Source organism: Bufo gargarizans, chromosome 4 (genome assembly GCF_014858855.1).
Source record: "Bufo gargarizans isolate SCDJY-AF-19 chromosome 4, ASM1485885v1, whole genome shotgun sequence".
NCBI lineage: Eukaryota > Metazoa > Chordata > Amphibia > Anura > Bufonidae > Bufo > Bufo gargarizans.
The window spans coordinates 512,495,435-512,624,199 of NC_058083.1; the positions used below are offsets into that span (position 1 = coordinate 512,495,435).

Genomic DNA, 128,765 nt, shown 5'->3' on the forward strand with positions numbered 1-128,765 from the left:
TCGAATAATTTGTTGTTAATTTAATTATGTTGTGCAATCAATAAATCATGGTACAAGAGTCTATGCAAAAATATAAATAATTTATTATACAATAACTCAGAATACAATCAAAAGCTTCATGAATATAAAAGTCAATAATATGCAATAACACACAGTGATATGCAGTACCCAAAATTCGCCACTAGATGGCTCTAATACAACTATCAGCATTCTATAACACCTCTCAAACATAAACATGTAATACAACCGTCTCGACCACAACTTTGAGAAATACACAATAAACTTAATATTGATTAAGGTAGATATGAACCGTTGCTCTGCTCAAACTAAGACCAATCTCGGATATTGGGTAGTATTGCTACATAAGTTATAAATTATCAAGCCTGATAAGACTATGAAATAAAAATTCCAATCTGAGATTCTCAATATCAATATTAGATCTTTTATTCAGTAATATGCATCTTTACTGAATAGTGTTAACATTGATGTAGTACTTAACATTATACATCAGCACTTAAGCGGGGATTTTCCTAAATATCAAGCCAATTAATTCAATCAATACTACACATAATAAAGTTATACGTTACCCAAGAGTGCACATGATATGCAGAGTCTAATGGAAGTCAGCTTTAAGGCCGTTCTGATCATTGGGATTTTTCTCCTGGGGTCTCTCCTTTCTTTCTTTGTTTAGGCTACTTCACACTAGCGTTCGGGGCTCCGCTTGTGAGTTCCGTTTGAAGGCTCTCACAAGCGGCCCCCAACGCATCCGTACGGCCCCAATGCATTCTGAGTGGATGCGGATCCGCTCAGAATGCCTTAGTCTGGCACCGTTTGGCCCCCGCTCCGCTCAGCAGGCGGACACCCGATCACTGCTTGCAGCGAGATCTGTCAGAATTGCTGCACGTGACTTGATTTGACAGTTTGTTTTGTTGTGGGTTTGAGCTAATTCCCACCTCCTTTCAGGTGTTATTCTTTAGGTAATTGGTGAGGCTATTTATTCCTCTCTCTCCCTATAGCCTTTGTGGGTTATAGTTCTGCCTTGTGTGAGCTCTGTTAGTTTGGTGGATCGTCTGCTCCAACACATCTCAAGATAAGTCCTTCTCCCTTTTTCCTTCTGTGTCTGTTTTGACTAGGCCTCTAGGGTGACGCTAGCTCTTTCGGTTGTAGAAGGAGGTGGGTGTCTCTTTCCCTCTTCACTACAGCTGATGGTTTGGTTCAGTGTGTTATAGTCCTAGGTACGTAGGCATGTGCATATCTACCATCCAGATATGCACATGGGCATAACATCTTAGGGAAAGTGTTTTAGGGATTGCTAGGAGGTGACCCCTTTGTTCCCTAGCATTTGGGGCCTAGTCAGTTGTTTCTGTTTTCTTTGGATCACAAACTTATCAGTTAGACACACCTTCCTAACTTGGAGTTTTCTAATTATTGTCGGTTAGGCCTGTACATATGATAATGACTGTGATGTCACTGTATCGCCCAGAATGCATTTCAGCTGTTGGTGCAATGTTACCTATTCATACCTAGGTGGTAATATTGCATATGCTACTAGCATCATCACTTTTAAGGGTTAACTGTCCAGGTCTTATCTCAGTCATAAATTTATAAGTGGACAAGAATGACTTTTCTCAGACTGGTACATCTACAGAGAAGAAATTATATGAACTGTTTGCTTTCCATGAACCTCTTTTGGCCTACTTTAAAATACATACACAAAGGTGAATATAACACAATATGGCCTATTATATATCAAATCCACTATAATTAAGATATTTATATATAAATGTTATATACCTATGAAAAGCACAACAGCGCAACCTGCGCTAAATTGCGTGTAATTGTTTGGCCGCTGCTGACAGTGACACAACCTCTGCTACATCTCCTGTATAACATTTGCGCATCCTAAATATCAGTGATATTTAATTTATTTGCCCATACACTTACAAAACCTGTGCTACTGTACGTGTGACATACTTGCAAGCATATATACTGTTTTATGCTGATGGTGGACGCAGAGGCCGTGGCCCTGGGCGCGGTGAAACTATGCCTGCTGCCAGAGCACAAGAAACACACTCATCCATGATACCTACAGTGCTGCCCATAATTATTAATACCCCTGGCATATTTTAACTTAAAGTTACTTTTAGTCAACCAGCAAGTAATTTTTTGACGGGAAGTGACATAGGTGTCTCCCAAAAGATAATAAGAGGCATTATTATGTAAAAAAAACATTTCTCAGCTTTTATTTACATTTGAGCAAAAAGTGTCCAAAAAGTGTCCAGTCCAAAATTATTCATACCCTTCTCAATAATCAATAGAAAAGCCTTTATTGGCTATTACAGCAATCAAACGCTTCCTATAATTGCAGACCAGCTTTTTGCATGTCTCCACAGGTATTTTTGCCCATTCATCTTTAGCAAAGAGCTCCAAAACTTTCAGGTTGGAGGGTCTTCTTCCCATCACCCTGATCTTTAGCTCCCTCCACAGATTCTCAATTGGATTCAAGTCTGGACTCTGGCTGGGCCACTCCAAAACGTAAATGTTGTTGTCTGCTAACCATTTCTTCACCATTTTTGCGGTGTGTTTTGGGTCATTGTCATGCTGAAATGTCCACTGGTGCCCAAGGCCAAGTTTCTCTGCAGACTGCCTGATGTTGCTGTTGAGAATCCTCATATATTGCTCTTTTTTCATGGTGCCGTTTACTGTGATTAGGTTCCCTGGTCCATTGGCTGAAAAAAAAAAAAAAAGCATTAGGTTCCCACCACCATGTTTGACAGTGGGGATGGTGTTCTTTGGGTTGAAGGCTTCTCCTTTTTTACGCCAAATAAAGGAAACATCATTGTGACCAAACAATTAAATTTTTGTTTCATTTGAACATAAAACAGAAGACCATAAGTCTTCTTCTTTGTCCAGATGAGCTTTTGCAAAGGCCAAGCGAGCTTTTGTGCGCCTTATCTGGAGAAGTGGTGTCCTCCTTGGTCTGCATTGTGCAGTGTCAGTTGGATTGTCTGCCTTGAGACATTGCTACCAGAAGAGCCCAGATTCACCAGATGGCCTTGGTGGTGATCCTTGGATTATTTTTCACCTCTCTAACTATCCTCCTGGACAGCACAGGTGTCACTTTTGGCTTCCGACCACGTCCTCTGAGATTTTCCACAGTGCGGAACATCTTGGATTTTTTGCTCAAATGTAAATAAAAGCAGCAATTTTTTTTTTTCCCCACAAAAATTGCCTCTTGTACATCTTATTATGTTTTAGGAGACACCTATGTCATTTCCCGGCAAAAAAATTACTTGCTGGTTGAATAAAAGTAACTTTAAGTTAAAATTTGACAGGGGTATGAATAATTATGGGCAGCACTGTAGCTTCATGTCCCAGTTTGCAGGCCGGCACAGGACACCAATCTCAAAGTCACACCAGTGCGACCAGGTAGTTGGTTGGATTGCAGCAGATAATGCTTCCAGTCGGTTAAGCACCACCCTGTCTTCCACAAACTCTAATCTCAGTAGCCAAGAGTCTGGTCAACAGAATCCTCGCCCTGATCCTCCTTCCCCCCACCATGGAGAGTCTTGGCAAACAACTGATCCCACATTCGGATATTCCGAGGAGCTCTTTTCATCGCCATTCCCTGATTCGGCCCTCTAGCCAAGCCCGCTTGAAGAGGGACATGAGGAGATCTTGTGCACTGATTCCCAAACTCTTGGGCATCCACAGTCAGAAAAATATGATGGTGGGGAATGTCAATTAGTGTTTCACGAGGTGGATGATGATGATGATGAGACACAATTGCCAATAAGTCAACCGCAATTAGTTTCCCAAGAGGTTGATGATGAGGATGAGACACAGTTGTCAATAAGTGAGGTTCTTGTTAGATCAACAAGTCAGGAGGATGACCAGAGTGAGGAAGTAGAAGAGGAGGTTGTGGACGATGAAATCACTGACCCAACCTGGGAAGGTGGCAAGCTTAGAGAGGACAGCAGTACAGAGGGGGAGGGATCCGCAGCACTGCAACAGGTTGGAAGAGGCAGTGGGGTGGCAAAAGGGAGAAGGCGGGCCACACCAAACCACAACAGTTCCCTGGAGCATCCCCTTGAGGCAATCTCCCTTCCAAGGGGTAGGTGTTCCGCAGTCTGGATCTTTATTGAGGATAGTGCGGACGATAAAATAATTGTTATTTGCAACCTGTGCCGTACAAAAATGAGCAGGAACGTGAACACTAGCAACCTCACCACCAACAGCATGATCCGCCACATGGCATCAAAGCACTGCAATAGGTGGGCCGAACGCCTGGGTCCACAATCTGTGTCTGCGGATCACGCCACTGCCTCTTCTACTGTGTTACGTGCTGGCCAATCCCCTGTCAAAGGCGCAGGCCCGTTTGCCTCCCGTCCTGCACCTGGACCTTTGCAAGCACCATCATCTAGCACATCAACTTCTGTGTCCCATCTCAGTGTACAGATGTCCATACCCCAGGCCTTTGAACGAAAGGACAAATACCCAGCCACCCACCAACAGGCCAAAGCACTAAATGCGCATCTTTCCAAATTGCTGGCCCTTGAAATGTTGCCATTTAGTCTTGTGGACACAGAGGCTTTCCGCAGCCCGATGGCAGCGGCCGTCCCTCGTTACTCAGTCTCCAGCCGCCACTATTTTTCCCGGTGTGCCGTCCCCGCCTTACACCAGCATGTGTCCCATAACATCACCCGTGCCCTGACCAACGCAGTTATTGGGAAGGTCCACTTAACAACTGACACATGGACAAGTGATTTTGGCCACGGACGCTACATTTCCCTGATGGCACACTGGCCGCGTGTTTGCCCATTTCCGAAAGTCATCTATAGCTGCCGCCGGTCTGGCAACTCTGTCAGACATGAGCACGCACTGGAACTCCACGTTCCACATGTTGGCCAGGCTTTGTGAGCAGCAGAGGGCAGTAGTGGAATACCAGCTGTAACATGGTCGTCGCCTTTCCAATCAGCTTCCGCTATTCAAAAGTGATGAGTGGGAATGGATGTCTGACCTCTGTCAGGTTTTATGCAACTTTGAGGAATCAACAAAGATGGTGAGCGGCGATAACGCTATTATCAGCGTAACCATCCCACTTCTGTGTCTACTGAAACGCTCCCTGCTCACAATGAAGGCGGATGCTTTGCATGTGAAAGAGGTGGAAATCGGGGAAGACAGTACACAGGGTGATAGCCAGACCACCATCCGTTCATCTTCTCAGCGCAAATTGAATGATGAGGAGGAGGAGGAGGAGGAGCAGGAGATGGTTGCCTCTGCTACAGAGGGTAGTACCCATAGCAGGTTTATTTCATCTGTTCAGCGTGGATGGGCCGAAGAGGAGGAAGAGGATGAGGAGATTAAGAGTCATCCTTCTGATGAGGACAGCGAAGTCTTGTCTGTTGGGACTCTGGCACACATGACTTTATGTTATGCTGCCTTTCCCATGATCCTTGTGTTGTATGCATTTTGGCCAACACTGATTACTGGTTGTTCACCCTTCTCGACCCCCTGCAATACCAGAAGGTCCTTGTGGATAAATTGCTCCCAAAATTTCCAGCTGACAACACTGGCGGCAGAGTACGTAGTTCCTTGGGCAACTAAGGAGGGGAGAGGAGGGAAACACACAACAGTTCCAGCAGAGGCAGGGCAACACTCTCCAAGGCCTGAGACAGTTTCATGACACCCCGCCAGCACCCTCCCCCTGATGCGTGGCCTAGTGTCACAAAGAGGGAAATGTTTTGGAAGATGGTGAAGGAGTACATAGCAGACCGTGTTAGCGTCCTCAGTGATCCCTCTGTGCCTTACAACTATTGGGTGTCCAAGCTGGACACGTGGCACGAAATGGCGCTCTACGCCTTGGGGGTGCTGGCCTGCCCTGCCGCCAGCGTTTTGACAGAACGGGTATTTAGTGCTGCTGGGGGCATAATAACTGATGAGCGCATCCGCCTGTCAACTGAAAATGCTGACCGGTTGACTCTTATAAAAATGAACAAGGCCTGGATTGCCCCTGACTTCTCTACTCCACCAGAGGAAAGCAACTGAACATACAGGCACTTTAAATGTGGCTTTTATGGTACAGTATATTGAATACACTGTATTCCCATGCACCCCTTCCACCACAAAAAAGGGTATATGGTTCAATCTTCCTTTTCTCGTTCTCCTCCTCCTCAATCATATCAACATGCCTATTAGGCTGCCCTCGCTCCTAATATTTTAGAGGGTCAGCTCAGCAGCAGACCCTTGCCCCTAATGTTTTAGATGGTCAGATCAGCAACAGACCCTCTCCCCTAATGTTTTAGAGGGTCACCAGCAGTCCCTCACCCATAATGCTTTAGATGGTCAGATTAGCAGCAGGCCCTATTATTGTCAGTCTGTAAAAGTGCCGTACTACTCAGACAACCTCGTTCCCCGCAGCGACCTGGGAGTCCAAGATGCATCCAGACATCCTCCCCATGCTGTTCCCAAACCAGTTCAGTGGTGTTTCCATCAATTTCTGTCCTTTTCCTGTGAACCAGACACCCTTCCCTCTTCAGAGCATGGAGTGCCTGGTTTAATGCTCTGGTTCTCCCATTGACTTCCATTGTGCTTGGGTGCTCTGTAGAGCACCCAAGCATCCCAAAATGTTCTACTCGAGCACCAGAGCACTTTGGTGCTCGATCAACACTAGTCATGTCTCTTTGATTATCTACATAGGCACTCATCTGTACGAGCATCAGTGTCTGGTACTGCACTTGAATAAATGCTTCTCATCCACCTCAGAATCCATATGGGATTTAAATCCAGGCCATAATTTGGTCATTCAAGATCCATCTTTTGGTGGATCTCCTGGTATCTAAGGTCCAAGTTCTGCCGACCTCTATCTCTGATAGATGGTCTCACATTATTATCTAATACAATGACTGATTTATAGTAGATTCTATGATAGTGAGCTTCCCAGTCCCTGATGCTACAATACAGCCACAAAACATAGCATCTCCACCACCATGTTTACATTGCTGATATCAGGCTTTTCTAGTGAAATGCTGAATTTGTTTTTGTTTTTTTAGATAAGTGCAACCTCTTTCTAATGGTAGACATCAGTAGTGGTAGGTAGTAACTATAAGACCTGATAGGGGCAAATTTGGCATTTCTGGGGCCCCAAGAAAAATTACATCTGGGGGGCACCTATCTCACCACTGAGCTTTGTTCCCATTGTCCCACTAACCCCAACTCTCACCTTAGCAGTGCAGCCTGAGCACTTCTGCTACTGCTCTACAGCTGGGAAGGGCTCCTCCTCCAGGGCCTCTGTGCAGGCAGTATGTCGGCCAACTGCTTGTGGCCAGCAGGAGGCCCCCTGATCTCTGGGGTCCCAAGCATTTGTTTAGTTTGTGTGGTTGTAAAGTCTGCACCTGGGTAGATTTTAGAACCTCTTTCAGCATCTTAATCTGTTCTACTCTTGGTTTGAAATTGCTGGGACGACTTCTGCAAATTATCTTCTCCACTTGTAGATGATCATCTGGGCAGTGAAATGGCTGATGTCCGTTTGTTTGGTGACTCTTCTAAATTCCTTACCAAATTCCTCTGCATCTCTAATCTTTCTGGAACCTTTGATACCTATTTGGATTGAGGTATAGTGACACCACCAACAAAGAGCCATTAAAACTAACGATACTTCCACATGGCACCGGAATACAGTAGCAGCCAAAGTAGACGAGATCTCATGCACATGCTGGAAATTACTGGAACAAGTTGTAGTTTTTATAGGAACCAGTTTGGTTCAATTGGTAGGATTATAATGATACCAAATTTATGTAGTTTTATTATGTTCTACCATCCCTACAGTGAAGCATGGTAGTGGCAGCATCATGCTTTGAGGGACAGGGAGACTGGTCAGGGTTGAGGAAAAGCTGAATGGAGCAAAGTAAAGATATATTCTTAATGAAGACCTGATCCAGAGTGCTCTGGACCTCAGAGTGGGATGAAAGGGCTACCATCCAACAAGACAATGACCCTAAGCACACAGCCAAGACCACACAGGAGTGGCTTAGGGATAATTCTGTGAATGTCTTTGAATGGCCAGCCAGAGCCCTGAAAGCAGTGGAACATCTCTAGAGACACCTGAAAACTGGTTGTCCACCGACGGTCCCCATCCAACCAGAGCATGAGAGGATCTGCAGAGAGGAATGGCAGAAAATCCACAAACCTAGGTATACAAACCATGTTGCATCGTCCCCAAGAAGACTGAAGGCTGTAATCACTGCCAAAGGGGATTTAACTAAGTCCTGATTAAAGGGGCTAAATACTTGTATCAATGCAAGATTTTAGTTTTTCCTTTTCAATAAATAAGCAAATAGTTCCAAAATTCCGTTCTCACTTTCTAATTATGGGGGACTGAGTGCAGAATGATGGGGAAAAACTGGAATCTTTTTTTATTTTAGCCCAATGCAGCAACATAACAAAATCTGAAAAATGTGAAAAGGTTTGAAGACTTTCTGAATGCATTGTATATCTATGAGCACCAAGGCCAGGTTTCTGTTAGCCAATTTTCATAGATGAGGCCCATAGTACGTCGACACAAGTGGTGCTATTTTTGGAAAGACTTTTTTTATCCTCTCACAGAACCCTAAAATTAAATTAAAGGGTTTGTCTGGGGTCTGAAAAATGTTTGGGGATGGCCATGAATGGAGTATGAGTAATAAAAAAAACAAAAATACTCCTCAGATCCTCCCCGCTGCTTGTGTCTGGTTCCTGCCTGGCTGGTAGTGTGAGGTGCCGAATCTCTGTATGTCACTGATGCCATCCAATCAGTGGCCTCAACGATGACGAAGGCATGGCATGCAGCATGTGACCGTTGAGGTCACTGACTGGCCGGCAGCAGTAACCGGCCTGGACACACTGTCAGCCAATTGGGGACTGGAAGCGGCAGAGTCAGAGACATGCTTCAGGCAGAGGCGTAACTACCATAGCGGCAGACCATGCAACTGCTATGGGGCCCAGGGCAAGAGGTGGCCCAGTTAGGATCATCTCCTCTTCTACAGGGGGTGAAAACTTGGTAATGACTCTACATTCTAAGTTCTAAAGAAACAACTTTTAGCAAACGAGGACGTGGAAAAAATGGGGTTTAGGCATAAACCCTTCTGTCATGTGTGAGGGGGCCTGGTTTGATACTTGCTATGAGGCCCTTACTTCTCTATGTACACCACTGGCTGCAGGAACTGGGACGACCAGAGATGGTGAATTTCCCTATGTCATGGACGTAGCTATAGGTGCAGAGGCACCAGACGCACCGTGGCCCTGGTCTCTGCTGACTGAGGGAAGAGCGAGCATCGGACGTCACTGGGCTCGGCGCATGCCCAGTGACGAGGATGAAGCTCCTGCCCTCAGTCTCCTGCTGATCGCACAGGCGCAGCCCTCGGTGGGTACTGCGCCTGTGCGAGAGTTCGTTCGGCCATGAGGGAGGGGGAGGAGAGGGAGGAGAGGCTGTGGCAGGCTGGGGGCGGTTAGACAGTGCAAGGAAGGCGGGCTGGGCACTGAAAGAGGGGTGGTACTGGGCTCTCTAAGAGGAACAAAACACCCCTCTGGGCACATTCAGGACTCATATGCATATCCATAAAAGTCGTTTTTTGCAGAAACTACTGGACGGATTACAAGATAAAAGAGCACAGCCTAATCAAGGTAAGCTGTGCTGCATGGCTGCTTTAAAATCGGATTTTGGGTTAGGGGAGGTGACAGAATCCCTTTAATTATTTTTTCCAATTCCACCACCTTTGGAATTTTTTCCCGCTTCCCACTCCCATGCAATAATAAATGGTTGCTTTGGAAAGTACAACTTATCCTGCTAAAAACAAGCCCTCTGGGGGCCATTCTCGGAACTGCCTGATCCCGGAGACCGCATTTCATTTCAGACCGGCTCGCGCACAGGCACAGGTAAGGACTTACCTGTGCCTCGCCGGACTTGTCAGCTAAGACGGCAGATCGCATGTGTTCGCTGGCGAACACTGCGAACTGGCCATCACTGGTCTCCAGTACTGCGCACAATACTCCAAATGAGGTCTCACTAGTGCTCTGTAGAGCGGCATGAGCACCTCCCTCTTTCTACTGGTAATGCCTCTCCCTATACACCCAAGCATTCTGCTAGCATTTCCTGCTGCTCTATGACATTGTCTGCTTACCTTTATGTCTTCTGAAATAATGATCCCTAAATCCCTTTCCTCAGATACCGAGGTTAGGACTGTATCACTGATTTTATATTCTGCTCTTGGGTTTTTACGTCCCAGGTGCATTATCTTGCACTTATCAACATTACATTTTAGTTGCCAGATTTTTGACCATTCCTGTAGTTTTCCTAAATCCTTTTCCATTTGGTGTGTCCCTCCAGAAACATCAACCCTGTTACAAATCTTTGTGTCATCAGCAAAAAGACACACCTTACCATCGAGGCCTTCTGCAATTTCGCTGATAAAGATATTAAACAATATGGGTCCCAGAACAGATCCCTGAGGTACCCCACTGGTAACAAGACCATGGTCTGAATATACTCCATTGACTACAACCCTCTGTTGTCTGTCCCTCAGCCACTGCCTAATCCATTCAACAATATGGGAGTCCAAGCCCAAAGACTGCACTTTATTGATAAGCCTTCTATGTGGGACAGTATCAAAAGCCTTACTAAAGTCTAGATAAGCGATGTCTACTGCACCTCCGTCATCTATTATTTTAGTCACCCAATCAAAAAAATCAATAAGATTAGTTGACATGTAGACATGATCTCCCTGAAGTAAACCCATGCTGTTTTTCATCTTTCAATCCATGGGATTTTAGATGTTCCACAATCCTCTCCTTGAGTATGGTTTCCATTAATTTCCTCACTATTGATGTCAGGCTTACTGGCCTATAGTTGCCCGATTCCTCCTTACTACCCTTCTTGTGAATGGGCACAACATTTGCCAATTTCCAATCTTCTGGGACGACTCCTGTTACCAGTGATTGGTTAAATAAATCTGTTAATGGTTTTGCTAGTTCACCGCTGAGCTCTTTTAATAGCTTTGGGTGTATCCCTTCAGGCCCCTGTGACTTATTTGTATTAATTTTAGACAGCTGACTTAGAACCTCTTCCTCTGTAAAGACACATGCATCAAAAGATTCATTAGTCTTCTTTCCTAACTGAGGTCCTTTTCCTTAATTTTCCTTTGTAAAAACTGAACAGAAGTATTCATTGAGGCAGTCAGCTAGTTCTTTATCTTCTTCCATATATCTTCCTTCTTTTGTTTTAAATTTGGTAATTCCTTGTTTTAGTTTGCTTTTTTCATTTATGTATCTGAAGAGTGTCTTATCACTTTTTTTCACTGACTGAGCAAATTTCTCTTCTGCCTGTGCTTTAGAAGCTCTTATAACTTGTTTGGTCTCTCTCTGCCTAATCTTATAAATTTGCCTGTCATCCTCTTTTTTTATTTTTTTATAATTACTAAATGCTATCTTTTAGTTTTTAATGATGTTGGCCACTTCTGCTGAGTACCACAGTGGTCTCTTCGTTTTTTTGCTTTTACTGACAAGTCTAATGCAATTTTCTGTTGCCTTCAATAGTGCCACTTTTAAGTAGTCCCATTTCTCCTGGACTCCATTGAAACTGTTCCAATCTGATAGGGACTCGTATACCACTAATCTAATTTTAGAAAAGTCAGTTTTTCTAAAATCTAAAACTTTTGTTTTTGTCTGGTGTGACTCCCCCTTCTTGCCTTCTCTGTCTTCCCTGTATAGAGAGAACCCTGATATTGTTATATCCCAATCATTATTCCCATTGAACCACATCTCAGTAACAGCCACTTAATCTATATTCTCAGATGCCATTATAGCCTCAAGTTCATTGATGTTATTTCCTAAACTGCGAGCATTTGTAGACAAGAATCTGAGCTTGTCATTTCTTAACCTTTGTGCTACTGGCATCTTCTGGCATTGTTCCGGGGGGCAGTCGGACTGCTGGATTATCACCCTTTTGCCCCCCTTTCCTAGTTTAAATGCTCCTTAGCAAATACTTGGAACTGTTCACTGAGGACATTCGTTCCCTTGAGAGAAAGATGCAAACCATCTTTCTTGTACAGTTCTTTTCCACTCCGAGAGCTTACATGAGACACAAAGCCAAACCCTTGGTTCAGATACCATTCACCAAGCCATACATTGAATTCCTTAATGAGCCTCTTCCTGTCATGCTGAAGGTTATGCACAGGCAAAAACTTCAGAGAATGAAACAGTTGATGCAACCTCCCGTATATCCTTTCCAAGTGTGTGAAAAGCTTCCTTCACATTTGAAACCTCATTGCAAGCCAGATCATTTGTCCCAAGAGGGACTATAACATCCACCTCCCTTTCCTGCTTTGCTTGCCTAACAATATTAAGGATACGTTGTCTATCCCTGCTAGCGGTAGCACCAGGGAGACATCTCACAACACCATTTTCCTCAAACTTCACACCTCTTATGATGGAATTGCCCACCAACAGCTGCTAACTATCAGTCCTCACCTTCTCCTTTTTGTATTTGGCTGCAGTCTTACATACTTTAGGCATGGGAGATGATTGTTTCTCACCCACTGTGCTTGAGCCATCCTCCATGTTGCTCTTGCACTCTGAAAGTGCTGCAAATGAATTATGGAGAGCCACAGACTGTGGGACATGTCTTCTATCCACAAATCTCAGTCTACCAGAACCTGCAGTAACCCATCTTCCATTTCTAGGGGGTCTCTTTGGCAGTGGCATTGCTACGTTCTCAGCCAGAGTTTGTTTAACGGTTAATTTACAAATCTCAGATTTCAAAAATGCAATTTTCTGATGCATTATGGAGAGCTGTCTACAGATCAGACAGCATCCAAACCTCTGAAGAGTGGAACCTAAAATAAAAGCACAACAATTCCTGCACAGAACGAGGTCTGCCATTTTAAAGAGGGGAAAGATTATAAACAAACAAATCTCACTTTTTTAGATTGTATCCACCTCCAGATTACCTCCTGAGTGTCTCCTGAAAATCTCCAATGCACTTATAAAAATCAGCACTTGGGAAAAGCAGCAAGCTATGGAAAAAGCAGCAAAAGCAGAAAAAGCAACATGTCTGCTAAGGGCCCAGAGGGGAGCGGAACAGCAGGACATATACACTCACCTAAAGAATTATTAGGAACACCATACTAATACGGTGTTGGACCCCCTTTTGCCTTCATAACTGCCCTAATTCTACGTGGCATTGATTCAACAAGGTGCTGATAGCATTCTTTAGAAATGTTGCCCCATATTGATAGGATAGCATCTTGCAGTTGATGGAGATTTAAGGGATGCACATCCAGGGCACGAAGCTCCGGTTCCACCACATCCCAAAGATGCTCTATTGGGTTGAGATATGGTGACTGTGGTGGCCATTTTAGTACAGTGAACTCATTGTCATGTTCAAGAAACCAATTTGAAATGATTTGAGCTTTGTGACATGGTGCATTATCCTGCTGGAAGTAGCCATCAGAGGATGGGTACATGGTGGTCATGAAGGGATGGACATGGTCAGAAACAATGCTCAGGTAGCCCGTGGCATTTAAACGATGGCCAATTGGCACTAAGGGGCCTAAAGTGTGCCCAGAAAACATCCCCCACACCATTACACCACCACCACCAGCATGCACAGTGGTAACAAGGCATGATGGATACATGTTCTCATTCTGTTTACGCCAAATACGGACTCTACCATTTGAATGTCTCAACAGAAATCGAGACTCATCAGACCAGGCAACATTTTTCCAGTCTTCAACAGTCCATTTTTGGTGAGCTCGTGCAAATTGTAGCCTCTTTTTCCTATTTATAGTGGAGATGAGTGGTACCCGGTGGGGTCTTCTGCTGTTGTAGCCCATCCGCCTCAAGGTTGTGCGTGTTGTGACTTCACAAATGCTTTGCTGCATACCTCGGTTGTAACGAGTGGTTATTTCAGTCAACGTTACTCTTCTATCAGCTTGAATCAGTCGGCCCATTCTCCTCTGACTTCTAGCATCAACAAGGCATTTTCACACACAGGACTGCCGCATACTGGATGTTTTTCCCTTTTCACACCATTCTTTGTAAACCCTAGAAATGGTTGTGCGTGAAAATCCCAGTAACTGAGCAGATTGTGAAATACTCAGACCGGCCCGTCTGGCACCAACAACCATGCCACGCTCAAAATTGCTTAAATCACCTTTCCCATTCTGACATTCAGTTTGGAGTTCAGGAGATTGTCTTGACCAGGACCACAACCCTACATGCATTGAAGCAACTGCCATGTGATTGGTTGACTAGATAATCACATTAATGAGAAATAGAACAGGTGTTCCTAATAATTCTTTAGGTGAGTGTACATTTTAAAGAGGGTCAAGTATTTAAAAATCTCAAAAACTCCTTTAAGGGCTCCTTCACACACACTTTTGTTCATGGCAGTTTTTTGGGGGGTGTTTTTGGGGGATGAGGGCTGAAAAAACATCAGAATAGTCCCATGTGTTTTTTTTTTTTTTTTACATCTTCATTGTTTTTTGCATTTTTTTTTTGTTGTGTTTGCCCACTAGTATTTTCTTCATGGCATTTTTTCCCCCTATAGGTGATGTGAAAATTACGGAAAAAATGCAGAGCTCCAGCATGCTGCATTTTTCAGCAAGAAAGATAAAAAACACCACCTTATGAACAAAATCACAGATGACGACGGATGTTAAATGACACTGGACAGTAAAGTGCTGAATGCTATGTTTTTATCTGTCCGGCGCTATCACTCCATAGACGATGGACCTGCGAACTATAGGGCAATACACATACAGTCCGGCTCCGTAAAAAAAAACTAGCCAGACACAACTGATGTATGTGCACCCAGCCTAATGTATATGGCCAGCTTTATACTGGCATCTATAAAATGGGAAGTCAAAGTCTATTTGCATTTTTAGTGTTGCTTTTCGCACTTACATTTTTTGGTACTTTTTATTTTTAAAACTGTTGACTCCAGATGCTAGCTGAAAGTCTATGGGAAATATGAAACTCAGGACACACGCAATTTTTTATTATTTTGTCCTGGCATTTTCTCTCTTAAAAAAATGCAACATACTGCAGCTCTGTCCATTTTTTTTTTTTTATAGCCATTTTCACATCACCTTCTCTATAGAGGAAAAATGTCATGAGGAAAACACAAAGCAAAAAGTGCTGCAAAAAAAATAATAATAATTCAGGTGCCCAAAAATGAATGAGATTCTTCTGGTGTTTTTTCAGCCAAAAACAAAAACAGTGCAAAGATGTAAAGTAATAAAAAGTTAAGTATTAGACGTAAAATAAAGTATTAAAAAATAAAGAATAATAAATAAGGTATTAGTCAAAATATAGTATTAAAAAATAAATGAAAGTATTAATAAATAAAGTATTAGATATAAAGTATAAAAATAAAAAAATTGTGTTAAGAAATAAATTATTACACATAAAATAAAGTATTAAAAATAAAGTATTAAAAACTAAAGTATTAAAGTAAGTAAACTAAACTAAGTATTAAAAAAATGTGAAAATGGATATCTATGAGAAAAATAACAGTTTTTTTTGCCTTCCTCTGGATCAACTTGAAGAATAATAGGCCGAACTGGATGGACAGATGTCTTTTTTCAGCCTTATATACTATGTTACTATGAAGGGAAGTTAATGCCAGAACCAGAGCAAAAAAATATATAAATAAAATCTTAAAAAAAATGTCAAAAAGACACTTTCTTTCTATACATTTTTTATAAAACCTATATTACAGTAACATAACCCTCGCTGATTTATACCCCAGGACACTTATTTTAGTTCAGCAGCCAAATAAATAAAAAATGTAAAAGACTAAAAAAAAAATTCTTGTCCCAAATTCAAAGGGAACACATAAATACATACACTGAACAAAAATATAAAACAAAATACTTTTGGTTTTGCTCCCATTTTGCATGAGCTGAACTCAAAGATCTGAAACATTTTCTACATACACAAAAGACCCATTACTCTCAAATATTGTTCACAAATCTGTCTAAATCTGTGTTAGTGAGCACTTCTCTTTTACCGAGATAATCCATCCCTCCTCACAGGTGTGGAATATCAAGGTGCTGATTAGACAGCAGCAATATTGCACAGGTGTGCCTTAGACTGCCCACAATAAAAGGCCACTCTGAAATGTGCAGTTTGATCACACAGCACAATGCCACAGATGTCGCAACGTTTGAGGGAGCGTGTAATTGGCATGCTGACCGCAGGAATGCTACCAGCGCTGTTGCCCGTGCAATGAATGTTCATTTCTCTACCATAAGCCGTCTCCAAAGGCGTTTCAGAGAATTTGGCAGTACATCCAACCGGCCTCACAACCGCAGACTACGTGTAACCACACCAGCCCAGGACCTCCACATCCAGCATGTTCACCTCCATGATCGTCTGAGACCAGCCACCCGGACAGCTGCAGCAACAATCGGTTTGCATAACCAAAGAATTTCTGCACAAATTGTCAGAAACAGCCTCAGGGAAGCTCATCTGCATGCTCGTCGTCCTCATCAGGGTCTGGACCTGACTGCAGTTCATTGTCGTAACCGACTTCAGTGGGCAAATCTCACATTCAATGGTGTCTGGCACGTTGGAGAGGCGTTCTGTTCACGGGTGAGTCCTGGTTGTCACTGTTCAGGGCAGATAGCGTGTGTGGCGTTGTGTGGGTGAGCGGTTTGCCGACGTCAACATTGTGGATCGAGTGGCCCATGGTGGCGGTGGGGTTATGGTATGGGCAGGTGTATGTTATGGCCAACAAACACAGGTGCATTTTATTGATGGCATTTTGAATGCACAGAGATACCGTGACGAGATCCTGAGGCCCATTGTTCATCCACGACCATTATTGTGGGCAGTCTAAGGCACACCTGTGCAATATTCCTGCTGTCTAATCAGCACCTTGATATGCCACACCTGTGAGGTGGGATGGATTATCTCGGCAAAGGAGAAGTGCTCACTAACACAGATTTAGACAGATTTGTGAACAATATTTGAGAGTAATGGGTCTTTTGTGTGTGTAGAAAATGTTTCAGATCTTTGAGTTCTGCTCATGCAAAATGGGAGCAAAACCGAAAGTGTTGTGTTTATATTTTTGTTCAGTGTAGTAGTCGTAGTATTTTATGATTCTTTTTCCTCAGTTTAATGGAAAAACTGGAACACTGGATAAAAAGCAAACAGCTCCCGCCATCTGCTTTTCCCGCACGACTTCCTTGTAAATACTTCACAGCAGCTATTTATAAGGTAATCATTTTTTTGGCCACAAAACTGGAACATCCATTCATGGACATCAGTAAACATTACAGAAAAGACTTTACATTGTGTTCAAAAAGAAGCTGCAATGTTTAATGGGCCCTGGCCCCGAGCCCGCCATGGTTCACGGGTCCACAGAGTACAGGACCAGTCTCTTTGATATACAGTTCTTGCACAATGCCACCTAACAGATGCTCCAATGATGTGGTTACCGGATGCTGCACCTTATCGAAAAGCTTAGCCGCTTTCTTACACGTACATTGTCTTGTGTTACGGCACTACACTCACATAAGACACCAATGTAAGTGGAAATTCCCAGCAATCATTACCTAGGGTCAAACCACCACTAGAAGGAATAGTGATAACGAGACTGGGAGCTGGATAGACTAAAAGGGGCTCTCCGAGTGTTTAATACCCATGACTTAATGTCTGGATAGGTCATCAGTATGTGATCAGTGGGGTCCACAGCTCACCCAACACAGCGCCGTCCAGTGGATAGTGGTTGTGCTTGGTATTGCAGCTCAGCCCCCTTCACTGAATATGACTGAGCTGCGCCTAGGTCACATGACTGATAAACGTGATGTCACATGGCCTAGGAAGAGGCCTTAACACTCGGATAAACCCTTCCACAGAATGGTCTGTAGCCATGAACGTGTTCGGTTAAGTGATTACCCACGATTCAGCATCTGGTGTGCGGGGAAAAATGGTTCCTTCAGTGAAGGAACGTCTTAAACTCTTTCTAACAAAGCTAGAACCAGCCCTGTACCTCACATGGATCCAGAGATCTCCCCATTCACTGCTTCAGTAGATTTTTATCAGGCTGGAAGCCTGGGATGTTGGGGTCCTTTTTGCTGCAGCTCTCTCTCTATCACAGCTCAGGGGTAATGTCCCTTCTGCTGCAGCTCTTTCCCTATCACAGCTCAGGAGGTGTGTCCATTCCGTTGCAAGTCTCTCCCTATCACAGCTCAGGGGGTGTGTCCTTTCTGTTGAAGCTCTCTCCCTATTACAGCTCAGGGGCCCATGTCCTTTCTGCTACAGCCCGCTCTCTCTTTAACTGTCACAGTTTCTAACAGAAGAAATGGTTGGTGGCAGTTGAAGGGTGGAACTGAGCATGTGCGTCCACCCGAGAAATGTTACTGAGGTGGAAAGAGACATAAGGTGGCACTATACAAATAGATTTTATTTACTAACTCAGCGACTATACTTAATTTTTAATTACATGCAAATTGCAAATATATTCAGATCCAGGGCCTAATTGGATAAATGTAGATTTTTCATGGAACAAACACTTCAAAGGGAACCCATCATCAAAATGTACCCCCCCCCCCCAGCAAGTTACTTTTTAGTACTAGTTGACCATTATATTTATCCCCCCCCCCCCCCAGTAAGTCTCACTTAACTCTATCACTGCGGCCAGAGAAACCTCTGAAGACATAAATGCAAAGAAAATTGTATTCAGTTTTTTTTCTTAATGTAGTAAAAACTATAAAAAGTGAGTATCACTGTAACCATACTGACCCACAGAATAAGGTCATGTCATTTTTAGGGCACAGTGAACTTTTTTTTTTATCCCCCCATTTTCCAATACAAGCTATGGTAAAATAAACAGTGCCATTATAAAGCACAACTTGTCCCACAAAAAAAAAACAGGATTTACCACAGGTCATTTTCATGCTCCTAATGGCCAGCACGTAACATCTGGCAGTTTTTTTTTTTTTTTACAGAAAAGGACATAATATAAAACTCTCAAAGGGTTAGCCCAGTTATATAAAGTTAACCCTATCCACACTGTAGGGGATAACTATTAGATTGGTGAGGGTCCTACCATTGAGACCTTCACCAATCACAAAAATGGACCCCATACTGACTCCCCGAAATGAACATGCGGTCAGGCATGCATGTGGCCGCTCTATTCATTTCTATGGGTGTTCCAGAGATAGCAGACTATAGCGCTCAACTGTCTCTGGAACGCCCATAGAAAGGAATGGAGCGGCCGCATACATGCCCAACTGCTCTGTTCATTTTGGGGGGCGCCAGTTATCATGCGGTAGGACTCCCACTGATCCCCGGTCCCGTGCATAGTGGATAACTTTACATAACTGGAATACCCCTTGAGGGTGGGCACTTTTTTGTGGTTTTTGATTATTTTTTTCAGTAAGTGAAAAAGACACCAGCTCCTGATTTTACATGGAAGTGTCACAAATATTAACCTGTTCCCGACCGCCTTATGTATACGCCCGCGGTTGGGACATTAAATAGGACGCCGGCTCGCGCAGGCTGTGGGCGCCATAGCCTCCTAGTGCCTGCTGTTTTAAGCAGCAGGCACCCAAGGCTAGGGTCTGCGACAAGTAGTAACGCCAATCGCAGGCTTTTAACCCTTCAGATGCTGTGGTCAAATGTGTGGCAGAGATCTGGGGAGCCGTGTGTGTGTGTGTAAGCCCCTGTCCGCTTGAGTGACAGGAGGCTGCCACACATTAGTTCCTGTAGAGAGCCGCCCATAGTATTAAAATAGAAAAATATTTATCACATACAGCAAACTGCGAAACTGAAACACTTCAGCTCCTACAAAAAAAAAAATGCGATAAAAAAAGGTCACACATTTGATAACAGTATCAATGAAAAGTACAGCTCTCAATGCAAAAAATAAAAGTTATGGGGATAAGAATATGGTGATGCTAAAAAAAGTGTTTTTTTTTTTTACAAAGTTTTTATTTTTTTTCAGTATTAAAACACAAGAAAAACTATAAAATGTAGGGAATCGTTGTAATCGTACTGACCCTGAGCATGAACATCACAGGTCAGTTTTACTGCAGGCAACCGTAAATGATGACATTAGAAAGTAAAACTTGTCCTGCAAAAAACAAGCCTCATACGGCTACAGGAATAAAAAAAAATAAAAAAAGGTTATGGCTTTAGGAAGGCCAGGAGTAAAAAAAAGGTTAAACGCCAGGCAAATAGGTAAATTTAGTTTTTTTTTTTTGTCAGAGGGGTGTTTTTCAAGTTGCAGCATGCTCTGTGTGAGAAATAGACAACATTCCTCATAACTTATTATCTGTGTATGTTTTTATGTCGTGTGAACCTATTTTCCATTCTGTGATTGTACGTGCCGTTTCGTCTTGGCCCTCATTACCCTTGGAGTAAATCAGTTTATCACCTGAATGTTAAAAAAAAAAAAAAAAAAAAAAAAAACTGTCCCTTTGCAAGTGGTAATGAAAATGGTTCCTGGAAATGCAGAGACTCAGACAGCATGGACCCTCACCCAGTTGGGGTCCAGCAGCTTTTCAAATCCAGTACCAGAAGATGAAAAAGAAATATAAGCAATAACTCATCTCTGGTACAACACACGTATTAATAATTATAATCAGCGCATTCCGTGTGACGTGGGCATTGTAGGGAGCACAAACGTCACTCCCCTGCCAGCCAGCATTCCCACATAACCAGTATCTCACCTTCTGGGACAACCACACCGGTCATGTGTGGTATCAAAATGATCAGCCGGATATAATATACATTATTAAAACATGTTGGGTCCCGAATATCCATTAGTGTGGACGGGAAGCCATGTTTTATTATTATTTCAGGTCTGCCAGCTGAGTAAGAGGTGCAGCATGCACAGGTAGTGAGGGCCACCCCAGAAGGCTGGGACGGAATAGGCGGGAGACTCCTCTCAGCTCTACCCTCTGCCGAATGGGGATAAAAATGAACTATTGGGAACATTTCTTTGACACAATTTGGGGATCCGATCAACATTGGGTTGTGTTCCACTTTCCTCCTGTCCCCAGAAAAAACAGAATGGACTCTGACCACAAAATTCGTTAAGCAAGAACCTTTCTGCTTTTTCATCTTTTTATTTTAGTTTTGTGCACGTTTATGTCCGTCTCATTTCTTTTAACTTTTTGTAACCAAGTACTGCATCTTTTTAGTACATTAAAGCACATCTTTAATGGTTTCTCCTTGTGCCCTGAACGAGCCCCGTAACCTCCATTTTTTAAGTGAATGAGTGCGGTTTGCGTTACCGTGTATTTGCTATACGTGTGGCCTGTGCCACTGTGAGCCTGCTTGCGAATGGGGCGCTGTGGGGTTTTCTAAGAGCCCTTAATTAATCGGTGTATCGATTTAAATGTCATAGCTGGTGGCAGCGCGTTGGAGTGCATGAAAGGCTGTGTAGGGGAGTGATCGAGTGAAATAGATTGACCCTTGGCAGTCGCACCCGAGTCACGTGACAGGGCGGTTCCCGTACGTGACACTCTGTATCTAGGCATTGTCTGGCATTTCTTTTGCACAAAAAAATAAAAATAAAAAAAGTTTGTTGGTGGTTTTGAATGGTATTTTTGGTAACCATGCTTTTTTCAGCATTCATTGTGGGGGCGGGGGGCATACTTTAATCCAAAAACCACCACACTCTATACCGGGATCAATACTGTTAAATTAAGACCTTGTTTCCTTTAAGGCTAGGTCTACACGACGACAATAAGTCGCGCGACAGATAGGTCACAACTACACTGCAACATTTGTAGCGCAACATTTTGTTGCACTAATGTCGCGCAACAACTTTTATAATGGCAGTCTATGGTGTTGCACTGCAACTGCGACGCAACAGTCGCAGAAAAATCCATCTCGACTGTTGCATCGCAGTATGTTGCAGTGCGACACCATAGACTGCCATTATAAAAAACGGTCGCGCCACATTAGTGCAACAAAATGTTGCGCAACAAATGTCGTTGTGTAGACGTAGCCTAAAGGAATACTTTTGCCAATCACAACCCTAGCCGACGTATGACGGCATTCTTTTATTTTGGGGTTCTCCCCTGTCCTTGCTTCCCGATACTGTGGAGGATAACCATCGGTGACCACAGCTATTGTGTCTATTACCTGCATGGCTAATGTAGTCACCGACACAGGAAGTGCTGCGGATGGTTGATATGTAGCGGGGAGGACGCTGATGGGCGGTATCTTATTTAGTATGACGGTTGGCTTTGATCAATGAAATAGAGGATTACAGCCCTCTGCCCAACGGTGGTAAAAAAGTATAACGCATGCGCCCCTAAGGCGAGGTCATCAATAGCCAAGTCCTAGAGAACCCCTTTGAAGTAATAAAGTAAGAAGTCACATTTTATTTAAAAAAATGCAATTCCTCCACTGTATGAAAATATTAACTGAACCCTACAAATGGGCTCATAACAGGACCCTTCACATATAACTGGAAGGGTTTAGGCCGGAGCGGTCACTGACGTACAGCGGAGGCAGCCATTTTTATGGACCATAATTCAATGCTACTAGGAACTCTCGGATACAAGTCTTCTCTCTAGTGTTGTCACCGGCCTACGATGACTGCCTCCGCTAAGTCACCACCATCCCGGTTACGGGATATTTCCACAGTTATTCATCTTTATAAACTTCTTCATATGACGTAAGGCTGTTTTCTCATCATTCCTCGCAGATCCATAGACGCAGGTGAAATAGACACAACCTACAAGAGGAAGAAGGAGACAAATCAGTATAAATCTCGCAACCGAGAACCTGCATAAAAGCAAAAACACAACGCTCACAGATGTAGCAGAGCTGGACTAAGTTACGCCACAATGACAAAGTTAGCTCTGCTTCATCTGTATGTATAGTTTTCTGGATATAATTTGTGAAGTTTCTCCATGTAATTCTACTTACTGTCCCGGCTCTTTAACTCCCAATTTGGACTTTTAGCACAGCAGACCGGGGGGGGGGGGACATTTATCAATACTGGCATTACCATACGCCAGTCTTCTTCCCCTGGAGCCAGATAAGGCACACCTCTCCTTCTCCGTGCACCAGAAACTAAAGTCTATGCCAGCTAGGGTCTGACGTAAACTTTAGCTATAACTTATGCCAGTTTCTGGCGTAAATTATAGTAAATCTGCAGCAGTCCCATAGAAGTGAGTGGAGCAGTGGCTATGCTGCATTGCTGCACGGTGCGCTTTCCATTAATTTCTATGGGACTTTCGAAAGTAGCTGACCACGCTCACTCTATTTTTGGAATTCCCATAGAAATTAACTTTTGGGGGCCGCACCTATGCAACATTGGTGGCATATCATAGGGATGAGACAACCCCTTTGAAGGAGTTATCTTGCATGATGGAATATTTTGCCCAGCATCCCTCGCTGTGGAGGACCCGTCCTGTAATGTGAATGAGCACTGTGTAATACCTCATCTCCCCTGTGGGGGCGCTGTAGGGAGATTGAACACTTGATGCCAGGTTTCTCTGGCTGATCGCTGGAGTTCTCAGCACGGAGAATCTTTGCAATCAGCTCTTTGTCAATGGATCCATCTAACAAGCAGGGATTGTACAAAGTGGAGGATGCCTTTAAAAATTATTTGCTGTGATAGCGTCACACATATGCCATGATTCCCGATAGGTGGGGGCCCCGACTGCCTAGAGCCCCACTGATTCTCACAATGAACGACCAAGCTCACTTCTGAAAGATTGTACGATACCACGTGATTGGGGCGACTTACCTGGCCCCTGTAACATCCCGGCCACCATAGCCTTCACCAGGCCGAGTTTGGCACACTCCCTCCAGTCATTCTTGGCAAGAAAGCTTGTGAAGTGGTATGACGGCCACCAGCTCTGCCTGGGCTGCCAGGCCTCCAATATCCAAGCGCTACGATCACTAGAAAGACAACACAGGTTAATGAGCTAGCGCGCGACTCTGCTGAAACGCTCTGTGCTGCTGGTGGGCTATACGTGAAACCTCCATCGTTCTCCTGCTTCACATGGGAATCACAGGAATGTGAAAGCATGAGGAATACTACCAAGACGAGTCAGAGAAGATAATGCCGCACACAGCGAGATATTTTCTTTTCGGTTGAAAAGTCCTTTGATTCCCGTTTATGTCCCTATTTTACTATTTTTAAAGACCAATTAAACCTCTTAGAGGCAGTAAAGGGCGAACTGCAGATTTATTGAGAATTTCATAGCCTTTAATGGGGACATGCCGCCTCTCCCAACAGGTTTGTTCTAGGAAATCACTACATTCCTCATGAAATGGTTCCAGAGCACCAATTCCTTAATGCTGCCAGGGCCAGACGCTGCAGGGACACGTCCCTTTGACCTAAATGTCTAGGAGGAATAACAGAAAAATACTCCAGAAAATAATTCACTTTAAAGGGGTTGTCTCACCTCAGACACTGGTGGCATATCGCTAGGATATGCCACCAATATCAGATAGGAGCAGGTCCCAGAGGTGGGACCCGCACTTCTCTCCAAAACGGGTCCCCGGAAGTGAGCGGAGAGCAGCTGCACAAGTGAGGCCATCTTCTCTTCATTTCTATGGGAGTTGAGCTACTACTAAGCAATTACGAGAGGTATGAGATGTCCCTGAAAATTACCCGTTACACTTGGCTCCTATTCCTCAGCTATTTTAACTAGGCTTTTCTTCAGCTACTTGACCGATCTTTGAGAATAAAGCCATTTTACCAATATTAAACACTTCCTAGTTTATATGCTGTACCGTAAAGAGACGCGAAAACACAAATACACCGATCAGCAATAACGTTAAAACTACTGACAGGTGGAGTGAAGAACATGGATTAGCTCGTGACAACGGCATATGCCAAAGACAGGACTGCATCAGGCAGCAAGTGAACCGTCAGAGCAGTGGATGCTTTGGAAGTGTAAGGTCCAAATTGTGATGGTTAGACACCCAGGTCAATGCATCTTCAAAATGTACCGTCTTGTGGGGTGTTCCTTGTATGCAGTGGTGTCCTGGTACCTACCAAGAGTGGTGCAAAGAAGGACAACGTTCAAGAACATGACAACGAGATCAAGGGGACAATGATGCTTCTGAATGCCTCAGGTCTTAAACTGACTGACCATCGGTGCAACGTGGTGGAAAATAAAGGTGTATTTAGACGGTGCAATAATTGGGCAGATTATTAGGAACAACCGTTCCTGCAAAAACTCGTTCCTGACAATCTGCCCGTGTAGAGATGCAGACGATCATCCGATTAACGGGTGATCCTGTCGTTCGTGCAGGCACCTAAATCATTGTTTCTAGGCAGTAGACTGTGGTGTCCAACAGCGATCTGCAGCCCAGAAACAATGCAGGTGATGAGGCCGAGCGATCGCTATAGCTAGTTCTCATAAAGTGGAGGTGATCGCTGCTGTAAATGCAGCTCTTCAGCTCCTCCTATCAAGCAGCCAACTGTGAGGAAGGAGCGCTTCCTTCCCGACAACCTGCCGCGGCTCTGCCCGCGTAAACGCACCTCGAGTGCGATCCATGAAGGCAGCGCCAAACAATTTGCAGGCTCTGCTGCTAACGTCTTGGTGCCAAAAACCACAGCACATCTTCAGAGGTCCTAAGACGTCCATGCCTCAATGCGTCTGAGCTGTTTTGGCAGGACGAGCGGGACCAACAGGATATTAAGTAGTGGTTTTAATGTTATGGATGGTTGGTGTATACCCCAGTTTGTCACTGTCAGAATGTCTGTCTACTGCCAGCATACATGAGGGGGCCGATAGAGTTTGCACCCTGTAACCCTAAAAACACAGTTCTGCACAGGAGCATTATCATACAAAACGGAGGTGCAAACTGGTCACCAATACAAAAACAGACCAAAAAATTAATAAATAATAAAAGTCTCTGATACAAGTCACTTACTGGAGGAAAGTTTTCTGCAGTCGCTTTGCTAAGCAGCTCCAAGCCGTCACATTCTTCTTCCAACCGGAAAAATCCAAGAGGTCAAACAGGACGTGCAAAGAAAGCTTCTGATCGTCTTCAGAATCTGTCCAAACAGCAGAAAGACAAGCTGAGCTCTGATAGAGACATCCCCCAGTGCAGTCTATAGAAGCATGTCCTTATTTGTAGAGGATCTGTCAGCTCTCCTGTGTGGTGTAGTATAGAGGATCTGTCAGCTCTCCAGTGCGGTGTAGTATAGAGGATCTGTCAGCTCTCCTGTGTGGTGTAGTATAGAGGATCTGTCAGCTCTCCTGTGTGGTGTAGTATAGAGGATCTGTCAGCTCTCCTGTGCGGTGTAGTATAGAGGATCTGTCGGCTCTCCTGTGCGGTGTAGTATAGAGGATCTGTCAGCTCTGCTGTGCGGTGTAGTATAGAGGATCTGTCAGCTCTGCTGTGCGGTGTAGTATAGAGGATCTGTCGTCTCTCCTGTGTGGTGTAGTATAGAGGATCTGTCGGCTCTCCTGTGTGGTGTAGTATAGAGGTTCTGTCAGCTCTCCTGTGTGGTGTAGTATAGAGGATCTGTCAGCTCTCCTGTGTGGTGTAGTATAGAGGATCTGTCAGCTCTCCTGTGGTGTAGTATAGAGGATCTGTCAGCTCTCCGTGCGGTGTAGTATAGAGGATCTGTGCGGTGTAGTATAGAGGATCTGTCGGCTCTCCTGTGTGGTGTAGTATAGAGGATCTGTCGGCTCTCCTGTGTGGTGTAGTATAGAGGATCTGTCGGCTCTCCTGTGTGGTGTAGTATAGAGGATCTGTCGGCTCTCCTGTGTGGTGTAGTATAGAGGATCTGTCAGCTCTCCTGTGGTGTAGTATAGAGGATCTGTCAGCTCTCCTGTGTGGTGTAGTATAGAGGATCTGTCGGCTCTCCTGTGGTGTAGTATAGAGGATCTGTCAGCTCTCCTGTGTGGTGTAGTATACAGGATCTGTCGGCTCTCCTGTGTGGTGTAGTATAGAGGATCTGTCAGCTCTCCTGTGTGGTGTAGTATAGAGGATCTGTCGGCTCTCCTGTGTGGTGTAGTATATAGAATCTGTCAGCTCTGCTGTGCGGTGTAGTATAGAGGATCTGTCAGCTCTGCTGTGCAGTATAGAGGATCTGTCAGCTCTCCTGTGCGGTGCAGTATAGAGGATCTGTCGGCTCTCCTGTGCGGTGCAGTATAGAGGATCTGTCAGCTCTCCTGTGTGGTGTAGTATAGAGGATCTGTCAGCTCTCCTGTGTGGTGTAGTATAGAGGATCTGTCAGCTCTCCTGTGTGGTGTAGTATAGAGGATCTGTCGGCTCTCCTGTGTGGTGTAGTATATAGGATCTGTCAGCTCTCCTGTGCGGTGTAGTATAGAGGATCTGTCAGCTCTCCTGTGGGTGTAGTATAGAGGATCTGTCAGCTCTCCTGTGCGGTGTAGTATAGAGGATCTGTCAGCTCTCCTGTGTGGTGTAGTATAGAGGATCTGTCAGCTCTCCTGTGTGGTGTAGTATAGAGGATCTGTCAGCTCTCCTGTGTGGTGTAGTATAGAGGATCTGTCAGCTCTCCTGTGTGGTGTAGTATAGAGGATCTGTCAGCTCTCCTGTGTGGTGTAGTATAGAGGATCTGTCAGCTCTCCTGTGCGGTGTAGTATAGAGGATCTGTCAGCTCTCCTGTGTGGTGTAGTATAGAGGATCTGTCAGCTCTCCTGTGCGGTGTAGTATAGAGGATCTGTCAGCTCTCCTGTGTGGTGTAGTATAGAGGATCTGTCAGCTCTCCTGTGCGGTGTAGTATAGAGGATCTGTCAGCTCTCCTGTGTGGTGTAGTATAGAGGATCTGTCAGCTCTCCTGTGTGGTGTAGTATAGAGGATCTGTCAGCTCTCCTGTGTGGTGTAGTATAGAGGATCTGTCAGCTCTCCTGTGTGTTGTAGTATAGAGGATCTGTTGGCTCTCCTGTGCGGTGTAGTATAGAGGATCTGTCAGCTCCCCTGTGGTGTAGTATAGAGGATCTGTCAGCTCTCCTGTGTGGTGTAGTATACAGGATCTGTCGGCTCTCCTGTGCGGTGTAGTATAGAGGATCTGTCAGCTCTCCTGTGTGGTGTAGTATAGAGGATCTGTCAGCTCTCCTGTGTGGTGTAGTATAGAGGATCTGTCGGCTCTCCTGTGTGGTGTAGTATAGAGGATCTGTCAGCTCTGCTGTGTGGTGTAGTATAGAGGATCTGTCGGCTCTCCTGTGCGGTCTAGTATAGAGGATCTGTCAGCTCTCCTGTGTGGTGTAGTATAGAGGATCTGTCAGCTCTCCTGTGCGGTGTAGTATAGAGGATCTGTCGGCTCTCCTGTGCGGTGTAGTATAGAGGATCTGTCGGCTCTCCTGTGTGGTGTAGTATAGAGGATATGTCGGCTCTCCTGTGTGGTGTAGTATAGAGGATCTGTCAGCTCTCCTGTGTGGTGTAGTATAGAGGATCTGTCAGCTCTGCTGTGTGGTGTAGTATAGAGGATCTGTCGGCTCTCCTGTGCGGTGTAGTATAGAGGATCTGTCGGCTCTCCTGTGTGGTGTAGTATAGAGGATATGTCGGCTCTCCTGTGTGGTGTAATATAGAGGATCTGTCAGCTCTGCTGTGTGGTGTAGTATAGAGGATCTGTTGGCTCTCCTGTGCGGTGTAGTGTAGAGGATCTGTCAGCTGTGTGCGGTGTAGTATAGAGGATCTGTCAGCTCTCCTGTGTGGTGTAGTATAGAGGATCTGTCGGCTCTCCTGTGTGGTGTAATATAGAGGATCTGTCAGCTCTGCTGTGTGGTGTAGTATAGAGGATCTGTCGGCTCTGCTGTGTGGTGTAGTATAGAGGATCTGTCGGCTCTCCTGTGCGGTGTAGTATAGAGGATCTGTCAGCTCTCCTGTGCGGTGTAGTATAGAGGATCTGTCAGCTCTCCTGTGTGGTGTAGTATAGAGGATCTGTCAGCTCTCCTGTGTGGTGTAGTATAGAGGATCTGTCGGCTCTCCTGTGTGGTGTAGTATAGAGGATCTGTCAGCTCTCCTGTGTGGTGTAGTATAGAGGATCTGTCAGCTCTCCTGTGTGGTGTAGTATACAGGATCGGTCATTCTGGTGACTTCAGAACAGTCTGGAGACATTACTCCCAACAGACTTTTATAGTGGAAAAAGTAGTCCTCGGCAGCTGCTGTTTGTTGGCTCAAACAGATGTAACAAGCAGACGTCAGACAAGTGCATATCGGCTTCTACAGGGAAAACTGACATTTAGCAGCTGGTGGGTACAGACATCATGCATAGTTGCAATCTGCCACCTTGTGGCATGTTGTTGCACTGCAGCCTTAAAGTTTTTTTTCCCTTCCAATTAAAACTACAGTATATACTGCATTTACTACTATGAAGCTGAACAGGTCAGGACCTGGGCTGAAGAGCCCGCAGCCTATGTAAGCGCAGCGGAGACGGCGGCATCAGGGGAGCGATGGTAAAACATCTTCCTTCCGCAGGTTATTAAGAATTACTAATTAAGTTAAATGGCCGGAGAACCTCTTTAATGTCAGACGAACATAATATCTGTGAAACTGGGCGACTAATGTGTAGGAGGGACTCCCGACTCTCCCCTGGAGGCAGATATTGGGGAGAGGTGGTTTGGGTAGTTTGGTCTCAACAAGCCAAATCTTTTTGTAGTTGTGAAGGCAAGTTGCCATCAGAGGTGTCTGGTAGCGACTAAGACTACTTTCCCACGCGCGTTTGGTGCGGATCCATCATGGATCTGCACAGACGGATCCGTTCAGATAATACAACCGTCTGCATCCGTTCAGAACGGATCCGGTTGTATTATCTTTAACAAAGCCAAGACGGATCCGTCTTGAACACCAGGACCGATCCGTTTTCTATTCTGCCAGATTGTGCCATAGAAAACGGATCTGTCCCTATTGACTTACATTGTGTGTCAGGGCGGATCCGTTTAGCTCAGTTTCGTTAGACGGACACCAAAACGCTGCAGGCAGTGTTTTAGTGTCCGCCTTCAAAGCGGAACGGAGACTGAACGCAGGCCAACTGATGCATTCTGAGCGGATCCTTTTCCATTCAGAATGCATTAGGGCAAAACTGATCCGTTTTGGACCCTTGGGAGAGCCCTGAACGGATCTCACAAACGGAAAGCCAAAACGCCAGTGTAAAAGTAGCCTAACTCCCCTTCTCCCATTCAGGGCACTTGGCCAAACAAAGCATGTATGTGAGCGTTAGGATGAACAGCGGACGGCTGAGTGAGCACCTCTGATGTGTATGGGCAGCTTAAGGGTCCGCATCCATGTCCTATTCTTGTCTGCATCCACGGACAACAAAAGGCATTTCTATTATGGTGCCGACCATGTGCGGTCCGCAAAATGAGGAACGCACATGGTTAGTGTCCGTGTTTTGCGGACGTGTGAATGGACACTTAGTCTGCAGACCCCTTAAAAAATAAAAAAAAATAAAAAAAAATAAACGATAGGGCCTTACCAGATCGGTCAAGGAGTCTGCTACATTTCAGCATGAGTTTGTGAGATGGAGTCATGGAATACAAAACCTGAAAGAAAGAAAAATAAATAAATTATATATATATATTAAAAAAACTGCTTTTAAAAATAACCTTCCGATATGAGAGGGAAAGGTCTGCTTGTGGCATCTTTAAATGGATTATCCCATCTGGACATTTATGGGATATTGATGTAGGTAAATGTCCAATAGGTGCGGCTGCTACCTTTCTGACCTGCTCTTATCTCAAGAAAGGAGCCTCAATGAAAGTGGAGAGCACACAGCGCATGCGCAGCGTCCTCTCCATTCACTGTTATGGGACCTCTTAACACAGCAGCGCACGCCCACCTTACTCTACATTCATATGCGGATTCTTGAGATAGGAGAAGCCCTTTAATTATAAATTTGCCCCATGCCACTTAATGGGCGTAAAATGAGCACATGCCTCCTTCTCCTGCGCTGTTCTCTGCTCCGCTGGCCGGTCCTCCACCTGTCTGTATACAAGGCTGCAGCGGAGAAGTGTCGGCACACAGTACAAGACCGCTGAGGACCGTGACTGACTGCAGCGCTCGCCCCCCATTCTTATGTCTGCGATGCGGCCTAGTATACAAACAGCAGGAGGCTGTGACTGCCACACAAAAGCAAAGCAAACATGAAATATACGCATTACTGCAAATCGCATTTTTGCAAAAATTTTTGTTTCTCAGCACATATTTTTATCAAATTGTGATCCCATCTGTCCCTGCATGCCTGTGCGCTTGCAGAGCGCTGCTGCATCGTTTGTACTGCAGCCGCACATTACTCCGAATCTTCACACGCTGCAGAAATTTCTGCGACTGACAATCCACTGCGTTCGCCTGAACGCGGTTGCAGAAATCCATGCGCTTGCCACCAAAATAACTCTATTCGGATGAATTGGGACTGATTTTCAGTTCAAATTCTGCCACGTGCGACGTCACCATTAGGGGACACCCACACGGTCAGGTTTCCTGATGCAGTCGTACATATCCTTTAGACTTTCTCTCCTTTTATGTCCACTCCTGATTTCTGCTGCCAAAACTGCATGCAGAAACCGGACATAACTTTGCTGCGTGCACTGCACACTCAGAGCGGCCTCCGTTTCGGCCAGGCGCCTCGCCATCTGTCCAAGGCTGGATTCATCTAGAGCAGAATATAGCTGGATCCTACCTGCCCCGGGTTCACGGTAGAGGCCTATCCCCGGCGAGCTCTGTCTAATAATTCCCAGGCTCCCATTTGAGGCGGGGGGGGGTCGCCTTGTCACCGGCAGATGGGTTCACAAAATGAACAAAGTGTGCACCAAGAACCTGGAGTGTACCAAGCACATACCATATACTCAATGGCAGCATGTCCTGTCTCTGACATCTTTCGGTACTTTTCCCTACTGTATAACACGTCTTAGGGGCCCAACCTTTTATTTTGGGGGGTGCTTGGAGCACCTTACAGCGCCTCGGTATGTGTAGGCGATACACAAAGCACAGCGATACGCACCCTGAGCTCTTTTAGAAGCAGGTCATCCGCCGCTCCGTTTCTCTTCATGAACTCGTACAGGTACACGTGGGCGTTAGGATTTGGCGGGTTCTTGCTATTATAAGCGTATTCTTTCAGAACCTTTTCGGCTTCCTCCGTCTCTCCAGAAGATTCTAGTAGCTTAAAAAAACACATTTTGCAGGAATATAACCAAGTAACCCCATATTGTCCAGCTGCATGTAAATAAAACTTAGAGATTGCCCCTTAAAAAAATCACCACTCAGCAGGATCAACCCTACTAAACCAGCATACTGCCTGGTAGGGTTGATCCTGTTGTCAAAAATGATGCCTGCCTTGAGAAAATTGGTTGTAAGGATTTTTTTAAAAATAAATATGCAAATGAGGGCCTCCGTGCACCAACCCTTTGTCACATGACCCATCTGCAGCTCAGTCCCATTCAAGGGAACAGGTCTGGGCTGCAGGACCGGGTACAGCTGGTATACAAGGTAAGGTGCTGTCCTTGGTATGTTGTGAGGACCTCCGAGGCACCGCAACCCCTTCAAACAGCTTATCGGGAGGGTGCTGGGAGTCGGACCCCCACTAGATACTGAGGACTGGCGATCAATACCGAACACTCCTTGTCTGTGTGATGGAAACAGAAGAAAAGCCTGGTGCATACGGATACAAGGAAGAGACGCCATTACTGCTTACATCCACATAGTTGAGAATGAAGGGATCCCACACACCAGGAAACTGGACGATATCCTGAAACGCGACAGTGGCTTGTCTGTAATAACTGCCCATGGCCTGAACGGTGGAGGACTGAGACGCGTAACCCAGATCTGGAGGAGAACAGCACAGAATACACATCACGGGGCTGAACCGGAAGATGGCGATTATGCAGATACGGAAATAGATTGAGATAGAAAGATGGATGGATAAATAATCACATATGAGAAAGATAGAAGAGAGGTAAATAGATAACGAGATTAGATAAACGGATATATGGATAAACATTAAAACATTCCACGGCGGGGCAGATGAACAGACAGACGGGGCAGATGAACAGACAGACGGGGCAGATGAACAGACAGACGGGGCAGATGAACAGACAGACGGGGCAGATATGAGGCTACTTTCACATCTGCAGCACAGAGATCCGTCCACCTGATCCAGCAGAGAACGCCGGGAATCGGCAGGACACAAGAGTGCAGCGGTTCGTATCCAGCCAATTCTCTGCATTTTTACCGGAATGCGGCATCCCACTTGCATCCAGCAGAGCCGGATCCGGAAAATTCCAGCAAGCCGTTCTCTGCCTGAACCGCTGCCACAGATGTGAAAGTAACATAAAGGTCCCTTTACATGGGACAACCTACAAGCGTTCCTTCCCGACAATCTGCTGAGCGCTAGCGGAGGAGACCGGTGCGTTTACATGCAGCGATCTCCTCCACAGTATGGGGAGGGGTGATCACCAACGCCATCGCTCTTCCCCCTACTGACTCGTTGTTTCCCGGCAGGAGATCGTGATTACATGGCCCAATCTGCTGGAGGGGAAAAAGGAGGTTTGTGCTACACGATCCAATTACCCAATACACGAGCACTTCGCTCGCTCATCGGGTAAGCGGTACATTTATGTTGAAGAATCAGGATTAGATCTGACAGTCCACCATGTTGTCAGACACCCTATATTTCTACCTTGAAGCCTAGATAAAGAGTCACACTGAATACTGATGTACTGCTGCTAAGAAAGAGGTCCTAGGTCAGGGGGGACCGACCTTACAGACACAAAGAGCCCCTCCTGGGATGCGGAGCAAGACGGGTCATGACCCCCAATGCAAGTCAATGGGGACGGATGCCACAGCGTGTGTCAGTAAGAATCATCAGCAAGTCAGTAAGTAATCATCTCAATCTGAGCTGTTGCTTCATCTGTCATCCGCGGGGGTTTCAAACAAAATTATGTGACATGGTACTTTGGGGGTCACATACTATTAATGTGAGACACATGGGGTCCAGTCCAACAGCGTGTGCCCAGCCCGACATTAAAAATAAATGACGTCCATCATGTTTAAAGAGGACCTTTCACTAGTATACAAACTAAAAACGAACTATACCTGTGGGCAGAGCGGCGCCCAGGGGTCCCCCTGCACTTACTAGTATGCCTGGGCACCGCTCCGTTCGCCGGGTATAGGCTCCGGTGTCTCAGCTCCGTCTGTTGTACTGAACTGATTTTTTGTAGGAGGCGTGTCCCTTGCTGCAGTGCTGGCCAATCGCAGCGCACAGCTCAGTTAGTTTATGGCAAACAAACATTTACAAGGATAATGGAATCAGAGGACGATGGGTTAAAGATACATTAGTTATTCATTCTCATACGTGTTAGACATTTTTCAGCCAATTAATTATCATGAAGTATAAAGAGGCGCAGGTCTTCCGTCTGCACATTGATGCTGGAGATGCAACTGAGGAACGTCAATGGTTAGGAATAGAAAAGTGTCTGAGGTCACGTTATGTATAATGATGTCATTTAGGCGTCACCATTCCTTCCTACGGACTGCGGGACACTGTGACAAACCTGCATTATACTACTAATTATTCCTTTGTTCTCAGGCGTGTTTGGGCGCGCACACAGCACTGACGTTCTTCTACCGCTGCTTCACACGTCCGTCTACCTCATGTCAGAATCTGCCTTTCACATTTATTTCAGCGCTGCCTTGCTGCTCCGGTCTCGGAATAAACAAAGGAATCTTCTCAAGAAGTTCTGTGCTGCTGCGGCCAATCTCCAACAATTTACATCTCCACCTCATCAATAACGAGCATTAACCCTCGCTAGAGATGATTTTTCCAATTCTTGGCCCATGTAAATAGATATGAGAGATAGATGATAGATAAAGAAGCAACTACATTCAGTCCTTTACTTCACACATTACCATTTTCGGTCACTGCGGATCTCCTCTCCACCCAGGCCCGGTAGTTGAGGACGGCTCTATAAGCTTGGATCAGCTTCTGCAGCTTGTTCTGTTTGATGGAGTGCTGCCCGTATCTCCAGCTGTCTAATGAGGACACAACCCTGTTCACTTCATCCGTGTCACCGCTACACAGCAAGTGATAGATCTGCTCCAGGGAAATCTGCAAGGAACACCAAGCATCACACAGGCTTCATGCAAGATACTTATGGAAACCTACACAAGGGGGCAGCATTATAGTAGTTATATTCTTGTACATAGGAGGCAGCATTATAGTAGTTATATTCTTGTACATAGGGGCATTATTATAGCAGTTATATTCTTGTACATAGGGGCATTATTATAGCAGTTATATTCTTGTACATAGGGGCATTATTATAGCAGTTATATTCTTGTACATAGGAGCAGTATTATAGTAGTTATATTCTTGTACATAGGAGGCATTATTATAGTAGTTATATTCTTGTACATAGGAGGCAGTATTATAGTAGTTATATTCTTGTACATAGGAGCAGTATTATAGTAGTTATATTCTTGTACATAGGGGGCAGTATTATAGTAGTTATATTCTTGTACATAGGAGCAGTATTATAGTAGTTATATTCCTGCACATAGGAGGCAGTATTATAGTAGTTATATTCTTGTACATAGGAGCAGTATTATAGTAGTTATATTCTTGTACATAGGAGGCAGCATTATAGTAGTTATATTCTTGTACATAGGGGCATTATTATAGCAGTTATATTCTTGTACATAGGGGCATTATTATAGCAGTTATATTCTTGTACATAGGGGCATTATTATAGCAGTTATATTCTTGTACATAGGGGCATTATTATAGTAGTTATATTCTTGTACATAGGAGGCAGTATTATAGCAGTTATATTCTTGTACATAGGAGGCAGTATTATAGTAGTTATATTCTTGTACATAGGAGGCAGTATTATAGTAGTTATATTCTTGTACATAGGAGCAGTATTATAGTAGTTATATTCTTGTACATAGGAGGCAGTAAGTATTATAGTAGTTATATTCTTGTACATAGGAGCAGTATTATAGTAGTTATATTCTTGTACACAGGAGCAATATTGTAGTAGTTATATTCTTGTACATAGGGAGCAGTATTATAGTAGATATATTCTTGTACATAGGAGGCAGTATTATAGTAGTTATATTCTTGTACATAGGAGGCAGTATTATAGTAGTTATATTCTTGTACATAGGAGGCAGTATTATAGTAGTTATATTCTTGTACATAGGGGGCAGTATTATAGTAGTTATATTCTTGTACATAGGAGCAGTATTATAGTAGATATATTCTTGTACATAGGAGGCAGTATTATAGTAGTTATATTCTTGTACATAGGAGCAGTATTATAGTAGTTATATTCTTGTACATAGGGGGCAGTATTATAGTAGTTATATTCTTGTACATAGGAGCAGTATTGTAGCTCCTATTTTCATGTACATAGGAGACAGTATTATAGCAGTTATATTATTGGACAAATCCTAAGGAAATTAGATCAGCCAGTAGAAAACTAAATAACAGATAGTGTCACTTTGCAAACCACACACAGAATTAGATAATTAGTAATATGCACATAAAAACAGGTAATATCACAAAAAAAATGGGTCAAGAATTTTGCCTGTAAGAAGTCACACGTAGACCATTTAACGTCAGGGAGATGAATCACCTGCGATGGACACAGCCTATGGGTGTGTGCACATTACACTGCCAAAAATACAGGATGTCAGGAACATGCATCCTGGATAAACAATATAATCTGTGAGAAGATAGAAATCCAGGCACAGACTTCAGTGATCAGCCCAACCCCCTCCAGCTGCATTCAGCACAACAGGAGCATTACACACATATAGGGGCAAAAGGAGGGCTGATGGGAATACTGCGCAGTACCAGCAGGAGGTGACACAGAGCCTTCCTTTGAGTTTTCAATGTTTAAGAGAAGTAGAGCATGTTATTCATTCAACTGTGACACATTTTACACAAAAATGTTTATGTTTGGATCATTTTTAAAATGTCATTTTATTTTTTGGGGACATTACAAGGCTTAGAAGTTTGGAAGTCTAATCTTCAAATTTTTCGGAAAAATTCCAAAACCCACTTTTTAAAAGGACCAGTTCAGGTCTGAAGTCATTTTGTGGGGCTAACATAATAGAAACCATCCCAAAATTACCCAATTTTAGAAACTACACCCCCAAGGTATTCAAAACTGATTTTACAAACTTTGTTAACCCTTTAGGTGTTCCACAAGTATTAATGAAAAATGGAGATAAAATGTCAGAATTTCACTTTTTCGGCAGATTTTACATTTTAATCCATTTTTCTCCAGTAGCAAAGCAAGAGTTAATAGCCAACAAAACTCAATAATTATTACCGATTCTGCGGTTTACAGAAACACCCCACATGTGATCGTAAACTGCTGTACGGGCACACGGCAGGGTGCAGAAGGAAAGGAACACCATATGGTTTTTGTAAGGCAGATTTAGCTGAACTGGTTTTTAGATGCCATGTCTCATTTGAAGCCCCCTGATGCACCCACAGAGTAGAAACTCCAAAAAGTGACCACATTTTGGAAACTACAGGATAAAGGTGCCAGTTTTGTTGGTACGATTTTGGGGTACATATGATTTTTAAATTGTTCCATTTTAAGTTTTTTTCTGAGGCATATTAACCCCCCAAAAAATTGATGTTTTGGCAGAGTTTTTATTTATTTATTTTTTAACAACATTCATCTGACAGGGTAGATCATGTGCTATTTATAGAGAGCAGGTTGTTACGGACGCAATGATATCAAATATGTCTACTTTCTACGACGTTTGTTTCAGTTTTACATAAAGCATTTTTTTAAACAAAAATTTGGTTTTTGTATCTCCATTTTCTGAACTCCCTATTTTATTTTTCTGCCGTTTGTCTTATGCAGGGGCTCGTTTTTTGCAGGAAGGAGTTGACGTTTTTATTGGTACCATTTTTGGCTACATATGATTTTTTGATCATTCATTATTACACTTCATTAGGCAAGGTGACCCCCAAAAAATTGGTTGTTTTGGCACAGTTTTTATTTATTTTTACAGCGTTTACCTGAGGGATTAGGTCATGTAACTTTTTTATAGAGCAGATCATTACGGACGTGGCAATACCTAATATTTTTACTTTTTCTTATTTAAGTTTTACACAATAATAGCATTTTTGAAACCGAAATAATAATATTTTAGTGTCTCCATTGTCTGAGAACCATAGATTTTTTATTTTTTGACCAATTGTCTTAGGCAAGGACTAAATTTTTTCAGGATGAGGTACCTGTTTGATTGGTACTATTGTGGGGTGTATATGCCTTTTCGATCACTTGGTGTTGCAATTTTTTGATGTAAGGTGACAAAAATAGCATTTTATTTTGATATTTTTATAAAGCAAGTTGTTACGGACGTGGCGATACCTAATATGTATTTTTTTATATGGATTTCACTTTAGCACAATAATAGCAGTTTTTAAACAAAAAAATTACGTTTTAATGTCTCCATATTCTGAGAGCTATAGTTTATTTTTTGGGCGATTGTCTTAGGTAGGAGCTTATTTTTTTGCGGGACGAGGTGTTGCACTTTTTGCGATGTAAGGTGACAAAAATGGCTTTTATTTTACACCATTTTTATTATTTTTTTATGGCATTTATCGGACAGGGTGGATCATGTGATATATTTATAGAGCCGGTCGTTACCGACGCGGCAATACCCAGCATGTTTTTTTTTTCTTCTGTTTGTCATTATAAAATAAGGGGCGTTTTTTTTTTTCTTTTTTTACTTTATTAAAAACACATTTTGAAACTTTTTTCTTCTTTACTTTATTTCTGATGTTCACTTTTGGGGGTCTAATCCCCTCCGCAATGCATTACAATACATCTGTATTGTAATGCATTGCCTGTTTGTGTACTACAGTGAGTAGTACACAAACAGGTTGCCTAGGAGACCCAGCCTGCGGCAAGGCATTTGGCAGCCTCTGCACGGCATCGGGCTGCCTTCTGAAACATCGAGTCCCCGCCACAGCAGTGCGTGGACTCGATGCGCTGCCTCACCCGACACAAATCCTTCTATAACGCGGTCAGCAGCATAGAAGGGGTTAATCCGCCCGATCACCATGACGTATTATTACGTCAAATTGCGGGAAAGCAGTGGCTTCCATGATCTAATAGTACGTCATGTGTCGGGAAGGGGTTAATGGGACATGTATCAGTAGACCAGCCTGCGGTTGTGATCAAAGTCGCCATGTAGACACCTTGACACTATTCCGCTCTTACATACTGTATCTAACGCCACCCACTTACCTGAAGATAGTTCTTCACTCCGATGTTCTTCATGGTTTCGTGGAATAGATTAATGTCTTCGTTTGTGCTTTTGGGATGATTTAATAGGATCTCAGATCCTAATCTCCAAACAATCTGTAAATGAACAAGTCAGATATTTTGTCAATATAAGAAAGGGTTAATATACGGATGAATTGAGAGGTCATGCCTCTCCAAGCACCCTAATATGGGGGGGGGGGGGCTTAAAGGGGTATTCCCATCACAGACAATGGGGACATATCGCTAGGATATGCCCCCATTGTCTGATAGGTGCGGGTCCCACCTCTGAATATGGACGAGTAAGGGGTCCTGTTTACACTGGTTGACAAGGCAACCGATGCTCATTTAAGGTGCTTTTTACATGTTCAATACAAACAGTACAGGGGATGAATGATCGTTAGCCTGACCGTTCAGTTTGCATATCTTTGGCAGCGCATCCTATTTATACAAGAAGATGTATGGCCAAGAAATAGGAGGTTAAGGACGCATGAAAGATGTGATCAGCCAACAAGCGAGTGCTTGATCACATGTCGGCTGAGGTTACACGGGCTGGTGGTCTTCTGGATGCTTGCATGCCCATTCATCTTCCCTTTGACAGAGGCTTTCTGCCAAGAACAAAAGGATCAGGCATGTTAAAAATCCAAGCGCCTAATCGTTCTCTCCCCAGCACAGAGGCTCCATGCACATTACCTGGCCCACTATCCCTGCCCGAAGATTTGGCTGACATAAATCTAACGTGTAAGGCCAACTTAAAGGGGTTCTCCAGGAATTTTGAAAATACTTAAATATTACTTTATTATAAATATATATTTCCCGTTTCTGAGTTTGTGCAGAAATTCTTTGGTTATGCAGCTGTTCGGGAGGCTGGTCTCAGACGATGTGGAGGTCCTGGGCTGGTGTAGTTACACGTCGCCTGCGGTTGTGAGGCTGGTTGGATGTACTGCCAAATTCTCTGAAACGCCTTTGAAGACGGCTTATGGTAGAGAAATGAACATTCATTGTACGGGCAACAGCGCTGGTAGCATTCCTGCAGTCAGCATGCCAAATGCACGCTCCCTCAAACGTTGCGACATCTGTGGCATTGTGCTGTGTGATCAAACTGCACATTTCAGAGTGGCCTTTTATTGTGGGCAGTCTAAGGCACACCTGTGCAATATTCATGCTGTCTAATCAGCACCTTGATATGCCACACCTGTGAGGTGAGATGGATTATCTCGGCAAAGGAGAAGTGCTCACTAACACAGAATTAGATTTGTGAACAATTTTTGAGAGTAATGGGTCTTTTGTGTATGTAGAAAATGTTTCCGATCTTTGAGTTCAATTCATGCAAAATGGGAGCAAAACCGAAAGTGTTGTGTTTATATATTTGTTCAGTGGGTATATATGTAATATTTAAGTATTTTCAGTAATTTTATTTTATTAAACCCTGGTGAACCCCTTTAAAATTTTCTTCTTATTTGCTACTGACGAAGCGCTGCAATCACAAGGATTAATGGGTTATCCTGCTTTGATGATGTCACGGCATGGCGCTATAATGTCATAAAATCACTGGAGGTCCGATCCTTGGGAACGTCCCGGATCTCAGGATGAAGGTGCATAACCCAACAAGCAGAGAGACTAGTCCACGTGCTTAGCGTCATTAAACAAGCGTTCAGGGTCCATTAAAAGGAAGAGGTTGTGCCCATTGTCTGTTTCCAGAGGAGAGTCAACCTGACAAGGGAGAAAGGGCGTCCTGTCACTTATCCTAGTGAAAAATATTACAGTAAACATCCCCCAACCCAAGGAAGCAGCTGATAACAGGGAGTAACAGAATGCACTCACCTGTACACCAAGTGTAGGGAATATTTACTGCCCCTTTACAGGGGTTCTGTGCTCTGGAAATTCCCAACTTGTTAGAAGGATCCTTTGGGAATAATCAGATCACAAAGTGTCCCCTGCGGGAATCCCAGTGACCAGCAGTAAGTCTTAATTTCCCCTTTGGTTGCACTGTAAGGAAACTCAAGTACCGTATTTTTCACCTTATAAGACGCAATTCCCCCCCCCCACCAAGTGCAAAGGAAAACGTCACTGCGTCTTATGGGGCAAATACTAATGAGTGCTTTCATTATGGATGCGCTCATTAGTACAGAAGGACCAGGAAATGGTGAATGCGTCGCTCGCCGAGCTCTGTACTCACCGCTTCCTTGGCCGCCCGCTGTGCTGTGATTGCATGTAGCGCGAGGATGTCGGTGCGCTGTAACCTCACTCTGTGCACGTCAGGAAGAAGAAAAGCACTGGATGACAGGAGCGGCGGCGGCATCCGGAGCAGGAGAGGCAAGTTGATTTTTTTTTTTCATCTGATCTGTGCATGGGGGTCATTCACATGGAGGACTGAACTGAGGTCTAAATATATCTAGGTCTGATTGGAGGCCTTAATATGTGGGTCTGAACTGACATCTGATCGGGGGACATTAACATTGGGGGTCCGTTCTGAGGACTGATTAACATTGGGGATCTAATTGGGGCTGAGCGCTGAGGTCTGATGAAAAATAATTTTACTTCTTATTTTCCTCCTCTAAAACCTAGGGCGTCTTAGAGGGCAAAAATACAGTATTACACAGTGTCCCTTGACCTCGGTGGGTTGTCTGTGTAATACAGGACGAGACAGGTCCTCCAGAGAGAAAGAGGCATAACCACTCAGGAGGACCCTTAACATAGAAACCACCTCAATTAACGTGTGTAAACCCCTAGCAGGGTGTATGACCATGTGTTTTCTAAAGTGGACGACCTCTATATTAAAGAGGACTTTCCATCTGGCAAAACATTGTGAACTAAGTGTCATGATCTGTAGAGCGGCGCCCAGGGATCTCACTGCACTTACTATTATCCCTGGGCGCCGCTCCGTTCTCCCGTTATGTCCTCTGGCATGTTCGATCACTTGGTTATAGTAGGTGGGGTCTGCCCTTGTTCTCCTGGGCGTCTCCTTCTCCCAGGCTGTGAGCTCTGCGCTGCGATTGGCCAGCGCTACAGCCTGAGAGAAGGAGACGCCCAGGAGAACAAGGGCAGTCTCCTCCTACTATAACAAAGTGACAGAACATACCGGAGGGCATAGCGGGATAACGGAGTGGCGCCCAGGGATAATAGTAAATGCAGTGAGATCCCTGGGCGCTGCTGTATATGTCATGACACTTAGTTCACAATGTTTTGCCAGATGAAAGGTCCTCTTTAACCGCCTCCGGACTGCCTAACGCAGACTGACGCATATACGCGTCATCTCGCGAGACGCGAGATGACGCGCTTAGCCGGCCCGCGCATGCGCAATGCGGGCCGGCATTTCGTCAAGGGGGGGGTCACATCATCAGCTTGCCAGCCAATGATCGCGGCTAGCAAGCTGATGATTTTTAAAAAAGCCAATCAAGTGCCAGATAACAGATCATATTAGTAAATATGATCTGATATATGGCTGCCTGCTCCTCTGCTGGTCCTTTTGGTCGGTTGGATCCAGCAGAGGAGCAGGCTTCACAGTGAGTAGCACCAACACCACACTTTAGCCCCAGATCACCCCCTGCACCCCAATTAACCCTTTGATCGCCCCTGTCAATCACTAGTGAAAGGAAAAAAGTGATCAGTGTAAACTGTCATTTTTTTTTTTTTACTGGTATTGACTGTTAGGTTTTAGGGATAGTTTAGGCCCCTTGGTTAGGTAGTTTAGGGATCAGTTAGCGCCCAGCCCACCGCACCGCAGTCACTAATTCGCTGATTAGCGTATCGCTAATCAGCATTTGTACTTTTATAGTATCTGGAAGTGATCAGAACTGATCACGGTCAGATCTATAATTGTATTAGTGTCACTTTAGTTCGCCCTCCACCCAAAACGCAGTGTTTGCCCGATCAGGCCTGATCGGTCGCCCACACGTGCATTCGCCCACGCCCGCCCCACCGCAGTGACCAAAAATTTTTTTTTTGGATCACTGCACATTCACTTTACACGCGCTGCGGCGATAAAAAAAAAATCAGTTTTGATATTTTTTATCAACCGCAGCGGCCTCCGGTACTTCGCTAGCCTCCCATTTGTAAGACAGGCTTGCTTTTTTTCTTGGGTAGTCTCAGGTAATACCCCTAAATTTAGTTGCCCAAGTGTCAAACAGGGGGTATTCTTCTGAAGAGGCCTACAGGCTTCTGACCCAGTCGGATGAGGAATGGGAACCCTTATCTGACGAATCTAGCGGGTCAGAATACGAACCTGTAGAAAGCAGTGGCAGTCTGACACAAAGTTCGGACGAGGAGGCTGAGGTCCCCGATAGCACCAGGCGTACCCGGCCCCGTGTCGCTAGACCACAGATTGCGCAGGATCCGCTTCAAGGGCAGCAGAGTGGGGCTGGCGCTGTCGGATTACATGGTGAAGCATACACCAGCAGCGCAGCCCTCCCTGGACCTAGTACCAGCACTGCCGTACAACCTGGTGAAGTGGCGAGCACCAGAAGGGCAGTTGAAGCTGGTACGGTGGCACGTGCAGTAGTGACCCCGTCGCAGCCACCGCAAAGACAGGCCCGTAGAGCCCCTAGAGTCCCTGAGGTGCTGGCAAATCCTGATTGGCAGTCCCCAACTTCAGCCGCACCTGTAGTTCCCCCTTTCACCGCCCAGTCTGGAGTTCGGGTTGAGACAGCTCAGATCGGTTCGGCCCTGGGATTTTTTGAGCTGTTCTTGACTGCGGAGCTCTTAGACATAGTCGTGGCCGAAACAAACCGGTATGCCACACAATTTATAACCGCCAACCCGGGAAGCTATTATGCCCAGCCTTTCCGGTGGAAACCAGTCCAAGTTTCCGAAATAAAAAATTTTCTGGGCCTTCTCCTCAACATGGGTCTAACTAAAAAGCATGAATTGCGGTCATATTGGTCCACGAACCCAATTCATCACATGCCCATGTTCTCTGCTGCTATGTCCAGGGCACGTTTTGAGGCCATCCTGCGTTTCCTGCACTTTAGCGAAAACACCACCTCCCGTCCCAGAGGCCACCCAGTTTTGACCGGCTCCACAAAATTCGGCCCCTCATAGACCATTTCAACCAGAAATTTGCAGATTTGTATACCCCAGAGCAAAACATCTGCGTAGATGAGTCCCTTACACATTTTACCGGGCGCCTTGGCTTCAAACAAAACATCCCAAGCAAGCGCGCTCGGTATGGGGTCAAATTGTATAAGCTCTGTGAAAGGGCCACAGGCTATACCCACAAATTTCGTGTCTATGAGGGAAAAGATCAGACCCTGGAGCCGGTCGGTTGCCCTGACTACCTGGGGAGCAGTGAGAAGACAGTCTGGGGCTTGGTGTCACCCTTATTTGGCAAGGGGTACCATCTTTATGTGGACAATTTCTACACAAGTGTGGCCCTCTTCAGGCATTTGTTTCTAGAACAGATTGGCGCCTGTGGTGTCGCGCGGGCTTCCCCCAATGGCTCGTTACCACTCGTCTTGCAAGGGGGCAGAGGGCTGCCTTGTGTAACGAAGAACTGCTCGCAGTGAAATGGAGAGACAAGCGTGACGTTTACATGCTCTCCTCCATTCACGCAGACACGACAATACAAATTGAGCGAGCAACCCGTGTCATTGAAAAGCCCCTCTCAGTCCACGACTATAACCTTCACATGGGAGGGGTGGACTTCAATGACCAGATGTTGTCTCCGTATTTAGTTTCCCGCAGAACCAGACGCTGGTATAAGAAGGTGTCTGTATATTTGATTCAATTGGCTCTGTAGTTTTGTTCTCTACAGTAAGGCTGGGAGAACACGATCCTTCCTCAAATTTCAGGAAGAGATCATCGAGAACCTCCTGTACCCAGGAGGTTCCGTGGCCCCACCCACCAGTGTAGTTAGCCGTCTACACGAGCGACATTTCCCCAATGTCGTTGCCGGTACCTCAACCCAACCGTCACCCCGAAAAAGATGTCGTGTCTGTAGCAGGAGTGGAATAAGGCGTGACACCCGCTATTTCTGTCCTGACTGTCCTGAACACCCTGCCCTATGCTTTGGAGAGTGTTTCCGAAAGTACCACACACAGGTACACCTAGCATAGGGATCATCTCACCAGGCACACAGGGCTATTAGGGCCCATTCACTCACTGCTGCTGCAAACGTCTCCTTTCACCTGGGACAAAGTGCATAACGCACTTCGCCACATCTTTGGGCGATTTGCGCTTTGCACATTGACCCATGGGGAAGGAGAGGTTTGTTCTATAAAGGTAAAAAAAAAAAAAAAAAAAAACACCAGTAAGCAAAAAGGTTAATGTTCAGTTCAAAAAGTTAAAGTTTATATGTTCTGTTCCAAAGTTAATAAAATTATTGCGTTGCGGCCTGGTTTTTTCTTTTCTTTTTACCTTCCAGGTGGACCAACCGATCGACTAGCTGCAGCACTTATGTGCATTCTGACAGAAGCATTGCACTGCTGTCAGATTACACGCAAGTCGGTGTATGCGGCGCTGCAAGATGAGATTTCTCCTCTGCAGTAACAGATACGTTTGCCGAGGCATACGAGCTGAGGAGGAGGCAGCGTTCCTATGCTTTGGCAAACACTTTGTATATATAAAAAAAAATAAAAAATCCTGGCAATGATTTATTCATCCACATCGATATATGTGAATGGAGAAATCAGGTTTGCCAGGGCATACGAGCTAAGTGGGTATGGATGTAGGGCGGAGCTCCTATGTCCTGGCAGACGCCTTTCCCCTCCTTTTTTTTTTGGGCAGAGATTTTTTCATCCACATTGATCGATGCGAATGAAGAAATCTGTGCCGTTCATTTTTTTTCTTTCAGCCCAGAGGCTGAACGGAAAAAAAAAATCTCATTACCTGTATGCTCAATATAAGGAGAATAGCAGAAACTCCTAATGCTGGCCATACATGTAATGATTGCGGAGACCCTCAAATGCCAGGGCAGTACAAACACCCCACAAATGACCCCATTTTGGAAAGAAGAAACCCCAAGGTATTCGCTGAGGGGCATATTGAGTCCATGAAAGATTTACATTTTTGTCCCAAGTTAGAGGAAAGTGAGACTTTGTGAGGAAAAAAAAAAAAAGGATCAATTTCCTCTAACTTATGCCCCAAATTTTTTTTTTCTATGAACTCGCCAGGCCCCTCATTGAATACCTTGGGGTGTCTTCTTTCCAAAGTGGGGGTCACATGTGGGATATTTATACTGCCCTGGCTTTTTAGGGGCCCTAAAGCGTGACAAGAAGTCTGGGATCCAAATGTCTAAAAATGCCCTCCTAAAAGGAATTTGGGCACCTTTGCGCATCTAGGCTGCAAAAAAGTGTCACACATCTGGTATCGCCGTACTCAGGAGAAGTTGGGGAATGTGTTTTGGGGTGTCATTTTACATATACCCATGCTGGGTGAGAGAAATATCTTGGTCAAATGCCAACTTTGTATAAAAAAAAAATTGGAAAAGTTGTCTTTTGCCAAGATATTTCTCTCACCCAGCATGGGTATATGTAAAATGACACCCCAAAACACATTCCTCAACTTCTCCTGAGTACGGCGATACCACATGTGTGACACTTTTTTGCAGCCTAGGTGGGCAAAGGGGCACATATTCCAAAGAGCACCTTTCGGATTTCACCGGTCATTTTTTACAGATTTTGATTGCAAACTACTTCTCACACATTTGGGCCCCTAAATTGCCAGGGCAGTATAACTACGCCACAAGTGACCCCATTTTGGAAAGAAGACACCCCAAGGTATTTTGTGATGGGCATAGTGAGTTCATGGAAGTTTTTATTTTTTGTCACAAGTTAGCGGTGTCTACTTTCCGAAATGGGGTCATTTGTGGGGGTTTTCTACTGTTTGGGCATTGTAGAACCTCAGGAAACATGACAGGTGCTCAGAAAGTCAGAGCTGCTTCAAAAAGCGGAAATTCACATTTTTGTACCATAGTTTGTAAACGCTATAACTTTTACCCAAACCCTTTTTTTTTTGCCCAAACATTTTTTTTATATCAAAGACATGTAGAACAATACATTTAGCGAAAAATTTATATATGGATGTCGTTTTTTTTGCAAAATTTTACAGCTGAAAGTGAAAAATTTCATTTTTTTGCCAAAAAATCGTTAAATTTCGATTAATAAAAAAAGTTAAAATGTCAGCAGCAATGAAATACCACCAAATGAAAGCTCTATTAGTGAGAAGAAAAGGAGGTAAAATTCATTTGGGTGGTAAGTTGCATGACCGAGCGATAAACGGTGAAAGTAGTGTAGTGCAGAAGTGTAAAAAGTGCTCTGGTCATGAAGGGGGTTTCAGCTAGCGGGGTTGAAGTGGTTAAAAGGGGTTCTCCCATGATTAATGTAAAAATACACAATCTAGTACATGACACCCTCTTTCTAACAAAGCTAGAACCAGCCCTGTACCTCACATGGACCCAGAGATCTCCCCATTCATTTCTCTGCAGCTTAGTGGGCATGTCCTTTCTGTTGCAGTTAAAGAAGTTGAAGGATAGAACTGAGCATGTGCGTACATTCTCGGTGAGCAGAACAGAGAAAATGAGCAGCGGGTGGCGCTATATGGATAATTACTCGTCATTACAAAAGTATTCAGATCCAGGGACTGGTTTGAAAACGGCAGAATATTATTCAAGGCACAGAGAAAAAGAGAAAGAGAAAAGTCACCTCAGCGGCAGTTGTCAGTCTAATGGTGTTTCGATCCACGAGAGTCTGGAAATAACTGGCGAGGAGTCCCGCCGCTCTCTCCCATTCATTCTTACACATGGCTTCGCAGATGAACTGAAGGCACAGATCGGCTGACATGTGACGGCCCTTCCGGGGTCTTCCATAATCTTTTGTAAATAGGAGGAAATCAGACACAAAGGACACGTTTGCTATAAAGTGGGCAAGACACAGAGATTGCAGACATTTCTTCTGCGCACCTCAGCCACAGGCCAGGGCATAGGTGTCCGATTGCTGGGACCACCAACCAACCATTGCTCCACTTGAATGAAGAAGGGGAGGGGGTCGAGAATGCACTTGCCCTTCATTCAAAGCCCATGGGAATGAAAGATAACCAAGTGCTGTAGACTTCACAAGGTCCAGCTGATGGATACAGAGACCAGCCAGGCACCACAGAGTCACCGCTACAAAGGGAGAGGCCGCGGAGTTAACACCGCAGTGGGGGGCGGCTGTCTGGGCACACGACAGACAGGGCTGTATTTTTTTCTGTAATATTCATTTGTGCGTGTAGAAAAATTATACATTAATAGACATTTTATACGAAGGCTAAACTGGTTTAAATCAAGTAATAAAACACAAAAAATATTTTCGTTATAATATTTCTCACTATAGTATTTTTTTTAACTAACAAAGGGCTCCCCCAAAATGTCAGAAGCCAAATGTCCAAACTCCAGAATAAAGTTAGATACATTTCTGCCTGCAGCCACCACTATAGGGACCTCACTTCATACTCTGTTACTGTTGAGGTTAAAGCATAGACGTATGCAGTGAGCTCCCCCTGGTGGTGGCAGCAGGCAGCTGCAACTTTATTATGTAACCGATTTGGAGTTCTGTACTAGAAAAACAGCTCAAACTAATAAAAAAATAAAATATATATATATATATATATATATATATATATATATATATATATATATATATATATATATATATATATATATATATATATATATATATATATATATATATATATCTATATCCAGAAAAAGGACGGCACTCCGGTCTTGTAAAAGTAGAAAAGTTCTTTATTCAACCATGCGGTGCAACGTTTCGGCTCCACTGAGCCTTTCTCAAGCAGTGTTACAAATCAAGTGATTGCAATTATATAGGTGAGTTAATTAAAATTCACATCATGTGATCACACCACACCATTACATGGTATTTTTTGAACACGCCCCTATGGGTGTGGTGTGATCACATGATGTGAATTTTAATTAACTCACCTATATAATTGCAATCACTTGATTTGTAACACTGCTTGAGAAAGGCTCAGTGGAGCCGAAACGTTGCACCGCATGGTTGAATAAAGAACTTTTCTACTTTTACAAGACCGGAGTGCCGTCCTTTTTCTGGATATACTAATTTGGGGTAAGAAGTCTATTCCCTTGGAACGTGCACCCAATTTTCTCTACACAGGGTCAGTGCCGCCATTTTTCGTATCTATATATATATATATATATATATATATATATATATATATATATATTATAGTGCTGAATTTTGTATGCATTTATATTTACATGGAGCAGCTCTAGAAAACACCAATTAATAGTCAGCAGTTTAACTAGTGGTAATGGTATTAGGCCGATCCTCAAAGCCAATCGAGAGTTTCCTGGCCGGGCCGGTTAGCTCTACAATCGCTCAAAAAGAGTAAACTGCAGTGATTACTGGCTAGTGTAAATTGGCCTTTTCGATCGTACGAGTGTACCTTCAGGTGTCCGCTTCCTTGGAAGAGCGATCCCATACTCCTCGGCTTCTTCAATGGCCATTTCAGCATCTAGATTGGGAGAAAAACAATCAATTATCTATGGCTCCAGGGTCACCTCTCTGCGTTTTGTGTACGCAGCTCCTAGGCAGAGCTATGCTGCTCTCTAATATGTTTCCTCTTTAACCATCTATAGCAGGCATCCTCAAACTGCGGCCCTCCAGCTGTTGCAAAACTACAACTCCCAGCATGCCCGAACAGCCTACAGGTATCAGCCTACAGCAGGGCATCGTTGTAGTTTTACAACAGCTGGAGGGCCGCCGTTTGAGGATGCCTGATCTAGAATTAAATCAGGAAGAGATACCAGAGCGAGAGGAGTAACACAGGGCTGCAGGATCAGGCCAAGCGGGGTTTGTAACCTGGTATCATGCACACCCATGCCAGTGACCCCTGCACATTTCCATGACTGCTTTGCTGGCAATTAAAGGGGTGTTCCAGGATACTACATGGGTTATTATCCTTGTAGAATCAGTGAGGATCCAACCCTTTAGACCTCCATGATACCCAGAACGAAGGGTAGTGAATCTTGCTGGAGCATTATGGCCCCTTCACTAAGGAGCCTGGCACGGAGCCCTGTTGGATACTACTGCAGTGCCAGGCAGTACCATACTCATATGGACCCTACTCTGCTGGGTAATGCAGTAAAATGGGCATAATGGCGCTTTATTCTGCTGAAATAGGGGGATAACAAGACGGACCTTACACTCCTTGAGGACTCGTTATGTCCAATCAAAGTTCTACTGGAGTATGTTTCATTTCACCTTAAAGGGGTCCTCTCACTTCAGCAAATGGCGTTTATCATGTAGAGAAAGTTAATACAAGGCACTTACTAATGTATTGCGATTGTCCATATTCCCTCCTTTGCTGGCTTAATTCATTTTTCCATCACATTATACACTGCTCGTTTCCATGGTTACGACCACCCTGCAATCCATCAGTGGTGGTCGTGCTTGCACATTATAGGAAAAAAAGCACCAGTCTCTCTGGTGGCCGGGACCGTGGGAGCGCACATAGGCTGGTGCTTTTTCCTATAGTGTGCAAGCACGACCACCACTGCTGGATTGCTACGTGGTCGTAACCATGGAAATGAGCAGTGTATAATGAGATGGAAAAATGAACAGAGCCGGCAAAGGAAGCAATATGGACAATCACAATATATTACTAAGTGGTTTGTATTAACTTCCTCTACATGATAAATGCCACTTGCTGAAGTGAGAGGACCCCTTTAAAGGAGTGTAAGGTCCATCTTGTTATCCCCCTGAGGGAGCAACACGAAACAAGTGTTAATAGTACATAGCGGCTGATTCCGGGTCTGTATTTTACTATGATATATTTGTGGCGCTTTCATTTTGATTTCCATGTATGGAACAACTCTTTTTTTACCATTTCCGATATTGAATTATTTTGACCCTTTTGTGGACTTTGTACCTATAGGTTTGTATTTTAATTCCCAGCGATGGTCAGTTGGCAGTGTTCACCAGCGAACACATGCGGGCTGCCATCTTTAGTAAGGTAGACTCACCCGTCCAGCAATGCACCGGTAAGCCCTTACCTGTGCATCGCCGTACGGGTGAGTCTACCTTACTAAAGATGGCAGCCCGCAGTGTTCGCTGGTGAACACTGATAACTGACCATCGCTGGTTATTACTACCTTCAATAGTAAAGATGAAATATTTGATGATTTGTTACCAGTGCAACAGTTTAGTTTACTACTTTTACACAATATAAACCCTTTTTTGAAAAAAAAAAAAAAAATAGAAAAAAAATATAGTTTTTTGCATGGCCGCATCCCGAGTCCCGTATCTTTTTAATTTTTCTCATTACAGAGATGTGCGAGAGGTTTATTTTTGTAGAACGACTTGTAGTTTTTATTGGTAACATTTTGGGGTACATAAAGGTGCATTTTTTTTTACTTTTTCAATTTAATAAAAATGTAATTTGACTTGTTTTTAACCATTTAACTAGTCCCACTTAGGGGACTGTGACAAGCAATCTTTTGATAGCGTCTATAATAGAGGATAACTATTTGATTGCTGGGGGTCCTACCGGTGGGACCTCCACCGATCATGACCTGTACCCCATCGAGCCCCCCAAAATGAACCGAGCGGACGATCGGGCATGTGCTCAGCCACACCATTAATTTCTATGGGAGTTCTGGAGACAGCCAAGTACAGCGTCTATCTCCATAAGTCCCATAGAAATTAATTGAGCAGCCACACGGGGGCTCCATGGGGGTACGGGGCCTCCGTTCTCATGAAAGATAGTAGGACCCCCAGTGATCAAATAGTTATGAACTATGCTATGGACAGGGTATAATATAATATAAACAGGAAAACCCCTTTAAGCCTCTTCCTTGGCCTGTGACGTCACATCCGCCCAACACCAGCATCCACAGTCCATCCTATTATCTGATGAGACGCATAAGCCCAGCAGCACCCACCATCATCGGACTCTGTCGCTGACTGTGCTGTGGTCCGCCCTGACGTAGTCTGCTCCTTTTCAGATTCCGCGGACTGGCCGCTCCTCTGTGACGCGCTTCTCCCAGGAATGAAATCTAGAGAATTGGAGGGGGGAAAGCACAGACACAAGTGCCACATTACCAGCCACGTAAGCAGAAGATGAAAGCTAAAGAACGTCAGACCAGCACCTTAAATTAATTTTCTCCTTTTTGCACTATTTCTACATGCTAAACATGTCCATATGGATTCATTAGCGAGATATCACTGGAGCGTCCGTGTAGCCAGTGACATCACTGGAGCGTCCGTGTAGCCAGTGACATCACTGGAGCGTCCGTGTAGCCAGTGACATCACTGGAGCGTCCGTGTAGCCAGTGACATCACTGGAGCGTCCGTGTAGCCAGTGACATCACTGGAGCGTCCGTGTAGCCAGTGACATCACTGGAGCGTCCGTGTAGCCAGTGACATCACTGGAGCGTCCGTGTAGCCAGTGACATCACTGGAGCGTCCGGTGTAGCCAGTGACATCACTGGAGCGTCCGGTGTAGCCAGTGACATCACTGGAGCGTCCGTGTAGCCAGTGACATCACTGGAGCGTCCGTGTAGCCAGTGACATCACTGTCCATATATGACCAAGAAGAGGATGTAAACCAGTCTTTAGGCTGTTTGACAGTCAGAGGACATCAGACAGGGCATCCTTGCCCCCCATGCCGCCATTCGGTTTCTGACTGATGGAAGGAACCCATAAGTGTGATGTTGTGAGGCCCTGGAGAAGCTCCACACGCTTCCTCTATCCCAAGTAAGCTGCTGGAGGAGGCGGATTACCGGGGAAGCTCCAATTACATAAATGTGGAGATATCTATATTATATCCTGAGCTGTGATAGGGAGAGCATGGACACGCCCCTGAGCTTCAGCAGAAAGGGCATGCCCCCTGAGCTGCAGCAGAAAGGGCACGCCCAAAACAATGAATGGGGAGATCTCTGGATCCATCTAAAGGTCCAGGGCTGGTTCTAGCTTTGTTAGAAAGAGATCGTCATGTCCTATATGATGTCTGATTTTCATTGTTTACATTATTGATGGGAGAACCCCTTTACATAGACAGTTCAGTTGCTGTACTTTAAATTGCCAATTCACATAAGTGCCAGTGAAAGGGTAAGGCCTGTTTCAGACTGCGGGCACAGCCTTTCGGCAGGCTATTCTGGCATAGGATGCCAAGAATGGTCCGGACACCAACCGCTGCGCGCATTACAGTTAATGGGACTGAATGGCACTCCAGCAGCATCGGAAACTCGCACTGGAAAACCAAACCAAGTTTTTGCGGCTCGGATGCGGACCCAAACAACAGTCGTGTGCATGAGGCCTAAGAATGCAGCTTAAATAAGTGTTTATGACTCAGTAGTTTAGGGAGAAAATGTATTAGAGGACGGCACAAAGTGAAAGCACCAGTCACACAGTTAGAAAAGCAGTAAACCATTTGTGACAGAACGGCTCAAAATTATTTTAACAAAGGACAATTGAAAATATGATTTAGCCAAAAATGAGTAAAATGCAATCAAACAGAAATTGCCTCCAAAGGTGTACCTAGCCTTTAACCCTTTCACACCCAGCGGCGTACATGTATAGCGCTGGGAGGGTGTTTAAAGATAGCGCCCGCTCCGCTTGTGCGTTGCGTGAAAGTCTCAGCATGCTCTATATTGTGATGGACCATGTGATGAGCGCAGTGATGTCACCAAAGGTCCTTTTTTCCCCAGATCATCAAAGAAGTGATAAATGACCCCCAGGGCTAGTGCAAGGATTTTTGCCACCCTAGGCAAAAGCTAATTTTGCCACCCCCCTTGACTCCGCTAACTGACCCACCCCTTTTTTGTCAGCCACCTATTTAATGATTGTTGCATTTTACTTGACCAGCTAATTTTAGACCCCCATCCGACCTCAGACCAGCTCAAAGACCCCCCATCAGCTCAAAGACCCCCCCCCATCAGACCTCAGATCAGCTCAAAGACCCCCCCATCAGACCTCAGACCAGCTCAAAGACCCCCCCATCAGACCTCAGACCAGCTCAAAGACCCCCCCATCAGACCTCAGACCAGCTCAAAGACCCCCCCATCAGACCTCAGACCAGCTCAAAGACCCCCCATCAGACCTCAGACCAGCTCAAAGACCCCCCCCATCAGACCTCAGACCAGCTCAAAGACCCCCCCCATCAGACGTCAGACCAGCTCAAAGACCCCCCCCCCATCAGACCTCAGACCAGCTCAAAGACCCCCCATCAGACCTCAGACCAGCTCAAAGACCCCCCATCAGACCTCAGACCAGCTCAAAGACCCCCCCCCATCAGACCTCAGACCAGCTCAAAGACCCCCCCCCATCAGACCTCAGACCAGCTCAAAGACCCCCCCCCCATCAGACCTCAGACCAGCTCAAAGACCCCCCCCCATCAGACCAGCTCAAAGACCCCCTCCATCAGACCTCAGACCAGCTCAAAGACCCCCCCCCCATCAGACCTCAGACCAGCTCAAGACCCCCCCCCCATCAGACCTCAGACCAGCTCAAAGACCCCCCCCCATCAGACCTCAGACCAGCTCAAAGACCCCCCCCCATCAGACCTCAGACCAGCTCAAAGACCCTCCCCCCCCCATCAGACCTCAGACCAGCTCAAAGACCCCCCCCCCCCATCAGACCTCAGACCAGCTCAAAGACCCCCCCCCCCATCAGACCTCAGACCAGCTCAAAGACCCCCCATCAGACCAGCTCAAAGACCCCCCCCCCCCATCAGACCTCAGACCAGCTCAAAGACCCCCCCCCATCAGACCTCAGACCAGCTCAAAGGACCCCCCCCCCATCAGACCTCAGACCAGCTCAAGACCCCCCCCCCCATCAGACCTCAGACCAGCTCAAATACCCCCCCATCAGACCAGCTCAAGACCCTCCCCATCAACCAGCTCAAAGACCCCCCCCCCCCATCAGACCTCAGACCAGCTCAAAGACCCCCCGCCATCAGACCCAAGACCCCCCTCACCAGTCAAAGACCCCCCCCCATCAGACCAGCTCAAAGACCCCCCCCATCAGACCAGCTCAAAGACCCCCCCCCCATCAGACCAGCTCAAAGACCCCCCCCCCCATCAGACCAGCTCAAAAGACCCCCCCCCCCATCAGACCAGCTCAAAGACCCCCCCCCCCCCCATCAGACCAGCTCAAAGACCCCCCCCCCATCAACCAGCTCAAAGACCCCCCCCCCCATCGACCAGCTCAAAGACCCCCCCCCCCATCATACCAGCTCAAGACCCCCCCCCCCATCAGACCAGCTCAAAGACCCCCCCCCCCCCATCAGACCAGCTCAAAGACCCCCCCCCCCCCATCAGACCAGCTCAAAGACCCCCCCCCCCATCAGACCAGCTCAAAGACCCCCCCCCCCCCCATCAGACCAGCTCAAAGACCCCCCCCCCCCCCCCCCCCCCCCCCATCATCATCAGACCTCAGATCAGCTCAAAGAGCGCCGCCCTGATGACCCCCATAATAACTTAATTCTTGTTGCACATTTTCCACAGCAAATCTCCTCACTGACAGATGAAAACACATAATGTAGTGCTGTACAAGTGCACACCACATGTCCAGACACACAAAATATACTCCATGCCACGTCCGTGCAACAATCAGAGCTGAGCTGCACTACACTGAACAGAACTCACCCGTGTCCATCAGCCGCTAATAAACTACAAAAACACGCTACTTCCGGTCTACACCGCCATCTTGTGGCTAGCAGAAACCAGGAAGTCGTGACCTCCCTGAGAACCTTTACAGGATATCACTAGATAGACGGTAGCAGCGCGGCCGAGTGACGCACTTCCGGTCTACTGAGTCATGCTGCCGAAAAGCATCCTGGGAATTGAAGTTTTCTTACCTCCCCCTTAGAATTCGATTGAAAAGTTTATGTTTTGCATAAAAATCAACGACCATTGAATGCCCAATAAGATAATGGTTGTGTAATACATACTCTTCATACACAGCAGAGGGGGCTCATGGGTTGTGTCAAGGAGACTGCCAAGTGACCAATCATATGGCTGCTTACTTTTCCAAAACAGCAATAGAAATATGAAAGCTGGAATGTGATTGGTTGATGTGGTGACACCAGCACTTGTTTCACTTCAGCATTGCTCTGCTAGGATAGGTGATGTTGTGTAGTGGCCAGAACTGGTTACTGCAGCGCGGATTCCATTGAAGTGAATGGTAACCAGCTCCATCCTAGTGCCTAGTTTCATGCTGGACCTACTCGGGAACAGTTGATCGGCAGGGTGTTGGATCTCCACTGATCAGATACTGAGGGCCTGTACTGGGGATAGGGGGATAACCTTCAGTGATCACACATTGATGGCCTACACTAAGGCCCCTTGCAGACGAACTATACGGATTAGGTCCGGATGCGTTCAGGAAAACTCGCACCATTTCGCAAGCAATTGCAGTCATTTTGGTCTGCGATTGCGTTCAGTGGTTGAGTTTTTATCGCGGGGGTGAAATGCGCATTGATGCGTTTTTCACGCACGTGAGAAAAACTAAAGGTTTACAAACAACATCTCTTAGCAACCATCAGTGAAAATCGCACCGCATCTGCACTTGCTTGCGGTTGTGATGCGTTTTTCACGCAGCCCCATTCACTTCTAAGGGGCCAGAATATAGAACATGCTGCGATTTTCACGCAACGCACAAGTGATGCGCGAAAAATATCGCTCATGTGCACAGCCCCGTTGAAATGAATGCGTCCAGATTCCGTGCGGGCGCAATGCTTTCGCATCACGCATTGCGCCCGCGCGGAAAACTCGCTCGTGTGAAATGGGCCTAAGAACGGGCAACTTAAAGGGGTTGTCCAGGTTCAGAGCTGAACCTGGACATCCCTCCATTTTCACCCCGGCAGCCCCCCTGACATGAGCATCGGAGCAGTTCATGCTCCGATGCTCTCCTTTGCCCTGCGCTAAATCGCGCAGGGCAAAGGCATTTTTCTGAGTTCCGGTGACATACCGGGCTCTCTATGGGGCTGACAGGCAGCCCGGTGACGTCACCGGCACTGATGGGCGGGATTTGGCTCTGCCCTAGCCAGTAAAACGGCTAGGGCAGAGCTAAAGCCCGCCCCTCAGAGCCGGTGACGTCACCGAACACACTGCTGGGCGGAAGTTACCGCCCGGCAGTGTGTTATTGAAAACACAAGAGCCTGTGCCCTGCGCGATCTAGCGCAGGGCACGGGAGCGCATCGGAGCATGAGATGCTCCGATGCCAGGCTCAGGAGGGCTGCCGGGGTGAAAATAAGGGTATGTCCGGGTTCAGCTCTGAACCCGGACAACCCCTTTAAGGGCTTTTCCCATCACAATATTTGTGACATATCCTAGGACTAAGCCAAAAATGTCAGACAGGTGTAGGTCCCACCTCTGGGACTCGCTCCTTTCTCCAGAATGGTACTCCTGAAGCAAAGGGAGAGCATCTGCGCCTGCGCAGACCCCCTCCACTTCCAAATAAAGCTGAGCACTTGCTCGTCTATTTTCGGAAGGCTCATAGCAGCGAATGGAGAAGATATGGCGCATGCGCAGTACGCTCTCCTTCACTTTCTGGAGACAGGAGCAGGACCTACACCTATCTGCCATGTTGAGATTGGAAAAGCCCTTTAAAAGGGGTTATCCGATATCTAACCCCCCCCCCACAATGCCCGGCACCCTCGTTGCTCCGGATCCCTGTATCTCCCCCATCCCTGGACGTTTTTATCCGAGTGCCGGGGAGATGCAGCGGTGGCCGTGCAGGGATCCGGAGCCGGGGAGCCGCTAAGTATAATTTAAAATATCGGATAACCACTTTAATGTTTAAATGGGTCCCACTAGGATAAGTGATACATGTATGATCACTGGGGGCCCCACTGCTGGACCCCTACAAATACAGACCACTTGAGCTTGGGACTGATGGAAACAGCGCAACACATAACCCATAGATGTTGAATGGCGCAGCAGCACACGTGCAGTCATGCAGTGTGGTGGATCGGGGGAGATAGGGCCCCATTCTAGTAAATACTGGGGGCTACCAATGATCATACATTTAGGCCTCTTGCACACGACCGTATGGCTTTTTCAGTATTTTGCAGTCCGCAAAATACGGATCCACAAAAAATACGGATGACATCCGTGTGCATTCAGTTTTTTGCGGAACAGAACAGCTGGCCCCTAATAGAACAGTCCTATCCTTGTCCGTTATGCGGACAATAAGGGTCCAATCACACGTCCGTAGAATGGGTCCGCATCCATTTCGCAAATTGCGGAACGGGTGCGGATCTATTCATTCTCTATGGGGCCAAAAGAGATGCGGACAGCACACCGTGTGCTGTCCGCTTCCTTATTTCCGGAGCACGGCCCTGATCTTCCGGTCCGCGTTTCTGGAAAAAAATAGAACATATCCTATTCTTGTCCACAATTGCGGACAAGACTAGGCAGTTCTATGGGGGTGGCGGCCGGGTGTATTGCGGATCCACAATACACTACGGACTTGTGAATGGACTCTAATAGGACATGTTCTATCTTTGAACATAACAACGGAAATACGGAAACGGAAGGCATACGGAGTACCTACTGTTTTTTTTTGCGGATCCATTGAAATAAATGGTTTCGTATACGGTACGCAAAAAACGGTATGTAAACGGAATAATTTTTTTTTTTTTTCGTGTGCAAGAGGCCTTATCTGTAGGTAAGTGATGAATGTAATTTGTGGGAAAATACATACCTAGCAGCTATGACTCTCCAGGGTGCACCTGTGTGCACGAGGGGAGTGGTTGCCTTGCTGGTGACGTCCATGAAAATGTCTGCCTGGAGGCCCCGACGCCCTACAGATCTGTGGTGTCCAATAATCACATTATGCTCCTCTGGTGCAGAAAGGATTTGGCAGGTACCCGCTCCATTGTGACCGGAGCCCAGAGGTTACAATGCCAGCAGAGAACATACATGGTGGCAATAGATCACAACCAGTGATGGCCAGTTCGCAGTGTTCGCCGACGACTGCCTGCTCCCGGTGACCGCATGTGTTTCAGGGCGGCTCGCGGCGCAGGCGCAGGCAAGGACTTACCTCTGCATCGCCGGGCTTGGGAATAAAGATGGCAGACCGCATGTGTTCGTCGGCGAACATTGCGAACTGGCCATCACTGGTCACAACCTCCGGGCTGTGCATGTCAGGGAGATGGAGCACCAGGTATGTAAGAACCCAGGGAGATAAGCAGCGCCTGCCGGAGGAGTCTGACAACTGATCGTCTCCCTTTCTCCACTGAAATAAGCAATGATGTTCTGCCAATCCATGCTGGCATATATATGGGGCGGACCTGTGATGTTACATGAGCTGGGAGGATATGCTGGGACTGTTAGTTCTACAACCCCTCTACCATAACACCCCTGGTACACTGGCAGGGCATGCTGAGTCTTATAGTCCAGTATTCCTGCTCTCCCCAAGAGGCTCCATCAGACCCTGCCAGTAATAAATCTATGGTAATGGGGCATGCTGGGATCTATAGTTCTACAACACATGTAGTCAGCATCCTGGAAAAGGCTCCATATAACACCCCTAGCTCTGTTAGGCATGCTGGGACTTCTAGTTCTACAACTCCTTTGCTGCAGGTATTGTAGAACTAGAAGTCCCAGCATGCCCATGAGCTCCATGTCTTATGGAACTACAACTCCTTTGCTGCAGGTATTGTAGAACTAGAAGTCCCAGCATGCCCATGAGCTCCATGTCTTATGGAACTACAACTCCTTTGCTGCAGGTATTGTAGAACTAGAAGTCCCAGCATGCCCATGAGCTCCATGTCTTATGGAACTACAACTCCTTTGCTGCAGGTATTGTAGAACTAGAAGTCCCAGCATGCCCATCAGCTCCATGTCTTCTAGAACTACAATACATGCAGCTAAGGAGTTGTAGTTCTATAAGACGTGGAGCTGATGGGCATGCTGGGACTTCTAGTTCTACAATACCTGCAGCAAAGGAGTTGTAGTTCTATAAGACATGGAGCTGATGGGCATGCTGGGACTTCTAGTTCTACAATACCTGCAGCTAAGGAGTTGTAGTTCTATTAGACATGGAGCTGGTGGGCATGCTGGGACTTCTAGTTCTACAATACGTGCAGCAAAGGAGTTGTAGTTCTATTAGACATGGAGCTGGTGGGCATGCTGGGACTTCTAGTTCTACAATACGTGCAGCTAAGGAGTTGTAGTTCTATTAGACATGGAGCTGGTGGGCATGCTGGGACTTCTAGTTCTACCACTCCAGCCACCACTGCATTCGCTGCCAATCATACACTTTCAGGAGTACCAGACATGGGTTGCATGCTGGGCCTTGTAGTTCTTCAACTAGTTGATCCCTGCACATGAGCCTCCAGCGTGCACTAGACCTGAGCATGGTGGGGGTTGTAGTCCTGGAGCTCCCAGCTCTTCCCGGCCCTCTCTCCAGCAGTCTCCTCCTCCAGTCCTTGCCGTGCTGTCTCCTGCTGACGTGTCTGCCTCTCTCTGCTCATGCTCCTTCCCTCCATGCTCAGGACACTGCCACCCTGCCGCTGACATGGCTGCAGCCAGAGCCCACCTCTACCTCCTGGCCCTGCTATGGCAGCCCCTCCTCGGCAGCGGCTCTGCCCGGGACCCGAGGTTCTCCGACACCAAGCGCTGCGCGGACGCGGAATGTAGCAGTGAGTAGCGGGGGTGCGGAGGGCCACGGGGGGTGCGCAGGGCCACGGGCAGCTGGCGTCTTGTGCTTTTATGGCTGTAGATAACACTTGGCGCCCTGCACTGTCAGGTCACTTACCGCCTCCGGTCAGTCCCAGGGGTTCTGATAACCGGGTCACTCTTTGTGATAGTGAAGCCTCCTGCTGATAAGCGGCGCCTCTGTGGCGGTATAATCACAACATTCACTCATCATGGTCATTACTACTGGGACAGTGCAGGGAAGGGAAACAGTCAGTAAGCCGGTGGTTGTCATTGCCCTCTTCTGTTTACATTGCATTGTTGTCTGTTTGTGTGATTGCACCAAACAGTTAACTCCTTCCCCTCCCCCTCCAATGAGGGCACCATGTTCATATACTGAATATTTTCTGCATGGCAAAGAGTCGGGGTTAATATTGACGTGACCCCCTCTGCTATGATGGAGGCCGCCAACCATCGGATACATTTTAGGGGTTCTCTATGGACTGTATTTATTAAAAGAGAAAATTGGACAATAAGAAACCACCAAAAAGTTGTCCACTTTTTAAAGTTTGTGACAAACTTGCCATTTGATGTGATGATGGAGATTAAATGTTGTGACGTCACATGACCACGGGGCTCAATGGCGGCCGGCGCTGTGATGCTATATCCACAGTGACATCACATGACTGCAGGACTCAGTGGCGGCTGGCCCTGTGATGCTATGTCCATAATGACGTCACATGATCACTGGGTTCAAAGGGGTCCGGCACTGTGGCATTATGTACGTAGTGACATCACATGACCATAAGACTCAGTGGTGGCCGGCGCTGTTACACTATGTCCATAGTGACGTCATAGTGCTTCCAATGAGACATCACAAAACCATAGGACTCAGTGGTGGCCTGCGCTGTTACACTATGTCCAGAGTGACATCACATGACCACAAGGCTCAGTGGCCGGCGCTGTGACATTATGTCCATAGTGACATCACAACACCATAGGACTCAGTGGTGGTCGGCGCTGTGACACTATGTTCGTAGTGACATCACAGTGCTCAGTGTTGCGATGTCCATAATGACGTCACATGATCACTGGGTTCAGTAGGGTCCGGCACTGTGACATTGTGTACATAGTGACATCACATGACCACAAGGCTCAGTGGCCAGGGCTGTGACAGTATGTCCATAGTGACGTCATAGTGCTCCATGGCAACTAGCGCTGTGACAGTATGTTCATAGTGATGTCATAGTGCTCCATGGCAGCTAGCGCTGTGACAGTATGTCCATAGTGACGTCATAGTGTTCCATGGCAGCTAGCGCTGTGACAGTATGTTCATAGTGACGTCATAATGCTCCATGGCAGCTAGCACTGTGACAGTATGCCCATAGTGACGTCATAGTGCTCCATGGCAGCTCGTGCTATGACAGGATGTCCATAGAGACATCACAACACCATAGGACTCAGTGGTGGCCGGCGCTGCGACACTATGTCCGTAGTGACATCACATTGCTCAGTGGTTCAATGTCCAGAATGACGTCACATGATCACTGGGTTCAGTGGCGCCTGGCACTGTGACATCGTGTACATAGTGACATCACATGACCACAAGGCTCAGTGGCCGGCGCTGTGACATTATGTCTATAGTGACGTCACGTGACCAAAGTGCTCCATGGCGGCTGGCACTGTGAAACTATGTCCATAGTGACATCACATCACCACAGGGCTCAGTGGTGGCCGGCGCTATGACATTATGTCCATAGTGACATCACATGACCACAGGACTGTCCATAATGACATCAAATGACCATGGCAGCTGATCCTGTCCAGCAATGTAACATTCTACCCATAGCAGCATCATGTCTGGCAGCAGCAATTGGCCCCTGTGGCCCCGACATCACTTCTACACAGTTGTCACTTCTATTGGCACGCACACAAATTAGCTGTCATATCACTGCGGTGGAGCTGGAGTGGGGGTCATTATCACGATGCAGTAAGGAGGGGGGGGGGGCCCTGTTTACACTTGTTGGTTCTTTGCCCTCGCAAGGAGTGAAAGTCCTATGATCATATAGATTGTGTAGAGGGATAGCTGAGCTGTCAGAGCGCAGGACCCGAGATAAGCCTCATTTCCTTCAGTTATCCTGTGCGTACTCAAGATGGTGGAGGCCACACGTCTTGGCCACTGAGTCTGAGGACACTCTTCAGGAAAGGGGCTGTGCCCTGAAATGTGATTGAACTAATGGGAATGATTGTCCGTGCAGAAGATGCTCCTACCGATGCTGGTATCTTCTACCTTCCTTGTTCCACGTGTAATGTGTCATCTGATTTAAAGGGGTTCTCCAGAATCAGTGGGAAAACCCTCTGTATCAGAACATATGAAGTCATGGTATAGGTCCATGGAGGTCTGTAGATGCCATGTTATGGATCCGTAATATGGCTGTGTGCGTGGGGCCTGCTTAATATGGAGCCTCTCGGCCTCGGTGTGCTGTCCTAGATATAATGCTTCTGTGAAGCCCCCATGAAGCCTTATGGCGGCTCCATACAATATGGCGGTTCAGGTATGGCCTAGCGTAAGTAGGAGTATCGGGTGCAAACATTTACTGTAGGGCCAACTTGCAGATATTAGGATGGTTCCTAGCAGTCCACGTATAGATCAGTGTATGTACTAATATACCGCCCTCTGTCTTTCTCTCCCCAGAACTGATGTGCAGGGGTAAAGCCATAGAAGACTTCACGGGGCCGGACTGCCGCTTTGTGAATTTTAAAAAGGATGAAATAATTTATGTTTACCACAAGTTAACGGGGAGATCGACGGACCTTTGGGCAGGAAGCGTAAGTAAATATGGCTGCTTTTTGGCATGTTAGTGGTCTCCATGGAAACGAGGCCTAGTTAGAAAATGAAGCCTGACCTTGGTCTCTAGTGGTAGAGGCATGACGGATTGATCGTCCTTGGCTGAGGATGAACTGAATGTGGCCAAGGACACGTGGGGGGAGACTTTACTAATGAAATGGTGGCGGTTTTGTGCCCTGTTTATGTATTTATGAAGGCCCATCTCCTCACGCAGTACCATACCTGTCCAGGATCCTGGAAGAAGGGGGGGGGTCTCCAGTACAAGCTGTCAAGTCTCCCTCGATGTCGCACCCTGACTAATGACTCGACGCCTCGTTCCTGCCGTCCTTTTAACCTCAAGGCGACACCACCGATATTATCCTGACACTGGAGCTGGCGCCAGGAGGACATTGTCTGTGGCGTCACCCGGGCATTCGGGACGAGGAGAGGGGGGTCTGATCTGGTTTCTGTATTTGTTTTGGGCCCAGATTAAGGAGCCAATATTAATTTATGGGAGCTGGTCTGTGGTCGGTATAAATTTATAGTATCTGGTGTGGGGTCTGTTTTCTGTATTGCATAGGGTTATATTGTCTGATATTGGGGGGGGGGGGTCATCTTATTAGTTCAGGGGGTCTGTATTTATTTAGGGAATCTGGTCTAGTACCTGTATTTATTTCGGAGGGGGGGGGGGGTGTTCTCTGTTTATGTAGGGGTGTCTAGATTGGTGCCATGGGGGGAGGGGTGTTAAGCGATCTGTATTAGTTCAGGGAGCATGGTCTAGTGCCTGTATTTATATTGGGGGGGTCTGTCCTCTGTATTTGTGTAGGGGTATCTGGACTGGTGTCTGTATTTGCTTAGAGGGTCTGGGCTGGGGTCTACATGTATTTGTGGGGGCTGTTATGTAGCATTTATTAGTTATTAGGGACCAGTTTGGGGGGTAACTTTATTTTGGGGGTCTGGGCTTGTGTCTGTGTTTAGTTTTGGGGGTTTGGAGTGTGATCTGTATTAGTTTAGGGGGTCTGGTGTAGGGTCTGTATTTATTTAGGGAATCTGGTCAATTGCCTGGGGGTTGTTTATGTGATCTGTATAAGTTTAGGGGGGACTGGTTTGGGGTCTGTTTATTTTAGGGGTCTGTTCTCTGTAGTTATATAGGGGTATCTTGTTGGGGGTCTGCCTTTATTCAGGGGATCTGGCATGTGTCCTTTATTAGTTGTGAGGGATTGGTTCGCTGTCTGTTTAAGAGGGGTCTGGTCTGGGGTCTGTATTCATTTAGTGGACTGGTCTAGTGTCTGTGTTTACTCTGGGGGACTGGTCTGGGTCTGTATTCACTTGGACGGGTCTAGTATTTGTATTTATTGAAGGGGAACTGGTCTGGGTCTGTATTCACTTAATGGACGGGTCTAGTATTTGTATTTATTGAAGGGGAACTGGTCTGGGTCTGTATTCACTCTTGGCCATGATGTGACATCCCAATAGCTGTCATGTCCATTGCGCTGCAGTCCTCCATGCTCTTAGATGACCTTGGAGCTCAAAGGTGAGTTTTACTGTTGAAGCGTTTCCTGGAAATGTCTCTTTGGGAACGAACTGCGCGTCTTGTGAACTTACGTTAATTCCATAGACAGACAGAAGGCATTTAGACACATTGGTGTCACACAGTACAATGGGGTCTTCCTTGGCAGCCAGTGACCTGTTTGCTGTTAATTTTGCATGTTTATAAAATCAATTATATATTATATATATACCGGACACGCTGGTTTCCATGCAGTTAAAGTGTATTGGCGCAGATATCTTCCCAGGCACACGCCTTTTCACTGACCCCAGGAATGAGGTAACAAACCGAAATGTTGGCATCTATAAAAATGGACGCTCAAAATCAACATTTGTGCCAAGAAGCTTTTGTTTGTGAAGTACTTGGAGCGTCACAGCCGCCCTTTACATTGTGGCATATATATATATATATACATCACATGGGAAATGATTGCAACCCCTGTGAACGGGTACATGATGGTTCTGTGCTTTTATATGTCCATGTAGAAATCCTTAAAAATTCAGGACCATTAACATGGGTATTCTGGTAGGTAAAAGATATCTATCAGATCGGTGGGGGTCCTACTGCTGGGACCCCCACCGATCCTGAGAATGGGGGCCCTGTACCCTCTGCAGGCCCCATGCTACTCCTTGAAATGACCGGAGCGGCCGGTCGCACATGTTTGGCCGCTCCATTCATTTCTATGGGAGTTAGTGGAGCCATGTACTCGGCTATCTTCGGAGCTCCCATAGAAATGAATGGAGCGGCTGTGCGCATGTGTGACCGGCCACTCCGGTTATTTTAGGGGACCCCTGTTCTCTTGATTGGTGGGGGTCCCAGCGGTAGGACTCACAGAGATCTGATGGTTATCCCCTTTCCTGTCGATACGGGATAACTTTTACCTACCAGAATACCCCTTTAGAGTTATTTTGGTTGGAGGTCTCGATAAGGGCAAGATAGTAAAGGAGAACCGGGTAGACGAAGGATTGGGCTGCTGGATTTCAACATGCCTGATCCTTTTGTTTACAGTGGAGATAAGATGCTGCCAGAAGAAACAGCTGGGGGCCCTGGGCAGCGGATGGGGGCCCACATGGTGTGGTTGATCAGCAACATGTAACCTTTCCAGCATTCATCCCCTGACTGGACCTTTTTAGTAAGGCTACTTTCACACTCGCGTTTTGGGCGGCTCAGTCATAGATCTGCATGAATGGATCCGTTTTATTATCTTTAACATAGCCAAGACGGATCCGTCATCAACTCCATTTAAAAGTCAATGGGAGACGGATGAGTTTTCTATTGTGCCAGATTGTGTCAGAGAAAACGGATCCATCCCCATTGACTTACATTGTGTGTCAGAACGGATCCGTTTGGCTCAGTTTCGTCAAGCGGACACCAAAGCGGAATGGAGGCGGAACGGAGGCAAACTGATGCATTCTGAGCGGATCCTTTTCCATTCAGAATGCATTAGAATGCAAACTGATCCGTTTTGGACCGCCTGTGAGAGCCCATGACGGATCTCGCAAATGGAAAGCCAAAACGCCAGTGTGGAGGTAGCCTCACCTGCTCAGTTTTTTGCAGTGTTCTTTTTTTCTTGTGGGAACATATGGCTTGGATTTGCCGTCCTCTGGTGACCAGTGTTCATCCGACTGATGGTTCCCCTATGGGTCACAGCAACAAAGGGGCCTTAGTGTTTCCCAGTTGCACTACACTGGAAAAAATGTAGGAGTCAAACCCCCACCTATCAGCAGTTGATGTCACATCCTGATATGCTGTCACTTGCTGAGGCCGGAATACCCCTTTAATGTTGTCAGTCAATGCCGATCACTTTCTACAGATTAGTTTTCACATTGGGTCGGACCCCGCTGAGGGTGGGAGTTATTTCCTTCATTGTGAGAACCGACCACGTGTCGGGTGTTGATAATATGAAGGTCACTCGTGATGTGCACGCCGCTGATCATGCCATGGATTTAAGGCGCTATTATTAGTGAGTGATTTGTGGCACAGCGCTGGTTTCCTGTCCGATCAGAGGACTTTATATTTAGCCCTCGCTTTTCCGGGCAGGTTGGTACAGTGTCGCATGTGGCAGTACTGCCTACTTAGGTATCAGATACCCATACAGGAGAACTAGTACCAAGGCCAGGAGTTTAGTCTTTTTGGTAAAATTCCTTTAATTGCTGGGACCTGATAGTGACCTGATAGTTGCCGGATTATGAGATGTTATAGACCAGCATGGAATGAAGTCCGGGCTTATGGACTGCTGAGATTCTGCACCGCTTGTGTTCAAAGTATCGCATCATTGATGGAAAAAATGAAAGTTAGACGTCATATAGCACATGACAGTCTCTTTCTAAGGGTCCATTTCCCACGTCTGTACGTTGGGTCTGCATTTGTTTCGCAATTTGCGGACCCATTCACTTTCAATGGGGCTGGAACGGATGCGAATCCGCATTTCCGGGATCCGCATTTTCAGGATCCGCATCAGTTTTTTTGGGATCCGCAATTCCTTTCCTGAAAAAAATAGAACATGTCCTAGGTTCTTGTCCGCAATTGCGGACCAGAAAAGGCATTTTCTATTATAGTGTCTGTGATGTGCGGTCCGCAAATTGTGGATCGCACATTGCAGGTGTCTGTGTTTTGCAGATCCGCAAAACACTTACGGACGTGTGAATGGACCCTAAGGCGTACATTGCCGGCACTAATAGAATATGCCTAAGAATAGGACATGTTCTATTTTTTTTCGGATACGGAATTGCGGACCCCGAAGTGCGGGTCCGCAATTCCGTATCCAGGCAGCGATGTGCTGCCCCATAGAAATGAATGGGTCCACAATTTCGTTCCGCAAATTGCGGATGTGTGAATGGGGCCTAACAAAGCTATAACCAGCCCTGTACCTCACATAGATCCAGAGATCTCCACATTTATTCTCCAATAAGGGAGTATGAACTTTCTTAGGGTGTGTGTCCTTTCTGCTGCAATTTTCTCTGTTACAGATTGGGGGTATGTCCTTTCTGTTGCAGCGCTCTCTCTCTCTCTCTCACTCACTCACTTACTCAACTCACACAGCTCAGGGATGTGTCCTCTCTGTTGCAGCTCTATCTCTATTACAGTTCAGGGAGGGTGTCCTTTTTGCTGCATCTCCCTCCCTATCATAGCTCAGGGGGCATGTCCTTTCTGCTACACCTCTTTCCTATCACAGGTCAGGGGGCATATTCATTCTTCTGCAGCTCTCTCGCTAACACAGCTCAGTTGGTATGTCCTTTCTGCTGCAGCCCAGTGGGCATGGCCTTTCTCATGAGGGTGAGTCCTTTCTGCTGCAGCTCTCTGCTTGTTAGAGCTCAGGGGCATGTCCTTTCTACTGCAGCACTCTCCTTGTACCTGCCACAGCTTACAGTAAATCTGGCTGGTGGCAGTTAAAGGATGGAACGGAGCATGTGTGACCCCCCCCCCCCCAAAAAAAAGCAGGTGAATCTATACAGATACATTCGCTATGTATGGGTTTGCTTTTAGATAAAAGGTTCATGTTGACCTTCAAATGTGTACAGAATATTTATTTTTATTTTCTGTCGATACAAAAGTATAGAAATAATAAACCCGGAGGTAAGTGGTTATTACAGTGTTTACTGACCCGATCACCCGTGATGAGTACATGGAAAAGCCTTAATTCATGAATCTATCAGAATCATTTCGATTTTGGCCGCGAATACTGAGAAGAGCAAAAATGACTCAAAGTGCATTCTGGCTGCCTGCCACTAGATGGCCTCTCACTACATATTTGTTTTTGTGTTCAATGTTTTATGTTAACAGTATGCAGTAAGCTCCTCTCAGCCCCCTAGTGGAAAGTAGGGAACATCATTTTCTGTAAACGCCGCCACCGGTGAGTCCACAGTCTGGTGTAACCGCCGCCACCGGTGAGTCCACAGTCTGGTGTAACCGCCGCCACCGGTGAGTCCACAGTCTGGTGTAACCGCCGCCACCGGTGAGTCCACAGTCTGGTGTAACCGCCGCCACCGGTGAGTCCACAGTCTGGTGTAACCGCCGCCACCGGTGAGTCCACAGTCTGGTGTAACCGCCGCCACCGGTGAGTCCACAGTCTGGTGTAACCGCCGCCACCGGTGAGTCCACAGTCTGGTGTAACCGCCGCCATTAGTCAAGCATTCTTCATTGTACATGTACTTACGATGATTTCTAATTTGGCCACCAAAAAAAAAAAAACATTTTATCACCTTTCAGAACCAAGGACACCAGAGTTTTTGCCCCGAGCTTTATGTATTTGTTTGGATAGAGCAGTTTTCCAAAGCTCAGCCCTCTCCCTGCCCAATCCATGATGGATGTGTCGGATAGACCAGATAATAACTTATTAAGCAGTGGTCTCCTAATAGGCCAGGCTGAGAAATAAAAAAAACTGGAGAGCCACAGGTTGGGGGCCACAGTTACACGTTTAAAGGGAAAGATACCTTATAGGGTTTTAACAAAACTGTAGCAGGTTGAGCAATGCCCATTTCTTATGTATTCGGTTCAGTTCTGGAATAACACTCTCTTCTGTTTTTTCAGGTGGGCACTTATTTTGGATATTTCCCCAAGGATCTCATAGATATTAAACAAGTTTACACAACCAATGAACTAGAATTTCCCACAGATGTAAGTTTTTGTGCAGTTTCCATTGAATTACTGTATGAAAGGCAGAGGGTCAATCTGTGCAAGGGGGAAGAAAAAAATAGAAGGAAACAATCCTGATCAATGGTTGCAACGTCTGTATTTAGAAAGGTTATCTGGGAGCACAATATTGATGACCTGTCCTCGGGATAGTCATCAATATCTGATCTGTGGGGTCCAACCCCCAGCACTGCCACCCGCCGATCGCTGTTTGAAGAAGTCATTACTAGTATTGAGCGAATCCATAACGGAATTCTAAGATAACCCGAACCTTGTACGTCTAACTTGAAAACAAAAGTTCGCTCGTCCCTAGTCTTTACACTTCTTCTCTCAGCTAACAGCGCCATACTTTGTATAGTGGTCATGCTTGGTATTGCAGCCCAGCCCCATTTTCTTGGATGGGACTGAGCTGCACATATAAGCCAGGGATGGCTAACCTCCGGCACTCCAGCTGTGGTGAAACTACGACTCCCAGCATGCTCCATTCATTTCTATGGAGTTCTGAGAACAGCCAAGCAAGTATGCATCTTGGGAGTCGTAGTTTTACAACAGCTGGATTTCCGGAGGTTAGCCATCACAGACCTAGGCCTCGTGACCGATGAACGCGAGGTCACATGGCCTAGGAAGAAGCTACAGCGCTCACTGGAGCCCAATGGCCTATTCAAACAGCTGATCGGCGGTGGTCCCCTACCGATCAGATATGGAAGAACTATCCTGAGGAAAACCACTTTAATGATGGAATAAGGTTAAAGTTTAAACAAATAAGTGCCTAGTGGGGGACCTGAAGGGGTGGAGCATGACATGAAAGGAGAGAAGCCAAGCATAGGTTTTTCTTGGTGTGTTCCTTAAAGGGAACCTGTCACCGGGATTGTGTGTATAGAGCTGAGGACATGGGTTGCTAGATGGCCGCTAGCACATCCGCAATACCCAGACCCCATAGCTCTGTGTGCTTTTATTGTGTAAAAAAAACAATTTGATACATATGCAAATTAACCTGAGATGAGTCCTGTCCCTGACTTCTCTCACATACAGGACTCATCTCAGGTTAATTTGCATATGTATCAAATTTATTTATTTTTTTTACACAATAAAAGCACACAGAGCTATGGGGACTGGGTATTGCGGTTGTGCTAGCGGCCATCTAGCAAACCATGTCCCCAGCTATATACACAAAATACCGGTGACAGGTTCCCTTTAAAACTTACCTGCATTACTAATGTCCATCAACAAGTCCTATTTAGGTCCAGCGTAATATGATGTCTTTTTCTGATACACAGCACCAAACTCCCTTATAAATTACTAGTTCAAGTTAAAGAGATATTACAGGATTTTATTATTGATGGTCGGGATCTGACACCCCGACAATCGCAGCTTTTCTGCAGTAGCTCCAGAGCAGGAAACTACACAGCTCCGTCCTCCGTGTAGTGGACGGACTAGGTAACTGCACTGCTGCTCCCACTGAAGTGAATGGGAAACAAATTACACTGCTAGAATATTGGCTGGTGATTTAGCATTATACACTGTTTATGTTCAAAAATAATTTGTCCGGTCATTATCCCTGGATTCTCTTATGTTACACATCTTCTCAGTTAATTGTGTTTACTGATTCCTCTGGCTATCATATGGATCTCGATAATCTTCCAGATGCCCAGTTCTGATAACTGAATTCACATTGTACTATTTACTTGCTTAGAAACTGTTTTCTTATTATTATTTTTTTATATTTTCAGGCAACAGATTTTGCTTGTTTTGAGGATGGAAAAGATAACTTTGATAGTTACGATGTCAATGAACTTTTACAAAAACAAAAAGGAAGCACAACTAGTAGTGAAACATCACCTGGGGCATCGCCCTCCCCAGAGATGGAAACACCACCTGTGGAGACATCTTCTGCAGTCTCTGAATCTCCTTCAGAAGCGCAAACTGTTATAAAGGATAAAACAGCAAAAGAGGAACCTAAAATAGCAGAGGGTGAGCCATCTTCATCAAAGTTTGGATTAGACTTGGAAGAGTCTGGAAAAACATCAGACCTGCCTTTAGACGTTGGCACAGCACCAAATGATCCTTCTGCTCCAGAACCTGAAAAAACAAATGAGGATAAATCTGGTTCAAGATCAGAACCCATAGCTGAGGAGCCATTTGATTCAGAATTAAGAACGGCAGCTGGGGATTTGTCTCCATCTGAATCTGCATCTTCTGATTCACCATCTGAAGAGCCATCCACTTTGGAGTCTGGAGAAAAGTCAGGAAGTGTTTTAGAGTCTGCAAAACAAAAAAAAGAGCCACCACCTTCAGATTTGGAGACTTCTAAAGGGCATTCTTCTGCATCAGAATCAGTAGATCTACCCACTTCTGAACACCAAGAAAAAAAAGAACAACCCCCTAAGAGGCCTGGGGAAGACAACACTGAAGCGAGCAAGCCGGCAGATACAGATCCAACAGAAAGTGCCATTTCCCCAAAAGATGAAAATGTACATAGTCCCATTGTAAATAGTCACTATAAAAATTCTCAGGAAGACAGTGTTGCACAAGACATATCAAATATAAAAAGCAAATCACAAGTGCCAGATAGTGAACAAGCCAAAAATGATAGCATTTCTCAGGGAGAAGTTAAAGAATCTAATAAAAAGAATAAGGACTTTGATTCCTATACCATTATAGACAAAGAACTGACTCAAAAATTGAAGACTGAAATTGGCTCAACAGGTGATGCTATTGTGTCTGATGATGAGAAGACGAGAAGTGTTACATTGGAGGATGAATATCTTGATGAAGATGAGAAAAGAGAATATGAACCCTATGAAGCAGAGTTTGAAGAAGACCTTTCTGAGGGCTCTGTGGAACCTCCTCTGTTGTCTTTTGAAGAATCTGATGTCAAGTCATTTGATCATACAACTTTTGAAAATGATTCTACCTCTAGTGCCCCACCAGAGGCAAAAACAACACTTCCTGAAGATGAAGTGAAGGTCTCTGTAGATGTTGGACATGCAACACCCCTAAAACAAGAAAAAAACATAGTGACCACATGGGGAGACACTTTCTTTGCCATCGTTAGTGGTGGAGAAAACACAAGGGATGTCACTGATCTGGATGAAACAGATTCCGAGGAAGAAGAGGATGAACAACCAGTTGAAGAGTTGGAAGATGACAATAACCTGTATTTAATTGCTATGGAGAAAAATAGTGTAAGGCATAAAAACACTGAACCACCTTTCGATGAAGACTTATATATATTAGAAGAGGAATTGGTAGAAGAAACATTGTCTGCTGTTGAGGGTGATCAAGCTTTGCAAACCAAGCCAAAGGTCAATGTTACTTCTAACAGCTCATCTGAAAATGCAGATAATTTGTCTTCTAGCACTGAAACTCCTTCTTCCAAACATGAAACTGATCTGGAATCTGTAACCAAAGAGTCTGAAGTCCTGGATCAAGCTGATAAAGTAGATCCAGAATTAACAAAAGAAACCCCAGTTGAGACACAAGAAACTTCAAACAGTGAAAAAGATTCAGACAATATCTTGCCGTCATCTAAAGATAAGAATGCATCTACACAAGAGATAACCAAGTCTGTGGAAGATGCTGAGGCAACAGGCCCAGAAACTGATGATAAAGAAACTTTGGAAGATCCAAGTACAGATCCTAAAGAAAAGAAAGAGCTAAATATAGTTGACACTGTTCTTGATCAGGCAGCTCCAGAAGATAATGAAGCTATGAAGCAGAAACTGCCGTTATCTGAGGATTCCAAGCTCGAAAAACTCAAAACTGATGAAGATAAAACTGGAGAAATAAAATCAAATAAAAGTGATTCAGAGTCATTGGAAAAGGTTGACTTGGGGGATAAGAAACCTACAAGTGACTCAGTTGAACTTTCAAAAGAAGAGAAAGATACTACAACAAAAGAATCTGCAGATAAAGCTGAAGCAGATGATAAACCTATTGAGAACCATTTAGATGACAAAGAGGATGACGGTTCACCCGAAGAAGAAAGTACAAAGCATTCAGAGCTTCCAGGTAGTCCAACCAACACAGAACACGAACCTTTGAAATCCGGTGATTCCGATGCGGAAAAGAAAGTAGACAATGTGCCATCTGACCATCCAGACAGTACCTTACAAAATGTTCCACAAAAAGAGGTCCATGCGGAAGAGATGACCTCATCAGAGATTGATGGAGAAGACATTGATGAAGAAAACGAGGATGGAGTATTAGAAGATGAAAACGCTGTTAATGCCACACGATCTAGTCAACTAGAAACGAAGAGTAATGGTACTGACAATCTCGATAGTTTGGAGTCCAACATGACAGTACCTGTTGAAAAAGAGACTGCTCAAGAAATCTACCTGAAGAAAAAGGCACACAAAATACACAAGCTTCCTTTGTAGAAAATGTTGAAGATGAAAATAATACTGAGGACGAACCAAGTAAGGAGGAAATGGCAGCAACAAAGGATGAAGGAAGAATCAACGTTGATGACAGTCTGATAAAGAACACAGTTAAAGGTATTCAACAGGAGACTCCAGCAGAAGACAAGAAAACAACCAAGGAAGACATTGAAGAGAAAACAGACTCTGACAAGACAGCCAATGTAGAAGACCTTGAAGGAGTAACTGAGGAATTGGATGATGACTCCACATCTTCAGTGAATGATACACTAGAAGAGGCGTCTTATCTTGAAAGCATTACCAGCCTTTCTATCATGAGGGATCATCTAAATGAATCCCGCATTGCACAGTTCACAAAGTACCTCGGCCTTGACAACTTGATGAGACTGGAAGCCATGTTTCATGACATGGACTCTGAACTGAAGCTCGCACGAAAAGACAATGTACGTCTGGATTATATCGACAAAGCTCTGGATGAGATCTCAGAAGCCTCGGAAAGCAATATACTTGACTTTGTTGAGAGTGTCTTGGACTCTAGAGAGGCAAGTGAGGATCAGATCCTTGCAGCAGAGAAGGAAATGTTTGATGAGGAGGCAATTTTGCTGGATGACATCCAGGAGATCTCGTACAAGCTCCGACATAAACATTCAACTCTAAGTGATAGTTCTGTGCTTGCTCCAGAAGCCCAGGACCCAGATGTAATGGAAAAAGGAGGTAAGACTAGATTTCTTCTGTAGTTTTAGTGTTTTTCTTGTACTGTATTACAATGGAAATGTATACAGAAAGCAAAACTGCAGAGATCATCATCATCATGAACAGTAGACTTCATCAGACATGTGCTCCAGGTACCCAGTAACATAGTAGGGTACTAATGAGTTCTCTACTTGCGGTACAATGTTAGGATACATGGTTCTATCAATATTTGTTAGCATCCAGTAAGTTATCTTTAATCCTACAAGCAAGGATGATGAATTGAGGATCCCTTTCAATACACAGTGGTCTTCCAGATGTTAAAGGGGTTGTCTCACTTGAGCAAATGACAGGAGCTGGAAATAAGGCCGTGGATTGAGCCAGAAACAGAAGCAGCTCCGTTCACTGTGTATCACTTGAAATGTATCTTTTCTGCAGTGTGTCAGCGCGACCACTACACTGTGGACCCAGCCTTCTGCTTCTGGCTCTGTCCACTGTTTTGTTTCCAGCCCCTGCTAAATATCAGCCTGTAAGACCCCCACCAATCTGATTTTGATGATCTATCCTGAGGATAGGTTATCAATATCTACAGGCTAGAAAACCCCTTCAAAGAGGTTGTCTTATTAGGGCCTAAAATGTGTGGACTCCACACTAAGGGCTCTTTCACACCTGCGTTCTTTTCTTCCGGCATAGAGTTCCGTCGTCGGGGCTCTATGCCGGAAGGATCCTGATCAGTTTTATCCTAATGCATTCTGAATTGAGTGAAATCCGTTCAGGATGCGTCAGGATGTCTTCAGTTCCGGAACGGAACGTTTTTTGGCCGGAGAAAATACCGCAGCATGCTGCGCTTTTTGCTCCGGCCAAAAATCCTGAAGACTTGCTGCAAGGCCGGATCCGGAATTAATGCCCATTGAAAGGCATTGATCCGGATCCGGCCTTAAGCTAAACGTCGTTTCGGCGCATTGCCGGATCCGACGTTTAGCTTTTTCTGAATGGTTACCATGGCTGCCAAGACGCTAAAGTCCTGGCAGCCATGGTAAAGTGTAGCGGGGAGCAGCATACTTACCGTCCGTGCGGCTCCCGGGGCGCTCGAGAGTGACGTCAGGGCGCCCCACGCGCATGGATGACGTGATCGCATGGCACGTCATCCATGCGCATGGGGCGCTCTGACGTCACTCTGGAGCGCCCCGGGAGTCGCACGGACTGTAAGTATACCGCTCCCCGCTCCTACTATGGCAACCAGGACTTTAAAAGCGTCCTGGCTGCTATAGTAACACTGAAAGCATTTGAAGACGGATCCGTCTTCAAATGCTTTCAGTTCACTTGTGTTTTTCCGGATCCGGCGTGTAATTCTGGCAAGTGGAGTACACGCCGGATCCGGACAACGCAAGTGTGAAAGAGGCCTAAGACTCAGAATGACTATGCATTATTTAAATGGTTAGCATGTAATACCACTGTTTTCCTACAGTGGTCACTGCAGGAGATGTGTGTGTCCCTCTGTACCTTAACCCACCAATATCAGATGATAGCTGGGAACTACCAGACCCTTGGTGATCAGCTGGTCAACTGATCTAGAAAATGATCTGTCCATTTCTGTTTGCATTGAAATTTTCTATAAAAAGCACAATATTTGATGGTTGATTTGCTTTCTACAGAAAACACAGCTGAAGATGTGAAGAAAGAGGAGGACACATCAGATAATGAAGAGAGCGCAGTGGAGGAAGCCACTGTACTAGAACCACAGGTGGAGGAAACCTTAGAACCTAGTCCAAAGGAGGAACCCACAATACTGGAGCCACAAGTGGAGAAGACCATAGAGCCTAGTCCAAAGGAAGAACCCACAATACTGGAGCCACAAGTGGAGGAGACCTTAGAACCCAGTCCAAAGGAGGAACCCACAATGCTGGAGCCAAAGGTGGAGAAGACCTTAGATCTTAGCACAAAAGAGGAACCCACAATAGTGGAGCCAGAGGTGGAGAAGACCTTAGATCTTAGCACAAAAGAGGAACCCGCAATAGTGGAGCCACAGGTGGAGGAGACCACAGTACAACCACCAGGGATCCACCACGAGGAACCAGAACTTGTCTCTCCCACTGATGATCCTGTGGATTCAAGCACACCTCATCTAGATGTAGACCTATCTCATAATATGGAGAGACCAGAACCAGGTGAGAGACCCACTCTTTTATGTTTTACTTTACCATATTGCTCTTACTACTGAATAATGCATATCATATCAGCCTGATTGGTGAAATTGTGAACTTGTTGGGTAGAGTTCTCCTTTAAAAGGTAAATCCACACATAACTATATACCATAAGAAGCCCTGGTTATACCAGCATGCTCCATATCACTATATGCACGCAATTTTAACTGTGTAAGAGACATACCCCATGTGTAACCCTCTCTCTTCTTTGCTTGCAGTCACCTCTGTTGATAAAGGTGAAGCAGAAACAGGCGAGGCAGAATCCGTGTCTTTGTCATCTGCCTTCTCCTCGATGACCAGCTCTCTCCTAGCAGCCAAGAAAAGTTTTGCCCCGGTTGCTACCCTGGTAAGTCCTTGACATGGAACCAGTTTTTATTGCTGCACTCATCCTTGTCATAGTGGTGGTCCCATATAACCTAGTGGCGACTCTAGGAACAATATATAGGGGGGGGGGCACATAAGATACCACAGTCAAAAATGGGGGGGGGGGGGGGCACTAATAATTTTCACCACTTAATCATACTACTGAAAAAAACGAAATAAGTATATACAGTTGCAAGAAAAAGTATGTGAACCCTTTGGAAGGATATGGATTTCTGCACAAATTGGTCATAAAATGTGATCTGATCTTCATCTAAGTCACAACAATAGACAATCCCAGTCTGCTTAAACTAATAACACACAAAGAATTAACTGTTACCATGTTTTCATTGAACACACCATGTAAACATTCACAGTGCAGGTGGAAAAAGTATGTGAACCCTTGGATTTAATAACTGGTTGAACCTCCTTTGGCAGCAATAACTTCAACCAAACGTTTCCTGTAGTTGCAGATCAGACGTACACAACGGTCAGGAGTAATTCTTGACCATTCCTCTTTACAGAACTGTTTCAGTTCAGCAATATTCTTGGGGTGTCTGGTGTGAATCGCTTTCTTGAGGTCATGCCAGAGCATCTCAATCGGGTTGAGGTCAGGACTCTGACTGGGCCACTCCAGAAGGCGTATTTTCTTCTGTTTAAGCCATTCTGTTGTTGATTTACTTCTATGCTTTGGGTCGTTGTCCTGTTGCAAAACCCATCTTCTGTTGAGCTTCAGCTGGTGGACAGATGGCCTTAAGTTCTCCTGCAAAATGTCTTGATAAACTTGGGAATTCATTTTTCCTTCGATGATAGCAATCCATCACAGTTGGGATGAGGTTTTGATGGTGTGCTGTGCCTCTTTTTCTCCACACATAGTGTTGTGTTTCTTCCAAACAACTCAACTTTGGTTTCATCTGTCCACAGAATATTTTGCCAGTACTGCTGTGGAACATCCAGGTTCTCTTGTGAAAACTGTAAACGTGCAGCAATGTTTTTTTGGACAGCATTGGCTTCCTCTGTGGTTCCTCCCATGAAATCCATTCTTGTTTAGTGTTTTACGTATCGTAGATTCGCTAACAGGAATGTTAGCATATGCCAGAGACTTTTGTAAGTCTTTAGCTGACACTCTAGGATTCTTCTTCACCTCATTGAGCAGTCTGTGCTGTGCTCTTGCAGTCATCTTTACAGGACGACCACTCCTAGGGAGAGTAGCAGCAGTGCTGAACTGTCTCCATTTATAGACAATTTGTCTTACCGTGGACTGATGAACAGCAAGGCTTTTGGAGATACTTTTATAACCCTTTCCAGCTTTATGCAAGTCAACAATTCTTAATCGTAGGTCTTCTGAGAGCTCTTTTGTGCGAGGCATCATTCACATCAGGCAATGCTTCTTGTGAAAAGCAAACCCAGAACTGGTGTGTGTTCTTTATAGGGCAGGGCAGCTGTAACCAACACCTCCAATCTCATCTCATTGATTGGACTCCAGTTGGCTGACACCTCACTCCAATTAGCTCTTGGAGATGTCATTAGTCTAGGGGTTCACATACTTTGTCCACCTGCACTGTGAATGTTTACATGGTGTGTTCAATAAAAACATGGTAACATTTAATTCTAAGTGTGTTATTAGTTTAAGCAGACTGTGATTGTCTATTGTTGTGACTTAGATGAAGATCAGATCACATTTTATGACCAATTTGTGCAGAAATCCATATCATTCCAAAGGGTTCACATACTTTTTCTTGCAACTGTATAAATAAGATGACAAAATACGAGAGTATTGCGATATGCATCCACCCCTACATACAGGGTAATACAGCGCCACATACCTCTTACATCCAGTGACGTCTCTTTGATGTAGATTTTCTCTTTCCTCATCTTCTCCTATCAGACCTTCAGACATCAGTTTTCAGCCATTTCTTGTCTCTGCAGTTTGACAAACAAAATCTTAGTTTACTACTTTTCCATCATCCTCCCATCTTCTGGACAAATCATCCTACCACCCCCAATACTGTGCCGCTGTGCTCCCCAATACTATACTGCAGAAACAGATAAACCCCCTGATAATACTAGTACCATGCAGATAGTGCCCCTCAATAATTACTGGCACAGTGCCCTAAAATAACTGCGCCCAGCAAATAGTGCCCCGATACTAATAGTGTAAACATAACGTCTCCCAAACATAATTGTGGTAAGCTGATACTGTGCCAAGGTGCCCCCACAGTAATAGTGCTCCCAAAAGTCCCACCAATAGTAATAATTCTCTGCTAGAGCACACATGGTAGTAATAGTGCTCCTACAGTGCCCCCACCATGTCCCCACGGTGCCCCAGAAGTAATAATGCTCCCATAGTGCCCATACTAGTAATCATGTTTCCCATAGACCCCCAGTAGTAATAAAGCCCATCATAATGCCCCCCAGTAGTATTAATTCTCCTTATAATGTGCCAGTGCAAAAAATACCCCCTTTTAATGCCCCCAGTTGAGCTAATGTCCCGATTGTGTCCCCATAATGTGCAAGTATAAAATGCCCCTATATAGTGCCCCCATAGTGCTCCTCTCCCCCCTTCTTCCTAGTGCCTCCCATAATGTACCAGTATAAAATGCCCCATATATAGTGCCCCAGTAGATGCCCCCAATGTCCCCCATAATTTGCAAGTATAAAATACCTTCTTAGTGCCCCCATAGACGAGCCCATAGTACTCCTCTCTCCCCTTCCCCATAGCACCCACCTTAATGTGCCCCAGTATAAAATGCCCCTATACAGACCCCCAAATAAAATACCTCTTCTTTGTGGTCTCAGTAGAAGCCCCCATAGTGCCACCCAATAATGTGCCAGTAAAAAGTGCCCCCAGAGATGCCCCCAAACATGTGCCAGTAGTAGTACCATATGAAAAAAATAAACACTTACCTCCATCAGGCTGGCAGCGATGCGATGCAGGCCTCTTCCAGCCTGACGTCATTGCGCCGCCTGCATCGGCCTCTAATAGGCTGCCGGCCTAGTACCTGCAGCCTATCACAGGAACGGGGAAGAGACACGCCTCACCCTCCCAGCACTTTCATCTGTATCGCTGTCCTGAGGACGGCGATACAGATGACTATGGAGATGAGCGCTTCCACAATGGAAGCGCTCATCTCCCTGTGCCCCGCTGCCCACCACGTCACCAGTGGCCAACGGGGCTCAAAAGGCAGCTGCATTGGGCCCCCCAGGAGCAACTGGGCCTGGGGCAGCTGCCCCTTTTGCCCCGCATTAAAGCCGGCTCAGGACAGATCGCCGCTGCACTAGCGGCGGCGGCCAGCGTTTTAAAGGGGAATCAGTGGGGGGGGGGGGCAAGGAATAACCTAGGGGGGGGGACAATTTCCCCCCCTTGCTCCCCTGTAGAGACGCCTATGGGCCCTATGTAAACCAATCCACCCAAGGAATCGGCTGATATGACTATGGTGGAAATTTGTTACTGAGGTTCATGACCCTAACTGATAATATCTTCTGAGCTTTCCTAATATAAATGGAAGTCCTCCCATAGATCTGCACAGCTTAGTGTACACTGCCACCTAGTGGCATCTGGGGGTTCTGTCCTATTTGTAAACTGAGAAAATAACAGCCAGTCTTGTAAATTGGCACTTCTCAAATTGGCGCCCCAAATTGTTGATGAGGCGTCTCTCAGGAGGCAGTTTTGACTGATTATATGCGGCATATGCTCATGGAGCTGTGGCGCCAAACACCAATCAGCCTCTGGTGCCAGAATTAACGCAGCTCCCGTTCAAGGGAACGTAACCCGATACGGCCAGGACACTTGGGGTGGGGCTGTGCTTGTTTCGGCGGCTGCAGGGAACTGGTGGCAGTACCGGGTGTCGGACCCCTGCGGATCGGATATTGATGACCTATCCTGCGGATATCCTGGGGTCATCCACATCAGGACCTAGTTAGATTGTAACGACAGCTTAGGGCGAATTCACACAGATGTATTTTGTGGCGTTTTTCAGGACTTTTGCATATTTCACATTGGTGTTTTTTGGTGTGTTTTTGTTTTGTTTTATGTGGAAAAAAACTCCAGCTCCGAGCTCCAGGTGTTAGCTGAAAGTTTATGGGAAATATAATTTGTAGGACACAGTCGTTCTAGTTTTCACTTATTTTAATTTTTTTTATGCAGCATTTTTACACAGTTTTTTTTTTTTTTTTCACGTTTAATAATGCAGATTCGTACAATGGCAGTTAAGTGATCATAAATTTATGGAAAAATGCAGAATAAATGTATAAAGAAATATAAATAGTAAAAAAAAATGGATGACACTAAGATTATACCAGTTATTAAATGACTCCAAAATTATACATAAATAAAAATAAAAAGTGACAGAAATAATAATAATACCAGCGCTAATATATTGTAATTCTACCCTTGTATCTCTCTATATATCATTATTTGTTCCTTAGGGGGTCATCCTATCCTGTAAACACCCCTTAAAATGCCCAGGTCTCTCATACAGAACTTACTTACCTGGTCCCCAACTCCTACGTCCCTCCGGATCCCTCCACTGCATCTTCCCATTGTGCAGATCACAACATTCGGCGATGGGGTGTGTGCTATTGGCGGCACCCTCCCATCGCCGGATGTTGGGATCTGCACGACTGGGAGATGCCGGTCAGGGATCCGGAGGGACGTAGGAGTGGGGGACCAGGTAAGTATTTTCTGTATGAGGGACCCGGGCATTCCAGGGGGTGTTTACAGGATCGGATAACCCCCTTTAATGTGTGCGCACATAATATTATTCACCTTTCGTGAGACCCTCGCGGTATGATATCAAAGACAAAAAATCAATTAAAAAGAGTTTTAAAAAATGTATTATTGATTTTATATTTTTTCTCTTATTTCTCTTCATTTTGATTATTTTCATTCTTGAAAAAAATGAAAAACAACAAAAAAATAAGGCCATCCATATGTTTGAAATGAATTCTACTAAAACCAAATGCACGCTGTTTCTATGGCTTTCAGCCTTGGATGCTTTCACGTGCATCATGTGTGAAGACGGGGGAGTGTTTAGGATAAATTCTTCTCCTCGTCCATGGAATCCGCTCCTAGTTTTGACTTAAAGGGGTTGTCCCGCGAAAAATATTCTACAGGTTTCAAAACAGCTTCTGGATCTGAATACTAATGTAATTGCATGTAATTCAAAATTTTCCATAGAAACGGGGTTATTCAGTAAAATGTATCAGTATAGCGCCACCTGCTGTTTGTTTTTTTTATTTCTTTGCCCTGCTCACCGAGATGGCCGCACATGCTCAGTTTCATCATTCAACTGCCTCCTGAGCTGAAAGGGAGAGCTGAGACACGCCTCCTGAGCTGAGACACGCCTCCTGAGCTGTGACAGGGAGAGCTGAGACACGCCTCCTGAGCTGTGACAGGGAGAGCTGAGACACGCCTCCTGAGCTGTGACAGGGAGAGCTGAGACACTCCTCCTGAGCTGTGACAGGGAGAGCTGAGACACTCCTCCTGAGCTGTGACAGGGAGAGCTGAGACACTCCTCCTGAGCTGTGATAGGGAGAGCTGAGACACGCCTTCTGAGCTGTGACGGGGAGAGCTGAGACACGCCTCCTGAGCTGTGACAGGGAGAGCTGAGACACGCCTCCTGAGCTGTGACAGGGAGAGCTGAGACACGCCTCCTGAGCTGTGATAGGGAGAGCTGAGACACGCCTTCTGAGCTGTGACGGGGAGAGCTGAGACACGCCTCCTGAGCTGTGATAGGGAGAGCTGAGACACGCCTTCTGAGCTGTGACAGGGAGAGCTGAGACACGCCTCCTGAGCTGTGATAGGGAGAGCTGAGACACGCCTTCTGAGCTGTGACGGGGAGAGCTGAGACACGCCTCCTGAGCTGTGATAGGGAGAGCTGAGACACGCCTTCTGAGCTGTGACAGGGAGAGCTGAGACACGCCTCCTGAGCTGTGATAGGGAGAGCTGAGACACGCCTTCTGAGCTGTGACGGGGAGAGCTGAGACACGCCTCCTGAGCTGTGATAGGGAGAGCTGAGACACGCCTTCTGAGCTGTGACAGGGAGAGCTGAGACACGCCTCCTGAGCTGTGATAGGGAGAGCTGAGACACGCCTTCTGAGCTGTGACGGGGAGAGCTGAGACACGCCTCCTGAGCTGTGATAGGGAGAGCTGAGACACGCCTTCTGAGCTGTGACAGGGAGAGCTGAGACACGCCTCCTGAGCTGTGACAGGGAGAGCTGAGACACGCCTCCTGAGCTGTGACAGGGAGAGCTGAGACACGCCTCCTGAGCTGTGACGGGGAGAGCTGAGACACGCCTCCTGAGCTGTGACGGGGAGAGCTGAGACACGCCTCCTGAGCTGTGACAGGGAGAGCTGAGACACGCCTCCTGAGCTGTGACAGGGAGAGCTGAGACACGCCTCCTGAGCTGTGACAGGGAGAGCTGAGACACGCCTCCTGAGCTGTGACAGGGAGAGCTGAGACACGCCTCCTGAGCTGTGACAGGGAGAGCTGAGACACGCCTCCTGAGCTGTGACAGGGAGAGCTGAGACACGCCTCCTGAGCTGTGACGGGGAGAGCTGAGACACGCCTCCTGAGCTGTGACGGGGAGAGCTGAGACACGCCTCCTGAGCTGTGACATTAATCATGGGAGAACCCCTTTAAAAAAAATGCATCAAAGAATTGTATCAGAACAGCAGGTGTGAGAGCACCCTAAGTCTGCATTCACACACAGCGCTTTACATGACGTTTTTAAAGGAAACCTTTGAAAATGTCATGTTCCTGCATAGTCGTCTCATGAGTGCTTTAGTGCACTTCAGTGCAGTCAGTGCACCACAGCTTTTCACTGCTGGCCACACCCCTCTGCACTGGGAGTTCTGACAAAAGGCATTCTGGGAGTTGTAGTTTTGCAGCAGTTGGAATGCTGGAAGTTGCCCTTTGCCCTACGGCATCACTCATGGAGGCTACATTTAAGTTTCTCATGAAATATCCAAGATAGCAGAGCAGGCGAGTGTCCTCCATATGCAGATGGAAGCTTCCTGCATTGAGCTCCCTCTAGTGGTGGCAATGTGCAACCAGAACTTTGTCATATAACTCTGACTGTGTGAGAGAAGCAGGGGATTTGACCCCGTATCAAGGTCCCGTCTAATATTTACCTGGAGATTATAGCACGCCCCTGACAGGAGGCGCTCTGGAGGATTTTCATGCCTTTCATCACACAGTTCCTGTGGTTCTGCTAAGACAAGCAAGTCCGCTCCACCAGTTTTGCAGCAAGTCCTGGCAGCGATCCGTCGTGGCATTTAACTAATGTGAAATTAGTCAATTTTCTGTTTCAGTGACCGGGAGTCAATATGGATTATTAATCCTCCGGCTGTCGGCAGGGTAAACATTGGGCAGAGCGGAGGATTTATTGAAAACCAGTTCTTGGCTTCAGAGCCTGAGACGTACCATCAGTAATGATCTGAGCGCGAGCGGAAATCCGGAATTATCCCATCTACTATGTCTTCAGATGTACAATCTACTGAAAGCTACAGACACAGTATAAGCTCCGTTGCGTGCATTGGGGCCCGCAATTTGAGGTCTCCAATGCACGGGCAACCTCCGTGCGGCGGCCGGGACGGATCCAGACCCATTTAACTTGAATGGGTCCATGATCCGTCTGGTCCGCAAAAAGATAGAACAAGTTCTATTTTGTTGCGGAACGGAAGCACAGATCGGAACCCCAGGGAAGCACTCCGTAGTGCTTCCGTGGGGTTCCGCTCTGCACAGCATCTCCGGATTTGCGGACCAATTCAAGTGAAAGGGTCCACATCCGTGATGCGGAATGCACATGGCCGGGGCCCCGTGTATTGTGGAACCGCTGTATGCAGCCCGCAGTACGGTCACCGGAGCACAACGGCCTTGTGAACAAGCCCTAACCCTGTATATTGTGTGGTTGTATGGCAGTTTTTTTCTATATATACAAGGACATTGTATGGGTGTTTTTCTATATATCCCAGGACAGTGTATGGCAGTTTTTCTATATATACCAGGACAGTGTATGGCAGTTTTTCTATATATACCAGGACAGTGTATGGCAGTTTTTCTATATATACCAGGACATTGTATGGGAGTTTTTCTATATATACCAGGACAGTGTATGGCAGTTTTTCTATATATACCAGGACAGTGTATGGCAGTTTTTCTATATATACCAGGACAGTGTATGGCAGTTTTTCTATATATACCAGGACATTGTATGGGAGTTTTTCTATATATACCAGGACAGTGTATGGCAGTTTTTCTATATATACCAGGACAGTGTATGGCAGTTTTTCCATATATACCAGGACATTGTATGGGAGTTTTTTTCTATATATACCAGGACATTGTATGGCAGTTTTTCTATATATACCAGGACATTGTATGGGAGTTTTTCTATATATACCAGGACATTGTATGGCAGTTTTTCTATATATACCAGGACAGTGTATGGCAGTTTTTCTATATATACCAGGACATTGTATGGGAGTTTTTCTATATATATGAGGACATTGTATGGGAGTTTTTCTATATATATGAGGACATTGTATGGGAGGTTTTTCTATATATATACCAGGACATTGTATGGGAGTTTTTCTATATATACCAGGACATTGTATGGCAGTTTTTCTATATATACCAGGACAGTGTATGGCAGTTTTTCTATATATACCAGGACATTGTATGGGAGTTTTTCTATATATATGAGGACATTGTATGGGAGGTTTTTCTATATATATACCAGGACATTGTATGGGAGTTTTTCTATATATATGAGGACATTGTATGGGAGGTTTTTCTATATATATACCAGGACATTGTATGGGAGTTTTTTTCTATATATACCAGGACATTGTATGGGAGTTTTTCTATATACCCCAGGACAGTGTATGGCAGTTTTTTTTTCTATATATACAAGGACATTATATGGGAGTTTTTTTCCATATATACCAGGACATTGTATGGGAGTTTTTCTATATATACTAGGACATTGGGAGTTTTTTTTTTCTATATAAACCAGGACATTATTAAAGGGATTGTCCAGGCCTTTTAATATTGATGACCTATCATCAAGATCGGATCAGCAGTGGTCTGACACCCGGCACCCCCGCCCTCTCTTCCTGTCCGCTGCTGTATGTCTATGGACCCCCCCCCCACTCCAATGTCTAAGATGTTGTGTTGATATCTTTGCCGCCATGTTCACCTGACAACCCTGGTCTTGGATCCCCCCAGTAATCCAGTTTAAGGGTACGTTCAGTTGGAGGATTTTGGGTCCGTGTTTTAGCCTGAATTCGGTGCCAAAAACCAGGCCGAATCTGTGCTGAAACCACCTCCCATTGTTTTCAGTGGGAGGCCACGTCGCAGTTCCTGTAGCCGAGGGTTTTTGCCACGTGTTTTTTCTAGACCACTCCAATATACAAATTCATTCTTGGTGCGGTTAACGCTGATGGGATGCAGCGGAAAATCCGCTGCGTATTACGATAGCAGCAAAGTGATTGAGATTTCAGCCCATTCGCTGCAGAAAAAGTCTGCACAGGAATTAAAATGTGGTCTAGATTTTAAAGGGGTTGTCCAGGTTCGCAGCCCCCTACCCCACCTCACGGATTTTCGGAGGAAAGGCTACGTATCTGCCTCCTTCTTTGGTCCACAGCTGTAGTCTCAACACTCGGGTCCAATTTCTGGAGTGGCGGGGTCACATGTGCCGCTGCAGGGTGGAATTAACCATTGACGTGCAGCTTGCGGGACAGTGACAAGTAGGGACACTGAGGCTGCAGCGGTGGACTGAAGAGCCGGAAGGGAGGAGGTAAGTATTCTTCTCTCCACGGGTCAAGCGAAGCCATGTTAATTTATGTCTTAGAATCCACAGCAAAACGTGCTCCATGCGGATTTTGCCGTGGATTACTCCACCTTGATGTCCACATCTGGACCTGTCCTAAGGCTGGGTTCCCACACTGCAGTTTTTCCGCACGTTTTTTTTCCTTTTTTTTTTTAGAAAACAACACACACATGCATATTACTGTGTTTTCAAGGTGCATTAAAAAAAAAGTGTCCCTTCATGCAGTTTTTGAATGAAAAAAAAAAAGAAAGAAAACAGAAAACCTGCCCCTGTGGGAGCCCTGCCCAAAGGAAGCGAATGATGGCTGTTAACGTCCTGTCCGTGTGTTAGGGATGCAGTGGTGGGGGCCATGCAGTCACATGACCGTCATGTGACCACATGGTCAGGACATCCCGTAGATGACCCGTTACGCCGCCCCTCATTGCTGACTCCAGACGCAGCCTTGTGACCGTAGCCCGCGTCGTAACTATGGAAGTATGAGTCCATCTAGTTATTAAAGGGGTCTTCCTATATAGGAATGGGTTAAATAGACAGGCCCTTTAAGGAGTTTGGTGACTGAAATAAGTGATCTGGAGACTATGTGGATCCCTGATTTCCAACCTGTGGCCCTCCAGCCGCTGCAGAACTACAACTCCCAGCATGCCGCGACAGCCGCAGTCTGCCAGGTCATGCTGAGTTGTAGTTTCCCAGCTGCTGCAGTTTGTAATTACTAATGAGATGGACAAGCTGGCCCATTCTGGTGTCCTGAGAGGCGTTTCCACCTGTAGATTAAAACACTTTTTTACTTTTTAATCAGTTTTAATTTTAAGAATGCATTTTTTTTTATTTTTTTTTTACAATTATACACCTAAAATCCTCCACTTCACATCTATATCGCGATATCCGGAGGTCTGCAGGTGACAGCAGCTGTCACAGACTGCCCACGACAGCAGGTCAGCTGACCCTGACGTAGAACTACAAGATCCGGCCTGCACTGCGGTCAGCATCACACGACGCGGTGCTGACCATAGAGTGACGTGTCGTCTAGTTATAGAAGGGAACAAGCACCGGGCGCACTTAGGGTTAATGATGTGGACTTATAATAGGCCCCCTGCTGCGCCGGCCTACTTCCGCGTTGTCGCCTCTTAGTGACGTCACCGCATCCGGGAACTGCCGGGAGTCTGTGTGGTGACGTGTTGTTATGACAGGAGGCGAAGTTCAGAGCAGCTGAGGCAGCGGCAGGTGAGACCGCAGTGTGCGCTATGGAGAGGAGGCTGAGCGTTATACACGGGGAGCAGAGGAGGATGAGCGTTATGCACGGGGAGCAGAGGAGACTGGACATTATATATACAGGGGGCAGAGGAGACTGGACATTATATATACGGGGGGCAGAGGAGACTGGACATTATATATACGGGGGGCAGAGGAGACTGGACATTATATATACAGGGGGCAGAGGAGACTGGACATTATATATACAGGGGGCAGAGGAGACTGGACATTATATATACAGGGGGCAGAGGAGACTGGACATTATATATACAGGGGGCAGAGGAGACTGGACATTATATATACAGGGGGCAGAGGAGACTGGACATTATATATACAGGGGGCAGAGGAGACTGGACATTATATATACAGGGGGCAGAGGAGACTGGACGTTATATATACGGGGGGCAGAGGAGACTGGACATTATATATACGGGGGGCAGAGGAAACTGGACATTATATATACAGGGGGCAGAGGAGACTGGACATTATATATACAGGGGGCAGAGGAGACTGGACATTATATATACGGGGGGCAGAGGAAACTGGACATTATATATACAGGGGGCAGAGGAGACTGGACATTATATACGGGGGGCAGAGGAGACTGGACATTATATATACAGGGGGCAGAGGAGACTGGACGTTATATATACGGGGGGCAGAGGAGACTGGACATTATATATACGGGGGGCAGAGGAGACTGGACATTATATATACAGGGGGCAGAGGAGACTGGACATTATATATACGGGGGGGAGAGGAGACTGGACATTATATATACGGGGGGGAGAGGAGACTGGACATTATATATACGGGGGGGAGAGGAGACTGGACATTATATATACGGGGGGGAGAGGAGACTGGACATTATATATACGGGGGGGAGAGGAGACTGGACATTATATATACGGGGGGGAGAGGAGACTGGACATTATATATACGGGGGGGAGAGGAGACTGGACATTATATATACGGGGGGGAGAGGAGACTGGACATATATACGGGGGGGAGAGGAGACTGGACATATATACAGGGGGCAGAGAGGAGACTGGACATTATATATACAGGGGGCAGAAGAGACTGGACATTATATATACGGGGGGGGAGAGAGGAGACTGGACATTATATATACGGGGGGCAGAAGAGACTGGACATTATATATACGGGGGGGAGAGGAGACTGGACATTATATATACGGGGGGGGAGAGGAGACTGGACATTATATATACGGGGGGGAGAGGAGACTGGACATTATATATATATATATATATATATATATATGGGGCAGAGGAGACTGGACATTATATATACAGGGAGCACAGGAGACTGGACATTATATATACAGGGGGCAGAGGAGACTGGACATTATATATACAGGGGGCAGAGGAGACTGGACTTTATATATACGGGGGGGGGGGGGCAGAGGAGACTGGACATTATACAGGGTGCACACACTATAATATAGAGGCGATGGATGTCCGTTGTGTTGATGTGAGGTCAGAACCAGGATCCGTGTTCTGTTACTGCAGATACCGGATCTTATTCTAGTTCCTGTTATCGGAGTTCTTCCCGGTGACGTAGGGGGCACATACATCCCTCATGTTACACGCAGTATTACATAGGGGAGGCTCTTATAGGTGCTTTTCCCTGTGTTTAGTTTCTATACGTGCTATGGAGCTGTGTGCTGTCCCATAGAATGGCTGATAACAGAGAGCAGTCGCTCAGACAGAACTCTACAGCAAGTGGCTACCAGATGAGGTCACGTTAACTCTGACATCTGCTCAATATGAGAGGCGAGGTGTCGGCTAATATGGCCGCCAGTAGTGCCCCATAGAGGCCCCCTGTCCAGTCCTGTAGTAATACGTGGAACTGACCAGCTGGGGCGGGTGCCCTGTGTGCGTGTGTCATGGCTGCTGGTATGATTGGGGGGTCCGTGAGTCGTAGGGTGACCCACCCTCTCTATATTAATAACATTATACTGGTCTCTGGAGGCGGTCAGCAGGTCCCCTGAATGTACTGCTGACCCATGCTATCATGGATGAGATGGAACAAGAAGACCCTACAGCATCCTCCTTCTCCCCATCACTGGACCCGCAGCCAGACATGGGGACCCTCCCCACCTTGTACGCTCTCCTGGTCTCCAGAGTCCTCCAGGTTAGTACATCTATCTCGTATCCCCTTGTAGAAGGGACGGCACTCCTAGCAGTCAGCCTGTGTCAGTAGGTGGTGGCAAAGCCGAGGGGGGGAGATTAAAGTTGGTAGAAATAAATAGCGTAATGATGTATATTGCTCTGACTAGTCACTACCGCGTGGCATCCACATACGGAGGATATAACGCCCCGCCAGGATTTAACTTGTCCTCCTGTGTGACTAGGACAGGTTTTGTGTGTACTCCTAGGACAGCGGCCATTTTATTTTTCCTAGTTATTGCTCCCTGGACAAAACGAGACATTATAACTAATGAAAGGTATTTGGTAATATATTTATAATTAAGTAATATTTAAATATTTTCATTTTCTTAACTCCCGGAGAACCCTTTTAAGCCTATTTATAGCTGGTCCTGCTGTCGGCCGAGGAGTGGATACAGCTGTATCCGATGTAGACAATGCTCTGTGAGCTGCACACATCTCTCTGCTAGTTTGCTACAATGTATCAGTCCGGGCGGTTGTCCTATTTCTTTCTGCTGTAACTTCTTGATACTTTGTAACGCAGCCACCGATGTAATGGGGGAGGGTTGTCTACTTTAAAGGGGTTCTACGGCCTTCTCATTGTTTACCGCAGGCCCAGTGACGTCACGACTTGTATCAACTGGCCTGAACAGAGCTTAGCCGCCCGCGCCCAGGCCAGTTGATACTAGTCGTGATGTCACTGGGTCAGCGGTAAACAGTGAGAAGGCGGCGGTGCTGCTGGAGGATAGATCATCAGTTAAAACAAACTGTAGAACCCCTTTAAGTTTGTGTCAATGTGCAGCCGGTGGGGGGGAGCGTGACCTGTGCGCTGCAGGTGTGGACTGTAGCGCGGCCCGAGGTGGATGAGCAGACAAGAACCGTTTCGCTACCCTGTGAGGAGGGGGTGACCTTCGCTCTGGTGGCGTAACTTTTAGATAGTCTGTGGGAACTGTGACTGTAGTTTTTTTTACTTTCTTGCAGAGGAGAGACTGATGGAGTCATAGATAGTCATGGCCTCCAACTTTGGCTCTGTAGCTGTTTTGAAGCTTCAACTTCCATCAAGCTGGGAGTTGTGGTTTCACAGCTGCAGGAAAGCCGCACCTCAGTTCTGTGACTGCGTCACCTTGAATTTTACTGGAACTAGAATCATATTCTTTTTATGACTTTTCTGATTGTGATTTCTTATATATTTTTCCCGTACATGATTATGGGGGCGGCCAGCTTTGTTAAAGGGGTTGTCAGAGATTTTGTCCAACTCTCAGGACCCTGACGATCAGCTGCTTGAAGAGGCTGGAGCGCCGCGGCCTCTTCCTAGGTCAGTGATCTCACATTCATTGTTCACATGGCCTGGGGCGGCTCAGTTCCATTGAAATGAATGGACGAGGACTGCAATACCAAGCACGGCCACTATACAATTTACGGCGCTGTGCTTGGTAAGCTGTGAGGAGGTCGCAGTGCTCAGTGGGGGTGGTCCCGGGACTCGGACCCCCTCCTATTCATATATTGATGGCTTATCAGTATCAAAATGTCGGACAACCCTTTAACAGCATTCAGATATTTGCCTCACAGCAGCCATAGGAGCCTGGAGCCTGGAGGTGACTTATTGATTTCTATGGGAGAATGTTGTGGGCATGCTCTGTGACCCGTGCAGGGGTTGTGCCAAGTTTTAATGTTATCCCCTATCCACAGGATAAGGGATAAGTGGCTGATCTGTGGGGGTCTGGCCACTAGTACCCCTGCTGATCATTAGAATGGGGCCTGCGTTCCCTGTTAGGAGAAGTAGACGTGCATGCGTGTCCACCACTCCATTCAGCTCTATGGGATCGCCATAGAGAATGAATGGAGCAGCAGGGCGCTTGCTCGACCCAATCCTCCAGCACGATGGGGGAGCAGGACCCCTGTTATTGGGGATCCCAGCAGTCAGACTCCCACCAATCAGTTATCCCTTATCTTCTGTATAGGGGAAGAATTTAAAAACTTGGGACGACCCCTTTATGGCATGGTCATTTAAGGGTTAAAGGGGTATTCCTATCAGGGACACTCATGGCACCATCAGATAGGTGCTGGTCCCACCTCTGGTACCCACTCCTGTCTTCATAACTGGGCCCCCAAAGTGCAGGGGGAGAGCAGGACTTCTGATAGCCAACCGCGCTCTGAATTGCATTGGGGGTCCCTGTACATTTCTGTTGCTATCCATATGGATTTATAATAATAATATTTTTCTATAGCGCCACCATATTCTGTAGCGCTTTACAAATTCATAGGGTTCATGTACAAATCAAAAGTAACTGGCTAATATACAACTGAAACACTAGGAGTCAGGGCCCTGCTCGCAAGAGCTTACAATCTATGATTTATGTTCATGAATGGATGTCTTTATGTTCCAGGTGGTGTCGGCTCTGCCAGAAGATTTCCAACCAGGCCCAGATTTCTACGGCATGCACTGGGAGCCCATCATCATCGCCTTCTTAGTGGGACTGCTCTCTTTCTTGATTTTCTTCTGGAGAACGTGTCTTTCGGTGAGTGCTCCATATTGTCCTCTAAAGCAGCGTCTCCCTCCTCTCAGTCTATATCTGTTGTGAAACTACAACTCCCAGCCAGGGCTGGTGTTGATCAGATGACATTCCCAGCGGGTTCTCACATCTCCTTCCTCTTCTTCTAAGGCCTCATGCACACGGCCGTTGTTTCGGTTTGCATCCGAGCCGCCGTTTTGGCGGCTTTGATGCGACCCATTCACTTCAATTGGGCCGCAAAAGATGCGGACAGCACTCCGTGTGCTGTCCGCATCTGTGGCTCCGTTCCGAGGGCCCGTTAAAAAAATATAACCTGTCCTATTCTTGTCCGCACTTTGCGGTCAAGAATAGGCATTTACATTGTCTATTCCGAGCAAGATAGACTTACAGGGGAATTCCTGTCTTACCAGATATCCACAGGATATGCCAATCTGCCCATAGGAGCAGGTCCCATCTTTGCGATCCGCCCCATGGGAGAAGGTGCCATCTTTGGGACCCCGCTCTATGACAGAACAAAAGGGTCTGGTGAAGCACTCTGCTCTTTCCTTTACTCCCAGCCAGCATGAATTGCTACATCAGCTTGGGTCCCAACCCTCCCTTATCTGGAGAAAGAGGTCCTGTGACCCCCAAGTCAAGATGGCCACTTTCTTCGGTAAAGTCTGTGGGAGTTATCGAGAGAGCTGGGCACTAAAACCAATGGGGGAAGCTACTTCTTCCAGTCATCAGACAGGTTTCACGGGACCACCGTTCTTTCAGTAGGCGATGGTCTTAAAGGTGTGTGGGGGGGGGGGGGGGGGGTTTACTCTTATCAGGTAACTAGGACATAACCACAGGATGGGAATAAAGGGGTTGGCTCATCTGAAACAATGGCAACACATTGCTAGGATATGCCCCCATAGTCTAATAGGTGCAGGTCCCACCTCTGGGACCCGCACCTATCTCGTAAACTAAGCAGGCAAAGTCCCAGAGGGCGCACCGCGCATGTGCAGATGGCCCCCATTCATTTCTATGGGGCTGCCGAAAATAGCCGAGCGCTGGCTTGGCTATTTCCATCTACCCCATAGAAATTAATGGAAGCGGTGGCTACACAAGTGCGGTGCACTCCCATTAATTTCTATGGGGATTCCAAAAATAGCCGAGAGCGCCGCTCGGATAATTTAGTCGGGTAAATAGGAAGGCTTGGTGGTGGCCAGCCTCGTGTTAGGCTTCGTTGTAGAGATGGGTGTGGGCCCCAGAGGTGGGACCTGCCCCTATCACACTATGGGGGCATGCCCCCATTGTCTGAGCTGGGAATACCCCTTTAACCTTTTTGACCATGGAGAGATCTCTGAGCTCATGCATTAGGCCGGAGGCTTTTCTTAGCAGGCTGCTAATCTTATTTCCCTCGTGTTCCCTTTCACTGCCCCCCCCCCCCCCCCCCCCGCGCATCATGACCTTTGAAAGCTGCTATTGTAGACGCATGTGTAAGGGGACTTGAAATAGTAACGTATGATCTATTCTCTTGCAGGTGAAGAGCAGACTGTATCAAGGTAACACTTCTCCTGGTTGGGTCTATATCTTCTGTGTGTATTTCTGTGCTGCTGACCTTGGGTAGTCGAGTATCACAATGCTGCGTCAGCAAAGGCACAGAGTAAAAAAAAAACCTGTCCCAGTGACTAAGCAGGTTCATGGGCGGCCTGCATGTTGGCAACCATTTATTTAATCGATCCATTAAAATGATCCTCATATGTACCAAGGGGGAATCAAAAATTACCCGCACTCTGGATGTAGAATTTATTTTAATCAAATTTCAGAAAAAAACAAGTACATTATTGGTTCGACGTACTCTCCCCAGTCACTACTGTTCAAGGAAGGACCTTGAAACTGAACCCCAGGTTTTTTACTGTAGAAATTAATTTCTGAAGTTATTACCCGAAGTCTCGTGAGTCTTCGCAAAGTAATAACTTCGGCTCATAGGAGCCAATACATTCTAATACTGTACGGAGCTCCCGCTCTGTACAGTATTCTAACAAAGTTTTATGCAAATCGACTTCGGATGTTTCATCCCTAGTCACTATGTCGTCAGTTTCTTCTCTGGTACCTCCTATAACCACAGCACTTCCGCCTGCCTTATCACAGCTGTAACTGCCATGTCTTTGATGTGGTTGCAGGTTCTATCTACAAGTAATGTCTTACCTACGTGACTTTTAGCCACCTGTGCAGAACGGAAACCTTTTTTTTTTATGCATTTTGTTGAGAATCACAATTATTTGAATACAACATGGATAGCTACCAGAAAACATTTAAACTCCTATTTAGTGTAGACTAAAACAGTAAAAGCCTTTTCATGCTGAGATACGATGGCTTGGAATTACAGACTTGAAGCCTGCACTACTGAAAGAGTTTGGTGACTGTGCAGTGTTGTCATCGTGGAAAGATCTCACTTTCTGGGATAGTGACACTTATCTGCACTTGACAGAAATAAAAAGAGAAGGGGCATTAGGTCATCAGGATCTCTCAGTAGTGCAGCCTCAGGCTTTGGGCCTGAAACATCAAATCATTGTAACTCGACATAGACTTAAGATATTGAAAAGCTGTTTTCACATTGTTAGGCCTCATGTGCACGACCATTGTTGTGGTCCGCATCCGAGCCGTATTTTTTGTGGCTCGGATGCGGACCTATTCACTTCAATGGGGCCGCAAAAGATGCGGACAGCACTCCGCGTGCTGTCCGCATCCTCGGCCCCGCAAAAAAAAATATAGCATGTCCTATCCTTGTCCGTTTTGCGGACAAGAATAGGCATTTCTACAATGGGCGTTCCGTTCCGCAAATTGCGGAAGGCACACGGGCGTCTTCCGTTTTTTGCGGATCCGCGGGCTTGCAAAAAACGACACGGTCGTGTGCATGAGGCCTTATTTGAATTTTCTTCTGCTCGCTCTCCGGTATCATGACTTGTGAACCGTTTTCTTCCAGTGAGCGAGAAGCAGCTTGCTGAGAAGATCGCTGCGCTGATGAAAGAGAAAAGCCAGGCTTTGGAAAAAATATCTGAGTTTGAACAAAAGGTAAATTGATGAAACTGCTTGAGGTTAGAAGCTTCGCTGTGAGCTGCTGTTCATTCACTATTGTTGCTCCACAGATAAAAGATGCCAAGGAGTCTGAGGGCATGACCCAGCAGAAGAGCACGCACCTGCAGCAGGAGGTCACCACCCTCAAGGTAACAGCAGCTCCTTACAGGGCCAGACCTTCCCCGAAATCTCCGGCCATTAATGACTTTGCATTTTAAATACTATATCCTGTAACTTTCTGGTCAGGGCTTTGTTTTTTTTCTTTTACAGAGCTCCAGATCCTCTGCATAGCTATAGAGTTAAATGATAACATTCAAGAGCTTTTCCAGGACTTTACTAGTAATGACCTATCCTTAGGATAAGTCAGTGATGGCTAACCTCCGGCACTCCAGCTGTGGTGAAACTACGACTCCCAGCATGCTCCATTCATTTCTGTGGAGTTCTGAAAACAGCCAAGCAAGTGTACATCTTGGGAGTTGTAGTTTTACCACAGCTGGAGTGCCGGGGGTTAGACATCACAGGGATAGGTCATCAATATCAGATGAGTAGGGATGAGCGAACTTGTGTTTTTACAAGTTAGGGTTTTATTACAATTCCATTATGGATTCCGTTACCACGGGCCATAATGTAGTTCTATGACTGAATACATAACGGAATGCCTTTAAGAGGCATTCCATCATAATAGAAGTCTATGGGCTGCAAAACGGATCTGTCTGGTTTCCGTTATGCAGTCCTCTCTATGCTGCCCATAGACTTCGGTTATGACGGAGTGCCTCTTATAGGCATTCCGTTATGGATTCCGTCATAGAATTCCATTATGGCCCGTGGTAACGGAATCCATAGCGGAATTGTAATAAAACCCGAACCCGACCTTGTAAAATACAAGTTCACTCATCCCTAGAGATGAGCTGTTTTTACTGGCTGCAGAGCTGGAACCATGCATTGGTTATGCTTGTCTTGTGAAAATTGGCCCCAGTGTTCCTCATTATGCAACTGAGGGCTTCAGTGCACCAAAGGGTGTGGTCTAGCCTCTCAGTGCACCTTAGCTTTCCAGTGCTGGCCCCGCCCCTTGGTGCATTGGAACCCTCATTTGCATAAAGAATGAAAGTCACCAGCATCTCATCAGTGGGGGTCTGACACCCTCCCGTCACTGATCAGCTGTTTGAGAAGGCAGCGGTGCTTCTGTGAGTGCCGCGGCCTTCTCTCTGCCTTTCCTAGGGCAGTGACTAAACATTCTTCGGTCATGTGGGGCCGAGAGCAATCTCAAGCACAGCCTCTATACCAGGGATCAGCAACCTCCGGCACTCCAGCTGTTCTGAAACCACAACTCCCAGCATGCTCCATTCACTTCTGAGGGAGGTACAAGACCAGCCAAGCAAGTGTGTATGCTGGGACTTGTAGTTTCACAGCAGCTGGAGTGCCGAAGGCTGCTGACCCCTGCTCTAAACAATGTACGACGCTGTGCTCGGTAAGCAGCGGGAAGGCAGCAGCGCTCACATATTTTTGGGCTACCAGAATCATATTTGCACTTTTTGTTCATGTTGAATCGGGCTGCTTTCCACTATAACAGCCCCGTTTACCAGGTTAGACAGTCCTCTATTGTGTCTGACAGTCAGAAAGGAGCTTTAAACCCGCACTGGACATTTATAATTGGGTGGATTTAAAACCTAGAATCAGGTGTCTTACATTTGTGGGGAATGGTCCTAAATAGGATTAGTATGTATATGTAGGGGATTCGGAGCTGTGTCTCCGTAAAATAGAGCTCCGAGCACTTTAAAGGTAATCTGGTACCAGTTTTTAGGGCGCATTTACATGGCCCTATATTTCTCTCCACATCCGTTCTGCAATTTTCATTTCAGTGGGGCTGCAAAAGATGCAGATAGTACAGTGTGCTGTCCGCATCCGTACTTCCATTCTGTGGCCCCCACAAAAAGAAAGCATGTCCTATTGTCTGTAATTGTCGACAAGAATAGGTATTTCTATCAGAAGGACGTTCCGATCTGCAAAGTGCAGAACTCACATGGCTGGTGTCCGTGCTTTGCGGATCCCCAATTTCCAGACTGCAAAAACAGATACGGATGTGTGAATGGACCCTTAGGCTCCATTCACAAGTCCGCAAATGGGTCCGCATCCGTTGCGCAATTTTGCGGAACGGGAGCGGACCCATTCATTCTCTATGGGGACGGAATGGATGTGGACAGCACACAGTGAGTGGCGATTAAACCTGATATAATTGCAGTACAAAGGAGTGCCAGTTCCTTCCTTCAGTCACGCACCCGGAGTGACGTCCGCTAACCGCGCACCCATACCTTCACGCAGTGCCGCCCGACTATTCGTAACCAGCCCACAGTGTGCTGTCCGCATTTTTGGAGCGCGGCCCCGATCTTCCGGTCCGCAGCTCTGCAAAAGATAGAACATGTCCTATTCTTGTCCTTAGCTGCGGACAAGAATAGGCATTTCTATAGGGGGTGCCGGCCAGTTGTGTTGTGGATCCGCAATTTGCGGGTCCGTAACACACCACGGACGTGTGAATGGAGCCTTAAGCTGCTAGGTTCTAACCGTTCCAGCGCATGCCAATAAGTCCCCATATTCACGAGCTCCAGGTCTCTCCGCCCACCTGCCTCTGATTGACAGTTTATTTTCCAACTGAATCAGCAGCAGGTGGGCGGAGAGAGCCAAGAGCTCATGAATATTCAGGACCCCTTGGCATGATCTTGAGCTGTTTAGCCCAAGATTTTAGCAAAATGGCTGGCTGGGGCAATTAAAGTGACCCAGCATTTGGCTGAGAGGATCTGCCACTAATTTATATAGCCCTTCTAAGAATTGTAGTATCTCCCAATTGTTAATTAATAAGAGATCATTCAGGTGTTTCCGTGGGGTTTCCTCCGGGTACTCCGGTTTCCTCTCACGCTCCAAAGACATACTGATAGGGACCTTAGATTGTCAGTCCCATTGGGGACAGCGTGATAATAATGTCTGTAAAGCGCTGCGGAATATGTCAGCGCTATAGGAGTACAATAAATATATAAAATAAAAATAAAAGGAGATTTAAAGCCTCAGCTTTCTCTTCACTCAGGCCACTGTTAAGGATCTGAAGAACAACAACAAGCAGCTCGATGCCAAAATGAGGAACCTGCTGCATGAGATGGAGTCTCAGAAGGAACAGAACAAGCGGAAGCAGGAAATGGTGAGGAGGGGACGTGTGGTAACCTTTTACCTCTGAGGTCAGGCCCCTTTAATAACTCATGTACGGCTCCTGTCAGGGGCTCGCTGTATGTATAGTACTACACCTTCATAATGAAGATAGCATGGTTGTGGTGTCCCTCAGCCAATCAAGGCAGGATGCACACATGATTAATGGGAGGTCTGCCATCCTAACAGGCTCCCTATACATGCAGGACATATAGTTATCGTACCTTTTCACTGTCACTGCTGCAGTTTGCCCACGCCCGCTCCTCATGTCTGTAAGATGGCAGACAGATTCTCAGACTTCCCTAAGCACAGTGTACTTTGATAATCGAAGACGCTACTTCCCTGCTGTCTGATATACCAGTGCTGATCACGTCCGCTCTGTGTCCATCTTCTATCATTTCTTGGTGGGGGGAGGGCATCTTAGACAATCGAAGCATGCTGCGGCAAAGCAGTCTGGTGTTCATTTTACATGGTAATGAGATGAACCATCCTAGCAGCGACATTAAAAACGAGGGCACCAGGTATGGCAGCCGTACATTTCACCGGTATAGTAAATTTTTACTGGGAACTGGATTGTACAGTATGTGTTCTGTTTTATTTTTGGAAAGGCAGGGAATGCTTTAAAATATAACAGAGTAACTAATATTCAAGTTCTATCCTACCGCTGCCCCAATACCGCCAAGGTCAGAGATTGACGGGTAATAGGGTGCTGGAAGGAAACTGAGACCAATGGGGACAAAAATGGTGCTGATCCGTCATGTTGGTGATATTCCTGGGTGGCCCTTCTCCCATTTTCAGCAATTAATGTAATTGCAGAATAATATACAAGTAAATGGCAGACAAGTAAAAATGTTCCTGTTTTTTTTCCATTTTGCAGATCTATGAAGGGCAGAAATCTATAGAGCAACTCAAGGAGCAGTTTTTGCAGAACTCGGCAGAGCTCTCCGAGGTAGGTTTTACGGTGGCCATACGCCTTCAATAGCTGTCAGCCAACAGCCTTCTCTCCCGACTACCCCCCATCCCCATAAACCTGCATGCTGGGCCCCATTCTGTGAGCCAGATAGGAGAGCCACTAACAAGCAGTGCATTGCATCGTGATTTGAGGCCTGCATGTAATACTTCGCTGCAGTGGATGGCACGTCCCCAAGCAAAATCGGCTGTTTGCCAGGGCACTCAGCCCTGCATCAGTCGGCTTACAACCAAAGGGACTTTGATATTAGAGGAGTCGTCTGTGACAAGAGCAGCACTGGTTTATCTGCAATGTCTAACACTTGCATGTTGACTAATATCCTCATTTCTTGTTTCAGCTGCAAGTTGCATTAAACGAGGCAAAAATGAAAGAGCAGAAGGTTCGCAATGATCTCCGAATTTTTCAAGAGGAGAACTCTCGCCTGAAGGACACTAAGGAGCAGGTACTTCTCATTCGTTGTCCTCTGCTGGGGTCTTCACCATTGAGTGTTGTAACCTGGTGTCCATTGATATTTTTTTTGGGGGGGGGACTTTGACCTATCTGTATATGTACAACATTTTAATTAAAGCCAAAAAGGCTAACTTGACCCAGGTTTAAAGTGAATTTAAAATGTCATATATATTAGTGTGATTAAACAACACTTCAGTTGTTTGTCCCTCCAATGTGCTCTTGAATTGTCTGCGCACATCTCCACCGCCCTCATAGCAATCTCCTCTCGCTCCTCAGCAATCTATACAGTATTGCCTGTGAGCCAGTTCATTCACTGTCCACCAACTGATTCATAGACCGTGTCTCTAACAGACTTGTGAACAGAGGTCAGTTTATTCCCTGACTTTTTGATGCCGAAGATACGTGATGGAACATGGCTGACTGTACTGAGGGCTACCAAATTTCTGAATAGACTTAAGTGACTGATTCTAACTTATATTGGTGCCCTGGCTAATACTGTAATCCTACTGCAGATTCGCTGTCTCTGAATATTGAATTCTACCTAGCTGACTGCCTGCATCGGAACGGACAAACAAACACTTAAAAAAACTGAAACTCCAGTGACCATCTTCTTCAGGGGTATGGGCAGAATTGAGGACCTTAGCCAATGACACCCCAGTTTCCTGAATGACAAGGCAAATAGCCATTTACACTTATAGGAGGGAATTCAGATCGCACACACGAACCTATCAACCAAAAGGTATCCACCCCCTCTGTCATACCGCGGAACAGAAGCAGTACCTAGGTCACATGATGTGCAGTACAGGTCTGCATGCCGACTTAGAAATAAATGAATATATTAACTAGCTAGTGCACCCTCACTTAGTGTCTGCTAATGAAGAATGTTAACCCAAACTGATCATGCGCACCCACTTAGAAACAGGTAGATGTGTCACTCAGCCGGTGCGCATGATCTTAGTGCGTGTTGGTTACTCATGGTTGCCTTGCTGCGCTTGACATGCGCTTCATATCAATGCGCACCAACATAGACTACTTAACTACACCTAAACTAGAGACACTAATAAAAGTGACGTTTTAAATTCACTTTAAACCTGGGTCAAGTTATGTTAAGAGCCTTTTTGGCTTTAATTAAAATTTTTGCACCTTTACCCAGGCTAGGTCCTTATTGGTAAACTATCTGTATATGAACTCTCTGTATGATAACATTTAAGGCTACATTGCCTGAAGAGACATTTCTTGACACGTTCTAGCTGCTGAAAGAAGCAGATGGATGGAGTGAGAGGCAGCGGGAGCTTGATGAGCAAATCCAGCTCCAGCAGAAATCTCACAAGGATCTGGAGGAAGCTCTGGCCTACAAAGAAAATGAGATTGAGGTAAAAATCTTCTCTTCTGTGCACACCGTAGGTTATTTCCACACCTGTACATGCACTTTTGTTCTGAATAGGCCACAGCTTATCTTAGCGTTATGTTTCTTAGGTCCTGACTAACTGCGTCATGCAACTGAAGCAGATGGAAGAGGATTCTGGGGCTGGAGATGATGGCAGCTGGCAGCCGGCAGGAGGTGGGGAGCTGGAAAATGGAGAAGTACCAGGTGATTAATGGCTCATTGACCCAGTATATGTAAAGTGTGATATACACCGATTGTCATAACTAGGGATGAGCGAACTTTGGTTTTTGAAATTCCCGTGCGGGTTCCAGTTACCACAGACTTATGGTCCGTGGTCACTGGATCCATAACTGCGGTAACCAGAACGCAAACTTCTAAAACAGAAGTTCGCTCATCCCTAGTCATAACATTAAAACCAATGGCCAGACGACATGAGTCAGAGCATCTCCAGAACGGCAGGCCTTGTTTGGTGTTACTGGTATGCAGTAGTTGCTACATACAAAAAAGTGGTCCAAGGAAGAATAAAAAGTGAACATGGACTTGATCATGGATGTCCAAGGCTCACAGATGCAAACTGTGAGACAAGGCTAACCCACGTGGTCCAGTCCACACAAAAACTACTATAGCACAAATTGCTGACAGTGTTCGTGCTGGCAATGATAGAAAGATGCTGCAAGAAAATTTAGACTAGCACATCCATCGTCACAGGTGCAGGTCCATAGTCACAGGTGCACATCCATAAAGCTAGCATGCGGACAGCAAACAAAAACATATGGCAGCGCAACATTACACAATCAAACAATAGAACTAAAGATTAGGAATTATTCTGGATTAAAGTGGTACTGTACCTACTATACATAAAAAATGGAAGCTCTTTGCGCACATTTTTTATCAAACGTGTGTCGGGCCCATGTACCGGCACCAAGGTGGCTTCCGCAGATGGGTACCTAACACTAACAGAACTGCTCTCCTGGGCCTAACCTAAGCCTACAATGTTCAGGGCGGTGTAGGAACCAGCTATATTTATACTCTGCTCAGAAGCCCTGGGCAGATGGGCGGGGAGTGCTCAATCTAAATGAGGGAGCTACTGTCTGAATGATAGAAAGATGTCAGAAGACACCGGACATCACAGCTTGCTGTTTGAGGCTGTGCAGCTGCACACTGGTCAGAGAGCCCATGCTGACCCCTGTGCCCATGGTGGACACATGAGTATCAGAACTGGTCCATGGAACAACAAATAAAGGTGACCCAGTCTGATGAATCATGTTTACATAATGTAGACCAGGCATGCTCAACCTTCGGCCCTCCAGCTGTTGTAAAACTACAACTCCCACAATAACCAACTGTAGGCTGTTCGGGCATGCTGGGAGTTGTAGTTTTGCAACAGCTGGAGGGCCGCAGGTTGAGCATGTCTGATGTAGACGGATAGGTGTACATCACTTACCTGAAGAAGAGATGCCACCAGGATGCAATGTGGGAAGAAGAAAGGTGTTGAAGGCAATGTGGTGCCCTAGGCCAGTGTTCCTCAACTCAGGGCCGACCCACCAGTCATGTTTTTTTCAGGATTTCCTTAGTATTGAGCAGGTCATATAATTAGTGTCAATGTATCAGGATTTGGCACAGGTAATTCTGTGGGATATTCTCAAATCATGACCGGTAGATGGGCCCTGAGGTTGAGGAGCACTGCTCTAGGCAATGTTCTGCTGGAAACCTTGGATCCTGGCACCATGTGCATGTGACACATACTACCTACCTACCTTGTTACTCCCTAATATTGTTTTTAATGTTATGGCTGATGGATTATAAATGTATAGATATTATAGAATTGTGTGTTTTTGTGTCTGCCATGAGCTCATTGCCCCAGTTTAATTCCAGAGAAACGCAAGGAAAAGATGAAGATCCAAATCAAGCAGATGATGGATGTTTCCAGGGTAAGGAGGCTTTTCTAAACCTCTAAGTAAATGTTGGTGGTGACCATGGACTAGATTCAACCTTTATATTTTGTGAAGCACTGATCAGAATAGACAGATTGGATATTAGGTTGATATGGGTTTTAAAGATTCTCACACAGATATCCCTTCTCTAAAGCAAGCTGTCCTAGTCATTACCTGATCGTTTTGGTTTGAGCCCTCAACTCCCTGGTATTAATGTCAGAGCTGGGGCAGCCACACAGATGAATGTAGTATCCAGTGCTGTTTACAGAGGCCCCACTCTGACAAATCACTGCGCGAAATGGCAGTAAATTTGCTAAACTACAGCAATATAGGTGCACGTGAAGAGTCTGTGAGTGTGTTGCACCCAGACTGCAACATTTCAGCCTAACTATAAGGCCTTTTTCAGGCATTCTGAGAGAGAAAGAGATGAGCGATAGATGTATGGGAGAGCGGGACGGATGGATGGGGAGAGCGGGACGGATGGATGGGGAGAGCGGGACGGATGGATGGGGAGAGCGGGACGGATGGATGGGGAGAGCGGGACGGATGGATGGGGAGAGCGGGACGGATGGATGGGGAGAGCGGGACGGATGGATGGGGAGAGCGGGACGGATGGATGGGGAGAGCGGGACGGATGGATGGAGTGAGGAGATTTCAGGGATATAACATTTTTGTGTAGGGATAATTTCTTGCCTTTTACTTTGTGTTTGATAATTCTCCTGAATTTCTCTGTCAGGTGAAAACAACACTGTCGATCATCGAGGAAGAGAAGGATTTGTATCAGCGAAAACTGACAGACGAGATTTCTGCACGGCACGATCTGGAAGGTGCGATGAGAAAGTAGAAATACATTATAATGGAGATTTGTGATCTACACCAGAGCTGATGTACAAGGGCTGAAATACCACCTATAACAGGGTACTCAGCTGGCGGGCCGCGGTCTGAGTCCTCAGGACACACTGGTGAAGCAGAGAGCAGTCAGCCCCCTGGAGTAGATTTCTGGTAAATGAGTCTGGCTGGGGGGCTCCCGCCTCTATACAGCATCCACTTTTTGGAAAAGTGACAAGGATGTGATGAGAAGAAAAATGGCACTTGTGGCAAGACAACTGCGTAGAACCTTAGTGCATGACCCCCAAAATGCGATAATGCTGTCTGCTACTCTTTCCCAAGTAAATCAACAGCTGGAACCTTCTCTTCTCTTTTGTATCCAGAGCAAATCAAGCAGCTTCAGCATGATACCGGCTCCCTGCAGTCCGACAAGACCCGTCTGGACAACGAATGCAAAACTATGCGCCAGAAAGTGGAGATTCTCACCGAGCTGTATCAGCAGAAGGAGATGGCGCTGCAGAAGTAAGACTGTGATCACCTCTACTGTCTCATACCTGCACCAGAGCCCTTGTGTTATTGGCATCTTGCGACGTTCACAGCATTGGACGCGCTTGAGCTGAGAGACTGGGTTATCGTCCCCCGTTGCTTTTTGGCTGTGGTTCAGAAACATGCCTGCTTTAGAAGATTTCTGGGTTTTTCGTATTTGATTGTCCTGCTTTTAACCCTTTAATTACCATCAGAATATACAGTTTATTTTTTTTAATATAGTCGCTGAGAATGTAAACCACCGGCCATTAATTACAGGGGTTTTGTGGAATCTTACATGGGGTCTTGACCACCCTTGGGATCCTTATCAATCAGAATGCATACCCTTCACAGCAGTACCTGGCATAGGGACACTTATACATGTGTATCTAGTATTGGCTTAGCCCATTGAAGTGATTTTAGCAGAGATGAAGAATCTGATACAGTGGCACCCAGGATCACAGTTGACCACAGCATCTGAGGGGTTAAATGTCTGCGATCCAACGCCTTTAAATCAAAACTCTATCGGCCTAATATCTGCAATTGATTAATTTTGTCTTCCAGAAAACTTACCCAGGAAGAATACGAGAGGCAAGAGAAGGAGCAGAAGTTATCTGCAGCGGATGATAAGGCCATCCTGGCCAGCGAAGAAGTCAAAATATACAAGTACGTCCTTTCACCTCATCACTGCTAGAGTGCTGGCTCTGCCTTTCAGTCCACGTTTGGTAAATGTATGGCCCAGAAAACCTGCCCAGTTATTCATCTTAGTTTTTAGAGAATTGGGCTACAAGTATGGTGGGGATTTTCCTCTTAAAGGGGTTGTCCAGGTTATTTTTATTTTATACACCTGAATAGAAACGAGCCGTCCCATTGAAGCGAATGGGGCAGCTTGTAATTACACCTGTTCACCGATACATTTGCTACGGCGAGCAGGTAAACAATGAAGGGAAGGCAGCGGTACTGCGTGTGCCTTCTCTCCAACCAGCTGGTGTCGGACCCCCGCCGATCTGAGATTCATGACCTATCCTGATGATAGGTCATCAATAACTTGGACAACCCCTTTAAGAAAAGTCGACACATTCGGTATGTCAGATATTACCTGTTTTCTTGTGGTGGATATCATCAGCCACTGGAACCAGTAGGATCCAATAATTTGCAGGCATCTTACTGGTTGCCAGCCAGGGTATAAAAAGCTTTGAAGAGATCATATTCGAGCAGATGAGCCAGTTAAAGGGGAGTTGGCGCCTTTGCCACAAGTCGTAGATCAAATATTTAAATATACTATATTAAACTAAAATGTTTGTATCTCTTTCACACTGTAGCTATGCACAGTTTAGTCATTTAGATACTTGGGGTCGCAATGCTGTCTGCTTGGTGCTCTGTCCTTTTATAACAGCGGCTTCATTGCACACAACAGGCAGCGTATTCAAGAAATGGAAGAGGAACTGCAAAAAACCGAGAGATCCTTTAAGAATCAGGTAACATGTCCTATGTGGGCCGTTTTTATACATGGCGACTAAGAAAGAATGGTGCCAACTGATAGCCACGGTTTTCATAACTGAAAGGACATGGCACATATTTATTATCATGAAAAGACACTGGGGGTCATTTATTATCCAGAAATCCGCCTATATTACGCATAGAAAAGGGTCATAAATGTAAGCCAGCTTGGAAGCTGTCTTACATTTAGAAGCGGAGGTGGATACTCCAAGGTTATGTAGAGGCCGGCACCTCTTCATAACTCCAGCTGATCGGTCTTAGTAAATGACCCCCACTGTCTATCCAAGTTTTATCTGTTCGAGGTGAGCTCTATTAGTGACAGTAGTCCAGTTATGTTCAGATTTCTGCCACAGGTCCCAAAGTCTGGGGCATTAGATTAAAAAACAAACTGTACAACCCCTTTAAGATGCAGACAATATACCAGATTACGGGTGCAGTATTGATATGTATATGGCCGGTCTGTGCTGTCAGAATGAAATGTTCTTTCATGTTCTGACTTTTTTTTTCTTTCTTTACTCTTTCAATTCTCAGATTGCAAGCCATGAGAAAAAGGCGCATGAAAACTGGGTGAGTATGACAGATATTCTTATGAGGCGCGATCAGCCTTATAGAGGTTGTCCTGTATGGAGGATCTTTAACAATAATGGCCCGTCCTCGGGATAGGTCATCAATATCAGATTACTGCAGCCTGCGGCCATTCATTTCAGTGGAAGCAGCTCTGGCCACTACACATGGGACGAAGCTGTGGAATTCCAGTGACAACCTCTGGACTTACCTCAGCTGATCGGTGAGGGGCGCAGGAGGTCGGGTCCCAGCCAGTCAGATATTGATAGACTATCCTGAGGATTGGGCATTAATATTAACATTGCTTTGAAAACCCCCTTTCAGGCTCCATTGCATTGTTTTGTTGCCATATAAATGGGATTGTTGGACTCTGCCTCATGCTGGTCTACACATGGTCTGATCATTGGTCCTCTGCTCATTTATTTTCACCAGCTCACTGCTCGGACGGCAGAAAGGACTTTGGCAGAAGAGAAACGAGAGTGTGCAAATTTAAGGCAAAAGTGAGTCCATTTACCACCCTCTTACATAAGAACAGAGGCCTTTTTTTCTCTAAATGTCATTTTCTGGTCCAAGAATGGTTGAAGATTCCACAGATCTTTGTGACGCTGTAAAGCCCAGTGTCTTGTGTGTGATCCGTCATGACCCTATTGTTCAGGACAGATAGTCTCTGTTTGTCTGTCCGGTTTGTCTGTTTTACCTATGATTGGAGCCCCGTCGTAAAACTTGGTAACCTTTTGGGTAGGATTTTGGGGGGTATCTGTAATTTGACCTGTGTCTCATTCTGGATGCAGTTGCAAAAAGTGAAGGCAAATAACTTTAGAAATCAGAACCGTTTCTGAGAAGAAAGGTGTCCAGTCTGTGGCTCTCCAGCTGTTGTTAAACTACAACTCCCAGCATACCTTGAGCCATGCCATGCTGGGGGTTGTAGGGTAGCAACAGCTGGAGGAGCATAGATAGGAATCCACTTTTACAGTATTTGGCTCTGATGGCAGCTTTTCTCTTGTGAGAGCCAGTTTTGGTGGGTCCAGCAACCTCCAGCCCTCCACCTGTTTTGAAACTACAACTCCCAGAATCTTCCTTTCACTTCTGTAGGAGTTACAAGAACAGCCAAGTAAGTATGCATGCTGGGAGTTGTAGTTTCACAGCAGCTGGTCTGATCTCTGATCTAATGTGTATAGAGGAGTTCCAACTTTCCTAGATGGAGGATGTCTGTAGAAGGAAGGATCAGGCATGTTGGATCTCAACATGAGCAGTCCTTATTTCTCTCGACAGCCGATCTCCAATATCTGATTATCATTGTGCCTTGGCAGTCTTCTGTACGTCTGACCTGGAGATCTGTAGATTAATGTGATTTAAGCCACAGATAATATCGAAATTCCCAATTACAGATTAATTGAAGTTAACCAAAGGATCACAGCTCTCCAGAGGCCGTCCATAGTAAAACCGACTCCAGGAAGACCTGATCACCAGCCCCCTCCAAGGAGAGGTAGGTCATGGTAGACGATTTGTATGATCCCTTTAAAGGGAGTCTGTCACCAAAATCGGACTTTACACACTGCTTACATGTGGCTCTAGCACAACTACCCATGATTCCAATGGTACATTTGTTCTTTTGTTGTGACTTTCAGCAGCTGAGTGCCCAGGTGCGGGGTTCACGTTACTCCTCCTCAGCCTCTTGCTTGTCCCACCCTCCACACGCAGGATCTCGGCCGCTACTGGGAATGACGCAACAGACTTAGAGTGGGACAAGCAAGAGGCTGGGGAGGAGTAATGTGAAAAAAAGGCAGATCGGCCTGGGCACCTACACCACGAGCCCCGCCCCTGGGCACCTACACCACGAGCCCCGCCCCTGGGCACATGCCAGCTCCATTTGCATATGGATTAAACAGTGTTTTTTCAGCTGCTGAAAGTCACAACAAAAGAACAAAGGTACCATTGGAATCATGGGTAGTTGTGCTAGAGCCACATGTCAACAGTGTGCAACGTCCAATTTTGGTGACAGACTCCCTTTAAGAAGGGTTCTAACCATGTTGTCTGCACTGCTCCAAATCTTAGAATTTAGTCTAAAAGCAAATGAATGAGAAGACCTGACTCATGGTGGTATCCGAGTCTCCCTCTTCCCCCTCCAAACGATAGACTCCTTTTATTAGCAAACACCTGGGTGTCACCCTTACAACCTAAAAATACAAAGGAGCCAATAACATTGTGAGTGATGTATATTTCCTCCTACCATGCATCTGGATGCAATTAGGATACTCGAATGTGGGAAATCTGAAGCTAAAGAATTCCTTTGTCTAGATACATTAGGTGCTCTCTGTAGCCATCTAGCTTTTATACCAAATATTGCAATTTAGTTATAGTCAAGAATTAATTGTGTTTAATTAATACCACTATATCAGATACCGTCTGTTCTCCTGACAACTTACAACTTTCTGTACTGGTAACTTCCACTAGGGGGAGTTTTGGATCTTACCACATTATGCTTTACTGTACAAATACATGCAGTATTGTTTTGAGCTCCCCCTGGTGGTGGCTGCAGGCAGCCGTAGTTTTATAACTTTTAAAGGGATCTGTCGGCTCTCCTGCTTTTTTTTAGTAAATACTTGTCTTCCCAATAAAATTGTGGCATTATTTTTTAGAACTCTGTGCTGTGCCATTCCTCTGTTACTCCTCCTGGAAATGTATGAATATATTAACACTGCCAGTGCTGAATGTGTGAGACTGTGCAGGGACATACCCCATTCTCAAGGGGAATGGTAACGCCCAGTTGTCAATTTATTCATATATTTTTAGAAGGAAAGACACAATGCAGAGTTCTCAGAAAAGACAGACATGTCAGGAGAGCAGGTGTGTCCACTTTAAAAGGGTTGTCAGAAAATTGCATCTTATTCGATCAATTTATTTTTACATTTTTGCTGCTTTGTTCCTTTTGGTTATCCACATCAATTGTTGAAGTATTCCATTATCATTTTACATTTATATCCTACTGTGTAAACATGTTCTCTCCATTCTCTAATATTTCACTTTTTCCCACTAAAATTGTAGGTACGCTGAGTAGGGACGGCTCTTTTGGCCCTTCACCAGTAAGTGGGGGAGCCCCTTCCCCTCCAATAATGATGGACGTGTCTGTACGATCCGCCTCAGCCAACCTCAGCCGATCAGAGGACTTGAAAGGTAAGTTCTCCATAAGTACACAGATCTACATAGAATATGTTCTGCTCTGGTGCAATGTGGGGAAACAAATCTAGTTTTGAAAAATAGAAATCTGTCCTTGTTATCTTGTATTGACCCTGTATTTTAAATTATTTCCGTTTTTTTTTATTGGAAACCGCAGTTTTCTTTAGACCTACTTCAAGGGGCATCTGTCAGCAGATTTGTACCTATGACACTGGCTGACCTGTTACATGTGCACTTGGCAGCTGAAGGCATCTGCGTGGGTCCCATGTTCATACAGTATGTGCCCGCACTGCTGAGAAAAATTGTGTTTTTATTATATGCAAATGAGACTCTAGGAGCAACGGGGGTGTTACCATTACACCGAGAGGCTCTGCTCTCTCGGCAACCCTTTGTACTTTGACGGGGCCAGGCAGGCAGGTCACATTTACACTGTCTGGCCCTGTCAATCAAAGTGAAAAGGGAGCTGGTAGGTGTAATGGTAACGCCCCTGTTGCTCCTAGAGGCTCATTTGCATATATTGCACATGTAACAGGTCAGACAGTGTCATAGGCGCAAATCTGCTGACAGATGCCCTTTAAGCAGCTTGTGAAATGCAAAAGAACAGATTACACTGCACAGGAAGCAAATCTACACAGTATGCTCTGTGCAGATACAGAAGCAGCAGTGGATGTGAGAACAGTGAGTGCAGCTCTGGAGTATAATACAGGATGTAACTCAGGATCAGTACAGGATAAGTAATGTAATGTATGTACACAGTGACTGCACCAGCAGAATAGTGAGTGCAGCTCTGGAGTATAATACAGGATGTAACTCAGGATCAGTACAGGATAAGTAATGTATGTACACAGCGACTCCATCAACAAAATAGTAAGTGCAGCTCTGGAGTAAAATACAGGATGTTACTCAGGATCAGTACAGGATAAGGCTACTTTCACACTAGTGTTTTTTCTGGATCCGGCAGGGTTCAGCAAAAACGCTTCCGTTAGTGATAATACAACCATCTGCATCAGTTATGAACGGATCCGGTTGTATTATCTTTAACATAGCCAAGACTGTCATGAACTCCATTGAAAGTCAGTGGGGGATCCGTCCCCATTAACTTGCATTGGGGGTCATGCTGGATCCGTCTTGCTCCGCATCCCAGGACGGCAAGCAAACTACAACATGTTGCGGTTTGCTCTCCGGTATGGGAACGCAACTAAACGGAACGGAATGCATTTTGAAGCACTCCGTTCTGTTCAGTTCAGTTTTGTCCCCATTGACAATGAATGGGGACAAAACGGAAGCGTGTTTTTCCGGTACTGAGCCCCTATGACTGAAATCAATACCGGAAAACGAAAACGCTAGTGTGAAAGTAGCCTAAGTAATTTATGTACACAGTGACTGCACAAGCAGAATAGTGAGTGCAGCTCTGGAGTATAATACAGTGCATGTATGCAGAGAATCATTTCCTTATATAGATCTTATTCGTATATATGTGTATATGTAGTAAAGAATATTTGTGAAAGGGTTGGGTTTTTGTATGCGGTGTGTGAACTGGATCCCACACAGTCTTCCAGCGATGCTCTCATCTGGGGGGGAAACACGTGACACTTCTTGGCTTTCCCTGGGTTTGCACTTTCTTTGATACTCCTCCATGACCTCACCCAGAAAGCTTGTTGAGTAATGATGTGGTTGTGTTCATTCTGCATCGAACTGTCTGGAAGGAAGAAACCAAAAGGGAGATATTAGCAGAGCAAATATGGGACTGAACCTTTGTCCTAAATTACCTAAACCCTTCAGTCACTGCCCGGTTTCTTTAAGGGGTTACAGGTCCAGGCTCTCATGAAGTCACGTTTATGAAATAATTCAGTCTGTTTTCACTGAATTAGCTCAGATTTGGGGTCTTCTTGTCATTTATATTAAAACCACAAATCATAACGAAAGTTGTCGTATCCACCCTGACTTGTTCAGCTTTGTTTTTTGATATAGGGCCAAATTGCTTGCATAGTCATAACTATAAAAGTTAACGTGTTGACCACCACTAGGGGGAGCATACTGTTTATACATTGAACTCCATAATATCATAGTATACAGCAGGGATGGCCAACCTGAGGCTCTCCAGATGTTGTAGTTTTACAACTCCCAGCATGCCCAGACTATCTACAGCTATCAGCCTACAGCAGGGCATGGTAGGAGTTGTAGTTTTGCAGCAGCTGGAGAGCCGCAGGTTGGCCATGCCTGGTATACAGCAATCATCTTATTGCCCCCCAGTGGTGGCTGCAGGCACCACAATTTAACTGTGTGGCTAGACAGGATTTGAGGCTCTGTACTATGAAATGGAGCTGCGACTGCAATCAAGTTATATTAGGAAATCGTTCAGCATTTTGGTTTAAAAACGACATAATGATAAAAGTGGGTATTCAATAACTGGACGTATGAACTCTAATCACCTTGCCACCGCTATAAGTTCTTCCCAGTAGGAAGCAGTGGTTTAAATATCTTCTTTCTGCTCTGTGAAGGTGGAGCTGATACTTCTGGACACAGACACCCTTATCCTGAGATTTCTGGAAGAACTTCTGCACCTGGTAGGTTATAACTAATATAATACTGCACAGTGTACAAGAATATAACTACCCTAATACTGCTCCTATGTACAAGAATATAACTACTATAATACTGCTCCCTATGTACAAGAATATAACTACTATAATACTGTTCCTATGTAGTAGAATATAACTGCTATAATACTGCCTCCTATGTACAAGAATATAACTACTATAATACTGCTCCTATGTACAAGAATATAACTACTATAATACTGCTCCTATGTACAAGAATATAACTACTATAATACTGCTCCTATGTACAAGAATATAACTACTATAATACTGCTCCTATGTACAAGAATATAACTACTATAATACTGCTCCTATGTACAAGAATATAACTACTATAATACTGTTCCTATGTAGTAGAATATAACTGCTATAATACTGCCTCCTATGTACAAGAATATAACTACTATAATACTGTTCCTATGTAGTAGAATATAACTGCTATAATACAGAAATTATGTCCATATGTTAATGAATTAACAGTAAGAAATGTAATGGAAACAAAGCAATAATAATATATTCTTCCCCTCTCCAATGGATCTCGGTCACTTCAATGCAGTGTTAAACAGTGGTCCCAGAACATCGTCGCCCTCTATGGGTGTGGATGGATTGGTGAGTACTGGGGACATCCCCTCTCCCGTCCTCTATTATTTCTTTGTAATCATGTTGCTCTTTGTATTTGTTCTCTCTAAATTAATTTCTTCTTGTAAAATAAAAAGCCAATCCCATCTAATGAGTCTGAGGTGCCCAGTTTGGCCGCTAGTTCTTCCCAGTCCGAGGAACCTGCTCCAGTAAGTATTTAGCAGCCATGCATGGGGTTGGTGCTCTCCTGCTACTTCTGCTGGTGAAGAGGTAAACATAGACTTCTAACCTTGCATGTGTTGCTTCCCTTTGCAAGGGAGTGCACAAAGGGCTTTTCTCGCCTGCTTTATAATCTGCCCTCCAGTGTGTATATAACAGCCTCTTCATTAGTGGGGAGAGGACTTTTGTAACAATATGTGACAGATAATTAGTAATTGTAGCGATTTAACATTTTAACCATTTAGTTTGGGATTTTCATTAGTGTGACTAAACTTACACCCAGCCTGACTTTATAAAAAATTGCTGACATGAGACCTGTGTGTTCTGCCTCCCCCACCCACTCGTAGAGAAAGCCTGTGAGTCCTCATTCCCATCATAGAGAAAGCCTGTGAGTCCTCCTCCTCCCCCCTCCTATTGTAAAGAAAGCTTGCGGGTCCTCCTTATCCCACCCACTCGTAAAGAAAGCCTGGGAGTCCTCATTCCCATCATAGAGAGAGCCTGTGAGTCCTCCTCCTCCTCCCCCTCCTATTGTAAAGAAAGCTTGCGGGTCTTCCTTATCCCACCCACTCGTAGAGAAAGCCTGTGAGTCCTCCTCCTCCTCCTCCCCCCTCCTATTGTAAAGAAAGCTTGCGGGTCCTCCTTACCCCACCCACCCGTAAAGAAAGCCTGTGAGTCCTCCTTACCCCACCCACCCGTAAAGAAAGCCTGTGAGTCCTCCTTACCCCACCCACTCGTAAAGAAAGCCTGTGAGTCCTCCTTACCCCACCCACTCGTAAAGAAAGCCTGTGAGTCCTCCTTACCCCACCCACTCGTAAAGAAAGCCTGTGAGTCCTCCTTACCCCACCCACTCGTAAAGAAAGCTTGTGAGTCCTCCTTACCCCACCTACTCGTAAAGAAAGCCTGTGAGTCCTCCTTACCCCACCCTCAGTAAAGAGAGACTGTGAGTCGTCCTTACCCCATCCACTCGTAAAGAATGCCTGTGAGTCCTCCCTACCTCACCTACTCTTAAAGAAAGCTGGTGAGTCCTGCTTCCCTCACACATTTGTAGAGAAGACCTTAAAGTCCTGCACCCCCCACCCTATTATAGAGAATGCCTCTTAGTCCTGCTCTTGCTGCCCATTCATAGTAGTGACTTTTACTGCCCATAAAATTTAGATTCTGCTGGTCTTCTCTGCCCATCAGCCTTCCATTGCACAATTTATTTCTCCATATATGTAGGTTTTTCTACAGTCTAACACCAGGGTCTCCTCCTGCACTAGTGTCTGATGCCATCAAGGGTATACATAACTTCTGCTTTTTCTTGTGGTCACCTGAATATGCTGCCGCATGTAAGAATAGCTCATACTGGGACTGGTCCATTCTCCTATTGGCCAAAATGGCACAGACAATATTGTGCCACCTGTGCCCTGGGTTGCAGCTTCACTGTGCTCCCTGCATTGATCTGCTTCACTGCTCACCACCCTGCCCTGAGTGACAGCTGTAGCATCCAACCAGGAGACTACTACAGCTGTCATCAGAGGGAGGGGCGGTGAATCAGCCCAATGCATAGAGCACTTCACGCTGAAGCTTCAGCCTGGGCACTTGCAGGAGCAGAATCTGGCAGAATAAAATGTCATATTCACACTACCCCTGATAACAAAAGCTCTCACCATCCACTAACTAGGGCTGTGAGCAGTTTAGCATGGACAGAACTGCTGACAGACTTCCTTCAATGTATACTCAGCAGCCTTTCAATCACTGCTGAGAGAGGGAGGAGGGGGGAGCACTCTGATACATAACTGCACAATGTTTCTTTTTTTTCTTGTACCTTGCATAAAACAGCATATGTAGCTGACAGCTCCGCTTTACAATCGCCCTTGGTGTTTTATATCTCATGTGGATGTCTTCTGGGGTTGCATTGAGGCGCGAGGTTCTGGAGGTTGTAGCTTTGCTGCTGGCGGAGGAGCCAGAGGTTGACATATAATTCAAACACTTTTTTGAAAACATTCAGCCTCTAAACCGAATCATTCAGAATCTGCTGCTTGTACCTCTGCGGTATAAATGCTGGATGAGCCATGTTGGTTTTGGCCAGCATTACTTAAAGGGACTGTACACGGTGGACCACCCCTTTAAACATACCTTACCATTACAACCCTTTCCCTAAATTCGGGCCATCAGATGATCACAGAGGGTTCGCCAGGTGAAATTCTGGGCAATAGATATTATTGTTGTAGACGGCAGATCTTAACTTATAAAGGATGGTCCTGAGTGTAGACTCTTCTCCCCCCCCCCCCATCCATCCATCCACCCATGTGCCCTGATAGGTCATATAAACAGAGGCTGTCCTAATGTGACAACCCCTCTATGGCACAGTGGGTGGTCCCCCCCATCAGGACCTCCGTCTATTAAACAATACAGAGATTAGTTCAGGTATTCCCCATATACCGCCCAAAACTTTTTGAGTGGGGTCCGTTTCCCCTTTAAAGGGGTTTTCCGGGAATTAAAAAAAATGAAAATACTTAAATATCAATTTATGATAAATATATTCCCAAATACATTTCATTAGGTATAATGGCTGGTTTTGTCTAGGGAGCAATCATTAGGAGAAATAAAATGGCCGCCGTCCTATTAGTGCACACAGAGCCTGTCCTAATCACACAGCAGTATGAGTTAATTCACAACACTGAGCTAAAGAGCTGCCTCATCCTCCTCTCTGCTCTATTTGTCAGTATACAGTTGATAAGATCTTCAGCTTAATCTCTGTAGGAATGGAGTTTATGAGGAGACATGAAGTACAGAGAGGAGGGTGTGGATAAGGAGCAGCAGCTATTATATGCAGTCTCCATTACCACAGCCCACAGTCTGTCCTGTCCGTCCTCTCTGTACTTCATGTCTCCTCATGAACTCCATTCCTACAGAGATTCAGCTGAAGATCTGATCTGTATTTAGGATCATAACCCCTGACAGGTAAAACAGAGATGAGGCAGCTCTTTACCTCAGTGTTGTGAAGTAACTTGTCCTGCTGTGTGATTAGGACAGATTTTGTGTGTACTAACAGGACGGTGGCCATTTTGTTTCCCCTGAGGATTGCTCCCTGGACAACATGAGCCATTATAACTAATGAAAGGTATTTGGGAATATATTTATTATAAAGTAATGTTTAAGTATTTTCATTTTCTTAATTCCCGGAGAACCCTTTAAGCCCATTAGGTCTAATGCAAGGGATTTGTCATATGAAAGGATTTTTTGTGTTTGAATTATATCCGCGGTTAAGGAGACACTCGTCGCCCTGACTTTACCCCCGTTACTAATGCACTGACATTGATTCTCTGTCTGCAGGTAATGCCAGTTGCCAAAGGTCCTCCATCATTTCCTGGCACTCCAGTAATGAACTCGACAGCGGCTGCTCCCATCATGCCTTCTGCTCGGTTGATTGGTCCACCGCCGCACCGAGGAGCCTTCGGTCCACGATCTTTACCACAGAGTAGGACTATTGTTTTGTGTTGTCTGATTATACCGAGGTGGGACTGCCCCCTCCTTGACATTTAGGCCATATCTGAGGCATATGGTATACATGTTTTAGGATGGGAAAACCCATTTAAAGTGAATATCCCCTCACACCTTTTTTAATAGAAAGTCCAAAATGCTCTGCTGATTACATTCAGAAATTATCTGTATGGTAGATGGGGCTAAGTTTTTCTAATACAGGGCTCCAAATCCCCTGCACAGCTATAGAGTTAAATGATATAAATCTGTATGCCTGCAGTCACCACAAGGGGGAGCTCGCTGCATACAGATTTATTACAGTATGCTGCTGAGCTCCCTCTATTGGCAGCATGTTATACTATAACCTCATAATCCCATCAGTAGAAGTTGGATTTCTTGAAGGTTTATGTTGCAGACCTGCCAGAAGGGGACATGGCTTAAGAATTCTGTGGCAAGGTGGGGGCTGCAGAGCAGAGTAAGGCTACCTGCACACTTTGCGGATTATGTGCGGTTTTTCTGTGTGAATTCTCGTGCAGAAAAACCGCAGAGTAACACAGTACCTGCAAAATGTGCAGCATTGCAATTCTTGCGCGGTTCTTATGTGTGGATTTCACTATTTGCAATGCGAAGGATGCAACCTGCGGCAAAACGCACAAAAAAACGCAAGTAACGTGTTTTTTTTGGGGGGGGGGGGGGGGGGAACGCACAGAAATCCACTCGCAATTCCTGCAAGACAGCACGTACCCATGTGCAGGTAGCCTAAAAATGTGCAACAGGGAAATTCTGGGAGATGATGTAGGAGGCGGTGTGGTGGATGTGTAGACAGAGTCTGCCGGGAATGTGCGCTGTTACTCTGGGCACATGTCAGGTCTCACCCTTCACCCCATCGGTCTGCAAACTGGAAGACCTTTAACTTAACTGGACTCCTTAACCTAGAACAGGGAGGAGCAACCTTTGGCCACTCCAGCTGTTCTCAAACTACAACTTCCAGAATCCTCCTTTTACTTCTGTGGGAATTATAAGAACAGTCAAGTAAGTTTGTATGCTGGGAGTTGTAGTTTCGCAGCAGCTGGAGTGCTGAAGGTCGCTGATCTCTGACATAGAATGAGGAGGATCTTTGCTTGCTGTCACCAGATTGAAGCATGCTTGTTTGCATTCAAAGGCTAATAACCCAGCTGTGCTCGCATTGCTTAGGGTTTGTTACAATGCATCGGTGATTAACAAACCTAGAACTAGCACAAACCTATCCCGCCTCCTGGACTCGTCTGGTGGTGTTTACGTCAGGACTAGTTTTCAGCCTCTTGATGTAGGCAGTAATTATGATTTATTTGTAATTTTTTTAATATATTTTTATTTATTTATTTCAGTGCACGGTCCCCCATCAGGTCTTAGAGACTTACCACACAGGCATATGATTCCACCTGGTGCAATGCCTCCACTGGATCAAAGAGGTCTCGTCAGAGTTCCATTCCCACCAGGTCCTGTTGGTATGCATGGTCCTAGAGATTATCCAGTACCACCTCCTGGAGCAAGAGACTTCCCACCAGGACTACCACCTCCTGGACCAAGAGATTTTCCACCAGGTCCACCTCCCCCCGGAGCTCGGGACTTCCCACCTGGTCTTCCACCTCCAGGTGCTCGAGAGTTCCCACCAGGCTCAATTCCTCCTGGGTTGAGAGATTTTCCACCTGGACCTCTACCACCTGGAGCCAGAGATATACCACCAGGGCTCCCACATCCAGGAGCTAGGGACTTCCCACCATTAATGCCTCCTCCAGGATCCAGAGAGTTTATACCAGGAGTCCCTCCACCTGGCACAAGGGATTTCCTACCAGGACCACCACCACCTGGTTCTAGAGAATTTCTGGCAGGGCCTCCACTAGGAGCCAGAGACTTCCCACCACCTGGTCCTCCACGAACAGGTGTAAGAGACTTCCCCCCAGGATCTCATCCTGGAGTCCCTGCTGGGCCTTCATTACCTGAGCAGCGAGGAGGACATAGTCAACCAGTTCAGACAGAACTTTCTCAAGGTCAAAGATCCTAAAAAAAAAAAAAAAAATCAAGAGTAGACTAATAGGACACAATCTGTGGCGCAGTTCAACATGGTTCAAATGTTACCAGTTTACATAAACGTCTGATTTATAATTTCACGTCTTATATATGCAATATTTTATTCTCGTCAGCCTTAGGATTTTTTTAATGGTTTAAATCATTCTGCATCAAAAATTTAAATTTTTTTAGCCACCAGAAGCTGGATAATTTTTCATCAAAAGTTCAGAATGTGCAATCCCGGAATCCACGAGTTTGTTTTTTCTTTTTTTTTAATTTAATGTATCATATGTAACCATTGTTTGTGGAAAATAATGAATGTCGAAAATCTTTGAAAACATTTCCTGTGGAAATACATTTTATAAGAATATCATTATTCTGATGGCTTTTCCACACCTGCTAGCTTAATTATATTCTTATTATACACCACTGGTTTACATAGGATAAATCATTGTTTTTAACATCTGGTGCTGCAAACCAGAAACCCGTAACTCTGTAAGATGGAAAATAATAAAGAATTGAAAATAGATTTTGTGTATTTCTACTTTTTTCTTTTTAGGTCTGACCTGGTTTTACTGCAATAGGCTTCAGCGAGCCGAAATTCGGATCATAGATCCAAAGTCGATTTGCTCAAAGACTTCTCCCTGCTCACGCCAGGTCTAAAAAAAAAAAAAGTGGGCGGTGAAGGGAGGCCCGTCTCATTTACCATTTTCAAAGCCTGTTTCAGTTGTAGAAAATAGTCTAAATGTAAGACAGCAAGGAAGCTGTCGAGTTATGCAGAGGCCGGCACGTTTCATAACTTCGGCAGAGCCAGCGCAGGGCTTTATTAAGACCAGCATCTAAAACGCTGGTCTTAAAGGGGTTATCCAACATCATACAATAGCCCCCCATGCGCCGGGCCCCTCAGAGGGAATATACTTACCCCGCTCCGTTCCTATACCCCATGCCGCCGCTTCTCCCCATACACTGATGAAACCATCCAGTGTCGGGGGGGGTTAGCAGACAGGGACGAGCCTCCCTAGCATCACGGGTGACTCTAGGGAGGCTGCCCCCGCCGGCATCGGATGCTTTCGTCCATGTAAAGAGAGAAGCGGCGGGGACCTGGAGCGGGGTAAGTATATTCCCTCTGAGGTGCCCGGCACATGGGGGGCTGTTTTATTAAAAGGGTTATCCAACATCACACATGTGCCCCTTTAGATGTTGTTTTTGTATGGCATGAAAATGTAAAGTTCTTATCGCCCAAAGTTACACGAGACTTCAGTTAATTCCTACTGTATTCATATCTGCATATTGAAAAACAATTTATAATAGCAATCAGAACTGGGCTTTGGTACCGAGTTACCAGCACCAAAGCCCAGTTCGGATTGCTATTTTAAATTGTTTTTTCATACGCAGATAGGCAAACCGTAGGAATTAACTGAAGTCTCGTATGACTTCGGGCGAGAAGAACTTTGGCTCCGCAGAGCCAATACATTTTCATGATGTACGGAAACGGCAATAAAATTGAAGTATTTGAATGAATTGACTTCGGGTCTATGATCCAAAGATCGATTCGCTCAAGCCTAGTCTGCAAGACGGGGACATATCTGGACGTCTGGTTATATCTGTGTTTTTGTTTTTTTCAGATCCATACCTGTGAATGAGTCTTAGAAAACCTACAATAATTGGAAGGACCTTTAACACTCAGGGAGATGGAATTGGCCTTACAATCATTTCCCAATGAGAAAGCTCCGGGGATAGATGGACTACCGATAGAATTTTTTTTTTTTTAAGTATAGTAGTGTCCTAATGCCCCACTTAATGTCAGTTCCTTCCTGCTTCTATGAAAGAGGCTATTGTAGTGGTCCTCCCCAAACCTGGTAAGGATCCCAGATCCCCTGACTCGTACAGACCAATTTCATTGTTAACCTCTGATATTAAGATTCTGCCGAAAGTTTTAGCAAACAATCTACGGTCTGTCATTTCCACTATTATTCATAGTGATCAGGCGGGTTTCATGCCTGACAAATCTACTTCGGTTAACCTTAGACGACTTTTTCATAAAGGGGTATTATCTTAATAATCACAGTTTAATCTGTTAATGATTTAACAGTGATCATTTTTCAAAATATATTTTATTAACAAATCCCCACCCCTTAGAAGAAAATAAACCTATACTTACCTGACTGTTGTCTTCCGTCTCCCCTGGTTACGGCCACCGCTCTTCTCAGGAATTGCGGTGGCCGCGCGTGCGCAAACGACTTTTCTTCTCCCGGCCGGCCGCGCGCGCAGAGTCCGCGCATGCGCCCCGGTGACTTCTTCCTGGCAAGTATACTATAGACATCAATGAAGATGGAGCCCGCCCCCTCCCGAGTGCCGAAACCAGGATGTGGACGGCGCGCCGTGACCAGGTAAGTATCAAATAGCCTGTTGAGAAAACCCCTTTAATACTCAGAGAAGAGTTGAGTCTGCCAGAGGTCGGGCCATCCTTTCATTGGACGCGGCTAAGGCCTTTGATAGCGTTGAATGGAGTTATCTTTGGGAGGTGTTGCGAGTCATGGGGTTTGGGAAGACCTTTATCTCCTCGGTTCAGTTGTTATACAACGGCCGCTTGGCTAGGATACGGGCGAATGGGGGAACATCGGAGTCATTCAGATTGGGAAGAGGAACCCGTCAGGGATGCCCATTATCCCCCCTTTTTGTTTTCTATTGCAATTGAGCCGCTTGCCTGCTTGTTGCGTTCATCTGATAAGATTGTAGGGTTTCCCTGTGGGACTTGGGAGGAGAGGTTGTCCCTTTACGCTGATGACCTGTTAATCTATTTGGGCAATGTGGAACAGTCTTTGAGTCCTGTCATGACACTTAGGCCTATTGCACACGACCGTATGGCTTTTTCAGTGTTTTGCGGTCCGTTTTTCATGGATCCGTTGTTCCGTTTTTTGTTTCCGTTGTGTTTCCGTTTCTGTTCCGTTTTTCCGTATGGCGTATACAGTAATTACATAGATAAAATTGGGCTGGGCATAACATTTTCAATAGATGGTTCAGGGAAAAACGGAACGGAAATGGAAGACATACGGATGCATTTCCGTATGTGTTCCGTTTTTTTGCGGATCCATTGACTTGAATGGAGCCCTGGACTGTGATTTGCGGGCAATAATAGGACATGTTCTATGTTAAAACGGAACGGAAATACGGAAACAGAATGCATACGGAGTACATTCCGTTTTTTTTGCGGAACTATTGAAATGAATGGTTCCGTATACGGAACGCAAAAAACGGCCAGTAAACGGGAAAAAAAAACGGCCGTGTGCAATAGGCCTTATATGGGAGTTTGGTGATGGGTCTGGTCTCCGTATCAACTGGGCCAAGTCCACTCTCCTACCGTTAGATGAATCTGCTATAACTCTTATCCCAAAATCTTGTCCATTGCAAATTGCGCATCAGCTCAAGTATCTGGGGATAATGGTTACAGCAAATCCTAACAGTTATATTAAACTGAATGTAGAGCCGCTCTTAATCTCAATGTTGGATAAAATTAAGGCCTGGTGCAAGTTGCCGCTATCTGAAATTGGGAGGAGTAACCTTCTTAAAATGATTCTCATGCCCAAGCTCATGTATATATTGCATAATTCCCCGGTATGGATTCCTCGCAGAATATTCATAAAAATTGATAGGTTATTTAGGGATTTGATTTGGCGCCATAAAAAAACGCGGATTAGACTGGACACTCTGCAGAGAGGGAAAGAGGAGGGAGGGTTATCAGTACCGAATGCATGGCTCTACTATATCTCGGCCCAGCTGCAACAGTTGAGGGAGGACTCCTGGAGACGTTGCCAGATTGGTGGCACACATTATCGGTCACAATTCTCCGGTGGTTTTAATGGAAAATAGCGGAATTGTTGGTAAGCTGTCGGGACATCCCACACTTTTCATGATGCACAAGGTTTGGCAGAAATGCTGGGCGCTGTTATCAGTAAAAGGGTTTACGCAGTTTTCCCCTATCTGGAGGAATCCGCACCTTCCTGAATTATTCCAGTTAGATGGCTTTTCACCCTGGGAGCGCAAAGGAGTGAGATATTTGTGTCAACTACAGAGTGCTGATGTTTTTAAGTCCTTTGAACAGTTGAGAACTGAATTTGGTCTCCCACGCACGGCCATTTATCAATTTCTACAACTTTGTCATGCCTTTCAGACACAGGCTAAATCTGTATCATTGAAATGCACTATGGTTCCGTTGTTTCAGCAGCTTCTCACAAACAGCTCCTCGAGCGGTCTGATATCATCTACCTACAGGAACTTGTATGTGAAGTCACTGAAACAAGAGGTCTTAGCAGTCAAATCTAAATGGGAAAGTGAGGTCGGGCCGATTTCAGAAGAGCAGTGGAAGTCGCTCTTAGCGCTCACTCCGCAACTGTCAGTTTGTGAGGGGCAGCGTATGTCCCAGCTGTTTTTATTGCACCGGGTGTATAGGACTCCAGAGTTTTTATGCCGGATAGGTGTTCGGGAGGATGCAGATTGTCCTAGATGTGGCATGAGCCCTGCTTCCTTGTTACACATGGGATTGTGCGGAGTTCCGGAACTTTTGGTCCGCGGTTCTGGCCCTAATAAAAGACGCATTTAATATCACGGTTCTGCCTGGACCGAGAACATGTATAGTCGGGATATTAGACATCAAAAATCATCATCACCGTCTGGGAGTGCAGCATCTGCTATTTCAAGCTAGGAAACTAATAGCCAGATTTTGGCTTAGACCGCAATCTCCGACTAGGGGAGAATTCCTCAATAGGATGTCGGATATACTACGCTTAGAGAAAGGTGTGTATGTTAAAAGAAACTGTGTAATGAAGTTTAACAAAATATGGGATAACTGGGAGAAATTTAGGTTACAGTGTCCGGATTAGCCTCTCTTAGATGGACTAGTGGGTAGGCACAGTTCTTGTGTATGTGTGCTTTCTTTCTCCTATTTAGTTCTGGATGTATGCTGTATGAAGGTGTTTAGTACTACGTAGCTTGGATGTGAAGAGGACTGCTAAACTGATAGGAGAAGTACACCAATGGCTATGCTTTTGATATATTAATAAGATAACCGATTTTGTAGTCCGGATCCGTTCCATCGCTCGGGTGGGGGGGAATTGGGCTTTAGTTGGGTAGGGAGGGATGGTCTTATGTTTATAAATTATAATGGATGGGAAATGTGGTTCTGTGCCAGGTATACTGTTACTTGATTTTATGTATTTCTTATATTATGTTAGATGATACGTGGGGTACCCATGACAGTAACTTTTTGTCCGATCTCGTAATGCCACGGTATTATTGTCATCAACTGTTGCATGTATACTGTGCAGACTATTTCCCTTCTTTGTATTTTTGTGATTTTCAAAAAAAAGTCTAATAAAAATTTATCCGATTTAAAAAAAAAAAAGAAAACATACACGAATGGCGCATGCCTCACAGAACAAAAGTCCTTGCAAAAAAAACTGACACATGAATGGCTCCATTACTTTATAGCGTGTGGGCGGAAATGAGTCATCTGAATTAGGCTTAAGAAATGGTTTCATTTCATCTCCTCAAAACAAAATGAGCACCTTGTTCCCCCTCACACAGTGATTTTACGTGTGTACAAGAAGGCTGGGTTCAGACCTGAGCGTTCGGGATGGAGCGCTCTTTATGCGCGTTTACAATCGCGGCTCCGGAACAAGCAAACGCCCGTTGTCGCGCGTTCCCGCTGAAGTCTATGTACGGGAACGCGCGACAAGACGCCCCAAAGAAGCTCCTGTACTTCTTGGGGCGTCGGGCGTTTTACAGCGCGATCGTACGCACTGTAAAACGCTCAGGTGAGAACCATTCCCATAGGGAATCATTGGTTCTTGCCTGTTGAGCGTTTTACTGCGCTGTAAAACGCTCAGGTCTGAACCCAGCCGAAAGGCTTTTAGTCTCTGATTGGGTTGAGAAAGTAAGCAAGACTTTCTCTGAGTGGGCAGAGTTAGCAGGACTTGCTGGCTTTCTCTAAGAGTGGGCTGTAGGCTTGAGTGAATCGACCTTCGGATCATAGATTTGTTCAAAAACTTCATTTTTAATGCCTTTTCCGTACAGCATTAAAATGTATTGACTCCGTGAAGCCAAACTGTGTCTCGCCTGAAGTCGAATGAGACTTCAGTGAATTACTACTGTATTCATATCTGCGTATTTAAAAATATCTTAAAATAGGAACCCGAAATGGGCTTTGGTACCGAGTTACCAGCCAGTAGTTAGGCGCAGCCCCCACATCCTGAACAGCTCCACTACTTTTGTTAGATCTCAGGGAAAACTGGGTGAAAGAGCTACCAGAGTTGGTAAGAACATGCCCCCAATACACCTGAGGCTAAAAATGAGGTATGCCTAAGCGTTCACAGTTTACTCCAGACAGCAAACAGATAGATGGTGAAGGGGACAATTTGGGTGCAAGTGTACAAGGCAAAAAGTACTTAGCCTCTTATGGACACAGGGCGTACAGGTACACCCTGATGTCCTGGTACTTAAGGACATAGGGCGTACCTGTACGCCCTGTGTATTTCCGATCACCGTCCTGCGATCCTGAGAGGTGATGGTGACATCACCTCTCAGGATCGCTTCTGATTGGCTGCAGGGGCAGGCGGGCGGTTTAAATTATTGCAGCACTCCTCTCCTTCTTTCTGTCTGCGGGAGAGAGAGGAGGCTGCATCGATCTCCAGAGCCAGCCCCCTCCTTCTGACCCTCCACAATGCCATCTGGCACTAAAAGGTATTTAGGGAAAGGTTAGGTTAGGCTGGGATATTCAGGGAAAGTTTAGTGGGAAAAAAAAATCGGGTGTTTGGTCCTAGACCCCCCCAGGGGTGCTGCAGCTTGCCATCCATCCCCCCCCCCCAAATTTTTGGGGGCGCAAGCAGTTTATAAAAAAAAAAAATTCTGTGGCCGGCACTCTTAGCGTCCGGCCACTGTTAGCGCATCGCACACCCAACCGCTGATCAGCTTCGGACGGCTCCTCCCATCGGTATATGGGAGGAGTTGTTCTCTCTGATCAAGTCCTCAAGCCATATAACGCCATGCGCAAAACCAGGGCATGGTACAAAAAAGTTGCGGTCTACTTGGTACAGGTTTCCTTGTAAAACTCTTTTGTACTATCCCGAAGCACTGGCAACACAGGGACATTCCTTCAGTTCTATGAGGCAGTCCTCAAGGCCCTGATCTTTTCAGGCCGGAGTACCTCGGGAACTGGAGGCGCCCCGGATCGTCCCTGGCTAACACTTTCCAGGTGTGGTCCCCCATACTGGAAAGAAGGGACGGTCCCCAAAAAAGTGTAGAGTGTGTAACAGGAGGGGGATACGGAAGGACACCACCACTCAGTGTGACACGTGCCCCAATCATCCGGGCCTCTGCATTGACGGTTGCTTCAGGGAGTACCACACTTCCATGGAGTACTAAATTTATAATCCCCTTCCCCAATTTTAATTCTATTTAGCCACTGACAATCGAAAAAAATAAAAACCTATGGTTCTCAGACACTAAAACTATTTTTTTTTCAAAAATATTATTTTGTTAAACTAAAATAAATAAAAAAAAGTAGACATTAGGTATCGCCACATCCGTAAGAATCTGCTCTATAAAAATACCCCATGACCTAACCCCTCAGATGAACACTGTCAAAAAATAAAAACTGACAAAACAGCAATTTTTTGGCACATTTTCCATTTTACTCCGTTTTTTTTCCAGTAACAAAGCAAGGGTTAACAGCCAAACAAAACTTAATATTTATTACCCTGATTCTGCAGTTTACAGAAATACCCCATATGTGGTCGTAAACCGCTGTACGGGCACATGTCAGAGCACAGAAGGAAAGGAATGCTGTATGGTTTCTGGAAGGCAGATTTTGATGGCGCCAAAAAAAAAAGGCCATGTCCCATTTGAAGAACCCTTGATGCACCCCTAGAGTAGAAACTCCAAAAAGTTACCCCATCTAAGAAACTACACCCCTCAAGGTATTCAAACTGATTTTACAAACTTTATTAACCCTTTAGGTGTTGCTCAACAGTTTATGGCAAATGGAGATGAAATTTCTGAATTTCTATTTTTGGTAACCTTGCCTCACAAAAATGTAATATAGAGCAACCAAAAATTATATGTACCCTATAATAGTACCAACAAAACTACCACCCTATCCTGTAGTTTCTAAAATGGGGTCACTTTTATGGAGTTTCTACTCTAGGGGTGCATCAGGGGGGCTTCAAATGGGACATGGTGTAAATAAACCAGTCCAGCAAAATCTGCCTTCCCAAAATCATACGGCGCACCTTTCCCTCGGCGCCCTACTGTGTGCCCGTACCGTAGTTTACGGCCACATATGGGGTGTTTCTGCAAACTACAGAATCAGGGCAATAAATAGTTTTGTTTGGCTGTTAACCCTTGCTTTGTTACTGGAAAAAATTGATTAAAATGGAAAATGTGCCAAAAGATTTAAACGCTCAATTTGCTTCTTAACTTCTAAGCCTTGTAATGTCCCCAAAAAATAAAATGGCATTCCCAAAATGATCCAAACATAAAGTAGACATATGGGGAATGTAAAAGTAATACCTACAAAAAGTTATTACTATGTATTATAGAAGTAGAGAATTGAAACTTGGAAATGTGCAAATTTTTTGATAAATTTGTTTGTTTGTTTTTTTACTCCATTTTACCAGTGTCATGAAGTACAATATGTGACGGGAAAAAAATCTCAGAATGGCCTGGATAAGTAAAAGCGTTTTAAAGTTATTCACACAAAGTAACACTGGTCAGATTAGCAAAAAATAGCCAGTTCCTTAAGGGGTTGTCCCACAAAAAATATTCTACAGTTTTCAAACCAGCACCTGGATCTGAATACTTTTGTAATTGTATGTAATTAAACATTTAGCATAACCACTGAGTTATTCAATAAAATGTATCTGTATAGCGCAACCTGCATTTATTTTTATTTTTTTCCATATTTCTTTGTCCTGCTCACTGAGAAGGCCGCACATGCTCAGTTTTATCCTTCAACTGCCTCCTGAGCTGTGATTGGGAG

General features: G+C 45.6%; 2 protein-coding genes across 5 annotated transcripts; one reads left to right on the forward strand and one right to left on the reverse strand.

Moving 5' to 3' along the window:
• Nucleotides 1-21,949: 21,949 nt before the first annotated feature.
• TAF1A (TATA-box binding protein associated factor, RNA polymerase I subunit A) lies at nt 21,950-61,023 on the reverse strand. 4 transcript variants are annotated; one of them, XM_044289685.1, is made up of 12 exons: nt 60,956-61,023; nt 52,132-52,245; nt 49,635-49,703; nt 47,870-48,036; nt 39,216-39,329; nt 34,843-35,041; nt 32,630-32,760; nt 31,940-32,098; nt 30,416-30,482; nt 25,900-26,023; nt 23,756-23,910; nt 21,950-22,735 (listed from the first exon to the last, which is right to left on the reverse strand). In XM_044289685.1, exons 3-12 carry the CDS (start codon nt 49,693-49,695, stop codon nt 22,626-22,628), a joined length of 1,287 nt encoding a protein of 428 aa, XP_044145620.1. In that variant the 5' UTR covers nt 49,696-49,703; nt 52,132-52,245; nt 60,956-61,023; the 3' UTR covers nt 21,950-22,625. The 4 variants fall into 4 exon arrangements, with proteins under 4 accessions (XP_044145620.1, XP_044145617.1, XP_044145619.1 ...); XM_044289682.1 differs by lacking the exon at nt 60,956-61,023 and adding an exon at nt 60,470-60,491; XM_044289684.1 differs by lacking the exon at nt 60,956-61,023 and adding an exon at nt 60,133-60,152.
• On the forward strand, nt 60,624-120,260 carry MIA3 (MIA SH3 domain ER export factor 3). The gene is made up of 32 exons (XM_044291292.1): nt 60,624-60,839; nt 63,530-63,663; nt 69,741-69,827; nt 71,573-74,206; nt 74,239-74,938; nt 76,570-77,082; nt 77,337-77,464; nt 90,224-90,324; nt 90,558-90,720; nt 93,122-93,253; nt 94,755-94,776; nt 96,201-96,289; nt 96,364-96,441; nt 99,369-99,479; nt 100,362-100,433; nt 100,792-100,896; nt 102,155-102,277; nt 102,381-102,495; nt 104,167-104,222; nt 104,962-105,052; nt 105,437-105,575; nt 106,143-106,244; nt 106,996-107,056; nt 107,610-107,645; nt 108,075-108,142; nt 109,031-109,128; nt 110,688-110,816; nt 113,321-113,386; nt 113,955-114,028; nt 114,136-114,207; nt 117,536-117,680; nt 119,050-120,260. Exons 1-32 carry the CDS (start codon nt 60,716-60,718, stop codon nt 119,724-119,726), a joined length of 7,245 nt encoding a protein of 2,414 aa, XP_044147227.1. The 5' UTR covers nt 60,624-60,715; the 3' UTR covers nt 119,727-120,260.
• Nucleotides 120,261-128,765: the final 8,505 nt, after the last annotated feature.

Bases quoted from the DNA above. Each gene is read 5' to 3' on its own strand.
- TAF1A (XM_044289682.1), bottom strand. The intron at 39,330-47,869 runs GTGACTTTTCTC...GTTCATTTACAG, and splicing joins GACTGACAACTGCCGCTGAG to ATTGTTTGGAGATTAGGATC. The intron at 23,911-25,899 runs GTAAGTGACTTG...TTGTCTTTCTAG, and splicing joins CTGCAGAAAACTTTCCTCCA to TGATCGTAGCGCTTGGATAT.
- MIA3 (XM_044291292.1), top strand. From the start codon at position 60,716: ATGGCTGCAGCCAGAGCCCACCTCTACCTCCTGGCCCTGCTATGGCAG. The intron at 99,480-100,361 runs GTGAGGAGGGGA...TCCATTTTGCAG, and splicing joins ACAAGCGGAAGCAGGAAATG to ATCTATGAAGGGCAGAAATC. The intron at 117,681-119,049 runs GTAGGACTATTG...TATTTATTTCAG, and splicing joins TCCACGATCTTTACCACAGA to TGCACGGTCCCCCATCAGGT.